Source organism: Gymnodraco acuticeps, unplaced genomic scaffold, assembly GCF_902827175.1.
Source record: "Gymnodraco acuticeps unplaced genomic scaffold, fGymAcu1.1, whole genome shotgun sequence".
Lineage (NCBI taxonomy): Eukaryota > Metazoa > Chordata > Actinopteri > Perciformes > Bathydraconidae > Gymnodraco > Gymnodraco acuticeps.
Genome location: NW_022992351.1, coordinates 9,700,012 through 9,843,843, shown reverse-complemented (window position 1 = coordinate 9,843,843; position 143,832 = coordinate 9,700,012). Strand labels below are relative to the sequence as shown.

Genomic DNA, 143,832 nt, shown 5'->3' with positions numbered 1-143,832 from the left:
AAGGCCATACATGGTGAGGGATTGTTCGATCAAAAGAACATCAAGCGGAGGGAACAGAGTGAAAACAGATGGTGACAAAACTGGAAATCAGTGTGTGCCATGGCTGTGACTCATTGGTGTCTCTGTTAAAAAGACTTATGCAACACTCTGCATTTATGAGCCAGATACAGCTCACCGTATTCTTTTCCATTAAAGAGCGTTTCTGAAAAACATCTTGTACACCGCTGCACAGTGTAAGCAGATCAGCATCTTAAACATGGGAGGCTGCGGAGGACCTCGGCAGTGCTCTGACGCGCTCATCAGACGGGTGGCAGAGGCCTTCAGATGTTTGATTGAGAGAGAACAAACATCCAGCTGTTCCCCAGATATCTGCTCAAAAATAACATAAGGTTTTGGAAGAGATGGTAATCAGGATGCTGGGAGACGTATTGTCAAAGGATGAGACCACAGAGGGGGTTGTAGTTCGCAACTGATGACCCTTTCATAAGAAACTCCTCTTGCAGGCGCTGTAGTTTGCACTTGACCCTGGCTTTTGGCTTCGATTTTTTTAACCGAAGAAGAGTGTGACAAAAGAGGTGGGTATATATTATTTATCTCTTGAATTGAAGGGCAGAATGCCTCAAGGAAAGATGACAAATTAAGTGAATTTGTAAAGGAAGAAGGGACCGTAAAATACTTGATTGTTTTCTCATTCTTTCCATTTTCCCCTTCCCATCCAGGTAGAATATGATGCTTTTATTTTGCTTTTTCATTTTTTAGATGAATGACAAGCCTAAATGGTTGGGGTTTTACCCGGGTCCTCCATGAGGACCAATGCACATAAATTACAAAGAAAACAAGCAACATTTCTCAGAAAAATAACTAGCTGATAATGTTTTTTTTCTTATGTTGTACAGACATTGAATGATCCTCCATTGTCAGTTTATTCAAACGAATGTGTGTTGATTTGTCAGAACTTTTCACTTTCATTCGCTAAATCTAAGTTCGACATTCACCCGTTTATTTGTTGTCAGGGCTGTTTGGTTGCATCTATAGTTGGCTTCCTGTCCTTACTGCTACCAACACTCGAGGTACTCACAAGTTGTATTGTACATACTGTATATTATTGTTAATGGTAGTAGTAGTAGTAGTAGTAGTAGTAGTAGTAGTAGTAGTAGTAGTAGTAGTAGTAGTAGTAGTACATCACTAGGAGGCTTTATAGGGCTAGGTATCAAACCACAATCATTTTATAGTATTAAACAAAAAATATGCCCTTTCAAAAACTGTGTCCATGGCTTTATTTTAACTGTACATTATGAATAAAACCAAAACAATTCCATGCATTCACCATTTAGAATAATTTATCTCTTGACAATGACGAGTAAGACGAGTATAAAACTTTAATGCAGAGTGCTGCATAAAGGGTTGTTTTAAGCCATCAACTTTTACCCACTGTAGAGAGACAGCGTGGACATGGCCGACCGGAGGCTGCTTCGCTAAACAAAAGAGATCCTATCCCTTTTGATTATCTTCATGGTCTCCTTTCAAGTTGAATGGATACCATGGCGATCTCATTTGTGTCATATTTCAATATCAGTGTCTCTTCCATAGCTATAACACTATAACATTCTCTTAACATTTTCAAGAAGTAATTGTACATTTCATCATCAAAGAATATATCACACAGTTTGACATCAAAAAATTGTTTCTCTGTTCCCTTTGGGAAATCAAGATTAAAGAGGAGAAAACGACTCACAGAACAATGGTTGTCGAGAATAAAGAAATGAAATGCAACAAAGTGAGACAGTAGACTTCAGCCCAACATTTGTCTGAAACAGCAGGCCAACTTCATTCTCATGTACTCATAGAGAAAAAGTATAGAGCTATTTCAATACCAACATGCACTGTGATTCTTGCTTCGACCACAGCAGAAATACAACTAGGGCCAAAAGGAAAGGGGATAATAACTTACAATAAATACTACAGGAAGTACGTGGAATTAAGGCTGGGCGATATGGATTATATAAAATGTCATGATAATTGTGACCAAATACCTTAATATTGATATTGGAACGATATTGCAAGAATAACTGTATATATTATTTTATGAAATAAATCACATACGTAAGACTTCCTCTTCTATTGGCTAGCACTTCAACACATTGCACCTGATAGGCTGTTCCTGTAGGTCAGGGATGGGCAACTTTGATGATGGTGGGGGCCAAATAATGTATGTACTGGCCACCAGGGGGCTGCAGATTCACTTGGAACACACAAAAACACAAAATCCATGTATTGTAATTATTAACAAATATACTAAGTCTGACATCTTCATTGATATGTTTCGATCTTTAAGGGAACATCCTCTAATAAGCTCACAAAACAAACATCAGTTCACTGAAATGTTATTTAATTTTTACAAGTGGCATGTTTGTATTGAACAGGTTATTTAACAGTGGAATACAACTTTTAAACTATTGGAAAGTGTGCATTAAGATTACACAGTAACATGACAAACATGAAGTCAGATCCACCATATTCGCTGACAACACCCTTCACTGCGTCGAAAATGTCCGATCCCTTTGTTGTGCCGTGCAGTGGTACAAGTTGTAATAGTTCCTCGTGTACATCAAATGACGCATTTATTGATCTGGCGTACACCAGTAGCTGGCTAACATTGGTAACGTCTGTACTCTCATCTAACGCTAACGAAAAGTATTAACAGTCAGACATGATTTGTTTCAGCTTTCCCTCCACATGACTTTGAATGTCAAAAATCCTGTGAGTCACTGTGCGTCGGGAGAGGGACACCGTTTCAAAAATGTTTAGCCATTTTTTCATCTCCAAAGGCGTTAGCCATGTCAATCGCGCATGTTTTCACCAACTCTCCTTCTGATAGTGGCTTCTTTGCTTTGGCAAGCTGGAGTGAGACAGCATATGATGCTTTCAGACTTGATTCTTGGACACTTGTGACCTGGGTGAAAAAGCACTGTTGTTTTTGTACTTTCCCTTTCAGGTCCGCTAGGATAGCTGTTCTGGCGGCCCCGGTGTACCTGTCATATTTGTCCTTGTGTGAAGTGTTTTAGTGGTGGCTCAAGTTGCTTACTTTCATGACAGCAACGGTCTGCAAACATATTAAACATTGTGGTTTACCCCTGAATTCAGTGAAAAGATACTCTTTCTCCCACTCTCTCATTTTGCCAAATTCAAATTCTTGGAAAACACGATTTGCCTCAAATATCTTTCTCATAGGGCTGTGTTCATACGTTACCCGCTCTATCGAAATCAGTCAGAAGTCGCAACGGCTCATCTCAAAATAAAAGTGGATTTGTGTAAAAAAAATAGTTTTTCGGGGTTCGTTACAGTTTGTTTTCATCTGATTTCAAATAAATACAGTCTTGACTTTTAGAATATTAAACTTGTTTTGCCAAATTCAAATTCATGATAAATAGAACTTTGAAGCTTGTAACGGCATAATTACAAGTGGAGAACGGAGTAATTTAACGTCACAGCAGGCATAACAACAGCCGGTGTTTCTTGTGAGTGTTTTCCCCGGGAAACAAACAATACACACAAACACGTCACAGATTATTTCGCGGTATTTGGCTACCGAACGAAATCACGTAGTATCAGTACTATATACGTTAAAAAATATATATATATATTTTTTTTTTTTTATAAACTACGTTGTTTCTAAATTGATCCGAGGGCCGCAAATGGCGGACCGCGGGTCTCATGCAGCCCGCGGTCCGCCATTTGCCCATCCCTGCTGTAGGTCATCTGCGGTTGACCAAACACAACGGGGCTAGTCAGCTAACCAATCAGAGCAGACTCGGCTCTGGTTTCAGATAGAGGGTGGAAAAAGGTTGCTGCAGCACAGGCAGTATGAGAAAAATAAAGAGCTTTTTGAAGGCAGAGGAAGAAAATACAAATATGAAACCTGAAAATTAGCATAATCTCACAATGAGATTTTTGATGAATAATCCTCTATATAGTCTTATATCACAATATGGAAATAATATTGATATATTGTCCATCCCTACATGGAATTGAACCAAGTGTATGTCCTAAACCAGGATAATCTGATGTTTTAATGGCTGGAAGTTTTCTGTTTATACTGATAATGTGGCCCAAAAACCCTGCTTTCAGTAATACAATCTGCTTACAAATACTAGCAGGGCGTGCGAAGTGATGACATGAAGAAACAGAACTTAAATCACAACCACTTCACAGGAGGAACTGAGCTTCAGGCTCAGTTGTCAGCTGAGAAGAAACTTTCTCCAAGTTGTTTCGAGAAATCCTCAGCACACCAGCTAAATGCACTTTCTAAATTCCAAGATTCAAAGCTTTGTTTTGTCTTGTAAGAATGCTAGTGTAGTTGTTGGCAATGAAAATCCTAAGTACTAGGCTAGCAGCGTAGTATATGATATACTTAAGAGAAAAAGAAAAGGGAATAAGAAAGTCAAATTGTGCAATAAAATGTGGCAATTGATTCAATGATTCAAGTAAAATGCAAGAATAAGTAAATAATGTATATGTTGGATAAAATAAGATAAAACTGAATTTAGAATTAAATACGGAAGAATAATTACTGTCATTGTATAAATGTGTTGATATGTGGAGCCTATTACTGACGTATTCCCTGGCAGTACACAGAAGACCTACAAAGAAACTGCAGCCAGCGTGATACTCAAGACTCAATGATAAAAAAATGAATTGTCTTGTAAAACGGACAAAAGTAACCCTATGGTGAAAGTCTCTACACAACTCAGCAGTGATGTTGAGGCTGATGGATGTATGCAGTTACGTCAAATGGTCTATTTAAAATTCACTGGGCTTCTCACAGGTTTTATGTATTTGCTGTTAACAAACTGGCGCTGGATCTTAGCGGGGCAGCTGAACCTGTCGATGGTGAATGTTAAACCTATAATGGCGGTGAGCTGACAGCAGTGTTTGTTCACTTGTGTGGATGAGCAGACGACTAAAGAGGCAGCATCTGTGAGCGCCTAAAAGAAGTCAGAATTACTGCTTTGGAAACCATTAGATGCTGAATTATTGTACCTGGGACATGCTGATTGCTAATCTATCAAATCTTTTTGTTCACATCTGTTCGGCGGGAGAGTGAAACTGAGTTAAAATAGCAAAATACACCAAAAAAAGCTTCCTCAATGCAAGTCTGCTAGCATTCACAGTTAATTCACTCCGATGTTTTCATTAACATCCACTATAGCACAAGTACTAGAAGTAATACTAATAGGTGCAGTAATACTACTAACACATCGGTTTTTACACAAAGCTTTCACTTTGATTGTTGGAGTCCTGCAACTCAGAAACAAACAGTCTTGATAACTTAACTATATGTTTAAAAATATGTGAGAAAATTGAAGAAATACTGAGCAGGACTTTTGACAGTTGACATTTCTGGAGGTGGATTGGTCTTCCACTAAACCAGTGCCTCTCAAAGTGTGGTCCGCGGTCCACTGGTGGTCCGTGAGTATATTGGTAAAATGTCACATTTGAAATAAATAAATGTATTTAAGTTTTCCACACTCTCACGGGAATATCTCCACAATGGAGCGAGAAAGTTTCATTTTCGATTCCATGATATAGCCCAGCGCAACACCTTCATCATCACACATGTTGCCACTTGTTTGTACCATTTTCAGGCGATTTGTAATCTGTTCTAGAAAAACGATGTGATTTTGGATATTTGTGGAGTTCGGTGGTCCGCGATTGTTTTTTTATTGGTTAAGTGGTCCTTGGTATGAAAAAGTTTGAGAAACACTGCACTAAACAGAGGGTCGCTGGTTTGATCCCTGACACCTGCAGTCAACATGTTGAAGTGTCCTTAAACAGGATTCTGAAACCAACATTTCTCCCAATGGCATGACCAACAGTGTTTGAGTACCTTGCAGTGTTACCCCTACCATTGTCTTGGAGGGGCGTTGCGCCCCGCCAACGGAGCCCCGGGCCCCCCCTGAAATTCAAGGTGTTTTTTATATATATATATATAGCACTAAATTGCAACTAATCTATATCTACTGTCGCTTTTCACATTGAACATGTGCTCTTTTGTTAAATAAACTAAACGTTTTCATTTTAAGTTGTGAGTTTAGTGTTTATGACCCTAAGAAACACTGATGCATTAATCAATAACAATAATCCATAGCTCCTCTCTCTGCTCCAGAGGATTTAAAATATATCCCCCCCCCCCCCGCTCAGGCAGCACCCTCCCAAAGCAGTAAACCTAGGGGAAACACTGCCTTGTATGGCAGCCTCTGGCTCTGAATGGATATGTGTGTGAATGGGTGAATTAGTCTGAAAAGCACTTTGAGTGGTCACAAAAGACTAGAAATGTGCTATTTAAATACAGTTTATTTACCTATAATGCCAAGTTGCCAACTTACCAATTTTCATTTAAATATGTACTTATTGATCTGTTATTCATTATGTCTAACACAAAGCAAAGTAAAGATTTGTAAAATGTTCTTTCTTAAAAAGTCATCTACAACACTCGTAAAATGTTGCTTCACATAAAATGGGCTCTTTGTCAACATGCAATGGTGAGAAATTGAAACTCTTTGGTAATCAATTTCAGTTTCAGCTGACGGCAGAACACAGTCCAATCATCAGTGCTAATTTAAAGCCTTGAGTGGAGAAGCTCTTGTGTTGGTTTTTTTAAATCATGCTTGTGCTTCATTTGTGTAATTTATGCTTGAATTGGAATTGATTTTTCTATATAAATCATTAATAAAATATGAGAAAGGTTGAATGAAGAGCCTACAGATCTAAATACAAGTCAATCAAAGCTGTGTGTACAGGTACCTCGTTGAAGGAGATTTTGGTAGTTTTCATCTTCTGGGGTGAGCTCTTCCAAGTTTTCCCAAAGAATTGCTGATGGTTTCTATCAAAAAGGGTCACTCGCAGCTGGTAGGTCACATCTTGTTCCCCCTCTGACTTCTCCTATGAGTAAAAAAGAAAAGTAAACACCCACATTAGAAAAGTCACAGGTAATTCTAAAATTGTGTTTGATGCATGATTTCAGATGGCTTACACTCTTGGCAAACAGTCATACATTCGTATCACTCAATATGTACGTGTTTCTTATGTTCTTGAAACAAAGTATGATTAACTGCAGTGGTGCTTTTTTGTATTATCTCTCCTACCGAATTTACAAAAGGATACATAGCATGTTTACAATGGTGTTTTGTAGTGGTCAACGTTATTAAACGGTTGGAAAAATGCAAGGTCACCTTTAATTATAAAACTTTTAGGACGGGGTTTTGCTAGTATTCTTCTGATTCGCTGTGACGTACCATTAAATACGTTAAAGGGAGATATAATGTGGGCCTTTTTCTGCTTAATAATGACAGCTTAAAGTCAGACTTTGTTCGGCAAATTAAAAACTACACAGACTGTACATTCGTTTAAAAAAAAACACTACATTTCTGCTAAGAACATAACTTATCCTGAAACTATAGGGAACATGTAGCGTTAGCTTTGAGCTATCACCTGCGGGAGGTGAGCAGTAGTGAGCCGGCTGAGGCTGAGCTGGAAGCCGTGGGACTCGGTGAGGTGGCTCTCCACAGCCAGGCGGACTGTCTGGCAGGGCGGAGGAACCACCCGGCTTCTTTCAAACACTTCGTTCCAGCCGGCAGCCATGGTGGTTGTTTCTTCAGTTTTGACCATAGTCTGTAGTTAATAGGAAAATAACACATGTAGCGTCAAAAATGCAAATGTTATTTTTCTACATGTTAAGATTTTCAAACCCGCTGCCGCCATATTGAATTTGGTTTAAACTACTCAGAGCAGAAGGGTTAGACGAGATAGTTAACTACTTATTTAAGACTATCTGCGAGTGAATGTAAACATACTTAAAATGCATATTGAATATACGAGAAACGTTCTTATGCAACGAGGCGTGTAACACCGAAACTTAACGTCTAAAAAGTATTTGGCTATCCTCGCCTCTAATCCTTAACCTTTCATTTGGTATGTCCCATCGGGCTGCATCTGTTGCTATGGTAATGTCCACTGCTAAATGCCATACATACAGTCCTCCACCAGTGCTATTTAGATTTAGTTTTTATAAATCAAAGAACGCAAATGATGCACTTACTCTTTTTTTAAACTTGAACACATTCTTACAATATTATTCGTAGTAGATGTAGCAGCACTATTTTTAGTACTGCATTGAAATTACAAAAGTTAGCCAATTACAGTATAAAGGTTCTGTGGCCCATTGTTTTGCAAAGTGTAATACAACCTACATTTATGTGAATGTGAATGATAGCCAACAAAAATGGCTTAGCAAAGTTTAGCAACATTATGTGTAGATCATAGTACAATGTTCACTGATGATTAATTTGCGTTATGCGTGTCTGCGACAGTGGATAAATTATTTGATAAAACTGTATTCCTGCAGCTGAGTTTATCTCTGTTATAGGAACGGATGATGCTTCTATGGATTTACATGCTCAACATAGAGGAAAAGCGCTCAAGAGGTCAAGATTTAAAAGGTTGAGGGCATCAGTAAGAAGGGAACCATTTTTCTCATTGTTTGGTGTGGGGCATTTTTCTGTGCTGGATTTGTCTGAGTACACGAATTGTAGGGCAATGGTGGCTGACAAGACTGCAGAAGTACTTGTTTGCATGCATTTGTAACGCTACAACGCTGCTAACGATATCAGATGTCCCTAGCTGGAAGGGGAAGCAAATGTGAAGAGTTAAACTTCATTAATATATTCTTGATATTTTGAAAATGAACATGAAACATATTGCCTATTGTGCTTTCACATGCAACAGTAATCTTACCAGCCTGCATTTACTCAAGTATTGTATCTCAGAAAATGTACAGCAACTGTTGGGTTAACATTTCCTCCATCAATACACTATGGCAACACTAGAGGGCGGCAGCACACCACGCGCAGGGTAGTCAGCCTCGCGAGGAAGAAGAAGGAAGCGGACGTTACAAACTGAAAACAGCAGTGCAATGTTTGGACTCTTCGGGAAAAATAAACCCGTTAAAATAAGGAGTCGTAATGAAAATAAAAAGTACGGAGTTGCAGCAAAAGATGTGAAAGAGTTGCTTAAAAAAGGCTGCAAGTTATTACAGGTGAGCGCGTGCGTTTTCTTCTGATTTGTTTTTAACAGCTCTACCACCAGTTGAGTTTTATTTTCAGCGAGGAGGATATGGGTAAAAAAGAAAAGTAAAAACATAAAAGTGTTATAATTAAGTGTTTAAGCAGCTTTATGTCTGCTTGAGGGCGCTGGGAATATAATTGCATTGTTTGTGCACGTTATTTAAGATTGTTGGTTAACTTCCTGTCATGATAGGGGCGGGTTTAGTGCAAACCAGGGTCATGGTCATCTTCACCTTGAAGAAGATATGGGGAATCATTTCACATTACATGCAGACAACATGTTCCCGATATGTTTATCTAAATAATATTAGACACAACTGTATCCACACACAGATTAGGCATCACAGGAACAAATAAACAGGCAAGAGAGAGGTAGCTAGCAACTGGTTAGAAAGCTATTTACAGTGCATAAACAAGTGTAATTACATGTAATTCAAGTGCAAAAATGAAACAGCAGTAGACATTCCATAGTAAAGAGAATTTGAAATATGTTATTACTTTCAAATTCAATATATGAATATGAAATGTGTTTTACACAGATAATAGCCTTATAGTTATCTTCATTCCAGACAAGCTGACACCGCCTGCCCTCCAGTAACATAGATATATTTCATCTGAAAACACTGTGTGTCATTGATAGCTCTGTGAACAACATCTACTGAAATGTAATCAACTGTTATCAATCTAGTCTAAAGAGAACCATGGGAACTATAAAGACAAACATGCAGATCATCTTGTTCTGTCACCAGAGGCTTTCACTGTTTTCCTCCAGAGATGGGTGTCACAGTTCCACCAGTGAAACCCTTTTGAATAATGGAAACAAACTGTTAACAGACAAAACTGAAATTAATTCCTGTTTTATTTGCTCTGGTCTGTACACCACTTTGGTTATTCTTTTTAACTAACTTGACTTTAACCTCTTGTGGGAGAAAAGGGAAAACAAATCTTACCATCGTCTTACATTTCACTTAAATCTAAATATATTGTATTTTTCCCCCTTTTTTTATACATTGACGCCATTTCCAGTTGCCATCTCCTGGTGCACATATCTGTTTGTATTCTGATGGGACAACAGTGACGGAGGAATTCTTCCAAACTCTGCCGGACCACACCGAACTTGTTCTCCTCTGCAGAGATCAGACGTGGAGCGGAGGTAGGGGGATCACCTTTAGGGTCATTCCAGAATTGGAGGACAATTTAGACACCAACATTTTAGAAAAATGAACCTTTTATTTTAGTTATGTATTTAGGAAAAACAGATAATAAACCATCAAAAAAAGGGATTTGCCCAGCTAAGGCATCAAATGTATATTTTCCAATGAAGAATGAACCCTGTTACTCTAATTATAGTAACAGGGTTGCAAATCAATGCTAATTGTAGCTTTTACCTCAGGAATGAATGCTAGCTGCACAATGTAATGCTATTGTCAAGGAATGGACACACTTAGATATTTAACTAAAGAAAGATACATTTGAAATGAATTGGTTTTAGTCTCATAATGTGAGTAACAGGGTTGCGTTTGTATGAGTGCCACACTCCTTCAAGAGTGACAAGATTGGAAATATATTACAAATAAAAGAGAGGACTTAGTTTTGGTCTACCCATGGTAGTAGCACACCTTCTGTGCAAAATTACTGTTATTTAAAATGTGTTTATGATTTAACAAATTGATTTTGCCATTACAAGAGACAATCAATAGAATAATACCAAAAGAAGTAAATAAAATCCCTATTTTAAATGTTATATTTGACATGCAAGTTGGTCACCAAGAAGCTGGGACAAGAGAAAAGGGCCATTTTAGGGGGTGTTCGAGAGCTATTTCATATTTTAAATAATATTTTGAAACCACTTTTTCTACAACTTTATCTTGTCTCAAGACAAGTATATTTAACACAACAAGTGCATGTTTTAGCTTTTGGGGCATGGATTATTAGATTTTTTATATGGGGGACATGAAATGTCCTCCAATTCTGGAATGACCCACAATCCAGATAAATGCTTCAACTCTAAACAGTGTCTGTTATCTGACCCGTGTGGTTTCAATTCCAGTTGTGTGTGACATTGGTCAGTTACTGAAGACAGACCGATATGCCGATGGCCTCATTGAAGCAGCAAGAGGGCTCCTGTCTGATGAGAAGTCTCCTCAAAGACGTAAAATCTTGACCGACCTGCTGCTCAACCTGGAGGACAGATCTGAGCTGGAGAGCAGGGAGGAGCATGAAGAATGGTTCAAAGGTACAAAGTCTGGAGACATACATGAGCTGCTGGCTTCATGGGTTACATACGTCTGCCACTATTTAAAAAAGAAAGAAAAAATGTTATAAGAAGATGCTCTTTCTCATTTTGAAGGAATACCTCACCCACAAAATAAAACATGACTTGATTTATATGTTGAATTCTTGAAGAAAACATTATCTTGCATTGCCTCATAGTAAAAAAAAGATTTAATACCATTATTATCAGCTGTTGCTATTTTGAGAGCACACCAGCGCTAGTTGGAGACTGTTTTTGCAGAAGTGTTCATGTGGGGTTTCATTTCAGGTGTTGATGCTCGATTCAAGACGAAGTCGGCCTACATGAAGTTCAACTGTGAGGGCAGGATGCGAGGCTACATGAAGGAGGTAAAGACTCTATTAAGTCTTTTAATGGCTCTTAAGGCATATTCCATAGAAATATCCAAAATAGATGTTCTGTGACTCAGGTGCATGGGGCCACCAAAACAATACAGAAGGCTAAAGTCAGGGAAGAGTTTCTGAAAACGTCAAAAAGTCTGTCCGAAATGTTGAAGACGGCAAAGAACAACGGCTGCTACTTCGACAGGACCGAGAAGGAGCGGCTCTGTACTCGAGAAGGATGGTTCACCTGCCAGGTATTAGAGGGATAGGATTCATTTCTATCAATTCTTTACAAAACTAACAAAAACATTTGAAAGCACTGAATCTGCTTCTTCTCTTTTGCTTTTTCAGGGATCATATGAGCAGAAAGTGTGCCAGTCTCTCCACTCCATCAACCCGTACGGCAGCAGAGAGAGCAGGATAGTGTTCAGCACATGGAACCTGGACCACAGGTTCTAGTAGAATTTTTTTTTTTACTGTTGTGTGCAGTGAATAAAAGAGGCCTGAAATGTCTAAAACATGTATGTCCAAACCACAAGGTTAGAAAATTCCTCGTTCTAGGACATTACATTTATCAGTCTCATGTGACCCTGATGTAGTTATCTAACAGCCAGAAGTTAGGTTTTTATTTCCAAAGATTTAATTTGCATGTCAACTATTGTAAAAGTGGCAAATGGATTATACTGGGTTGTGTTGTTTCTGCAATGTTCTGATATCCAATGGAGAAGATTCCATTAGCTTTTAGGCGATACTAACTTTTGTGTTGGCCTACAAAGATATGTCGTCGCCGCACCACTTTACGGCCAAATATTTATACTTTTTTTGGTCTTTTGTCCAGGATTGAGAAGAAGAGGACGATCATTCCCGCCCTGCTGGAAGCTCTTCAGAATCACAAGAGCTCCGACATCAACCTGAACTACTTCTACGGCCTGCTGTTCACCAGGGAGAACCTGAAGCTGGTGCACATCGTGTGCCACAAGAAAGGAGCGCACAACCTGCTTTGTGACGCCAAGGAGATCTTTAGAGAAGCCAGTGACACAAACAAAGCTAAACAGAACGTGAAAGAGAAGAAGAGGCGCTTGGTGTGAACATTTTTACTCTTATCTTTTAAGCGTTTTCATTTTTGATGAACTTTGAGGGTATAAAGCATCACACTGATAAGACTGGCAGTCATTTGTCAGACAAAATAATTACACGCTGATTTTGAAATCATGAAAAACATTTATTATGTTCTCTGTGTTGGCACTGATGTAAAATGCATGGATTATCACTCAGGCAGTAAGTGGCATAAGAGTGAGGAGTGCAAGTACTGGCACCCTCAAAAACTAGATTACATTTTTAAACTCAGGTTTAACATATCCTCCGTTTTAAACGGACTAAAAACATTTCTGATAAAACTCTGTTTTTTTACAATGCATTTTTGTGTAGAATTCGGTCATGTTTGCAAATGTGATCCTCCTCAGGGAAAATATTTAGCTGCATTGATATCATTTACATTTGTTATTTTACAGATGTGTTGAAGCAGCTGCCAAAAAGCCCAAACTGGGCACACATAGATGATGACACATTAGACACTTGGTGAACAATGACATTCATTCTAAACCATGTCTCTGTGATATTAAAAGCTTTCGCTATGAAACAGCTCTTTGGCGCATGTATTCTTCCAAAACGTGTAGATTTGCACGACTTTTCCTACAAATCGACACTTTGACCTTTAAATGAAGTACTGTTTGGCATCTCTCACGGCTAATCTCACTGACTATATGAAGCAGTATGTAATGTGTAAATAAAGTGCTGGGCCGGCCGGCTGTAAATGTTCTCCACAGTTATAATCCCTGTCCTGCAGCTTTGTTTAAACAGTATCAAATGAACTGACAAGATATTTGGGAACAAGTTTGAAAACAATGTAGCATTTGTGTGCGTTTGGACGGTTTGTCAAGTCAACAATTGTAAATGACCAAGAACTGTCTTTTAAGCTGTTGGCGAAGTGCTCAAGTTTTTATGTTGTGACGAATCTCTTCAGCGCATGGCGGGTACGGGAAGTAACTTAAAAGCAAACTCACATATAAGGACAATTCGTAAGCAATGGTAGGCTAACAGCAGATCGAGCTACAGCAAATTCCTGCCTCCTGTGAGACAGCGTTTCACTAATTGAAAGAGCTGCTTTTGAGTCCCTCAGGCCTCACTTTGAGACATCAGTTCCGTTACTCTTCATTAAGTGTCCCCTCGCGGTGCACTGATCACGCCTGCCTCCTCTTCATCGCTGTTCTCGGGTGCGTAGTAATGGCGTCTTCGTCTCCCTGCGTTGTCATGTTGACCAGGGGCCGCGGACGGTCTCTGAGGGAAATCCTGTATAATAGGAAGAAAAATAAGATATGACATTACTTTTTAATCAATGTCAGTTACTTAACAACTGATTCAGGTTATGGGAGCTTTACAGTTTACGTATGCCTTTGATTAGAGGCATTTCTAACTAGAAAATAATAAATAATTGCACTATACTGTCCTATATAGTCTGCTATATCTGTTGCCATCTTGTATTATGTTTTTTTTGTCATGGCCTGTATATTGAGCCTCCATGTTGCATGTTTTTAAATACATTACTGATATTGATATTTTTTTGTTATATCAAAATTACTTTTTTATGGTGACTGATACAGCTGAATCAGATTTCAGACGTTTGGAGACATTTGGTTTTGGGACAGTTTCTCCATTTCGGATTCAAATAAAATATGTAAAATATGACAAAATAGGGTTAGGGTTATAAAACAATAATACAAATAAATAATAAATATTATACAAACATAAGTTAAGTAAAAATATAAAATGTACAATGAAAGTAAAAATGTTTTATATATAATTGTATTATTATTTTTCAAATAATATTAGCATTAGCGCTGTTAATGATGAGCAAAGATTTCAGCAATGATGACGCATTCTGCAATAGGCAGTATTTTGAGCATGAGTTGATGGATGAGGAAGTGGAGAGACGCTCAATATTTACAATACGCTTTCCTGTTACTGCAACGCATTCATGGCTGCTACACGATGGGCCTCACACGGGGAGCTACACTATATATGAATACATTTCCTGCTGTTTTTGTCCGTATGCCAGCTTGTTCTTCTTCTGTTGGTACCAATTGTTTGCTGGGATTCACCTTGTTTTCTTAATTCCTCCGATTTCGATGATTAAAAACATTTGGGGTATCTAGATTTGACCTCTCTTATTTAGTTTTTACATGAATAAGAAGAACATATAAAGAGACAATTGAGAAAATATTGCTGAAAGAGTCTGAAATGGGCAAATGATGGGTACTTGATTTATGAACGTGTGCTGCCTCGTTATTTAATTCCCCACTGTGGGCTAATAAAGGCAAGTTTATTTTATATAGCACTTTTCTGTACGCGACAATTCAAAGTGCTTTACAAAACAAATTAAAAGACTTTTTAGGAATAAATACAGTAAAAACACATGATATAATGGCATAAAGGATAAATAAAGGATATCTGATTTTGATTTAACATTTTGTTGACAGCACATGTGGGTGATACTTTATCTATGTTTAGTCTGCGCTTTTTTCAAGACAGCCACTCCTAAATGCAGATCAATGTTGCAAAAATTCCCCTACAACAACAACAACAACATTTCTCAGGCAACATAATCCAACCTGAGCCACAGACATCGCCTCACCTGTACAGCATCCAGATTTCCAAAGAACTGCTCCACGGGCAGAATCTGATTACTGTCGTCATCTGGGAAAATGTTTTTGCTGCTTTCCTCACAATCCATGTCCTCTGTCTTGTGTTTGTCCCAGCTGTCCACTTCCTGCCCCGTCCTCACTTCGTTTTCTTTGCCCTCCTGTCCCTCCAGCTCCGGGGAAGCAGAGCATCTCCTCCTGCCCGCTGACTGCTGGCACTCACAGCTGATGGCAGAGAGTCTCTTCACAGCGCCGTCTGCTTTGCTGTACCCATCGACCGCTGAGCTGCTCCCTGCTGCTGCTGCTGCCGGCTGCATGTTTGGACTTTTTATACATTTCCTCCTTGTAGTAGAAGGCTGTAATATACAAGTAAAGGACTGGGGTTAGGATGATGTTACATTTGACTGATTAATATCATTTTCTTATTATAATATACTATATTCAACACCCATAAGGACGGAAGACAAGGGCTGCACAATTAATTGAAATGTTATCAAAACCGCAATCTGGAATAGTGCAATATAAAAGGGTAAATGTGTTCAAATACAATTTGAAATGTAGAATGGTAGAGCTGCAGAGATATCAAGGCCTACACATGGTATTATAGACTTACCAAAACAAATTAGGTTAGTACAGATACTCAATAATAATATTGTATCATATCATAATATATGTTATCATTTCATTCAACAATGAACATTCCCTCAATAATATAATCTCAATAAGGTACTTTTGTCTAAATCGTGCAGCCCTGCGCAATTGTTCAGTTTGTCAAACATGGTCCATTTCCAAGTAGTTTGAAGAAAGCAATATAAAGATAACTGCTGTCTGTATCTGTTCTTTATAGAGTCTGCTCTTGCTGATACATATTAACACAAACCTTTCTGGAGCTGCTCTTCCTCTTTCTGGGCTTCAAGCTGTCAAGTTGACCGGGCATCTGCAAATCAGCATAATGTGGTTTTGTTTCATCCCTTTTGGCAATACTTAAATATATAACAACCAGTTAAAAAATAAACCCTAATGTCAATCATCAGGGAGAATATTAAGATAAAAGCTTCCTTAGCTTTAGAGACATCACACGTTAAGTAACGGTCCAAGCGTAGCCCTTTGGTGGATTACCTTTTTATTAGTGGGCTTTTTCTCTTGTTGTTTCAAAAGGAGCCAGGTTTGAAAAGAACATCAAGAGTTTGGAAGAATTCAACAGTTTAAGGTGGATAACAGATAACGCAGTGCCTCTCAAAGTGTGGTCCGCGGACCACTGGTGGTCCATGAGCGCCCCCTAGTGGTCATATTGGTAAAATTTCACATTTGAAATAAATAAATGTATTTAAGTTTTCCACACTCTCGCGGGAATATCTCCGCAATGGAGCGAGAAAGTTTCACTTTCGATTCCATGATATAGCCCAGCGCATCACCTTCATCAAACATGTTGCCACTTGTTTGTACCATTTTCAGGCGATTTGTAATCTGTTCTAGAAAAACGATGTGATTTTGGATATTTGTGGAGTTAGGTGGTCCGCGATAGTTTTTTTATTGGTTAAGTGGTCCTTGGTATGAAAAAGTTTGAGAAACACTGAGCTAACGGATAAGCTGGCTCATCTGCACATGGTGTGCCTTCGAATCGAAACGTCTGCTTTGGATAATCACTGTCATGTGGTTTGAGTTGATGCAAGGTTTTAGCTAGCGCTGTGCTGGGAAGTAATGCTTCCAGGAGATGACTACAAATGGTCACATTAAATCATTTTCATTTTAAGTGTAGATGTGGGAAAGACATGCTGTTTAGATGAATCAGGGATTCATTGGAACAAGTTACATTTTAGTTTCAACTTCAGACGTTTTTGGTGTAAATGTGAAAAAAGGAGTCTCTACTTGTTAATGGCTTTAAAAATTACACATTTGAGCGAATGAAGTCAGGTTTTGCATTTAATGGAACTAACGTTTCAGGGGAAAAAGTAACACTTTCCTATTTTCTATTTAAAGTGTATACGTTATATATGCTTAACCCCACAGGGGCTCTGCTGAGCTACGTCCCTGTTTCCTCAGCTACCCAGAGTCCTCCCAAAACTGTTGGCATAATCATGACTCAAAACCTCCAGCATACTCTGAATTGTAATCTACTGACATTACATTTCCTTATTTAAGGCGTGCCAGAGCAAAGCCTAACTAAATTTGACTTTAAAACAGTTCCTGTTGCGTTAAATAACTGTTAAGACAGTACAGTTTCTACAGTAATGTCACTGTGTTTTGGGAATTCAATGCCATGCGCATTGTCGGTAAGGTTAAGTTCAGTCTCAGGTCCCGAGAACGACGTAAACGTCTGTCTGGAGATAAAAAGACACAGATAAGCTAACACATCAACATAGCTTGCAAAGAGTCGGATAATTCATCTCAATATGTCAGCTGCGAGCTAATAAGGCTAGCATTAAAGATAAGAGCTAACATAACAGAGACTATTACACCAGGAGCTTCTCTTTACACCTACCTTTTGCATATTTTGCCGGCGTAATGCTTATGTTGTTGTTCAGCAAATCCAATATTAAATATTGTCTGTTATTAATGTACAAAAAAAACTGGTTTCGGATAGCCAAAAATGATGGTGTGTGTGGTGAGTCTACTGCTCTGTGGTGTTGATATGTGGCGTAGACGCCATGTCTTCTTTTTCTTCTGTGATTTTTAAAAGGTAGCTTACATCCAGTGCTGCCATCTTCCGCTAACTGCTCCAGTGTCCAGCATGTCGGATATCTCTCATAGTCCTGTTCTCATTAGAATTATACCTAATATCTCCTGCCCTGTCCCTTACCCCTTCACGTCTGTCTGAAGCTGCCTGGAAGCTGCTAAGGTTCACTCGGAGGTCAGAGTCGCCAGTCTCTGGGGGTATCTGGAAGGCTACATTAAACCGGGTCATGTGAGGTGACACCAGTCTATGGGTGACACGAACTAAGTGTTATTCCACCAAATGGACACCAGAAGGCGCTAGAGTAATTCTAATGATACCCTCTTAATGTGATGCAGTAGAGTTAAAATATGCTGTCGAGGAACACCAGGGCCTTGGCTGCGTCTCAGGTCGACTATTTTAATTTCCTCGGTATCACCAGAAGTTGATTTGTCTGCGCCATCTTGAGTACCGTCCCATGGCTCTTATTTCTGCCGGAGGAGCGAGGAGCGATAACCGAGGAATCACCAGACCATCCTCCGATGAAGGGCCCTTCTCACTTCGGTTAAATTGATTCCTTGCGTCCCTCACTTGCGTCGTTTCCCTGCGACTAGTCCCTCCCACCAGGGAAGCATGGAGAAAGGAAACCACGAGAAGCAGGGAAATGAGTTTTAAGAGCAATGGGACGTCCTTTCCTCCGGAGTGTCACGTGAAGCGACGTCCGTTTGTGATGACGCTGCACAGCTGATCGTCTGACAGCAGGGCCAGCTCTGTCCCCGTTATTTCCACACACACCCCCGCCTCTGTTAGTGCACATTTACTGACACAAACATGTGTATCATCTGTTGTAGACCCAAAAAAAAAAAATCAAATAAGAACTCATTCTCAAAAAAGATAAACGCCATTCTTAAAATGTATAGGCTAAAGTTTACCACCGCGGTGAATTTAGTTTTAGGTTGGATATTCGACGGACATTCGCGGACCCGCCAGCAGCGTCAGTTTAACGGGGAGATCTTCTCCGCGAAACGAGGCTTTCACTTAGGGACCATCAACAAATGGCTTTTACAATTAGACAAGAAAAATGTTCTTTTTAATAAATCGACAGCTTCTCGATCGTGTGAATGTGAAGCAAATTCACTCTAGAGCATACATTTATTGAACACACCTCTTTGTATTGCATTTGAATACTTTAAATACGTTTTATTAATATTTTTGATGGAAACATTTGCTTATTTCTTCAATACCTTCCAGGTCATGTGACCTAATGACTCGACATCAATGCTGGGTCAAAGAACTACACTGGCTGCATAGGACACACCTCTTTTTATTGCATTTTAATACTTTACATATTTTATATTAATATTTTGATGGAAAAATGTGCTTATTTCTTCAATACCTTCCAGGTCATGTGACCTAATCACTCAAAATCAATGTTGGGTCAAAGAACTACACTGGCTGCATAGGACACACCTCTTTGTATTGCATTTTAACACTCTAAATATTTTTATATTATTATTTTGATGGAACAATGAGCTTATTTCTTCAATAGCTTCCAGGTCATGTGACCGATTCGCTCAAAATCAATGTTGGGTCAAAGAACTACACTGGCTGAATAGGACACACCTCTTTTTATTGCATTTTAATACTTTAAATATTTTATATTATTCATTTGATGGAAAAATGTGCTTATTTCTTCAATACCTTCCAGGTCATGTGACCTAATGACTCAAAATCAATGCTGGGTCAAAGAACTACACTGGCTGCATAGGACACACCTCTTTTTATTGTATTTTAACACTCTAAATATTTTTATATTAATATTTTTGATGGAAAAATGAGCCTATGTATTCTTCAATTCTCATCTAAACACAGAGGGATGATAGCTCATATATGAGACTTCAAAGGTATTTTATTTTGAAACTTTACATCAGAATGTCCTGATTTTTTCTGAGTGACTAGATGGGGTGTCCTGCTATCACCCTGAAGTGAAATGAGTCTTTGATACTGGACCGTTTTTGTTTTATTCTCATCTAAACACAGAGGGATGATAGCTCATATATGAGACTTCAAAGGTCTTTTATTTTGAAACTGTACATCAGAATGTCCTGATTTTTTATAAGTGACTAGATGGGGTGTCCTGCTATCACCCTGAAGTGAAATGAGTCTTTGATACTGGACAGTTTTAGTTGTATTCTCATCTAAAAACAGAGGGATGATAGCTCATACAATAGATATTTCAAAGGTCTTTTATTTTGAAACTTGAAAACTCCTTAAGTGACATTCACTCATTTATAATGTGGTAGTTATACGTAGTTTGTTTTAAATAATTATTTATCACATTATATAGTACATATTTCTTAATTTAATATGTTTGGTATGTTATTTTGGTGTATTTTGAATGCAGTGTTTCCAGGACTCTAATGCATAGGATATTCGCGCACCGCAATATCACGTGCGGGCTGGTTTGACTAGGTTTTCCCGAGTGGAGGCTGGCTTGACCGCAGTACTGTTGCTTACACTTATTTGTAATTAAATTCAGAAGTTTACTAAAGTCATACAGAGATCTTGGCTCTGTTATAGATAAGTTATACTTTATATTACATAAATAGACCAAAGTGAAAACATTTAGACCGGTATAGCCTACAGTACGGTGGGATTTATAAAATGCTACCCTGACATGTAGCTGCTGTTAGCTTTATTTATTTCTCTGACATGTTCCAATGTTTTACTGTTTATTAAACTTTACAACCTTTTTATTCAGCTCATGCTGCTTTGATGTAGGGCTAAAAGAAAAGCCTAATTTAAATATTTCCACCAGATTTGATCATCTTTTATTTAGGTTAAAGTGTATTTAATTTATCCTAATCCCATAATAATAATAATAAGACAATCACAAATAGACAGCATCCTTTAGCTTGATGTTAGTTTGTGCTGTCAAAGGGATGCACGTGTGACTGTCATTTCTTCTCTTTTAGTTTTTTAAAAACCAGAACAGTACATCATTTTAAATGATCCTTTAGGGATTGTTTGTCTGAAATGCTTAGTTACATTTTGCAATAATACTTTTGCAACCCTGTGTTTAATATGATTAATTAACTTTTTTCTTTTTCTCTTGTTTTTCTCTGTAATTAGGACAATTCTAACCCCCGCGGATCATCAGGACAGAGCTGCCATCCACCTGGACCTCTCGTGGTGCTGGAGAAAGCAAAACGGCGATCAGGAACATCCTCCACCCAGACTTCTGCTTACTGCCGTCCTACAGACTTGTGTGTTACTTTCAGAATTTGATTTTGTATGTGTCCTTTCTTTTAATAGATATTTAACGATTATAGCTTGAGTCTGTCTGATTCCCCAAACAGCTGCTTTTATATACTTGCTGCACATATAATACAAATAAACAACTTGATAAACACACTTTTGCTGATATTTGTGTAACGGCCCGCCCACACTACAGCTTCGACAGCTTCAAAAACGGTTTCCAACGCGTCTGCCCATTCACTTTGAATGGGGTGACGTCACGTTGCCTCGCTTTTCGCCGAACGGAATTGTGGGTAGCATAGCGGTCCGTCTCCGGCGTCAGAAGTTGAGTAGCCAGCGCCAGCCAATCAAATCATGCCAGTACAAGCTCTAGCCAATCAAACCGCTGCTTGTGTGTCAGGGGCGGGAGATTCATGTGATTGGTTGTTGGTCGAGCTTCAGACGCGCCCAGCTCCAAGCTTTTTTTGAAGCTGTAGTGTGGACGGGCCGTTACTGTCGGTGATGTTAAATAACATGATTGATTTCCTCTGTCTCAATGATGAAAGTTATAATAATAGAAGACATGAAGCTGCAGATAGAGGATGGATATATTATTACCTCTACTTTGTGATAAGATGAAAATACAATATTACATTGTAATTGTTAAACACATTGTTTATTTCATTTACTGAGGTTTTAACCATTATTTACAACATGTGTACATAATCAGTGGAATAATAGGATATCTCTAGGTCATTAAACTGTCTTCAGTTTAATTTTATTAATTAAAAAAATTGGTCATAGAACATGTTTAATTGTGTATTTCAGCAGAGCGGGGGTCACGGTGGTGCTGGACCTGGAGGTGCTGACCTGGGGTCAGTGGGACATCATCTGGGCAGGTTTAGGAGAAGAAGGAGAATATAAACTGTTATGATCACAGCTATTAAGATTAGAACACTAATATTGTTAAGAATCAATCTATACAACATGCTTTTGTTCCTTTAAAAAACATATTGTTTTATTAGTACAGAAAAAGTATTACTTATTTTAAATATGAAATAATATGATTAAATTACATCAGCTATATATAATTTACTTGTTAACTTACTAATGTAACATTACTGGGGGCTAAATGAACAGCTTCATCTTATTTACCTGGCCATGGTCCTCTTTAATTAATCACCGACGGTGATCTCCAAAATGTAACAGTAAAAGTCAAGTTTCTGGATCCTTTTCAGCTGAGTTAGCTTGTAAACTAATTTGCCATCAGGCTGCTGGAGCAACGCAACTGAACAGCGCGTATCACGTGACGTAAATACGAAGCACTCCGTAGGCTAGACTGTCTCATTTCGTAGGCCGCTCGGTCCAGCCTACCCGGCCTACGTGGGCTGGGTCCTCCGTGGACCGCGTAGGCTGCGTACTCCGAAGGGTGCAGCCCCTGAATTGAGACACGGCCCAGGTATAGCCTAAGTATTAAAGGAATAATCATGGTTGGAAGTAGTAGGCCTACCTACTTAAGATTTTAACTTGTTTAAAAGTAGCTGGATTTAAATGTAAAAATACTATGTAGGCTAACAAGTGAATGTCCTGCATTTAACATCCTACTTATGAAAAGTATTGGCATCAAAATACCCAAATAGGCAAATATATAAGTACTCGCTATTGTGGTGGCTCATTGCAGAATCATAAATATGAATTTACTCGATTGTGATTATTGTTGCTTTAATATGGTAACGCTAATTAAGATTACACTTATTTACATTTTGTTGGTAGGCTATACTTCTACTGAATATCTCAACCTATAATTTCATGCCATTGTTTATTTATATATTTGCTAAGGAACTGAATCTGTAAAGTCGTTTGTTACTAAAGCTCTCAATAAAGTGGAGTAAAAGAAGTACAGCATTGGCTAACAAATTGTAGTGGAGTAAAGTCATAGGCGGAGTTTGACATTTGCGCTTCGGGAGGCAAACCTTTTTTTTTATTCTTTTTTTTTTTTATTTCACCTTTCTTTATTGATTTTCACTTATACCAAAACAATGCAGGGCACATGAAAATGCAGATGTGTAATCATACAATTGAATTGAATTACATTTGTACATTTGTACCACAAATACAAATGTCCTTGCAGTACATATACTGTGCAAGCACATAATATATATGTATATACGCACATACACATATTCATAAACACCCACAGCTGCACTTAAAGAAATAAAATAATAAAATAAACATAAATAATACAATCCACTAACATAAACAGTAAATTAAAAGGGAAGGTTGGGGGGGGGGGCTTCATGCAGTCAGATTTGCACAGGGGAGTTTGTTAAAATAGTCAAGGAAAGGCTGCCAGAGCTTGTAGTATTTGTTAACACATCCCTGGCTACGATACCTCAGCTCCTCCAGCTGCAAATGTGCCATCACATCCCTCACCCAGTGGGCGTGAGATGGTGGAGTCCGGTCTTTCCATTTGAGGAGGATTATACGGCGGGCAAGAAGGGTTGCAAACGCAAGTGAGTGTGACTGGCAATTAGAGAGGGAGACCCCCTCAGGGGCTACTCCAAACACAGCTATTATGGGATTTGGTTGTATGTTCTGGCCATACATCACTGAAAACGTTTCAAATATAGAAGACCAAAATGGGGCAATGGACTGACAGGAGAAAAACATGTGCAATAGGGTAGCCCTGGCACAATGACACCTCTGGCACGTGGGATCCACCTCAGGGTACAGCCTGGCAAGCCTGCTCCTGCACAGATGTAATTCACTTTAAATTGAAGTACTCCATGCCTCACACAGATGGAGGATTTATGTATGTTCTCAGTTGCAGACCGCCAGGTCTCATCGGTTAGTTCTATGCCCATTTCTTCTTCCCAGGCACCCTTAAGGTGGTTAAGGGAGGGGCTAGAGATTTCTTGAATAATATTATATAGCTTTGAGATATAGCCTCCCTGACAAGGTTTGAGGCCAAGGCAGTCTTCCATCCATCCACCAGGTGGGGCGGCCGGGAAGGAGGGAAATTGTAAATATCTAAAATAATGATTCCTTGGGATGTCATATTCTTTGACTAAATGTTCAAAGGATGTGAATACCCCTTCATAGAACAGATCAGCAACACACTTAAGTTCCTTCCGGGACCACAGGTGGAAAGCGGAGTCTATCAGGGCTGGTTTGAAAGCCGGATTGCGAACTATGGGGATGGAGGAGATAGTTTGTCTATATCCAAAATGCCTCCTGAACTGTGACCATATCCTAAGAGAGCTATTGACCACAGGGTTGTTCGAGTGATATTTTCTACTAAGTGGTAAAGGAGCACACATCAGGGAGGCAGGGGCCAGTGGTTCACACGAGTGTTGTTCCATGCTAGACCAAATAGGACCGCCCCCTTCCCGGAAATGACTCATCCAGAATGCCATTTTATGGATATTGGCAGCCCAGTAGTAGTGTAAAAAATTGGGTAATGCAAGACCCCCCTCTGACTTTCTCTTCTCAAGAAATGCCTTACGCAGACGGGGAATTTTCTTATTCCAGATAAAAGTGGAAATATATTTGTCCAGGTCTTTAAAAAACTTTTTAGGGATAAAAACAGGAATTGACTGAAAATAATACAGCATACGTGGCATAATAACCATTTTAATGGTGTTCACCCTGCCCGCCAACGAAATAGGGAGCGACGCCCAGCGCTTCAGGTCCTCATTAACCTTGTCCAGAGCTGGTTGCAGGTTCTTTTTAAACAGGGTTTTAAAGTCCTGTGTCACACACACTCCCAAGTAGGTGAAAGAGTCAATGGCCACTTTAAAGGGGAGTTCGCTAAATGAAAGCTTGGCCGCAGTCTCATTGATGGGGAAGAGTATACTCTTGGTCATGTTGATCTTATACCCAGAAGCCTTGCCGAAAGAGGTGATTAGATCGAGTGCAGCCGGAATGGACCTAAGCGGATCGGAGCAGTACAGTAACACATCGTCTGCATACAAAGACAGCTTATGCGTATAGCCTCCCCGCTGAATTCTTGTAAAATTTGACCGATTCCTGAGAGCAGCTGCTAACGGTTCTATGGCTATATCAAACAAGAGGGGGGACAGGGGGCATCCCCGCCTTGTTTCCCGTTGAAGCCGGAAGTATTTCGAAATTATATTATTAGTGCGAACTGCTGCCTGAGGTGCAGAGTAGAGGACCTTTATCCAGGAGATAAAGCATGGGCCGAAGCAAAATTTAGCCAGAGTTGCAAATAGGTAGTCAAATTCAATGCGATCAAAGGCTTTGTGTGCGTCTAGAGAGATGAGGGCCTCTGGAGAGAGTCCTGGATTTGAGTAAATTATATTATATAGACGCCGAAGATTCCCAAAAGACTGTCGGCCTTTTACAAACCCTGTTTGGTCCGGGTGGATGATTCTATGCAGAACAGTCTCAAGGCGCAGAGCTAAAGCTTTGGAGAGAATTTTGTTATCACAACAGACTAGACTTACTGGTCTGTAGGAGTCGCATTTCGCTGGATCTTTGCCCTTTTTAAGGATGACTGTTATTACCGCCTGAGCTAATGTGGGGGGCAGTGAACCCTGCTGAAGTGCCTCTGCATATACTTCGCGCAGCACAGGTGTCAGTTTGCCGGCAATTTTTTTATAGAATTCAATAGGGAAGCCGTCCGGTCCGGGGGCTTTTCCACTTTTCATACTTTTAATAGCGCGGTTTATCTCCTCATTAGAAATGTCCCCCTCTAAAGCCGAGACACTGTCAGGATCCAGTGTTGGAAGCTTAAGATCCTTTAGAAAGTTAGTTGTCAGAGAGTCATCCGAGACTTCTGATGAATAAAGATCTTCATAGAAACTCTTAAATTGATCATTAATGCCCCTCTGATCTGAAATGGTGTCCCCATTTACCGTTCCAATTTCCGCAATTAAACTGTCTGCAGCCGACTGCCTTAGTTGATGGGAGAGTAGTTTACTGGCCCGCTCCCCGTGTTCATAATGGGTCTGCCTAGATCTCAGATGAAGGTCCTCTACGTAGGTGGATGCCAGAGAGTCATATTCTACCTGCACTGTAATGCGTTCCTTATACAGTTCAGCAGAGGGCTTTGTTGAGTGTATTCTATCAATGTCTCTGATCCGATTAACAAGTTCTGTCATTCGCTTTGTCTTTTTCCTGCTAATACTGATTGAATATGATATTATTTGCCCACGAAGATAAGCCTTCATGGCCGGGAGGCAAACCTTTTTTACTGACGTCAGTACACAGTTCCAACTATTACGTGGGGTGCTACGGATACAGTAGCAATAAAGCCAGCGCTCACCGCACTGAGTATGACTTTTCCATGCCCGCCGTACACACACACTCATATGGAAGGGGCGGTCTCTCCCCCCAACAACAGTGCATTACATAACTGTAAAACTTATCATAACTGTGCACATCTTATACTTATTTGATAACTACTATATCCCTTGGTTATTTGAACACGCTACAATATTATTAACGTGTGTCCTACCTTATTAAAATATTGATATACGAAATATTTGTATTGGAACAGTTTTCGACTAGTAATGCTGTAACATATTTCAGCCACTAGGCCCCCCTCAAAATCCCCCTATGAGTAAAGTAGCATAGGCTACAATAGAAATAGTGGAGTACAAGTATCTCGAAATTGTACAATACTTGAGTAAATGTACTTTGATACATACCACAACTAAGGATAAATATATCATTTGGAAATTGGTTTCAAAAACTGGTTAGCCACTTATTTTAACCAAATGACTAGCTTTACATAAATTAAAAGTTTACATTTTCCTGCATTTCCGCCTGATGATTCATGTGAAACTGCTGTTCAACAAAACAATCCTGTTGTACATGCTCTAGCCCAGGGGTACTCAAACTTTTTTGTTAAAGGTCCACTTGTGAATTGTATACAAGGTCAATGGTCCGGATCAATGCCAGTAAAGTTCCCCCCCCCCCCCCCCCCACCCCCGGAGCGGAGCAACGATACTGAAATTAAGAAGCAGTTTCGGCGTGCTTTGCATGTACTTTGGTCAGGAGGTTTTAAAGTGCTATATAAATAAAGTTAGATTGGATTGGATTAATCTACCTTAGCCCCCTTCTGGTCCAAGCACTTGCCTGTCGGTAAACGGCGCCCCTGTATACACACAGACATTCAATACATACATACATACATACATACAGTATCATGGCTTGAACTAGTGGGAGAAATGGCACTGTTTGTCTGTAGCCAATGCCTTGAACCTCGGCAAAAATGGCATTAGAAGCATTATAAAGTCAAGGTAAACTTGTGGTTAACTTAAATGCGTGTGACACTCGCGCACACAAGTAAATATATGCACGTTCATTCTCAGAATGCGTCAGACACAAGACAATATACATTAAAGGGGACCTATCATGCAAAATGCACTTTGTGATGTCTTTTATACATAAATATGTGTCCCCGGTGCGTCGGGGAACTCACGCAGCGTCAGAAAATAAAACCCGCTCTCTTTTCCTCCGTACCCAAATCTTTTAAAAACAGGGGTACAACGAGCGGATACAGATTTGCTGCCAATCTGACGTCAAATCGGCAGCGGACCCACAGAAAATTGCTATCAGAAACAATGCCTGACGCGTTTTGAACGTGTTTTGGACGTAATCTCGTCTTTGTTTACATTAGCAAGCCTCGCTAACACTCAGAGCTAACCTGTACTGGAGAGCACATGTGTTTTAAAAGCAGGAAATAAAAAAAGGAACTCACCTTGTGATAAACCCGCAAGAGATAAAGCATTTGAGATCCATACTGTTTCAGAAATAATCCTTGATGTGGATAAGAACAGGATGGCGTTTTATTGCAACAGAATTTAACTTTATCTCCGGTAGAATTCTGATCAGGCATTAGCTCCGCCTCCTCTTTTTTTTTCAAGCTAAGGACCCAAAATCCGCGTTTCTCTAACAGGGCTGCACAGGAGGGGTATGAGCAGTATGAGGCATGGCTACAATGGGTGAACTGTTTGGTATTTTAAGCAAAAAACTTCACAGACCTATATTTGTATAGGTATGGCCCTACAATATATTTTTTCCAATATAGCATGATAGGTCCACTTTAATTTACATCAGAATCAGATTTTTTTTTTTTATATATATATTTTTTTTTTTTATCATTTTTTTTTTTTTTATAATGGGACACAGGGTTCGGTCCGGATTGATTTGCAGTTCGGTCCGGATCCGGACCTTGGTCCGGAGTAGCCTAACGTCACATGGGGAAGGAATACATAAAGACATTTGTCCTCCATATGCTATGTAACTTGGCCTGTTAACAAATAAGGTGATGAAAAGTATAGCCTGTCCAACAAATAGCTTATTAAGAAAGGATGTTGACACTAACTTGCGTGAATCCATTTCTAAGAAACTATATTCACTTCATGCCTTTAAATATGTTGTTTTTTGAAATTATAAGGAACAATTAAAGCACATATTTACCCAGCTTATTGCTACTTCCTCATAGCCAAATGATACACTCATAAGTGCACCTTTAGTACTTTACGCCCTTGACTAGTATTTTGGTACTGTTTCCCAAAATGTTCAGGATCTATAAATGCATTATTAAAATGTTTCTTTAGATGTGCGTTGTTGTACTACTTTTTTTATCTGCATGTTTTTCTTTTATTAACTTTGTCCTCCCTAATTATATTTTCATATCAATCAATTACATTTGATACAGTTTATTGTTTTCATTGTATCTATGTGCATGCAGATCTTAGAGATTAATTTATAATCATGGTGTAGCTTACATTGTTTAAAAGCACTAACTATTACTTGCTGGACACCTGGTGTGTGTGAGAAATGCGAAACCTGCGGGTCCCAGATCAGTGAGGATCATTGGGGGAGGAGAGAGAGACAGGGAGAGAGAGAGAGAGAGAGAGAGAGAGAGAGAGAGAGAGAGAGAGAGAGAGAGCGAGAGAAAGAGAGGATAGAGCATATCTAGAGATAGAGCTCAGAGCTCTAGGAGAGAAGCTGATAGATCCTCGCTCTAGTCTCTCTCTCTCTCTTTATCGCTACAGAGTCTATCGTCTCTCTCGTCTCACTCATATCTATGAGAATAAGTTTCATCCTGCAGCAGTCATTCTAAGACAAGAGTGCAGGGAACGTAGGCCTGAGGACATGTAGTGCATCATTCCCAGGAAAGGACGAGTGTGTGACTCCATTGAAGCCCCGTCGTCCGGCAGACCGTGGCCCCGGGGCCCTTCAGTGTCAGGTAAGACCGTAGCCGGAAGGAAACAACCTCTGATGGCTCAAAATGCGCAGCGGCGGCGGTGATGGATGAAAATCAAAAGTTGTGAAACACTATGAAGGCAACACGTCCAGCATCTGAGGATCAGTGGGCACCGATGTGAGAGCCATGGATAATTTTTTTCGGAGGAGGCGCGTGGGTCTACTGAAGCCTCTGCTCAGCCTGTTCCTCGTCTTCGCTTCTTTCCTAATGATCCACAAGCTGAAAGTGGCAGAGAAGGACGCAGTGGGATTAAAACATGTCAATGACACGCCGTGGTGTAGCCCCGAGTGTTTTTCCTACAAGAAAAGGATCGTAAAAAACAGTTTGGGGAGCTCGGACTTGCCGGTGCTTAGCAACACAGTGGACGCGCAGCGGGTCTCCAATAAGACCCCGGCTTCCTGGGACGTGCCGGTTCTCAACTGCAGCGAGGACGCGTCGGTGCGGACGCAGGACTGGTTCAAGCGTTTGGACCCGAGGTTCCACCAGTTTGTCCTGCACAGACACTGCAGGTACTTCCCCATGCTCATCAACCACCCGGAGAAGTGCGCGCGTGGAGAGGTGCACATCCTTATGGTGGTTAAATCCATCATCGAGCAGCACGATCGCCGGGAGGCTGTGCGTAAAACATGGGGAAAGGAACACACTGTGGATGGGAAGAAAATCAAAACGTTATTTCTTCTGGGGAGCCCAACGACTGGGAAGGACACTAAGAACCTCCAGAAACTGATCAAGTACGAGGACAGGATCTACGGGGACATCCTGCAGTGGGACTTCATGGACACCTTCTTTAATTTGACCCTGAAGGAGGTCAACTTCCTCAAATGGTTAGACATCTACTGCTCCGATGTGCAGTTTATATTCAAAGGAGATGACGACGTGTTCGTGAACACGCAGAACTTGGTGCAGCTCATCGACTTCAAGGTGGAAGATCGCAAAGAGGCCAATTTGTTCGTGGGGGACACCATCTTCAATGCGAACCCCATCCGAAATCGGCAGAGTAAATACTACATCCCCAGAGAGCTGTACGATAAGCCATATCCACCTTATGTTGGAGGTGGAGGGTTCCTCATGTCCTCCAAGATGGCCAGGAGGCTCTTCGTGGTCTCCGAGGACCTGGAGTTGTACCCCATTGACGATGTGTTTTTGGGCATGTGCCTGCAGAAGCTGGACTTGGTCCCGGAGACGCACCCGGACTTCAGGACATTCGGCATCACCAGGCGCAAGGTGAGCTCCATGAACAGCGAGCCGTGCTTTTACAAAAACCTCATCGTGGTGCACAAACTGAGCGTGCAGGAGCTGCTCAGGATGTGGAACGTGGTGCACAGCGAGAGGCTCGTGTGCGCGCGTAAAGTGTCAATATAACTGAAAATGTATATGAAGTAAACTACTTCACCCAAACTGAACTGAATACACGGGAGAATTGCGTTGTTTTTAATGATCATGATGATCTTTACATGTCTATACTGAATCTGCTGAGTCATGTTCAGGAAGGGGGACAAACATAGTTAGTTTTCACCCATTTTTTAATTTCGCATATTGTTCTGATGCAATCCAAGAGCATTTTTTGAAACCACTAACCAAAACTCGACAGTGCGTAGGCATCCGTTTTTTCTTCTTCTCATTCTTGGTGCCATTTCAGGATCATTCTATATAGTTTTAATGTGAGATCTAACATTGATGCTGGGAGACATGGTTGTAATGGTTTTAGTGTTTGTGCAGGCATAAATAAGACTGGACTTCTTACTTCCTTGTGTTCCTGTGACTAAAAATGCTAATTCTATTAACAATTTCTAATTTCAGTGTGAATTCATGGACTCAAAGCACACAATTGCATTCCAAGTTGATTTATGATGTGGAAGGGGGCTGATTTTGTAAAAAAAAAGAAAGAAAGAAATTATTTGATTATTTTAAATTAATATATTGTTTTATTCCACCTTTTATGGTATTTTCTAAGTGTCAATGATGTGTATATGATTAGCTGAGGCAGGTCAAAAACCAAAGAAACTAAAAGGGCTGTAATACTGTAGATTTGTGTATGATAATGTAAATAAAACTGGGACTATCTGTCAACTCTTTGAATACAGAATGGTTGTTGCATCATTTCTGAGCAGCACATGAAAATGCTGATTATTTGGGGGGAAATTTGGATTTCAAATGTACAATAGTATTAGAAATGTTTTGTCCAGTGAAACCAAATCTGCAATGTTATGCTAAATGTAGCTTTATTTAAACAAATACAGATACTTTGCAGAATAAAATAGCCATTTCATGCCATAATTATTCATAAAACAATGACTATGCACATAAAAGCACATCACAAATATCCACTGTTGCAAAAGTCCTCAATACAGAAACATATAAAAGCCAATGTGATGGATTAGGAAATCAAAAATAAACTTTCTTATACCTATAACTTATTTAACAGTAAGTCTAATCCCACACATTAATGAAGAACATCCCCTACTCGTAATACAATCTTTTAAAGACACCTTGGACTGTTTCTGTGTAAATTCTTCTTCGCTGAGGATTAACAGACATATTACAATCACCATCGTCATAACACTGAGCGGTACAATGGAAGATGTTTAAATGTTGAGTTTTAGGGTCAAATCAGCCAAAATCCACTAAAAAGAGCTGCTACACAGATTCTACTATTGACTGTACATTCATGTCCATTGTGTGTTTTCCTTTTTAATAATTATGTTACGTTAAAAGCTCTACTTAGTCTCTTACTCAACTAGTACAGCATATGAAATTGTGCTATCTACTTAAGATTGTCAGTAGGAATTAAACAGGAATAATAAATCAAGTTCAACCTGCACTGAAGATTCAGTACCATCCCTTTGGCAAAGTGCTATTTCATATTATTCTTTCGCTATACACGTCAATAAGTAAAAATGTAAGTACAAAGCTGACAGTAAAGCTGCACTCAGGTTGTCAGGGAGGATTCTAACGTGTTGCCAAGGGAGGAACGTTTTTATTCCTCGTCTTCTCACATTACTGCTTCACGGAGAGGCGTGTTTTAAGTATCATTTACACTCACTGTGCCCTGTCAAGATGTACTACATATGTAGCATTACTACACTGAGTAACGCTTGTGGTCCAAATATAATTTAAAATTCAATGCTGATTTTGTTCTTTTTGTGCCCATTTTGACTATTTTAACAATGAAATGTTTACCTTTATAGCGGCATTGGATAGCTTGTGAAGAACGGTTAGTTAACTAACTCAAAAATGAATAACCCTGAAGATGTCACAGTGAGTCATCAGGGTTATGTCAGCCCCGAGATGCCATTAGGCACAAAATGATAAGATATGTTGCTGTATCTGTCTCTTATGAGTCATCAAGAAACTTAAAGCAAGTACAATACCAGAGTGACAGCTTCTAGTTGTATTATTTCCAACTGGGGTTAGCTCCCAACCTGTCAGCAGTTTGAACAAAATTAGACCCAAAAAAAACAACCTGTAAGGTGATATCGGCAAACAGAACGCAGTCTGCACATGTTTACTAGCCCGACAGGTGTGTGACGCCATGATGACGCGTAGACAAAATAACAGGTCTTATGATGGTGATTCCAGGTGGACTAACCCTAACCCTAATCCTAAGTAGGACTGGAAACAGAGCAAAAGATATGAAAGCTATCATGGGAGCAGGAAATGTTTGAGTAGTTTCCTACAGGGCTGTGTGTTGCTGCTGGGGGCCTCCCCAGGGTGCTCCAGTGTCAGTGCTTCCCTGGTGTACTTCCTCTGGCCATTGGTGCCAGGGCTGGGATCCGGCTGCCTCTGCCCATGGCTCTGCCTCTGGCCCCTACCGACCACGCATGCTTCATCTTGGCTCCACCACCAGCCCTGCCTGGACACACACAACACATATATGTACAGTAAACCTGTAAAGGAACATCCATAAAGAGGGGGGTCCTCTATATGAATGTTCCTTTGTTCTATTTACCACTAAACACAGCAGCCTGCATTAGCTGTGATGCATGTATAAACAGGAAGGATTCATGACATCAGCGTATTGTGGTTATACCTTCAAACCAACCATGATGCAATATATTGTTTCTTGGCATTTACTTTACTATCGAGCATTGCAAGTGCCTCAAATGTTGGACTGTCCGATTTCTTTTTGATAGTTAAAACGGAGTATTGAAAGTAAACTTTTAAACGCAACTACATATTTCTGCATTTGTACTTTTTGTGTTCAATTTGTAGAATGATGGAAATAATTTACTTTTTAAAATATTTGTATTGAACAAGATATTTGCTGTATATTAGCTGCATAGTGTAAACAGCAGAAAGGAAAGTAATTAAGTTAAATCTGTTATTTTATCACGGGCGCTATTTCCAACTCAAGACTGCTATTTGAGCAATCATCTATTAACAGGAAATAACATGTACAAGATGTGTAACAGCTTACCACCTTTTACAAACTATTTCCTGGGGAAATCCCTGAAAAAGTTAACTTGTAAGCCATTATCCATTTGGAATATCACCTTTCATGCAGTATTAAATCAGTCAATGGATAATTGGATTAACTTTTTTGAAACGTTTTCAGTATCCGTATGTCAGGGGGCTCATTATGGTGCCTATTGGCACCCCTGATGTTAAGGGTCGTGCTCCAGGAACTGCCCTCCTGCTCTTCTGACCTAGTCTGGGTCCTACCCATTGTCATCGAACTTGCTTAAAGTTATACTCTTAAATATTTCTGTTGATATGGCAGCAATGTCAGTTGCCTGTGGTTACGGCTGGTCTATTTAATGAATACAGCTTGCAGAATTCACTTCACTATGGCATGTAAAGCCACCACTGGGGGCAAAAAATGACACCATGAAAGCTTCTACTCTATAGGCAACAGAAGATGAGCACTACTAACTGAAGACATTTTTGACTCGTCACATTAGGTAAAGCACAGGTGTAAATAATGATAGTAATGATGCCTGTTTGCAATTAAGATACGATTAAAAAGCCGTCATTAGTGTAATTAGCAACACCTGTCACGTAATGTAACTAAGTACAATTGCTCAAGTACTGTACCTATGTACAAAACATACTTTTACTTTCCTTGAGTGTTTCCATTTTATGTTGTTACTGGTTAGTAAACACATAAATACATATAATGAGCTTATATGATGAGGTATTAAGGCACTATTCATTTTCACAGTAGTATTCAAACTAGCTGAAATTCATATCTAAAACTAGCTAATAATACAAGATTAAATTGTTATTACATATGATCTTCAAAAAAATTATATTCTCTATTAATGATAATAAAAAAAAACTTTTTTAATACTTCTGTGCTTTTACATTTTGAATTCAGGACTTTAATTTGGGAGTACTTTGCGACTATGGTAATTCTACTTTAAGTAAGGGATATAAGCACTTCTTCCATCACTGGTAACACCTATGCTCAAAATGTCTGCTGTGAAACAGTGAATCTGTGAAGATGAAAAAATCATGGGGATTCAAGGCACATGCTGTTTTAATGAAAAGAGAACAAAACTAAATGTTTCCCAACGGTAACTCTACCTATGGACTTTAGTCTCCTGCATCATGTCGAGTAAGTGCACACATCATTTCCTGTAAACCTTGGGTCAAGTACTTCACCAGTAATGAATACTATATAGAGAAGCAAACTACGGAATGCAAATACACTAAATAGTTACTGCTGAAACCATAAATAGTATATTCAATTGGGTTTCACATGTTACACACCTTAAATCGTAGGGTTAGGGTTAACTTAAATATATTCTGCAGTGGTTCTCTAGTGTGGGTGTTTTTTTTAAGCCCAACTGTCACTCTGGCATCAAGGTGGTTATTATTGTAATGAGAGACGTTGCTTTCAAAAATAATGTGCATTGGGCCTCATACAACTGTACAAAAAGCCACTCGATGTTTCGATCATTAACACATTAACAATTTGAAAATATCAATTAAAAAGGAACACCCACTACACTAGTTTTCATATTAAACCTGTCACTATTTGTATGTGCTTCATTCTGTGCTTTGTGGCAGGAAATCATAGTGGAAAAGCTGTAACATGACATCTTTACCAACAAGCATGGGCACTCTGTATAGCGTTCACATTGAGCGTTAGGGAGGTGGTTGTACGCAGGAGTGTTATGAATGCTTTACCTTGTGCTGGCTGGGTTCTCTGGGACACCGCAGTCCTGCGTGAGTTTTGTTTGCAGCCCTCCCTGCCCATGAGGTGAGCCTTCCAGGCCTGGAACAGGGACAAAAGTAGCTCAGTGAGTTCGTTCCTCTCCCAGGTACTTTCTCGATCGGGACAGCAACATGTGACTGTGGGCCCAGTCAAGACCCCAATGGCTGCCCTCCCTCCCACTAACACTAAAGCCTTTCATTGGCTGTATACGCACAACTCTGGCACTGAGTGTGACTTTCTGTGAGTTTTTTCTTTATGTATTTTTAATGGTGTGAGAGGTTTTCAAAGTCAATCAGATTTTGAATACAAAATGCAACTGGAATTGAATAATAAGTCACTTTTCATTTGGCATAACCTCAAATTGCTTATTACCTATCCCACTTGGACACCAATAAAATGGTTTAACGGTAACTGACTAAAAACTGCCACCATGTTGTATAATGATCACTTTTGTTCATTATTACGTTTTTTCCCCCAAAATGTTGACGTTGACCCACATTTGTACTAATCACAGCAACAAAGGACAATAAGCATTTTTCACTGCGGACACTGTGTGTCACAACAGCAACAACACAGGTGTGATTAATATAATTAATTAAGGCTGCATGTTTTGTGGCCATGGCTCCAACTGGAATTGTCTGCTGTGAAATAGATTGAAAGAGATTATTGTCAACAGATCATTTTTACTTTTAGGTTATGTTTTTAGTTTAGTTTGTTGGTTTCTCTGTTTGTCCGCAGGATTACGGAAATAAACTACATATCCTTTCAGTAAAAGGTGTATGGGAGCAAGGAAGAACCCATTGCAGTTTGAGGTGGATCCGGATCACAGTGCGGATACACAATGTATTTTATTATTTGTTAACATTGCGAGTTAGGAAATGAAACCTTGGTGGAGGTATTTATACGAGTGCCCTTCTAGTTACTTGATAGTTTATCACACTTTTTCAAGGCAGATAATAAATGTACCATATATTCAAGAGGCATTAAGTAATAAATATCAACCTATCAAGGTTGATATTTATTTTTTAGATGACACAAACGTAATAGAATCTAAACAGGCATATTCATAACAATTACAGGGTCTCTAATTAGTATACTATTGGTATTTGTTGTGTTCGTCACCAATGTAGGCAGAGACGTAGCATCATTTGAACAATATTTTGGTCTTCAAAATTGATTTAAAGAGATCATTATAACACTGAATGGATTACACTTGTCTTACAAGACCTGGACATGTCTAACTGAAGTCTGGGGTTTTATCTACCAATTTGGAATTCTTATAATAGAGATTTGTCCAGAAGTTTAATTTCCAGTGCTGCTGGAAACAAGGACAGGCGAGGACAGGACAGGTGCTGTTGGTCAGACTAATACCTGTAGCTCTTGTGCCTCCTTCAAAGACACACTGCATGATTCATGAGCGTCCCAGATGACACAAACGTAATAGAAGACAAATGAAAGGCTGCACTGTTGTTACATCTTTTAGTGAGGCAGAGAAACTTGTGCACTTAATATCCATTGTAAACTTCTCTATCACATACAAAGTGAACATACAACAAGGGTTCTTAATGGATGAGCAACACCAAGGCTTATGACATACGAGCACTGTTTACTAACTTAAAATAAGAGCAAACTCATTAACTGTTTTGTAATAATTAACATTGAGGTTACATTCAGGGTATGCTACTATCGCTTGAGTTATTTTTTTTTAATCCAATTTCCTTGTTGATTCATTCTATCAGTGGTTTAATATTGAAATAAGATTGCCAGTAAATATGAATAAACTTTTCCTGTTACAGATCAAACATTGCCCACATTATACAAAGCAGCAAGTCGCATAAGCAGGAAACCTGAACTTTTCCAAGTTTTCAACAATATAACAATCCACTTTTTTTATTTGTACCAAAATAACTGCATTATCCCCAAACACCCTGGCTACACACAAAGATTTAAAGAAAGCATGGCTATCAAAAAATATAAATATGTCAATAATTTATCAGGATTATTATGGTCTTTCTTACCTAATAGGAATGTGAAGAATGTGATGGTATCTATCTACCTGATCTTTGGACAAATGAAACCCATTAAGAACAAAGGCTCTGCCCCCTTTGAAGTCTTTAAAGGCTAACAATAGCAGTGTTTTACCTCAACACCTGTTTGCTCCTCAAGCCTAATATTAGATGCTTTTTAGAATTTCAGTGTTGATATAAAAGAGGGAAAATGGAAAAGCTCCTTGAGTGAAGTTCAGGCCAAAATGATGTGAAAAACCAAGAAGCAAAAACTTCAAACCCAAAATCAGCACTTGATTATCAATTAGTCACTGTGTAACCTTGAATTCTTGAAGAAAACGTGTTTTTCTCGTGCGTTTCACAGTGAACGGAGAATCCAAAAACGTGTGAGGAATTGAACAAAAGCAATACCAACCAGAACACAAGTAGCGCATGAGTTTGTTAACATCTAATGTTTTAATATAGTTCTGCAATTAATAAACATGTCTCCCATTAACTTTGATTTATTACGATTTTGTTATGTTCTTGGATTTTCGGTTCAGATTTCTACACAAATTCAAGATAACATGGGGTGAGTAACTCATTGCAAATTATTATTTGGTGGGTGAAGTACTCCTTTAATCTCAACTGGGGTTAGCCCATCATTATCTAGCAGAAAATGGCAAAGCATAACTGTCAAAATTCATATTTTTGGTTTGGTTCAGTGAAGGGACACACCTGTTCCACCTACTTGTTGCTAACAACACATGCTATACTCCAGTTTATAATTGTCTTTAATCCCATCATTGCTTCACAAAGGAAACATAGAACAGAGATGTAAGTGAAACCGAGTGTTTCCTCGTGAAATCTAAAGAATCTTACCTTCTCTCCAGGAATGAAGTTGTTATGACACAAAGGACAGTGGTTGGAGCCTTTACCCGAGATGGGGGCTGAAAAAGAAACACAACACCTTAACCCACCTGTTGTATACCATTACACAAAAGCTACCCTAAACACACCAGCCAGAATGATGAAATAACACCACTGAAGGACAACATCTTTAACTACTTTAAGGAATGGGAACGCAAGCCAACCCTATCTCACAATTCAAATTTCACCCAATGGGAACCCAACCTAACAGGGGTAAGAGAGACTTGAAGGTTATGGTAAAACAAACGTAATAATTGTGTCAATTATCTGTGGAGACATATAGTCGGTCACAGACATGTACGTTTTGACACAGTGGGCCCTGTTTCTTAAGGTGAGTTGGTACAGATTGCAGTTAACTACACCTTCCAGCAGGAACCAAACCACCAAAATAACCTAAAGCTGACCTCAGCTTTCAGATGGTAAATACTGGCTGGTAGTTTACAGAAAATGTACTGAAACCAACACTATGGATAAGTACAGACTTTTGATTTATTAAAGGCTATGTGCAGCAAAATAAACATAAAGCACATTTTGTATGTCTTATAAGCGATGTATTGTGACCACAGATGTGCTGTATGCCAGAGTATGACTATTTATAAAGTTCAACCAAATAAATAAACCAAGTGCAGGTTTCATTTCATTTCAATCTTTATTTCGAACAGATTAAAATAACAAATAAAAAATAAAAAATGTGAAAAACAGAATACGGTATTGTTAAAATACAGTATTTATCCACATTCATGATAATATTTATATATTCCACAAAAATAAAAGTCTTCATATTAATAATAATAATAAATCATATGTGTCCGAAAGGGAGCAGGAGGAAGCAAATGCTTATTAATTCCCACCCCTTACTTGATCAATGATTGTCCTTTAAATCATTATGCAAGTTATTCCTACATACATTTACATGTATACATACATATACAATCATTTCTCATCTTCAATCACCTTTCTTCATTCTCATAGTTTTCCAAAAAGGTGTTTCTGTACATCCTTTTAAACTGAATTATGCTTGTGGTTTGTTTTTACGGCCCGTCCACACAGCGGCGTGCGTTGAAGCTTCCAACGCTTCTGCCCATTCACTTTGAATGGGGTGACGTCACTTTTAGCCGAACTGCATTTTGGGAAGCGACGTGGAGCGTTGCTGGCTTCAAAAGTTGAGCAATGTTCAACTTTTGGCGCCTCGCAGAAGCGTCAGCCAATGAAATCCCGTTTATGCAAATCTGCCAGTACAAGCGCTAGCCAATCAAACCGCGTGTATGCTGGGAGAGACTACGCAGGTAATTTCCTCATATTCCAAAAAATGGAGGGAAAATTCATTATAGCGGTAGTGAATCACCCGGTGCTGTATGATCAGTCTCTGTTCATCTACCGGGATACAAACCGGAGGAGCGAGGCATGGAGAGAGGTGGCAGAGACAGTGGGTGAAACTGGTAGGTTTTCGCCTGTTTGGGGATTTTATATCCAGTTTACTTCGTTTTAACATTGCTATTGCTTTGTATGTCGGGGGCGGGAGATTCATGTGATTGGTTGTTGGTCGCGTTGCTCGCAAAAAATCCCCAAGCTTCAGATACGCCCACCTCCAAGCGTCAACGCACGCCGCTGTGTGGACGGGCCGTAACTCCTGCTCCAAACTATTCCATAAAATCCCCCCACAGATTGTTCTGCACATATTGTTCTGACCTTGAGTTGTTTCAAATGTAGATTTCCTCTCAAATGATACCCACCCTCTCTGTCTATGAACAGTGTTTTTAATTTCCTAGGAAGTAGATTATTTCTTGCTCTGTACATGATTTGTGCCGTTTTAAATTTAACAAGATCAGTGAACTTCAATATGTGTGACTTCAAAAATAATACATTAGTGTGTTCAAGATATCCAACATTATTGATAACTCTTATAGCCCTTTTTTGTAATGTGCATAACGGCTGTAGGTTGGTTTTGTACGTGTTTCCCCAAATCTCCACACAGTAACTCAGATATGTCAATATTAGTGTGTTATATAGAGTATACAATGAGTTGTAGTCCAGAACGTGTCTTGCTTTCCCAATATTCGATAGTCTTAGCCAGTTTTGCTTTTACATGATTGATATGAGGTTTCCAGCTGATTTTGTGGTCTAAAACCACACCAAGGAACTTATTTGCATATACTCTTTCTATGTTTATGTTATCTAGTATTAATTGCACCTGTGGATTTGTTTTATGTTTTCCAAATAACATAATCTTTGTTTTGCTTATATTTATTGATAATGTGTTTGTGTCAAACCAATGTTTTACTTTAATCATTTCTGCTGTTATCACTTCAGGTCAAACCAGAATTTGATGAAATCGATTCATTTGAGTGGAATTATTAAGATCACGTGAATTTGTGAGCTTTGAATATTAAAGCGTCTTGACTAAGCTGACCTTTTTAGGGAACTGAGAGCCAAAGGATCAACGAAGGAGGACGTTTTCATATTATCTGGGCCAACATTTACATAATATGAGTTTTATATAACTCTGATTTAAACTGCTTCAAAATAGAGCAATTGCTTGCATTCAGTCCTATGATAGTAGTCACATTTTTAAATACCTCTCTTGTATAACCTAAACTTAGTGTACGGCTAGCGACTGGGCTAACGAACAGTTACCAAGCCAGCTAACTTGACAGGCTACAGTGGCAGTAGCATGTTAGCGGTTAAATAGCCTCTAGCTTCAATGATCTTAAGACTCAAATATACTTTTTTAAGGATTTGAAATATTTTTTAGGCCAAACTGTAGGTTATTTTAGAAAGGGCTAGACACTGACTTGTCCTCAGTTGAACTGAGCATGTGTTTCTCTCTCCCCCCTAAAAAAAACAAGCAAGATGTGCAGCTGGCTACGGTGCAGGGTTGACAGAGCATTGCAAGTAAAAATACTATGTTACTGCTTCACCTGTCATTTTCTGGCCTAAATATTTCGATATGATACATTTATTATAGATGTTGTATTATAAACTCAGCCCCTTGAAATTGAGGAACTATATGATGTTAACACCATCTGTAATGTCACTGCATTGAATTCAGCCCTTTGTCCCAGACTTCTGCTTTTGTTAATGTTGCTAGATTCTACATCAACCAACTTTTTGGGAAAACCGAGTGTTTCGAGACAGGTCCCGGTATCTCGCAGGACAGTGCACCCAGCAGGAGCCTCCAGATAGATTTGATCGATATGGACATAAACGCGAGTGAAGTCTAATCGGACAGGAGAGAGAGATCAGAGATCAGCTGCTGCGGAGACACGCAGGAGAGGGGGAGGAAAAGAGAGGCTCCATGTATTATTCTTATATGATTATATAGAGTCGTCATTAATTTGTTTTAAAGCTCAATAAATAACAAAGAAGACCTTTGACCGGCACTTTTCTAATTTTGTCCAGAAGATTTAAACTTTAACGGACATGTTGACCGGCGGAAAAAAATTGTAATGGAAACTCTGCCGCACGGTCCCCTCGTCCCTTGGAAGAGGCGGAGAGGTGGGTGTTTTTCATCTGCTGGTGGACTACCGGAGAGAATTACAGCAGGAGCACACGCTTGCCTCGGGGAGGGAGAAAAAGAGAAACAGCCAGAGCCCTGCTTCTCCCCACCTGTTGCTAAATCCACGCGGAGAATAAACAGAAGGGCAACCATGGCAACCATGCATGCTCGTGAAGTCTTCTTCGCTGCTTTTGGTGTATTTTGTGGCGGAAGTACAGCGCCACTTACAGGCCCAGCATATGTACTACAGCGTCTCCAGCGGGTCGAGCGCTCTTGTGTGGACGGACACGTTAATTGAGCCGATTGCGTGTGAACGGAAGACTTTTTTGATATCGAATTCGGTTCGTTTTTGTTTGCGTTCCGTGTAAATGGGGCCTATGACTGCTGACCATAGCTTTTGGGAAGACAATATGACACATTTTTCTGTTTAACGATTAATGCTTCCATTAAATATTGTTCTTAATATATATGTTTATAAAGTTGCAACTTATTCTGCCAGAGACTGTTGCCCATTGCCACAGTTAAGCCATATTTGTTTTGTTATTTGGGTTTTATCTTAAGCCATTTTCATCCTTATATAGAGTTACCTTTTTTCTCATCAAAGAAAACTACAAATCCTGGTTGTCCTGATGGGCTAGTAAGTAAGACGCCTACAGTGTGCATGTCAAACTAACATGCCTCCCCCAATAAAAATAACAAAGACAAAGATGTATTAAAAACAAATTAATACACAATTCAATCATGTTTTAATACATAGGAAGGTTGAGAAATTGAAAGAGTGAGACTGAGAACTCACCATTGCAGGCGGGACCCTGGACGTGTCGAGTGAGATCTTCGGGGGCCACGGCCTCAGAGCAACGCGGGCACTGGCTGAACCTGGACCTGCTTTCACATTCACCCAGCAGGTGCTCTGTGAGGCTGGCTATCTCAACTACCTATGGACACAATGATTTGTTACTGAGCTGCTTAATGAACAGAGAGTCCTTCTTTGAAGACGACTAAATACATGCCAAAAGTTTTAAAAACGTTCCAGTGTACCTCATTTTAATAATTTAATTGGCCCTTCAATAGTGTTTTTATTTGTCAGACAGTTTATAGATGTTTTATCTTCACGGTCATCTCTATATTTTCTTACTCTCTAATGCTTGTTTATTTTTATTTCTATTTAGAGATTTTTATATTTTAGAATTGTTTATTTATACTCTTTTAATTTGTTATTGTGCAATACCTTGTTTAGTTTTATGCTGCTGCAACAAAACAATTTCCCAAATTGGGATTAATAAAGTAAATGGTATCTTATTATCTTAGACAGGCACAAACAATTGATATAAGCACTCATTCCTGCCTATGTCCATTAAGCTTCTTAACACTCACATCTAATGTTATATACTTTTAAATGTTGGCCATGAGGGTTGTGCAAAAGGTCGCCATTGTGAGTATGTGCATCTGTGTATTGTGTTTGTGCAAACGGTGCATGAGTGATGATATGTGTATGTATTTGAATGTTTATTATGTTTGTATATGTACATGTATGCGTCAGGGTTTCCGTTAGCCGGTAATTACCGGTTTTTAGCTGGTAACATTTTATAAAAACCGGTAAATTCAAAACCTGCCGGTCAAAATGTCCGATGCTCCGATCGATTGGCCGTCGATCATTATCTGCCGATATTCACTCTTAATAGTTTGATCTGTGCTCTCTATAAAGGCCGATCAGGAGAGCTGGATCTGATCGATATGGACATAAACGCGAGTGAAGTATAACCGGGCGAGAGAGAGAGATCAGATCAGCTGCTGCATAATCACCTGAAGCCCCGCCCACTGTTTAGCGAGCTGCATGAGAAACTGACGGGCTGTCAGGAGAGAGAGGGAGGGAGAGGGGAAAAGAGAGAATCCGTTTCTCTGTTATTATCCAAAGTTAATGTAAACTTTTGAATAATGTACTTCATCTACTACAAGTAGTTTCTTTGAATGTAATAATTATGTTGTTTGTTGTTTGTGGAATCATTTATTGAAAAATTAATCTGAATTTTTCGATCTGTTACGATTATAAACTGAAGCAATATAAAAATGAGCCCCATTAACTGAGTTTTAAACATCAGCATATCCGGTCCTAGTCCGGTAATTACCTGCTAACGGAAACTCTGCTACACAATTCTTATTATTATTATTGAAACATGGTAAACCGGTAAGTTTCAAATTTGTCCGGTAAAATAAATTCTGTTCGGACATTTGACCCTGGTATGCGTAACTCCAGAACAAATGTCCTTACGGGGACAATAAAGTATATCATATCGTATCGTATGTATTATCTTACCTGTCTACATTCATCGCAGCGTCTCAGCATCGGACAGTGCTTCCAGTAATGAAGGTCCAATCCATCCTCTGTGAAGGACTCGTCCTTTTTACCACAGAATATACACAGGCTGAAATATAAGACCAGGTTGCAGTTCAGACTATTGCTGCCATAAATATTACACTAAATGAAACACCTGAGCTAGACAAATAGATTGCCTGTGAAATCACTTAACCTGTAAAATCAGTTTTTGCATCTTTCTATGATTTCCGTGATTTGTTTTAAGGTCTCCATTGAATTATGAGTCACTTACTTGTCCAGGTAGTTGATAGATTGTTGGACATCAATACTGTCTGATTCTGGAAATTAAGAAGATAGTATTAGATATCGAGGGCCCCTCGTTAAAGCATCAGACCAAAGAAATCCAGCACTCAAAAATGGGATTGACTAATTTCAGAGTAGTAACGTGTATCATTTTGTTAAAAGAGATCTGTATGTTTAGCTTTGATAGAACCCTCATGTTAAGCTTTGAAAATATGATGGACGGGTGACTGCACGAATAATTCCTAAATCCCAAAATGAGTTATTACTTTGGCGTTTCCCTTTTTCCTGATCTCAAAGTCAAAGGGTTTTCTTTTAATGTTGTTAGGTTCTTTAAATATAGTCTTTGGTTTAACATTTTGTATTACAGCATAACAAAATGCCAGTAAATTCCCCACTTGTGAATTTTTAAGCTTTTACATGTCAATTAAACTCTCGCCTTTGCTTCTTAGAAACGTAGTTTTAATTGTACAACAGCCTAATAGTCTGGGGAACCAAGGCCTACTACATCACCATTTGTCAGATTAAATTGAAATTACACTTATGAGCAGCAAAATCTATTTATACTTCGTTTCCGTGTTTGCTGATTGTGGTGGATCTACAGTCTATTTCTATAGGTTAATAGTAGAGATGGCTGGCATAGTCATGCAAACGATATTGTTAGTGCCTACAAATGGAGCTTTTGTTTCTGTTGTAGAGCACCACACTTGGAGTTGAAGTGGTTAAACTCTAAAGAGCAATGTTGCTTGGCAACTGGAAACAAAAGTAGATGCTTTAAGGGCCTTTACATACTAGTATGTACAAGCTTATACCTTTTGAAAATGGGAAATTATTTGGATTTGTTTTGCATTTCTATACTAACAATTTTCTATCTACCAATATCTTAAAGCAAAATAACATTGTGCTTTGAAACATCTAATCCAGACCTGTTGGTGTTGAGTATTTAACGATGGTTTTACTCTAGTGAATAATATATTTAATGTGATTTGGGATCTGAAATCCTTTGCTCTGCTCCTTTCTAGTTAAAAATGTTTACATACTTGTTTTGACAGCTTTTTTGGATTCGACTTTGGGAGCTTCTTCATCGGGAATTTCTTCTTTGGTGCTTTCCTCCCGTCTCTCCTTTACAAGCAGATGGAGAAGGAGAAAGAGAAGTCAGAGACCACAGTTACAAAAAGTACCTATCACAGAAAAAAAGCTTAACACAACTTCAGGCCTTTGTAGATAACACTCTCAAGAGGATTTCATGTACTGCTGATGTTATCTGTTTACGGGAATAATTGAGTTTCTGACCACCAAGTGAGTTCAAACTCTACTCAAGTCTGCCTGGAGTCATAAATACTAATTAGTAGCCATTACAAGAAGTGCAGTCTGATGAAAGCACCACCTACTGTGATCTCTTTCAAGGCAGCCAGCTGCTCCTGAAGGGAGTGGATCTCCTCTTTCTCCTTTTGTCCATCCTGCTGACCACCTCCCTTCTTCAAAGTCTGAGGGAGAAGTGAGTATAGAGTCAGTTTCATTTTCCTTACTTCTGTCTATTCATGTTAAGATCATTTCAAGATCACAGACTTTACCAGCTTTCATTTAATTATGTTCTTGAATGCTTGGCAGACAGTTAACTTCATTACGGTATAGGCAGGTTAAGTCTTCAGTACTGCCGGTAAGAAATTAGACTTGGTCACTGAGAGAGTCACACACTTTACGGTAAAGCATCATTGCACCATATGAACTTGAAAGGCGAGACTTGTTTACTGGCTGTGTTTGTGGTGTCAGCTAACATCCTTTCTACATTTTGATAAAAGAAACTAGTCAGACAGGTTTTTTGCTAGTGTAGCCTTACAGAAGGACACGTTGAGGATGACACAAACATTGAAAAAAAAAAAATGGCAAATAGATATCTTAAAGGTGGGGTAGGTAATTTTGGAGAAACCAGCTCGAGTGCACTAGATTTTGAAAATACACAACCGGAAAAATTCTGCCACTTCCTTACAGAGCCCCTCCTCATGACCAATGAGGGCACGAGATAAGTTTGTGCACAGATGGAAGGCTGACAGGCAGGTCGGCCATCCAGTTATTTTAGCCGGGCCGGCTCAGATGATTGGTCGTGCTTTTACAGTACTACAGCTTCCACAGATGATATTTTTTATGGATTTACTGTCAAAGCACTTCAGATATTCATTGCTATCGGGATGTTAAGAGCATTCCATGGAATATAACAAAAAGTGTATCTTGAGCCGGTTTCTCAAACTTACCTACCCCACCTTTAATAATGCCATGCATGGATCTGATTTGTTTAACCAGTGAAGGGCAGACAGCCTGTGCTGTGTTTGGCAGAGGAAGCAGCAGAGGCAGCTTGCTGTCTGTGCAACATGAAACTCTTTTACTGCCTTGAAAAAAGAAAAAAACGTGACATCATGCAGTGTCCTCGAAAAAAAAACTCAACCCTTTTCTGCCATGTCTGACAGTTTCACTGTCCATCTACCAGCTGCTGCTCGCTGACAGCAATCTGTTTGAAAAACTGTCTGAACACATTTGGTTCATCTACAAAAAGTACATTTCAGCCATTTCTTTCTTTAGCAAATAAAATAGATGTTAAGTATCAATAAATAAATGAATCTGCTGTTTAAAAAAACACTTCTTGCCTGAGTCTCCACCAGCTTCCCATCAATCTTGGCGAAGCCTTCAAAGAGGGTTTTGAAGAGGAAGTTCTTCTGCGCAGCAGCAGAGTTGGGTGGAAGGAAGCGGAGAACAGCGGCTCTGTGCTGCTGGTACATGGACAAGATGATGCGCACCGCCAGCTCTCGTACTGCTGACGCATTGTGTTCCAAAGCTGCTGTACAGAACTGAGAAGGGAAAACAGGGATTTCTATTAACATGGAAACATTGAGAAAACATTTTTGATTGACTGGATAGTAATTTTAAGCATATGGTACAGCCAGTTCAGCTTTAGTTTTACCTGCTTAACAGTGACCCCATATTCAAAACAGAGATTTCATTTTTATTTTTGTTGGATGAAAACCTTTGGGACTGCATTCACGTTGTATGAAAAATGAACTTTTATTCATGTAACAACAGCGGAATGCAAAGCGGTGCCCCATATATTCTACATTTCCTACACATTTTTTACCTGAAAGTTGATTGCTGGTGCTCAACATTAGACTATTTGTAGAATTCACTTGAAGGTGATAAGGAAATAATGTGATCTGTGTGATTGCTGTTTACTGACCGACTATAGCTTACATGTGGACGTAAAAAACAAAACTAGATACAGTAACAGCACCGGACTAAAGTATATTTTACATAGTGGCCAAACCGTGTAATTACAACTCACAGGCCCATCAAGTCATTGCACACAGAAATACTTTTTCCCGTTGACTTACATCTTGAAAGTCTATAAACCAGCTAATTTTCTTTGAAGTACATCAATTTCCCAGATCAAGCAATTACATTACATTGCATTTACATTACCCCATTAAAAGTCATTATTTAAATTATGTTGAGATGCAGGCCATTTTAAACCTGGCTCTCAAATATTTTACTTCATGCCCTATTGAGCAACCTTCTTAGTATTACATTGCTGTCTCTAGTTCCCTTTATACTCACATACCAAATGCTAACAGTAATCCCACTATCACAGTGCATGTAATCTCTTTGTCTGATTTCCTGTATAACCTGAGTTTATTCGTAAAACATGACGTGCTATGAGGTGGTCCAACCTTTGTTACTATTACAACAAAAAATTCCAATTGTTCTTGAACTTTGAGGACATTGTTGGACCCACTCAACTGCATTGAACCAATTTCTATTTGAACTTATGTGAATTATATTGTCTTTATTCTGTTTTCAAATGTTGTTCTTATTCATTTCTTTGCCTTGTGTGACGCAGTTTGAGTTGTATGTGTTGTAAAGGCGTTATGCAATAGAACTTGCCTTTCTTTGTCCCAACTCCAGTATGCTGGGGCAACAAAGCAGGCAAGGAAAAATACCCAGGGCTTGCTATTTTAACAGATAAAAGTCCAAGTTAAAAAAAGCAATATTTACAGTCTAGCTTCATGCACGATACATTGCTGAAGACGTCCTTTGACTGGGGTTCGCATCATGACGTAGGAAGAGTCCTATATGCGACGTAATCTGTGTGAAGAGGGTCACAACACAATGGCAATCCAGCCAGTGAAGAACATTAACATCCAGAAAGTAAACCGTGTATAAAGGCCACCCGTCCCTCGCTCAACCGGCTCAGGGACAGCTCGCCATTATTCTCTGTTGTCTCTGCCCTCCGCTTCTCATTTTAATTACAGGAAATTCAATCGCCCTCTGTATTCACCCTGGCTCCCGCTTTGGAGACGATCACCCAGGTAACAGCAGGGTGAGAAAAGGAAAAATGCTCAAAATATAGCCGAGCTAACACTTGTTAGCTCGTCCTCCCTCACTAGCAACGTAGTATATCTTTATTCTGCAGGGAAAATTCTTTTTTGTCCACTCTCAAGCAGACATGCCTGATTGAGGTGCTGTAGGATAGGATAGGGACAGCCACTGTTATTGGGTCAGCATATGTCTTAAGTAGTTGCCTTACACTTTCTGTACTTTCAAATTAAAAGCCACATTGCTTGTTGCTCGGTTATTATTGCAAACTGAATTTCAGTCTAAATCTTACATGTTTCCCATCAAGATGTTTCAATGTGACAACCAGCAGGAAAAAAAGAAGCCAAGCTGTTAAATAAGGCACGGCCCGGCTGCCAGGTCTCAATTCCAGACTGAAAATGTTTCCCAGGCAAACAAGGGTGACAGCCAACACAAAAGGGACAGGCGCAGAGCAAGCATGCACAAACACGGGCCATCCAATTCCACCTGCGTGTCTTCAGGGAAGCCGGAGAAACTCGGTGGACAAACCTAACAATTTGCTTTTGTTGATAAAAGATGTGCAGGGGTCAAGAGGAGGGCTGAAGGGGAAGGGGGGGAAGGGTGGAGGAGCCGCCGTAAAACAGAGGAGACTGGTCAACAGTTAGTTTGCACGTAGATATTAGGTCACTGCTGGAAACCGAGTGCAGGGGGACCGAGAGCGGATGCCAACGGTGACAACATTGACTCAGCTGACTGGAGCTCACTGACAGCCTGTTTGGGTGAACTGAAGAAACCCCGGAAGGGAGTGCACAGTCACTCTTTAATTACTGAGCCAAATTTAACGGAAACAGTTTGATGGAATCCTGCTTTTAAAGTGGAATAATACAGGCATTATACTATACGGAATTCTATACAGAATATGTGTTATCTTGTTATAGAGGATATGTTGCTATTTTCAGATTGGAAACAGTCGTAACTGAAAAAGACACATATATATATATATATATATATATATATACTATATGCTTATGTTGACATTTTAAACATATTTTACAGATCTAAAATCCCTTCAAAAGGTTACAGTGTCCCAAAAAGTCTCAGAGTATGGCAGCCGATAGCTGCTACGGTTGAAGTTATTTTTAACCTCAATACAATTCAAACTTTCTTTGCTTTATCGTGACGTTGGGGGGTCAACCTTTCTAAAATTTGGTTTATGAGGCTATAAAAACCTTGATTTCTCAAGATTACGAGATAGTTAGTTTAGTTCTGTCGGTCATTTTCAACACAAATACAAATACACAAACTAAATGAATAAATAATAATCATTATTTTTATTTGTAAATGATGTCAATATCACTATAAAAAAAAGATAATGTATAGATGCATTTATCATGATTAAGGCTTTTTTTTACCATCATGACATTGTCCAAGGTGAAGCCGGAGTTCTCTGTGCCCAGTTCAGCGAGAAGCTTCTCGAGCAGCTCGGCCCGACTCTGAGCCAGGCGAGAGGGGAAGTTGGACTTGAAGGGCTTCGCCAATTCACCGGGGATAACCTGCAGGGCGCGAACATCCTTCAAAAGAGACATTTCCTAAGAGAAAGGATGCGGTAATTAGTCAATGGCTTTAAAATGTACAACGTTAGAGTCATACAAGGTTATTGTGGTATGTGTGACGTTAGATACTACTTGGACCCCAAAGCAGAGACTGACAAAAAATAAAGTTTCAATGTGTTTTAATAAACAAAAGTAGTCCAAGGCAGGTACTGACGACAGGGAGCTTGGCTGGTCGTAGTAAATCCAAAAATAAAGCTGCGGGAAAACGTTCCCGACAAACTCAAAAAGAACTCCTTAACTAACTGCAAAGTGAACAACAACAGACTCCAGGCTGCAGAAAGGCACTCCGGACCGCGGGACAGCATGTAATACTCTGGCAGAGAAGTGAGGTGAGGGCCAGGCTCTTAAAGAGCAGGTTAATCATGAGTGGGAACAGGTGTGCCTCATCTGCAGCCAGGAGTAAACCAGCCACGCCCCCCTGTCACACACCAGCCCTGCAGAGACGGAAAGACAGAGTAGTGAGGGGTAAAAGGAGCACACAACAAGTAAAACACAAAAACAACAAAAGCCCCATGTAAAACATAACAGTACCCCCGCCTCAAAGGACGCCTCCTGGCGGCCTACCAGGACTATCCGGGAAACGGACATAAAAGTCTCTCAAGAGTTTAGGGTCCAAAATGAGCGAGCGAGAAACCCATTGTCGCTCCTCTGGCCCATACCCCTCCCAATCCACTAAATACTGGTATCCACGGCCCCGCCTTCGAACTTTCAGCAACCTCCGTACAGTGAAGGCCGGGTGGTTGTCGATGAGCCGGGGGGGTGGAGGGGGTTTGGTCGGAGGGCAAAGAGGGCTGCAGGAAACTCTCTTAAGGAGTGACACATGAAAAGTGGGGTGCACCTTCAAGGCAAGAGGCAACTTAAGCCTAACCACACTAGGATTGATGACCCGTTCTATCTCATAAGGTCCAATGTACCTGGGAGTGAGTTTCCGAGAATCCGTTTGAAGAGGGAGGTCACAGGAGGAAAGCCAAACCTTCTGGCCCGGTTGGTAATCCGGAGCTGGTCGTCGATGACGATCCGCCATCCTCTGGTTCCGGGCGGAGGTGCGGGTAAGAGCTGCCCGGGCTTCACGCCAGACTCTGCGGGCTCGCCGAAGATGCCCCTGTACCGAGGGAAACGCCACCTCGCTCTCTTGAACCGGGAAAAGGGGGGGTTGGAAGCCGTTGGAAGCCATAAAGGGTGACATACCTGTGGCAGAGCACACCAGGGAGTTGTGGGCGTACTCAACCCATGGCAGATGAAGAGACCATGAGGCTGGGTTTCGAGAGGCAACACAACGAAGAGCCGTTCCCAGGTCCTGATTTGCCCGCTCCGTCTGGCCATTGGTCTGGGGATGGTACCCAGAGGACAAACTGGCCGACAATGCCCGGCAAAAGGCCCTCCAAACTTGGGAGGAAAACTGCGGACCCCTGTCTGAAACAATATCCTGTGGGATACCATGCAGCCTAAAAACATGCTGGGTGAGAAGAGTGGCAGTCTCGAGGGCAGAAGGTAGTTTAGGCAGAGGGACAAAGTGCACAGCCTTAGAGAAACGGTCAACGATGGTCAGAATAGTGTCGTTCCCATCTGATAGTGGGAGACCAGTCACAAAATCCACCGCAATGTGGGACCAGGGCCGGTGGGGAATGGGAAGGGGGCGAAGAAAGCCAGCGGGGGCCTGATGTGAGGCCTTGCTGCGGGCACAGACGGAACAAGCTGAGACATACTCCTTCGTGTCTGCGGACATAGTGGGCCACCAGAAGCGTTGTCGAATTAGGGCCAGGGTCCGATGAAAACCTGCATGGCAGGCAACTTTGGACGCGTGTCCCCACTGGAGCACTGGAGATCTAGCATCGGGGGAAACGAACAGCCGGTCTGGTGGACAATCCTGAGCCTCTGGATGGTCCTCCTGGACCACCCTTTCAATCTCCCATCTAGCTGCTCCCACGACACAGGAAGATGGCAGAATGGTTGCATCTCTTGAGTCCTCCACTGGGGAAGCGAACTGCCGGGACAAGACGTCGGCCTTCACATTCCTGGAGCCAGGCCGGTAGGTTAAGGTGAAGTTGAACCGTCCCAGGAAGAGAGCCCACCGAGCCTGGCGCGAGTTGAGCCTGCGTGCAGAGCGAAGGTAAGACAAATTCTTATGGTCCGTCCATACTATAAAAGGATGGTTGGCGCCCTCCAGCCAGTGCCTCCATTATTGAAGGGCCAGAACCACTGCCAGCAACTCCCGATTACCAACGTCGTAATTCCTCTCAGCAGGGGTCAGCCGACGAGAGAAGAACGCACAAGGGTGGAGCTTCTGGTCTGCGGGGGAACGCTGGGATAAAACTGCCCCCACTCCAGAATCAGAGGCATCCACCTCCACCACAAACTGGACCTCTGCATCAGAATGAGAGAGCACAGGAGCAGTGACAAACAAACATTTCAGTTTTACAAAAGCTGCCTCAGCTGCAGGAGACCACTCAAAAGGCAACTTGACAGAGGTGAGTTTAGTCAGAGGCACTGCTACCCTACTATAGTCCCGAATAAACCTTCTATAAAAGTTGGCAAAGCCCAGAAACCTTTGCAACTGCTTCCTGTTAGAGGGAGTGGGCCACTCGGTCACTGCTTGGACCTTGGCGGGGTCAGTCCTTAATTGTCCCTTGTCGACGATAAACCCCAGGAAACTCACAGAAGAGGCATGAAAATCGCACTTCTCAGCCTTAACGTACAGTCTGTTCTCAAGAAGTCTCTGCAGTACCAGCCTTACATGCTGGACATGCTCCTGAAGAGTGCGAGAGAAGATTAGGATGTCATCAAGGTACACAAAAACGAACCTGTTTAACATGTCACGCAAGACATCATTAATCATAGCTTGAAAAACCCCAGGTGCGTTCGTTAACCCAAAAGGCATTACTAAATACTCAAAATGTCCCCGGGGAGTATTGAATGCAGTCTTCCACTCATCCGTCTCCCTTATTCTCACCAAGTGGTACGCATTGCGAAGATCCAACTTAGTGAAGATGGTGGCTTCATGAAGGGGAACAAAGGCTGAGTCTATGAGTGGAAGGGGGTACTTGTTCTTGACTGTGATCTCATTAAGACCTCTGTAGTCTATGCAAGGGCGTAGGGTCTTATCCTTCTTGTCCACAAAAAAGAAACCTGCGCCCATAGGCGATGAAGAGGGGCGAATAAGCCCAGTAGCGGGTGAGTCAGAGATGTAACTCTCCATGGCCTCCTTCTCTGGCCTGGAGATATTGTACAGTTTACTAGACGGAAAGGGGGTGCCAGGGAGCAAATCTATGGCACAATCGTAGGGCCAGTGAGGCGGCAAGGATAGTGCGTGGTCCTTGCTGAAAACCTCCTTGATGCTGTGATATTCAGGGGGTACGGAGGTGAGATCAATGGGTTTGAGGGGGTCTGGTGCTCTAGTAACTGTGGGGGGTACAGCAGAGTGTAAGCAATGAGAGTGACAGAATAAACTCCAGTTAACGATAGACGAGTTGGCCCAATCTATGTGGGGGTTATGGAGCTTCAACCACGGAAAACCTAAAACGAGTGGTGACAAGGGTGAGGGGATAAGGTACAGGGAGATTATCTCATGATGGTTACCAGAGAGCTTGAGGGAAACTGGAGCAGTACGATGGGTGACTTGGGCTAGGAGTCTCCCATCTAAGGCAAACACATCCCTCGGTTCTGGAAGAGGCTCGAAAGGGAGTTTAGACTGCATAACAAAGTCAAAGTCAATGAAATTGTCATCCGCACCAGAATCTATCAAGACTTGAAGCGGAACAGAGTTCTGAGACCAAGAAATAGTTCCTTTGACTGGGATGCGGTTGGAGGAGGCTGAGTGGATAGAGGTACAGTGCTCCCCCTGTCGCTGATGAGCCAGGTCTTTTGGCCGAGAAGGACAACCGGCGCTGAAGTGACCAGCCTGGCCACAGTAGAGGCAGAGTCGCTGATGAAGAAGGCGTTGACGTTCAGATTGGGTAAGCGTCATCCCTCCCAGCTGCATGGGCTCCTCCATGAGGAAGGGAGAAACCTGGGTAGCTGGAGAAGCACTGGAAGGCCAGGAGTCAGGAGGATGAAGAGAAGGTCCAGGGAACGCAGGCCGTCTAGGAAACTTGGACTGAGGGGGAAGTGAGGTGGGGCTATGCTCTCCTGATCTCTCCCTACGCCTCTCGCGGAGGCGGTTATCTAATCGTATCGCTAAAGAAATCAACTCTTCTAAGGAGGAGGTTCCATCCCTGGCAGCTAGTTCATCCTTTAATTCCTCATTTAGCCCCTTACAAAAAATTCCCAGCAAGGCCATGTCATCCCAACCACTCTCTGCTGCAAGAATGCGGAAATCAACAGCAAAATTAGCAACAGAGCCTGAACCCTGTGTGAGTGAAAGGAGTCTTTTACCAGCCTCCTTCCCCCTCACTGGATGATCAAAAACCTTACGCATTTCTGCAGTAAATGACGACATAGACTGACTGATAGGCGAGTTGCTGTTAGATATGGCAAGGGCCCATGCTGCTGCTTTATCACTCAGTAAGCTCATAATAAAAACAACCCTAGACCTATCAGTGGAATAAGTAAATGGTTGTTGCTCAAACACAAGACTACTGTAGTGGACATTTTATTATATCCTGATATGTTTAAACCAAATGCTTCTCATTTGGTTAGATGTGCTGTTTGCCTCTATCTACTCTACTTCAAGGCCACAGAGCTGTTTTGGCTACTGGGTTGAGACTCACACAAAGTCACACGAGAACTTCTACAGCTCAAGGCCAGGTGTCTAATAACAATGTGACCGTGTGAAGACAGATTTCTTACCTTCCCACCCCTTATATTGTATATAAGCCTTTTTACTATATTGAACTGCGCACACTCGCGCAGACATATTTTATACTCTGTGAGACCTGTGTCTATATCTTTATTGTATCTAATGTTTGTTTGAGACTCGAATAAACATTACCAGAAAGACAACTCTGTCTGATTCACCATTTATTTGTTTTAATCACTCTGACTTGTATTCTACAGTATTGGGGTTTTTAGATTTCCATAACACTACACTGGTGTAAAAACTGACTACAAGACCCTAAATCTCCTGAATACCTGACGGGTGTGGGGATAAAGGCCTCCCGAGGATTGCAGGGCTGTCGTTCCGGATCCGCTTGAGGTGGAGGAGCAGGATCTGGAGCTTGAGCAGTGGCAGGCAGCGGGAGCGTGGAGGTGTGCTGCGACCTGATCCATATGGCCTCCGAGCAGGGGCGGATCTACCGGGGTGGCATGGGGTGGCAACTGCCACCCTAAACAATAGCCTTGCCACCCCAGTTGGCATCTTTGTTTTGAAAGAAAAGTTGTGGCTCATCGGACATTTATGAGAGAAAGTCTCTAATGTCCGAGTACAAGTGAATGCAGCACAAGATGCACGTCATGTAACCCCTCCCCCGGTCCTGGCGCGAGAGTGGAAATATGATTGGTGGCGAATTCACTTGAATGGGGGGACGGCGCAAAACGAGAAGCCTTTCGGACCCAAGCACTGAAGGAATGAGGTAGTTGCGGTCTACAATGACAGAGAAGAGAATGTCAAGTTTGGCTGTACTCAGCATTGAATCAAAACGCACTACAGCTGTTGATCTTAATAAGTTTGTGAGGCGTTTTGCTGAACAAAATAGTAATCGCCGCATTCAGCTGTAATAGACATGCCAACTTGATGCTCTGCTCACAGATGAGTCGATGAGAATAACAAACTGTTAAGATGATGACCTTGTATGCGTGTATATATTTTTTTCTTTGAGGGGGTCTGCCCCCAAAAAACAGTTTTAAGTCCTGAGAAAGTAAAATAAGACGGTGTGTAAAACTACACTGCCCAGCCAACAGAAAGTAACCACTTTGATTTAACTAGGCCAGTAGGTAAGGACCTTCCTGGATAATAACTGCAGCGATGTTTTAGCTGAATACACGTTTTTTAACCCTAACTGATGCAGTTAGTCACTTCTTTAATGTTTGTTCTTTCTGATGTAAAGTCAAGGTTGTAACTGTATATCAATAATGATATAATTACTTGTTTTTCAAATTTGAAGGAGGGTGAGCAAGCATCTTGATGAACATTCATCATTAACTCCTCCAAAAAATATAGTTTATTCAATAATAAATGAATATGTGAATCATAACAGTTCTTCACTATATCTGTAAAGCGTCTTTGAGCACCTGTAAAAACACTAACAAATTAAATCTATTATTATTATTTATTAACAGTGATTGACAGCTGATAGGAATAATATGATTGTTAATAGTATCATATTCATTCAGACAAACATCGATGAGACAGTTAATTAATGTACTTATTGCAATAGTCTGTATATATTTGGTACCCCTGCTGGTCTAAGAGTGAGACAAACTCATTCAGTTATTGTTCAGTTAAAATTCATTAAATTACGTCTGCCACCTTGTAAGGCTTTACTGATGTGCCACAATAATATCACCTATGTGATTGAGTTAAAATATTAATATTGTGGCTTTCCAAGTTAACATTGATTGTAGGGGTGTAACGGTTCACAAACATTTCGGTTCGGTACGTACCTCGTTTTTAGGTCACGGTTCGGTTCGTTACGTTTTCGGTACAGCAGAAAAAACTATCACAAACCTTTACATTTTAAAAAAAAATTATTATTAAACTGTGTCAAATAAATACAAAATATAGTAAAATAAACATTAAGGTGCAGCATTTCGATGAACTGAAATAATCTGTATTTGAACTGTACTAGTACCTAAGCAGCCAGCTTGACATTAGGACTTGCTTGTCATTGTATTTTGTTGTTTAAAGAAAGATGAACTTGTCCACATTGCTTGCTGAAATGGCAGATCTGCTGGCACTAACAATGTCTCCTGCTGTGGAGAACACCCTCTCGCTAGGGACAGAGGTAGCACAGCCAGGTAGCGCTTTGCTAACATGGCAACATAAGGATATTTGGCGTTTGTAATAGCTTTGGCTTGGTCTGAACTTTCTGCGAGTGGTGGAGGCTTACATGCTAGTGGGAGTTGGGTTTGCACTTCAGTCTTTTTTCTTTTGGTACCGGTGATATTCACGTTCGGTGATGCCTTTTCAAATGAGTGTGATGTATTGCCAGCCGCGTAATCAATGTTAGTTGAACAATGCCGACAAACAGCTTTGGTTCGGTCCACCTGTCTTTGTCCGTCATCCTTGTACGTAACTGCGAAACCAAATGTTCCCACACCGGAGACTTCAATGATGCTGGAGGATTTTCAGCTCAACTTTATCTGCGTTCGCCATTTCGACAGTTCCTCAAATTACTGACTACATTTGAACGCATCCCTGTGACCAGCTCTCATAGTATGCCTCTCGTCCAATTAAATGACTTGGTCGCTCTATGATATATACCTGAGATTACTTCCAGAAAGTTGTTCATGTTCTCAATTTTTTACGTTTAACGCTATATTCCTTCGGTTCACCCGTGTACCGAACCGAAGGGCCCGTACTGAATAATTTCAGTACGGGTACGTGTACCGTTACACCCCTAATTGATTGATATGATTGCGATTTAAATCAGCATATACTTCTGTCAGGGGATGCCACCCCTCAAAATCTCCTGCCACCCTCTTGCCACCCCATGAATATTTGTCTAGATCCGCCCCTGCCTCCGAGGTTGGTCACACCGGAGGTTAAATCCCGAATCGCTTCCATTACTCTCTGCGGGGCTCTGTCATGTTGCCCTATAATTACCCCCTGGGCAGCAAGCGCTTCCCTGAGTCTCTCATTCTCTGCAGGGTCCATGTGGCCAGAGTATTCTGTGACGTTTAGATACTACTTGGACCCCAAAGCAGAGACTGACAAAAAATAAAGTTTCAATGTGTTTTAATAAACAAAAGTAGTCCAAGGCAGGTACTGACGACAGGGAGCTTGGCTGGTCGTAGTAAATCCAAAAATAAAGCTGCGGGAAAACGTTCCCGACAAAAACTCAAAAAGAACTCCTTAACTAACTGCAAAGTGAACAACAACAGACTCCAGGCTGCAGAAAGGCACTCCGGACCGCGGGACAGCATGTAATACTCTGGCAGAGAAGTGAGGTGAGGGCCAGGCTCTTAAAGAGCAGGTTAATAATGAGTGGGAACAGGTGTGCCTCATCTGCAGCCAGAAGTAAACCAGCCACGCCCCCCTGTCACACACCAGCCCTGCAGAGACGGAAAGACAGAGTAGTGAGGGGTAAAAGGAGCACACAACAAGTAAAACACAAAAACAACAAAAGCCCCATGCAAAACATAACAGTATGCTTTAAATTGAGAAATATGTGTGCTGTAAGACAGTGACAAAACAGATCTTTGTGATGCTGCACTACACATGGTGATTTTTCATTCAACACTAGACAAGTTATGACAGAACGAGAGTACAATTAAAGTGAGACGGAAGACGGTTCTTGGAAAAACTTTGCTCAGTTGTTTGTCATTTTAGCCTCATCAGGTAAGAGGAATGTATGTCGGAAAATGGGGACTTCAAAAACACATCATCCTCAACATACAAAGAGGCATTCATAACAAAACAACGGAACCCGGGAGAGACAAAGAAGGCTGGGCGATGACTTCAGAGGGCTGAGACTTGTCTTAATGTCCTAAGTTGAACTTATAGTAGGAGAAGCTACTTATAAAGACTCCATCCCTTTCTTACTCAACACACCCAATTACATATTTTCACAGATGGTTGGACAATTACTTCACTAAAGCACGTCATCATTCAATCCACCAGCCCAGTAACACTTTCTGGTATGTGAAAGCTAAAAAGCTCCAGTACTACTGGCCACAAACAACAAACAACAAACAACACCTCTCCTGTATGGAACCTCCACTAGTGGCTGTGTTCCAGGGAAAGGCTAAAAGGATCCAGTCCACGCAGTCAGAGTGACGGCTCAAGGGGCGAAGCATGACAACACCTCGGACACCTCGTAACTCTCCCTGTATATCAGTGCTACAACACAGCGCACTGCAAAAGTAATTAAGAAAAACATATTATAAACCCTCGAATTAGCAGACTTTGATTAGGTCAATACAGTGCATGGATGCAGGAGTCTGATTGTATCATTGCATTTTACTTTTTTTCCAGCATCTTAAAAAGCCTTTAAAGCTCTTAAGCTTCGAAAAATATCTATACAAAACTGGCTAGAAACTAAAGGCTGAGACCATGGGCGTAGGAAGCATCCTGAATGTGGGAGGGACATTTTTAACGAGGGGTGTGGGGGTCCTCCCCCACGAAAGAAAATAGATTTCCTGTTTTCTGGTGCATTTTAGGTGGTTTGATACTTTTATGTGGCTATACTAGCATGAGGAAAATGATGGGTACATTTTGTAATTTCATTCTTGAAGAAAGGAAACCTATTTGATTATTAATTCAGAGCCGTCTTTGAATTAATAAAAAGCAGTTTAAATGCCAATTTTTTGTACATTTATATACAACAATAAATATTTGTGAGTGCATTGAGAGATATTGTTGTGGATAGTAATTTATATATACATCGCAAAATACATTTGTGAATCCTTCTGTGAGCATTTATTAATATTGAGACTGATCTGACTCCATACAGATGTTAAGTTCACCTAGGAATGGTATCATTGACTTGTTCAAATAAATGTTGCTCTTCTGTCTATATTGGTCATATGATGCCCCTTGACTGAAATGCTTCCTGTTCAATATCCCCACTGATTTCCTTAAAATTCTGGGATGAGAGTCCACATCACAATTTACTCTAAACTGTCATTTCCCTTTCATCACTCACCTCAGCAATGGACCTCTCTCCACTGTCCCTGTGTTCTGCCTCTGACTCACTCTCAAGCGCCTAGATGTCAAGAGAGGTGGTGAAGTGATCATTATTTACTGAGCAGTATACTCTTTCACATTGAATCATAACAAGTACTGAATGTAAATACAACTGACTCTAAAGTAAGTCCCAGTCTGTGACATTGGACATTTTGAAGACTCAAAGTCCCAAGAAAATAGGTAGAATATTAGCTATATGTAATGTGCACAGAAAATAAACAGTTAACTGATACTGGGATGGAAATTGCCTATAAGCACTCAGTAAAACATAAACACACACAAAAAGCTTCTGAATGATAAGAAGTATAATTAAAACATAATGAACATTACCATTTTGAGAGAGAGTACCGAAGTTAAAGAACTCAGAAAATAATCTCTTATCGAACTGAGGCTCCAGTAAAACACACTGACTGCGTCTCTACATGGACATCATGGTGTTTACATGAGCACAGAGAGATCGGGTTATTCATGTTCCCTGTTTACATGATAAATACTAGTAACCTGGCATTTCGATGCCTTTTCTCATCTAAACTATTCAGTATTTGTATCTCTCTATCATGACATAAAGACGAAACTCCTCTCCAGAAGTAAGACGCCGCCGCCGCTGCCATCACTGTTAACTGATTAACTGCTACCAGCTGAAGACTTACTTTCCTCTTCTTTGAAATTTTTTTTCTTATGTCCATGTTGTCTGGGGGAGAAAACATATCAAACCAAGAGATCGTCAGCTTTGATTTTCGCTGTATTAACCATTTCCTGAACATTTGGTGTGTGTGCCTTAATGGCACACTTAATGGTAGCCTCCGCTACCGGCATCGCTTCATACAACAGATCTGAGCTGTCCAACTATGACAACACTCCTGGAACATGTGCGCGCTATGGGAGAATCTGCCTTGGTACAAACTAAAGTAGCAGTGAAAACATGGTACAGAGTTTCATTGATTTGGGCATTCTCTCAATAAGCAAGTGGAATGGATTTGATAGTGAAGCACTGACACAGCTCTCTACAAAGTGCGGCGAGTGGATAGACCGATTCACGGACTTTCCACGTGGTAAAAGTGGGGGGGGTCTAAACTAATCATTTAAAAAAGTGGGGGGGACTTGTCCCACCCTGATATAATGGCTGCGACGCCCATGGCTGAGACACATACCACCAAAACAGCAACACCCCCGCTTTAGCTACTTGCTGAATCAGCAGGTTTCATAAACACACTACCTCATTCATCATAGATACAGACAGTTTTATAGACAGGGTGAAAAAGCAGCACATGTATGAAAGGTGTTAAAGAAATAGGGTGCATGATTTTTTATAGCTACGGTCAACAGTGGGATTATAGTATACCAACATTTACGGGATTTAATAGATCACAGCATATCAGTTATGTAATACATTTGCAAAAGTACTGGTTCAAATTGAGTTTACATTTTTCATGGAAGTTTCTGAACCACCAAAATGTGACGTGCAGCAGATTAGTTAAGGCTTGTTTCTACTCTAACCGACATCCGGAAATGCCTTTTGCTTGTTGTTGATTGTTGATTTGCAGGCCAAATGACAGTATAAAACAGTCAATAAAACACTTTTTTCTTGAACTGTGATCCCCTGGAACCTGACCTTGAGCAAACCTATGGTAAATGATCTCATTAAATATAAAGTTGATCAATCGAAAAGTAAAAGAGATTAGCTGCAGACAGACAGATGTACACACTAATACACACACATGAGCAAACGCAAAATATCCCCTCAGGCTTGCACCTGGTTGAGAAGACTACAGGATCTTATATTAGCAATACATAGATCAACAAGACAGGTTGTTCAAAATCCTTTTTTTGACATGGGAATAAGAGTGAAAGTGCAAGTTTACTCAAATAAGCTCAGTGTTCCTGGGGAGAATCATAAAGTTTTAGAGAGATAAAGTATTATATCTCAATCCAAAAACACAGAGAAGCATGCCTAGGCAATTTCTTTCAAATGTTGCCTTTGGAGGAAAGTTCCATTGAGTTTCACACATGCTAGAGTTGTTTGCTTACAGTGGGGCGTGTAAATAATGCACCTTTTTAGTCACTGATTTAAATGCAGAGTTGTGGGTGCGGTCCATTCAAAGAACAAAACATACTCCATTTAACCAAAGCCATTATCTGTGTTTACATGCACTTAAAAAACAAGTTAAGCACACAGATGAATCGTAAGTGTGTCGTGCAGGTGCACAGAATTCATGGCCAGGGAATGAGTATGTATTTACTGTGATTACTAATCATGCCATTGAAACATATATTTACTGACACAAGGGTTTATTTAATGACAATGCTTACAGGAAGAATTCAGCCACAGGATTAGCCAAACAAACAATGAAGTGGTCCACAACAAATTGTTTAATAGTGTAGAGGCTAAGCTAACGCATTAAGCCTCTGAGGTGATGCTGTGTTCACATGACTGACACACACTTTAGCTTGAATGAAAAATAAATCGCTATACAAAGGTTTCCAATTGAACACACTATTTTTTTCAGATACTGTTGTCCATTAAATTCGAATCAGCTTTTAATCAGCATACAAGTCATGACACTTTAAACACACTAACTTAGGTAGCCTAACTTTACCCCAGCAGTAGGTGTGTGTGTCGTGGTGTGTATGGTCAAAAACTGCTTAACTTTCCGGTGGAACCTGAGTAAACAAACGTTGGTTTCTACTTATATATAATATAATGCTAATTGGCTACTACAAAGTCATTTAGGCCATTTCTCAAGCAACAATGCCAAACCCTTGCTAGTTCAGGCTTACTAATGTCAAATGCTACAGTTAAAATCAAATATATATTATTATTAAAATGTTAAATAATGGCACAGCAAAGAAAGCATTATCCTATAGCGTAAATACAAAGCGTTGAATATTCAATAAGGACTGAATTAGAAAGACCGGGAAGGTTAGTTCTCTTGTTTTAAACAACAAATGGTTCCCATGGCCTCATTACAAAGGCTTCTGATCAGCACCAGAGTTATTAGCGTATAATACAAATTAAAGTATCAAGTACTACACTGTGATCTGATGCAATAAGTGCATTTTATGCTAGGTTTTTTCAGAAATAAAACCATGATGAATAATGAATCATTCTGTGCTTTAATCTGATCTAAAGGCGTGGTGTTAATAGCAATGACTCATTTATTCTTCATTTCACCTTCGAGCTGTGATGAATTGCTCACTCCGCTTACGATTCCTAATCATAACAGATCCGCCTCATGTCAATCGGGATATCTTTTTTATTATCTGAACTCTTTGAGAACCACAGTTACTTACCCATCTGCGCCAAAATGAAATATTGATGAGATTAAGGTGTACAGGATGAACAAATAAAGATGCCTTTATACATAGAAGCTATGTCTCTCATATGTGTAGTTAGAGCGCCTACAATTCTCAAATTTAGAAGCTTAAATTAACAAAATCTCCTATATTTTGGAATAAGATAACTGATTCAGAATAATTTTTTTACATATTTGTAACTGTCTTTTCTCAAATCTCGACTAACTTCACTCTGTAAAGCTGGTGACATTTAACAACATTTGTATTTGTACTTCTCGATGCAAAAATAAGCAGGAATATCCTTATGGCTTTGGATCTCAATGGCACACCTTAGAAAATGTGTACTTTATTCTCACTCCTTTAACTTGCCTTTACAGACATAAATACTTCATTGTAAGTATTCATGTGATTATGGTGCGCGAATATTGTTTTGGTTGTATTGGTGCGTAGTTGTTTGCAGTCAAGCTGTCCTGGTAACTGTAACTGCCTCAGGGATGGGATGGTCACTTAAATCATTTTGTTTTGGCTACAAGATAACAGGTGTTCTGCCCTTTTGGTGTGTGAGAAAATCGAACGTCAAGAAATCCCTTTAAATGGCATATAATAACCATTAAAAAATAAGATTATCACCAAGAACCAAGTAAGATTTAACATTGTTTTATGACGTAAAAGATAATGAGGGTGCTGATTTTTCTAAATGTTCAGGCAAAAGTTCCAACAGAGCTTCACACAAGGGAAAAAAGTAGAGAGGGATATTGCACATTTATCTTTTCCTCAGTCAAAGCTAGGAAGCAAATTAATGTAAATCAACATGTTAATCTCGTGTGTTAATACCTGTATGAAGGCAGTGGCCGTGCCCCGGATGCGGCTGGCTGAGTCCCCAGTCCTGGCCAGCAGGTTGGGCCAGGCCTGATCTACGCAGTGGGTGACCTCAGACCGGCCCAGACCCGGGATCAGCTGACTCAGCAGCAGTCGCAGTACCTTCAAGGAGGCGTTGAAAACCTGAGGAGAGACGGAGGGACGTTTAGCTCCAAATGGAGTAGACTTTCCAAGAAAAGGTAACACCAGGGTGATCAATTAGCAGAGAGGCTCGACTCTGCAATGTTTACTCTGAGTGGGTATGCAGAGGGAGAGGGACAAACATCAGTAGTGAATGCTAGGGGTCGTGCCAAATAGTTCACTATTTGATCTAAGGAAATTCAACTGCCAATCTAAATCAGATTGGCGCAGTGGCGGGAAAATGTGGTTATGAAACAAAGGGCCATTCCGTTTGGGAATCATGGGAGTGCTGAATGTCTGATGCTTGGTTCTCTTCTAATAAATCACTATATAGGTTATTTTTGGTAGCTAATCGTTATCACGGTGCATACAAACATGGAAAAACTCATTTACTTCAATTAAATTATAAATCCCCATGTAGTCTAGATCTAAAATTGCGGGACTGTTGGAGCAGCATCTCAGCATAAGGTTTTTAAAATAAAAGCATATGTATTAATAAATCCACCCACAAGAAAGTGGCCTTACAGCGGGAAGCACAGGCACCTGCTTTTCTCCATATCACTTAAATGATGCAATAGATTAAAATGATGTGTGGTATTTTGTGGTCACAAGGTGATCTTCAAAAGGAAAGGGATTTATAAAACACGCTGTGCTTATTTCATAGCCAGGGTGTAACAACATGACATGCAGCTTATCCCACTGAATTGCCAGAGAAAGGCGTACAGTATATGACATGAACTAAAGTAACGCACATTTGTGGAGCAGAAAATGAACCCGCTGACTACTTAATGGAGCCTTCTGTGAATCAATAAGACAAGAAAATAAATCACTACAGTTATTGTGGCGCTACTTTTCATTACCATACAAGCCTTAGACGACTTCTAGCGAGGGGTTACAAGGCCATCCTTGTCAACAGTGTTTGTGTAAGGAAGCCAGCTCTGGGAGAGAGAACTAGGGTTGTATACGTCGTGACAGGGGGAACATTGTTAGGACTCTGCATGTTAGAGAGTGTGTGCTTATGATCTAACTGTGCAACAGGAATCCGGAGAACATGATTTAAACAAAACTTCGACATTGACAAAGTAAATATATCCCTATTGGCTAAGAGGCTTCTTTAGTTTCTGTTACATTAATTCAATTCACAGCAGAATGAATTGTCTTTCGAGGACATTACTCACAGATGACACTTTATCCAGGAGGGCCTTCTTGACCAGGAAGACTGCAGCTCTAGTCATGTTTCTCAGATCCTCCTTGGGGGTGGTGGGTGATAGCTCCGTTAGCTTCTTGTACACAGCCAGGAGAGCATCCTCTCTGTAGCACCAGGTTCTGGAATATGCCCCTGCCACCTGGAAAAGTAAAGAGGCGGCGAAAAGATATCACATATGTCAGCTATGTGGGTAGATGTGGATAAAGATGTGTGTAATTCTGTGTACCGTATATAAATGGTTTAATACAAGCCTGTTTTACTAATTGCCAAATCAACAAAAGTTTTGAAAAAATAATTCCATAAAGCTGTGCTAAATCTTTTATGTAGGAGTAGGTGGTAATATGCTTTGATTGCATTCTAGAGACATGCTGCTGCCTGGACTCTGCAGGATGATCAAGTGTGGGATGGAATCCTTTGGGTTATCAAGTGGGCGCACTCTTTCCTCGATGTTTCGCTGATAGGCCCACGACACCTCAAGAGGGTTCAGCAGTAAATCCCAGCGTCCCAGGCTCACCCCCTAAATGCCATCTACTCACTTGAGGGCCATGGTGGATTCATGTATGTTCCTCCAGAGCCACTGACTGCCTTTTTCAGCAGTTCTCAAGAGGCTTTCCTTTGGGTCGTGGCTCTTACTCCGACCTCACTGATTAGCCTCGTTATAGATGTTGCTACAAACCCTCTGCAGCCTACCTCATCTGGCTGAACCTTTGCTTCCCAGCCACGGAATCGCCCATCATCTGCTAGCTCAGCGTACCTCAGCTTTTTGCCTTCCTAGGGCTAATCACTATTTCATATATTATCAATGGATAAAATGACTATAATTGTGAAAAATGTCGCAACTCAACCTAAGTCTTTATTCCAGCGTCTACAAGCAAAGGTTTCAGCAATAAAAACATCTCTGATGAATCCAACTTTACAATACCTGCGCATGACGGCACAGAATACAAGACGATGTTAGAAACTAGCTGAAAACTGAGCTGACCATCTTGTAGCTACAGAACGTATTCACGCGCTTATTGTGTATTTTTCTCAAGAGTTGATGAATACCAAAAAAGAGCCAAAAGGAGGGTAATTACTCGATTCATTGGTGAACAAAGCTTGTGTAGTGAAAAATATCTCTAACATATCTTTGGTTTTGGTATTTTGAGTAATGCAAGCTTTTTATCTGTTCACGTATTACATTACATTACATTGCATTTAGCTGACGCTTTTATCCAAAGCGACTTACAATAAGTACATTCGACCAGGAAGACACAACCTTGAAGAAAACAGAATCATATAAGTACATCATGTTTCATAGAGCCAAACATTTCAAGTGCTACTCAACTGGCTATAGATAAGCCAGTCCTTTATTAGTATATAAGTGCTCTGTTAGCAGTTCTTTGTTAGTAATTCTATCGCTCGAGGTGGAGTCGAAAGAGATGAGTTTTCAGTCTGCGCTGGAAGATGTGCAAGCTTTCTGCTGTCCTGATGTCAATGGGGAGCTCATTCCACCATCTTGGAGCCAGGATAGCAAACCCACGTGTCTTTGCTGATGGGAACTTGGGTCCCCCTCGCAGCGAGGGCGCAACGAGTCGTTTGGCTGATGCAGAGCGTAGTGCACGTGCTGGGGTGTACGGTTTAACCATGTCCTGGATGTAGGAAGGGCCAGATCCATTCGCAGCATGGTATGCAAGTACCAGTGTCTTGAAGTGGATTCTAGCAGTTACCGGAAGCCAGTGAAGGGAGCGGAGGAGCGGAGTGGTGTGGGAAAATTTAGGAAGGTTGAAGACCAGACGAGCCGCTGCATTCTGGATGAGCTGCAGAGGTCGGATGGCACATGCAGGTAGACCAGCCAGGAGGGAGTTGCAGTAGTCTAGGCGTGAGAGGACGAGAGCCTGGACCAGAACCTGCGTCGCTTTCTGTGTCAGCTGGGGACGTATCTTCCTGATGTTGTAAAGCGTGTATCTGCAGCAACGGGTTGTAGCAGCGATGTTTGCAGTGTAGGACAGGTTGTTATCTAGGATCACACCCAGATTCCTTGCAGTCTGAGTCGGGGAAACAACTGAGGTGCCGATGTTGATTGTCAGGTCAAGAGTGGGACAATCTTTTCCCGGGAGGAAAAGCAGTTCAGTCTTGTCAAGGTTGAGCTTGAGGTGATGAGCAGACATCCACTGAGAGATGTCAGCTAGACAAGCAGAGATGCGTGCGACGACCTGGGTCTCTGAGCGGGGAAAGGACAGAATTAATTGGGTGTCGTCAGCGTAGCAGTGGTATGAAAAACCATGCGGGCTAATGACTGATCCGAGCGAGTTTGTGTACAGGGAGAAGAGGAGGGGACCGAGAACAGAGCCCTGAGGGACCCCTGTAGTTAATTGACAAGGGTCGGACTCAGACCCTCTCCAAGTAACCCTGTAGGTGCGGTCTTTGAGGTATGAGGTGAGGAGGGAAAGTGCTGAGCCTGACACTCCAAGTTCTTGGAGAGTGTGAAGGAGGATCTGATGATTCACCATGTTGAATGCAGCAGACGGGTCCAACAGGATGATGACAGAGGAGAGGGATGCTGTTTTGGCAGTGTGCAGTTCCTCAGTGACAGCAATGAGAGCAGTTTCTGTGGAGTGACCTGCCTTGAAACCAGACTGGTGCGGATCCAGAAGGTTGTTCTGATTGAGATAACAGGAGAGTTGTTTAAAGACAGCGCGTTCAAGTGATTTAGACAGGAACGGGAGTAGAGAGACAGGCCTGTGGTTTATAACATCAGACGGGTTGAGAGTGGGTTTCTTTAGGAGAGGGTTTACTCTTGCCTCCTTGAGACTGTTTGGAAACTGACCAGAAGTTAGAGAAGTGTTGATGAAATGGGTGAGAAACGGTAGAATATCAGGAGCGATAGTCTGAAGGAGGTTTGAAGGGATAGGGTCCAGAGGACAGGTGGTAGGGCGGGCAGAAGTAATGAGGGTAAGAACCTCACTTGGAGAGAGAGGGGAAAAGGAGGTTAGTGTGTGGGTGGAAGGGGGGTCTGGTGACCCAGCGGTGAGTAGAGGTGAGTCAGAAAAAGAAGAGCGAATATCATCAACCTTTTTTTCAAAGTGGTTAACAAAGTCGCTTGACAGAAGTGAGGAGGGGGGAGGAGCTTTTGGAGGGTCCAAGAGGGTGGAGAAGATGGAAAATAGTTTTTTGGGATTGGAATAGGAAGATTGGATCTTATCTTGAAAGAAAGTGCTTTTTGCCTGAGAGATCGAAGCAGAGAAAGAGGAGAGGAGAGCCTGATAGGTTAGGAGGTCGTCACGGTGTTTGGATTTCCACCGTTTCCGCTCTGCTGCCCTAAGGACGGTTCTATTAGCACACAGTGCGTCATTTAGCCAGGGAGCAGGAGGGGACTGACGAGCCTGCCGAGATGTGAGAGGACAGAGAGAGTCCAGAGAGGATGAGAGTTGATTCAAAGATATCTGGGACAGCAAAAACAGAGCAATGAGAACTGGCTTTAACTATACATAAAAAACACACGTTATTCTGAGCACATACTGTATGTAGAAAAAAAATTGTGTGTAGAAAGTAAAACACTTAGTTAGCTTAGCAAAGCCATGTTTTTCCAGTTCTCCATCTTTTTCTTCTTACCAGTCTTTCTCCATAGACTTCTATTGGAAGGATGGCTTCTCTCTGGGCCTTCTCCGTCAAGGGCTCTGCCTCTCCGCTCATCTCAGGGCTGGGCGGAGTCCTTTGGGCGTCAGGTTGGGGTGACAGCTGCTGTGTGGGGCTCAGAGACACCTCCACAGGCCGGTCTTTCCTTTGGACTGGAAGCGGCCTCTCATCGTAAGGCATACAGATAACCTGTCAGCACAAGAAAACAGTACATTGGCATTTAAAGCATTACATATGGTATTTACATACATTTTAAATCAGAATGCTTTATTTATCTTGGGTTGAATTGGGTTTCATGACAGTTGCTTCATTTTAGACTAAAATAAAAGATAAATAGAATACAAATATATATACACATAAGAAATCAAAATAAGAATGTGCATTAAAACATTTAAAAAATACAAATATATACAATCCTGTTTGTAAATCAAATAAAAATAGAGACAAGACCACAAGACCAGTTTTGTTTATTGTGTTTTTAACCTGGATACTGATGAAGTAATCAAGTAATAGTAGAAAAACATTTTTTTTCTTCTATTGATACCTCCGTTTAACAGTCCAAAGAAAACTGATCCACACTTTTGAGTCTGACAAGGATGTCCAACCTTTTGAAAAATTCATCATCACATGTCCCTTGTTCTTTTCACTAACTCTCACTAGCATTTGATCACTGAAAGGGTCGATCAATCAACAACACGATGACAATGACTGTTTAACCCCGTCCATACAAACCCAATCTCCACCCGGTCGGGACCGTCTGCCGGCCCCGGGGCCAACTGGCACCCCTCTGCCTGGTACCAGGCTCAAAGCCCTGCCTTGAGGCCAGGTTGGCAGCCGCTGGAGTCAGCGAACTGTTGCACGCTTTTAATTAAATAGTGAAACCCAAACCTGCAGCAGGGCCGGTCCCAGTAGGTGGTGAGTAAAGCATAACAGCCCCAGCTGGTCATAATCTCCCAACACTACAGAGGCTTAAGACAGGTGAGGTGCTACAAAAGACTGGGTTATTGTTACAACAAGATACAGCTGTGTACAACTGGATTAAAACCTTGGGTGGGTTTGTCATCAGACCATCAATATTGTCTTTAACCAATTGTTGTTATAGATTTTTTAAGCTCAATATATCTGGAAAACAACATATATAAAACATATATAATATATATGTTCTCTTGGCCTTTTAATGAATTACTGTTTTTAACAATTGGAAGAACCCTTTAGTCAACAATGTCGAAGTGTCCTTGGGCAAGATACCTAACCCCAAGTTTCTCCTGATGGCATGGCCAACGATGTGTGAACGTGAAGGAATGTTACTTCCCTGAAGCAGGTGGCACCTTGCATGGCAGCCCCTGCCTCTCTATGAATGGCTGTGAATGGCTGAATGCTGACTTGTATATGTAAAGTGCTTTGAGGGGTCGTAAAGACTGGAAAAGCCCATTTACAATGTCTTAAGATTTATTCGTAAACCACTTTAGATTGTTGTTAAAATATGCAGTATAAATACAGCCTTTGATTGCCTGTGTGACAAGATGCTGCAGGTGTCAGACATGTTTTATGCTTTTATGATGCATTTCCTAAAGTGTCACTTACATCAATCCGGGGTACTGTAACGGGGGTACACGTTGAGTCAGATTGGTTGCTTGGCTTGGGAACAATAGTTTCCGCATCTAACTGTTGATTCTGAGGAGCGTCCTTTTTCTTCCCCTTCTTAAATATGTCGGTTGAAATTAGGGATTTTGTGGGAACTGAAGAGTGACCTGGAGAAGGCTGAAGGGAGGGAGGTTCCCGAGATGGAGAGGAATCTGCGACATGTGTGATCTGATCAAAAGGTAGAAGAAGATAAGATAAGATAGTACTTTATTGATCCCAATTTGGAAAATGTTTGTGTTGCAGCAGCGTAAAAAGACATGGCATTGTACAATACAAATTAAAAGACAAGAAATAAAGAAGAAAGTAGAAAATTACGAATTAACAATAAGAAGATATAAAGCAAGGTATTATATTTACATGAGTATGTGACAGATGGAATATTAAATATTAAACTGAATATATAAATGTAAAATGTAGTGTGATTTTATTCCAAGAGAAACTATGGAGCAGAGAGTTCTCTGCCAGCCAAAGGTGATTTGTTGAACAGTGTTATTGCAGTGGGCAGGAATGTTTTCCTTTATCTGTCCTTGTGACAGCGGAGTGTCAGCTGTCTGTTGGAGAAGGAGCTCCGCTGTCTGTCCAGCTGCAGGTGGAGAGGATGGGTGGGGTTATCCATGATGGACAACAGCCTGTTCAGTTACTAACTCAGTTTAGGCAGGATAAGTCATTATTTCCCCCATATTCCTTTATTTCTCTTCTTGTTCAACACCAACACCTTGAATACAAATATATTTATAAAACATATAAAACATGCTTACTTACTATTGACATGTCCAGCAGGTGGTGGACTTCCAGCTGCTGGTAGACGCTCGTCCTGTATTCCTCCATCATCTCCTTCTTCTTCTTGGCAAGATCATAGTCTTCCTTTTCGATTGCACATCGCTTCTCCACATCATAACGGGCCAAACGCTCCCCTACCTGGAAGAGTGCAGGACAAGGAGAGGCCTTCACTACACATTAAACCATGGATGTATAAAGGGAACTGGATACAGCATTAGAGGCAGGCCACATTCATTCCTATGAAAGTTGCTCTAAGTCTCTCGCAAAAAATGACAGACCTCACATTCCCAACTGAATAAAGTATTTTGACCGAGAAGTTTTAGTACCACCGTTTGGCCACTACAAAAAATTGCCTTTGTGCCTAGTGCTAGATTTAAACAGGTAAATATGAGAGCAGGCCTGTTGAGACTGCTCATGGTCTCATGGTTGATGGATTTATGGCAGTTTGTGATTAAAAACATAACAATGTTGATCTTATTTCTAATGATTATTTTTGGTAAGAAGAAGATTTAATTTAATTTAATTTCAAACCTTTATTTAACCAGATTGGTCCCATTGAGATCATAGATCTCTTTTTCAAGGGAGACCTGCAGCATATAGGTTCCACATCAAACATAAAACAATAAAGGACATTATATATTATATTTACAGGATACATTTACATAGTTATAGACATTTACAAGTGGCCATAGTATCAACGAGCATTTCATTTAGCCTAGCTTTAAAAACATGCAGAGGAATGAGATTGCTCAGTTTAAATTCTTGCTGTAGGCTGTTCCAAGCAAGTGGAGCTGTGCACATAAAAGCTGTCTTACCTGAGACAGTCCTTGCTCTTGGCACATCTAACAATACTACATCATGCGATCTCAGACAATAGCTGCTTGCAACTCTCTGTGTTATCAGAGAGCAGATATAATATGGGAGTTTACCCAACAAAGCTTTATAAATAAACGTGTACCAATGACTGAGCCTCTTTACAGTAAGTGATGGCAAACCTGCCTTGGCATACGGGGTACAGTGATGAGTAAGTGCTTTACAATTTGTGACAAATCTCAATGCGCTGTGATAGGCGGCATCTAACTTGTTCAGGCAATAGGCAGGTGCATTCATATACAACAAATCACCATAGTCCAGCACAGGTAAAAAGGTCACAGTGACTAGCCTTTTCCTGGCCTCAAGTGAGAAACAGGACTTGTTTCTGAAAAAGAAACCTAGTCTAACCCTCAGCTTTTTAAGCAGGTTATTGACATGAAGTTTAAAAGTAAGACAATCATCAAGCCAGATACCTAGGTATTTATAACTGGTAACCACTTCAAGTACTTGTCCTTGCATAGTAACAATATCCAAAACAGGCTCTGGTGTCTTTTTAGCTTTTGAAAATAGCATTACCTTGGTTTTATCAACATTTAAAATAAGCTTAAGTTCAGCAAGCTGAGTCTGAATAATGTTAAAAACATCCTGTAATTTAACACCAGCCTCCTTAATGGAGGGACCTGCACAGTACATCACGGTATCATCAGCATAAAAATGTAAAGTAGCTTCATCCACATTTTCACCTAAACTGTTGATATATATGGAGAATAAAAGTGGAACTAAAACAGAGCCTTGAGGAACACCATTAGCAATGTTTAACCACTCAGAAGACAGCCCATCAAAGTGAACACATTGGGACCTTTCAGAGAGGTAGTTCACAAACCAACCCACTGCATGGCTGGATATGCCGATACTGAGTAGCCTCTGCTTTAAGATGCGATGATCAACGGTATCAAACGCTTTGGAAAGGTCAATAAATAGAGCTGCACAACTCTGCTTATTATCTAAAATACTCGTAATGTCATTCACCACTTTCATTGTGGCAGTGATGGTGCTGTGTTGCTTTCTGAAGCCTGACTGATGTTTAGACAGGATATAATTTTTACATAAAAACTCCTTTACCTGTTCACTCACTAGGCGTTCGAGCACCTTCGCCAGAACTGACAATTTAGAGATTGGCCTATAGTTATTTAAAATAGTTGCCTCCCCTCCTTTTAGCAAAGGCAAGACATAAGCTGACTTCCATACTTTTGGAATTGCATTTGTGCTGAGGGAGAGGTTAAAAAGAGTAGTAAGAGGAAGAGCAATAAAATCTGCAGCTATCTTTAAAAAGAAAGGTTCTACGTTGTCCGGGCCAGCCGGTTTCTTAGGATCTAGCTTAGATAAGGCTTCATGAACAACATTGACAGTAAAAGGAGTAAAACTGAAAGGGTTTTCCAGAACACATTGTTCAGAGTCACGGATTGGGGTGTTCACAGAAGCAGAGTTAGAAACAGAATCAAAGATAGAACCGCAGGACACAAAATGCTCATTAAAGCAATTTAACATAGTGGCCCTGTCCGATATAGTGCCAGATGCTGTGGTAAGGCAAGGAGGTAGCTCATTACGGATCTCACCGGTGGATATCGATTTTATTGCTTTCCAAAATTTCCTAGGATTATTTAGGTTATCTGTGGTAACTGACAAATAGTACTTCGACTTTGCACTTTTGACATTTGAAGTGAAGCTATTCCTTAGCTGCCTAAAACGCAGCCATTCTACCTCTGAGCCTGATTGCCTAGCCTTTGCCCAGGCCTTGTTTCTCTCATGAAGGAGACTAGACAGCTCAGCAGAAAACCAAGGATTGTCTCGTCCCTTTACTCTAAATTTACGCAGGGGTGCATGTCTATCAATGATCTCCATAAAACCAAGATAAAAATAAGACCATGCGGTTTCCACATCAGCACACAGATCGATTTTACCCCAATCAAAATCAAACAGATCATGCACAAAACCCTGCTCCACAAAATGTTTTTTGTCTCTCTTAATGATAATGCAAGGTTTAACCTTTTGAACCTTAGTGTCCCTAATTGTGGCTACAACACAGTGATCGCTCAGATCATTTGCAAATACTCCCACAGATGAATATTTATGGAGAACATTAGTTAAAATGAGATCAATTAGGGAGGATTTATTAGGGGACTTAATATTTGGGCGAGTAGGACTGTCAACAATCTGAGTAACATTCAAAGAGATGCAAAGGTTTTTAAAATCCTCTGACACTGCAGTTAACCAGTCCCAGTTAAAATCTCCAAGTAGCACTATTTCCTTGTAGTCTAGTTGTGATAAAAGATTTGCTAGTGAAGACAAGGAGTCTTTGACAGCTGAGGGGGGTCTGTAACAACTCACCACCATGACCTGTTGCCCCTTTGCCACTTCTATATTTATGGCTAAAAATTCAAATTGCTTACTGATCGATTTGGAAACTAATGTGGTTACACTGAACTTATTCTTAACATAAATGGCAACGCCACCACCTTTATTAGGCCGGTCGGTACGATACACATTAAAACCATTTAAGGCAATGTCAGAAGCCAAAATAGATTTATTTAGCCATGTTTCTGATAAGACAATGACGTCAGCGTCAGTCGATTTTGCCCAGATACGGACAAAATCTAGTTTACCTAACAGACTGCGCACATTCAAGTGGATGAAACCCAACCCAGACCTAGCTTTAAAATCAGCAGGAGTAGCGATCTGACTACTACTACTGGGCGGACCAGGGTTAGGTTGTACATTTCCTGACAGTAATAACAACAAAAAAACCAGGCATCTTTTCCTCTTAAACGACACAAATACATTGTCATCTAATTTAGAAACACCGGAAAAGTCTGCGAGAGTGTGATTAGAGCTTAAGAAGCAGTCCTGAAGAACCATCATCGCAGGAAAATAAAAAAGACAAACATATTTTGTCGAGCAGATTGACTGTGACAAGGCAACCGGTAATTGTTTGAGCAACACATCCGAACCTTTGCAGGGGATGCCCACTGCGGGTGGCAGAACAGACCTGAATCCAGTAGTCTCCTCAGAATGACTAGAGATCTTCTCATAGTCCAAAACAGTTAACAGGCACAGCAGAATCCCGATATGGGCCATTTTCCCAGACCAGCACACAGTATCCGCGATGATCCTGGAGCAAAATCAGCACAGCAGCAAAGGACAGGCGAAAACAGCAGCGTGGAAGTGCTCCGGTCCCTCCGTGGTATCCCCGGGGTGAAAGCAGGCCTCTGCAACAGCAGAACCAGGACAGGTGGAAAGCAGGCCCCAGCGGTGGTAAAATCCTCCTCCGCACAGCAGCACACGCCCGGTGGAAGCAGGCCAAGCCCGAAGCGTGGATCCACTCCGTCTCTCCGCGACGACTCCGGGGTAAAAACCTCTCCAGTACAGCCGTATTCTACAGGTGGGAGCAGGCCTCCGTAGATCGCAGATCGCAGGCAGGCAGATTGAACTCATAGGTTAATTGCTAAGATCTTGGACGGTAGTTATTGAAAATAAATGTAACGGTGCGATAAACACGAACAGTCACAAGGTCAGACTGTTTGAAAGAAACCAAGTTAGTCACATTTATTTTAAAGAAAAAATTATTGCATGAGGTGTGAGTTTCTCACACCCATTCCAGTTTACATGCCAACTTCCTGGTTCAACGAACTGTGCTTTCTGTAGCTAGGGACAGTTTTCCGGTATTATAAGGAATTGTATATATGCTCTCTCTTTCAGTTTAACCTCTGAGATTATGAGATTGAGAATATTAAACAAATGCTTGGACCTCATTGTTCTGATGTGACTGTGTTCATGTGTGTGAGTCACTTAAGCATTCCTTTGGTAAGGACAGGCTCATTGATACAAACAGAGTTAAAACTACAGGAATAAGACTCACATTTTAATTTTCCAGAAATTCAGCCCTTGTGCAACGTAACAGTAAGAGTGCCACATGGTGAATCATTAAGAATTACAATCTGGAAAAGTTGCTCTGAGTCTCTCGCAAAAAATGACAGACCTCACATTCCCAACTGAATAAAGTATTTTGACCGAGAAGTTTTAGTACCACCGTTTGGCCACTACAAAAAATCGCCTTTGTGCCTAGTGCTAGATTTAAACAGATAAATATGAGAGCAGGCCTGTTGAGACTGCTCATGGTCTCATGGTTGATGGATTTATGGCAGTTTGTGATTACAAACATAACAATGTTGATCTTATTTCTAATGATTATTTTTGGTAAGAAGAAGATTTCATTTCAAACCTTTATTTAACCAGATTGGTCCCATTGAGATCATAGATCTCTTTTTCAAGGGAGACCTGCAGCATACATCAAACATAAAACAATAAAGGACATTATATATTATATTTACAGGATACATTTACATAGTTATAGACATTTACAAGTGGCCATAGTATCAACGAGCATTTCATTTAGCCTAGCTTTAAAAACATGCAGAGGAATGAGATTGCTCAGTTTAAATTCTTGCTGTAGGCTGTTCCAAGCAAGTGGCGCTGCGCACATAAAAGCTGTCTTACCTGAGACAGTCCTTGCTCTTGGCACATCTAACAATACTACATCATGCGATCTCAGACAATAGCTGCTTGCAACTCTCTGTGTTATCAGAGAGCAGATATAATATGGGAGTTACCCAACAAAGCTTTATAAATAAACGTGTACCAATGACTGAGCCTCTTTACAGTAAGTGATGGCAAACCTGCCTTGGCATACGGGGTACAGTGATGAGTAAGTGCTTTACAATTTGTGACAAATCTCAATGCGCTGTGATAGGCAGCATCTAACTTGTTCAGGCAATAGGCAGGTGCATTCATATAGATCAAATCACCATAGTCCAGCACAGGTAAAAAGGTCACAGTGACTAGCCTTTTCCTGGCCTCAAGCGAGAAACAGGACTTGTTTCTGAAAAAGAAACCTAGTCTAACCCTCAGCTTTTTAAGCAGGTTATTGACATGAAGTTTAAAAGTAAGACAATCATCAAGCCAGATACCCAGGTATTTATAACTGGTAACCACTTCAAGTACTTGTCCTTGCATAGTAACAATATCCAAAACAGGCTCTGGTGTCTTTTTAGCTTTTGAAAATAGCATTACCTTGGTTTTATCAACATTTAAAATAAGCTTAAGTTCAGCAAGCTGAGTTTGAATAATGTTAAAAACAGCCTGTAATTTAACACCAGCCTCCTTAATGGAGGGACCTGCACAGTACATCACGGTATCATCAGCATAAAAATGTAAAGTAGCTTCATCCACATTTTCACCTAAACTGTTGATATATATGGAGAATAAAAGTGGACCTAAAACAGAACCTTGAGGAACACCATTAGCAATGTTTAACCACTCAGAAGACAGCCCATCAAAGTGAACACATTGGGACCTTTCAGAGAGGTAGTTCACAAACCAACCCACTGCATGGCTGGATATGCCGATACTGAGTAGCCTTTGCTTTAAGATGCGATGATCGACGGTATCAAACGCTTTGGAAAGGTCAATAAATAGAGCTGCACAACTCTGCTTATTATCTAAAATACTCGTAATGTCATTCACCACTTTCATTGTGGCAGTGATGGTGCTATGTTGCTTTCTGAAGCCTGACTGATGTTTAGACAGGATATAATTTTTACATAAAAACTCCTTTACCTGTTCACTCACTAGGCGTTCGAGCACCTTCGCCAGAACTGACAATTTAGAGATTGGCCTATAGTTATTTAAAATAGTTGCCTCCCCTCCTTTTAGCAAAGGCAGGACATAAGCTGACTTCCATACTTTTGGAATTGTGTTTGTGCTGAGGGAGAGGTTAAAAAGAGTAGTGAGAGGAAGAGCAATAAAATCTGCAGCTATCTTTAAAAAGAAAGGTTCTACGTTGTCCGGGCCGGCCGGTTTCTTAGGATCTAGCTTAGATAAGGCTTCATGAACAACATTGACAGTAAAAGGAGTAAAACTGAAAGGGTTTTCCAGACCACATTGTTCAGAGTCACGGATTGGGGTGTTCACAGAAGCAGAGTTAGAAACAGAATCAAACATAGAACCGCAGGACACAAAATGCTCATTAAAACAATTTAGCATAGTAGCCCTGTCCGATATAGAGACAGATGCTGTGGTAAGGCAAGGAGGTAGCTCATTACGGATCTCACCGGTGGATATCGATTTTATTGCTTTCCAAAATGTCCTAGGATTATTTAGGTTATCTGTGGTAACTGACAAATAGTACTTCGACTTTGCACTTTTGACATTTGAAGTGAAGCTATTCCTTAGCTGCCTAAAACGCAGCCATTCTACCTCTGAGCCTGATTGCCTAGGCTTTGCCCAGGCCTTGTTTCTCTCATGAAGGAGACTGGACAGTTCAGCAGAAAACCAAGGATTGTCTCGTCCCTTTACTCTAAATTTACGCAGGGGTGCATGTCTATCAATGATCTCCATAAAACCAAGATAAAAATAAGACCATGCGGTTTCCACATCAGCACACAGATCGATTTTACCCCAATCAAAATCAAACAGATCATGCACAAAACCCTGCTCAACAAAATGTTTTTTGTCTCTCTTAATGATAATGCGAGGTTTAACCTTTTGGACCTTAGTGTCCCTAATTGTGGCTACAACACAGTGATCGCTCATATCATTTGCAAATACTCCCACAGATGAATATTTATGGGGAACATTAGTTAGAATGAGATCAATTAGGGAGGATTTATTAGGGGACTTAATATTTGGGCGAGTAGGACTGTCAACAATCTGAGTAACATTCAAAGAGATGCAAAGGTTTTTAAAATCCTCTGACACTGCAGTTAACCAGTCCCAGTTAAAATCTCCAAGTAGCACTATTTCCTTGTAGTCTAGTTGTGATAAAAGATTTTCTAGTGAAGACAAGGAGTCTTTGACAGCTGAGGGGGGTCTGTAACAACTCACCACCATGACCTGTTGCCCCTTTGCCACTTCTATATTTATGGCTAAAAATTCAAATTGCTTACTGATCGATTTGGAAACTAATGTGGTTACACTGAACTTATTCTTAACATAAATGGCAACGCCACCACCTTTATTAGGCCGGTCGGTACGATACACATTAAAACCATTTAAGGCAATGTCAGAGGCCAAAATAGATTTATTTAGCCATGTTTCTGATAAGACAATGACGTCAGCGTCAGTCGATTTTGCCCAGATACGGACAAAATCTAGTTTACCTAACAGACTGCGCACATTCAAGTGGATGAAACCCAACCCAGACCTAGCTTTAAAATCAGCAGGAGTAGCGATCTGACTACTACTACTGGGCGGACCAGGGTTAGGTTGTACATTTCCTGACAGTAATAACAACAACAAAAACAGGCATATTTTCCTCTTAAACGACACAAATATATTGTCATCTAATTTAGAAACACCGGAAAAGTCTGCGAGAGTGTGATTAGAGCTTAAGAAGCAGTCCTGAAGAACCATCATCGCAGGAAAATAAAAAAGACAAACATATTTTGTCGAGCAGATTGACTGTGACAAGGCAACCGGTAATTGTTTGAGCAACACATCCGAACCTTTGCAGGGGATGCCCACTGCGGGTGGCAGAACAGACCTGAATCCAGTAGTCTCCTCAGAATGACTAGAGATCTTCTCGTAGTCCAAAACAGTTAACAGGCACAGCAGAATCCCGATATGGGCCATTTTCCCAGACCAGCACACAGTATCCGCGATGATCCTGGAGCAAAATCAGCACAGCAGCAAAAGACAGGCGAAAACAGCAGCGTGGAAGTGCTCCGGTCCCTCCGTGGTATCCCCGGGGTGAAAGCAGGCCTCTGCAACAGCAGAACCAGGACAGGTGGAAAGCAGGCCCCAGCGGTGGTAAAATCCTCCTCCGCACAGCAGCACACGCCCGGTGGAAGCAGGCCAAGCCCGAAGTGTGGATCCACTCCGTCTCTCCGCGACGACTCCGGGGTAAAAACCTCTCCAGTACAGCCGTATTCTACAGGTGGGAGCAGGCCTCCGTAGATCGCAGATCGCAGGCAGGCAGATTGAACTCATAGGTTAATTGCTAAGATCTTGGACGGTAGTTATTGAAAATAAATGTAACGGTGCGATAAACACGAACAGTCACAAGGTCAGACTGTTTGAAAGAAACCAAGTTAGTCACATTTATTTTAAAGAAAAAATTATTGCATGAGGTGTGAGTTTCTCACACCCATTCCAGTTTACATGCCAACTTCCTGGTTCAACGAACTGTGCTTTCTGTAGCTAGGGACAGTTTTCCGGTATTATAAGGAATTGTATATATGCTCTCTCTTTCAGTTTAACCTCTGAGATTATGAGATTGAGAATATTAAACAAATAATTGGACCTCATTGTTCTGATGTGACGGTGTTCATGTGTGTGAGTCACTTAAGCATTCCTTTGGTAAGGACAGGCTCATTGATACAAACAGAGTTAAAACTATAGGAATAAGACTCACATTTTAATTTTCCAGAAATTCAGCCCTTATGCAACGTAACTGTAAGAGTGCCACATGGTGAATCATTAAGAATTACAATCTGGAAAAGTTGCTCTGAGTCTCTCGCAAAAAATGACAGACCTCACATTCCCAACTGAATAAAGTATTTTGACCGAGAAGTTTTAGTACCACCGTTTGGCCACTACAAAAAATTGCCTTTGTGCCTAGTGCTAGATTTAAACAGGTAAATATGAGAGCAGGCCTGTTGAGACTGCTCATGGTCTCATGGTTGATGGATTTATGGCAGTTTGTGATTAAAAACATTACAATGTTGATCTTATTTCTAATGATTATTTTTGTTAAGACGAAGATTGTACTTCTGGTTAATTGCTAAGATCTTGGACGGTAGTTATTGAAAATAAATTTAACGGTGCGATAAACACGAACAGTCACCAAGCCAAGCAATGCAATACCACGGAAACTGTTTCTACAGTTTATATTTAAGTGACGTTGGCCAAATAAGATAGAAAAAACACACCAGACCAGTTCTCCGCCTTTTGTCTACTCTTCTTTCCGTCAAGTGTTTCTTTAGATATCATGTAACGACAAAAACCATGCTAACATCTTGGATGGTAGTTATTGAAAATAAATGTAACGGCGCGATAAACACGAACAGTCACAAGGTCAGACAGTTTGAAAGAAACCAAGTTAGTCACATGTATTTTAAAGAAAAAATTATTGCATGAGGTGTGAGTTTCTAACACCCATTCCAGTTTACTTGCCAACTTTCTATGGGCTCAGAACAGTCTCATAATACACACATGCACACAGAAGGATTCACACTTGTATTTCATGATCCGCAAAAGGATTCACACTTGTATTTCCGGATCCACACTTGTGTTTTTCAATGCACACACAAATGTTTTCCGGTTCATATACATGTTAATAAAATCCAAATACAGAAAAAAGTTTTACATATGTATTTTTGATCCTCACATATTTGTTTTCCGTTTAAAACCTCTGATCCTGCAAACACAACCCGCTTTCTGTGCACGGATCGCTGTGCATTCGTGTGTGGGTTTTTGAGACTCCCCTGACGGTCACCAGATTCGAGGACACCTCCACTCTCAGTACATTGCCACTTTCCGAACAAGAAATGCACGCAAATACAAGCTTTTATATTGTTAAGGTACAGTGCCACTTCCCGTGGGTGCTAGACAGTGAACTGTCAACGGGGGGAGCCTCGCTGCGGAGAAACGGTGGACCTCTGTCGCCTGTCAAAGCAACTTCAGATGGCCAGTCCGCCTCTGCCGGTACCAAGGTGGGTCGATCGGAGAGGCCAGACCGGCCCACTTCGGTACGTCCCGATGGCCAGTCCGCGACTGCTTCGGCATACAGTATAAGTGTTGCACGGCCAGATACGACTCGAGAAGCTGACTCAGATAAATGAGGCGAGTAAACAGCTGACAGCCGGAAAGTCCTTCTGTGACTGTGTTCATGTGTGTGAGTTAGGGGTGTAACGGTATCCGTATTCGTCCCGTACCGTCACGGTTCGGACGGCACGGTTCGGACGGCACGGTTCGGCACATGCAGTCACACGGCGAATGCGCCTTTTTTTACGAGTGGGAAAAAAGTCTGTCACTCAGGGCAGTATTATACTATATATAATCCAGGGGGCGGTATTGCGCCTAAAAACCAGCCGCCCGTAAATAACAAATGAAGAACAAGAACAAAACACAACAAAACGAACACAATACATGAAGAAGAAAAGTTAGTTGCTACGGCAAGTTCACACAACACACAGGAGCTAGAAGACCCACCTGCTTCTTTTAAATCAGGTGTGTGGGAACATTTCGGGTTCCCTGTGGACTACAGCAATGATGGGGTGCGAGTTGTGGATCGGACGAGGACGGTGTGTTGGCGTTGTTCTACAGCGGTGCGGTATGCTAGTGGTAACACGTCAAACATGCTCAATCACATCCGAGTCAGTCTCAGTCCCCAGCTAGAGGGTTTTCTCGACGGCAGGTGACATAGTTACCGCCAACAGATCTGCCCTCACTACTGACAACGTAGACAAACTCATATTTTTGAAGAAAAACTTGAAAATAGAGTAAAGCTTGAGTACCTTTATCTAGGCCAGTGGTTCTCAAAGTGGGGGGCGCGAGAGGACCCCTGTCATGCGAGAGGCATGACAGGGGTGGCGCGAGAGACCAGGAGAAAAAATGGTTATTAAAAAAAAATAATTAAAAAGATTTTAAATTAAAAAAAATCATATTTTGAAAAATGATTGATTCGAAAATAATATGATACAGTACAGTACTATTACGTCTGGGTGTCTGTGTTTCATTAAAGCTCAGCTCTGTGTGTGAGTGGAACGAGCCATTTTGTGTGTGTGCGTGAGCGAGAGAGAGAGAGAGCGCACCGGTACCGGAGATCGTTGTTGTTAGCTTCTGGTGCTAGCGAGCTACGCTAACGGATATAAGGAGTTTTTTCAACAACAAAGTGGAGGAGAGTCCTCTCCTGTCAGACTGAGAGACTCAGTGAGCTAAAGGACTCTCTCAGTGTATCTCAGTGGGTCTCAAACGTTTTGGTCACCATTAATATAAATAAATTAAAAACAATTATGAAATACTACATGACATTAAAAAATGTATAACGTTTAAAAGGGGAGTGATTTGTAAAATATCCATAAAGAAATAGTAAATCTGTTTACAGTTCTGTGTTGAGAGATGTATCCATACTGTAGATCTCTTCATTTTGCTCTCAAAGTGCACCAGATTGATGCTTTTAACTTCAATATTTAAAAATAAATCTTCCCGGGGGAGCTTGCCCCCGGACCCCCCTATGTGAGGTCCACACACCACCTATAAAAATAGCACTTTACCCCTGCTTACACCTATATGCCGTGAGCTGATTATTGAGCCTTCATTGTAACAGTTGCGGGTACATTGTGTATTTGCGTGGGGAGTGTTGCAGAAGAACATTCCACTGTAGCGCCCGGTACATTAATGGGAAACCCTAAATGTTTGAGCACCCTCTATGAAACGTCAAGCTACCCCACAGCACCCCCAAAATAAATCTTTGGCGCCGCCACTGAGCCTGACTATTTGTGTTGAGGGGGGCCCGACTTTTTTTTTTCTCCAAAGGGGGGGCCTGACGGAAAAAGTTTGAGAACCACTGATCTAGGCATAATGGCCTCACACACTCACAAGTTAATTACACAGTTAGACATTGCTCCTAAAGGTAGGCTACAGATTTTATTTTGTTTTATATTTATCATTGTATTTAGTTTATATTTTGACATCAGGAGATGTTATACAGTTCTGTATTGCCTTTTATTGATTGTGATTGAAACACTTTCTTATTGTTTATTTTTAATATTTTCAAGACATTCTTTTTAGTTGTACAGCTTATTTAACCTTTTTGTTTGACATCAGCCATTATAAATAATATGGCCATCTGAGTGTGTGTGTTACTGTTTGTGGTTTGTTTTTAACTGTGTAATACAGTTAATGATTCAACATGTTAGAGTTCCTTATTTTCATACCAAAACTTGCACTACTGTTAAAAATAAATAACAGCAAAAACAATTATGCATTTGGGACTTTTTTTTGCTTTTCCTTGTTGTACCTAACCCGTACCGAACCGTGACCCCCAAATCGAGGTATGAACCGAACCGTGACATCTGTGAACCGTTACACCCCTAGTGTGAGTCAATTAAAGCATTCCTTTGGTAAGGACAGGCTCATTGTAACCAATACAAACAGAGTTAAAACTACAGGAATAAGACTCACATTTTAACTTTCCAGAATTCAGCCCTTGTGCCGCGTAACAGTAACCCCCAGTTTCCACCGGGTCCGTCTGCGTCGCGTTACGGCTGCGCCGCTGCATTCGTAAAGATCGCAGCCACTCTAGTCAATTGGTGCTATTCCACCACACGCGGCGCGTTACGGCTCAGAAGCGTCCCAGAAGCGTCTCGGCACAGGGCAACTCTAAAATTAGGATGAATCCTATTTTTACGCGACGTTTATAACTGCAATATTATTATTATTATTAACTTTGTCTGTACAAAGTAGGCTGTCCAGGAAATACGCCCAAATCAACAAAAACTGCGAGCCGGCAGGCAAGATGCTCCGCTTCTGAAATGCTTCTGAAACGCGCCCGGTGGGTTATGACGCTAGAGGACATCGGACCAAAACCGCGGCGCTGCCGTAACACGGCGCAGACGGACCCGGTGGAAACTAGACAGTAAGAGTGCCACATGGTGAATCATTCAGATTTACAAGCTGCAAACGATCTGAACATCAACACGCTCTGATTCCTTACTCAGTTGAATCACACCAAGCAATGCAATACCACGGCAACTGTTTCTACAGTTTATATTTAAGAAACGTTGGCCGAATAAGATAGAAAAAACACACCAGACCAGTTCTCCGCCTTTTTTTGTCTAATCTTCTTTCCGTCATGTGTTTATTTCGATATCATGTAACGACAAAAACCATGCTAACATCTTGGACGGTAGTTATTGAAAATAAATGTAACGGCGCGATAAACACGAAGATATCATGTGACGACAAAAACCATCCCATGAAATCCTGATGGTGCGATGACAAGGGATTTTCAGCATGACTACCTTGGCAACTGCCTTGAGTGAAATGTTAATATGCCATGCTAACAAGGTGCCAGTGTGTGTGTGTTATCTAGTTACAGAAAGGCTGGTGGTTGGGAGTTGGAGATACGCTAGTCGAGGACGGTCACTGCAGCTGTTGGGCTTATTAAGAATTCATGGTCAACATGGTAACGCTCTATACAAAGGAGGTCGGTGACAGGAATCTGAACAATGTTTAACCACTACTGTTACAAACAGTGGTGAAATCACACTGGATATCTGTAAAAAGAAATACAAGCCTCGCAAAGTTGAGATTTGCAAGAGAGGAATGAGTATCAGTCGAAGTGAGCGGATGAAGATATCTGAAACCAAAATATTTCCTTACACACTAAATGTCTTCTTTGTCTAAAGAGTAAAACAATCTGCCAAAAGCAAATAGAGATAACATGGTGTAAAAGAACAGCGGTGAAGGGAGTTTTTTTAGATAGTTATGTTAAAGCAGCAATTCCAAAATAGAAGTAGGAGTTCTTGATTCAGAAAAATACAAGCAATCAGCTAAATGAACTTGATTTATGATAATAGAGTTCATAATGCCACAGGACCCCCTTCAGTGTTTATCTGTTTAATATTAGATTGGATTAAGATATATATTTTTTTAATGTACACAATCCTGAAGCTAGTATGGTTGGTGTTTATGTCCACTATGTTCCATACTGTTGGATAGTATATTCTATAAAAAATCTATAATGTTAAATGAAATGATGATGTATTTTATGTTGAATCATATTCTGTTTTAACTATTATTTTCCAAGAAATTCTTGCAAAAGTCAACTGACTTTTTCTGGAAAAGTATTTTGAGTAACCAGGGATATTAAGTAAATGTTTTGGTTGTGTGTTCACAAAGTATGTGTTTGTACTGAAACAAGGGCGCCATAACACAATACAACTGGCATAGCTCATTACTAAAGTCCAACCTTAAGATGTTGCTATGACATCATGCTTACAGTCCAGAAAAATAATTATAAGTGATAAGTGAAAATTAAGCTTTGTGCCAAATCTTTAACAGAAGGGTTTTAAATGAACAGTTTTTACATTCTGTGAAATAAGCTTATTTGCTTTGTTGATCAAAAATACATGATAGGAATTGACACCATGTCTGTGTGTTGAGTACATAGCAAGAATCAATGTTTTAACCAATGGGCTTAAATATGAATTGTTCTTTTGCAGACATTTAGTAACTCATTAAGACGGAATACATCCTGTTATTTGTAGAGCATACTGCCCACCATGTAAGCAAATATTTGGTGTCAATGTGTTGTAGCCACATGTGTCTACATCCCAGCAGCAGTAGTACCTTTTGCAGGTCTGCGATGGCCTGCTTCAGATTCTTGGCCTGCTCGTATTTCTCCTGCCGGACCATGTCCTGCTTCTTCTGGTCCAGGAGTCTGATGATGTGGGCGACCTCTGGGTCCTGGTACATGTCGAAGGCCAGGTCATCCAAGGGGGAGATGGACTCACATTTACTGGACACAAAAACATTTGAAATAGTTTACAAAACAAAACCTTCAAACATTGATTTATCTTCAATATAAATGTGGTCTAATTCACTTGAGACAATGTCAGTGTAAAATGTGTCTCAGTTAAATGCGTATGTGCAAATCCTGATCAAAGGGAAAAAACACTAACTCAGACCCTGAGGTGAAGCATCCCTTGGGGGTTGATATATATTTTTTTTTTTTAAAGGAAAAAGGAAAGAAAGGAGTATTTCGAAATATGTTTTCCTCCTCACACGGGCCGCCACCTGCATTGTCTTCAAATGCGTGTGACCTTGAATGCCTTATTGGTTGTCTTCCAGACTAAATGGCTTTGTTGAAGGGTGTTATTGTCACAAGACAAAGAAAGCAGGGTTCAATGTCCTCGCCTCACCCCATGAAGGTCGTGTCCAAGGCGGATTCCAGCTGGGTACTGTTGAGGTAGTGTTCGATCAGCTGCTCTCGGCTTGGCTGGGGGTAAACAGATGGACAAATTAAACACACACATGCATATATACTCTTGTATTACTGTGCTCAGGAAGACCTGGTAATTGTCTCCTAATCCTGTTAGCTCTAAAGTGACCTTCAATTAAAACCCTAACCTTAAAGTAACCAAAACATTGCCATTTAAAAGTGAGACCTGTGAAAATGTGCGGACTTGAACACGTCAGTAATACAAGTGTACTCACACACACATGCATACATCAAAACCTAATTACTTATCTTTAATTAAAGGCTACGACCAAATATGGAGATTTTTAATACATTGCTTACACTGCTATCACCTGAAGTGTGAAGTGGACAATCGGTCAAAGAACAGGCTGTCTATGAATTACATAATTCATGAAATCTGCATGTAATATGAGGAAGGACAAACGTCCTGCTAGCCAGTAATAAGTAGGAACACGCACAATATTGTACACTTATCTAATCATAGTGCAGTATGTCGTTCTTTTTCCTGAAATATGAAGATAATATATCATCCAAGGGGATAAAAGACATGATAATATTTTGAATGTCACTATTAAATAAGATAGTGGAACATTAGTATGAGGAGAATTTCATTATTCACATGACACAGATTAGATAACATGTTTTGGGGTCAGTTCACAAAAAGTAAAATATAGAAACGTTCTTAATACTTTATGCATCCACTCCAAAATAATTGTGTGAATATGATTGAATCTGCATTGTGCCCAGCATTCAAAAACATATGTTTATATTAAACACCAAAGTGTGTTTCCAGGAACTGGTAACTCTAGACCAGGGGTCACCAACATTTTTTAGGATGAGGGCTACTTTCAAAAAATAAAACAAGTCGGGGGCTACTTTTACTCCTCTTTTTTTTGTTTTTTGCAGTGTATATATTTATCACATTTTAACATTATTATATGCTTACCTTTAATCTTTGTGTGCTGTTTGGGTCTGTGGGACCCGTTTTCAGTGTTTACTAAAAGAAAATGTATGCAATTTAATTATTTTAACCTGCTTTATTGGGGGGTGGGCCTCACATCCTCTAGGGGGGCCTCACATCCTCTAGGGGGGTCCTCACATCCTCTATGGGGGTCCTCATCTCCTCTAGGGGGGTCCGGGGGCATGCACCCCCGGGAAGATGTTTTTTAAAATGTTGAAGTGAAATGCATCAATCTGGTGCACTTTGAGCACAAAATGAATTTATGGATACAGCTCTCAACTCTCAGATGAAAGGAAGATGTATACTTTTCAATACTCCAATCATCTTTAGAATATCATCACAACCAATAACACATCATTTAAACTTGTTTATTCTTATCTTATGTTACCTAGTAGTTAGCATTCTTTCTTTTTATTTATGCATATTTTACTAATCATTCCCCTTTAAACTGTTTTTTGTACTGTCCTAGTACACATTGGAATGATTTCTTACTTTATCTATATTACATAGATAAAAGTGTGCTCTCCCTAGCTCTCTCGCTCTCTCTCTCTCTCTCCCTCTGTATCACTCGCTCACAGAGACTGTGTGCTCCTCCGTGGCGAGGACGGCTTGCGTTAAAAAAATAATAAACATATTTGTAAAGTGGGGGGACATGTCCCCCCCCCTGTCCCCAGTGGAGATTACGCCATGCGTGTGTGTGCGTCAAGTGGAATAAATATATATGCAAGTTACAACACACAGAGTAAAACTCTGCCCCTCATGTGCTGTATAGGCTGGCATGATAGGCTGTTCAATGGGGCTGATGTGTTGTGTAGATTCTGCCAGAAGGAAAATCAGCGGGGAGGTGCCACATTGCTTTTCTTCCCGACTGCAACGCTGGTCCCGCAAATCAAGCAAGAACGTGATTGGTCGATATTCATTGTGGGGGTGGGGGAGGAGGGGCGTTAGATATAGAGTTGTAGTAAGTAGATAGAGTTCGCTATGATTTACGTGTCGTTTATGCATAGGGTAGATTCTTTTAATTACATTTCCTTTTTTGTTTTGTGTATTTTATACATTTTGGATTTGCTTGGCGAGCTATTTTTAGAACATGCCCGGCGGGCGACTCACGTTGCCCCTGCGGGCGACTGAGTGCCCGCGGGCACCGTGTTGGCTACCCCTGCTCTAGATAAATAGGCAGTTAACCGTTTTCTGTTACGAAGCACAAGCCGATATGAAAAGTGACAACGAAATGTATCCAGCATGAGAGGGTTATAACGTGGTCCATAATATTTCCAACCACCATTATTCTATAACTCCTTAATTAGGGCAATCAATTAGGAAACATATCAACTACCTCATTTCTTAGACGTCACAGTAGAAGAAGCACAGGTGTAAATTATGAAATATTGGCATGCATAAAGAGCCATCGTTAATGATATTAGTAACACCTGTGCTTTTTATTGTGATGATAAGTGAAAATAAAGGCAAACCAGGTTGGAGAAAGCTCAAAATTTAAAATAATCAGATTTCGCTTTATCAGCATTTACTAAAGCCTAAAGCAGGGGTGGGGAACCTTTTTCCTCTCAAGGGCCATTTCAATTTTTTCAACATCCTCCGAGGGCCGTACAAATTATTGACCTCTGCTTAAAAATCACAGCACATTCTTTCATGCTGTGCAAAGAAAAAGTAACCTCTTAGTCCAGATATCTTGCCATGACTCGCGTATGCATGCACGTGCACGGTTGTGGCATGACCACCAAACAGAAAGATATGGACACAAATTGTGTGCAAATTTATTTAGTTTCCTATCCATGTGAACATGATTTAAGTGGGGGGGGGCATAACCTCCTCTAGGGGGGGGGGGTCCGGGGGGCATTTTCCCCCGGGAAGATTTTTTTTAAATATTGAAGTTGAAAGCATCAATCTGGTGCACTTTGAGAGCAAAATGAAGAGATCTATGGAAACATCTCTCAACACCCATATAAAACGGAACTGTAAGCAGATTTACTTTTTCTTTATGGATATTTTACAAATCACTCTCCTTTCAAACTGTATTCTTGTTGATTAATAACAACTTTTTTTTACTGTCATATAGTATTTTATACCTGTTTATTTTATTCTCTTGTTTTTTGATAACTATAATGATCATATAAAGATGTGCCTTTACCTCACTGGTTGGAGAAAAAGCTTCTTATATTCGTTAGCATAGCTAGCTAACCAGATGCTAATAGCAACAAAGTTATTGACTGTATGATCAGAATGACAGATGAACAGATCGCCACTGGGCTTACAACTAAAGACACAGCCACGCAAAAACTGCAGCATGTGTACGGACCATAGACTGTATATGGTACGGACCCTATGGTACGGACTTATGGGTAGGCCTACTGCAATTTGTTTGAAGTCCCGGAGCCGCGTTCTGGTGCTCTCCGTCAGCACTGCACCCCTGTCAGACGAGACATATAACACGTTAGGCTCGTGTTGTGTTCAAGGACCATGACCGTTGCCAGGAAAAACAGGCACTCGCTTGTTTAATTATTTTGCGGTCTAGATTTCTTTAATTTTTTTCTTTTTTGCGTGTGTTTAGAAATTACCTCGAGGGCCATACCAAATGGTCTCGCGGGCCGTATACGGCCCAGGGGCCGGAGGTTCCCCATCCCTGGCCTAAAGATTGGCATTACTAATTGTATATTGACGGAACAGAGCAGATTGATAGTACTGTATAAGGGAGACTTAGCTGTACAATATGTTGTGTCCTGCCCTCAATCCAAATAAGAACAACAGATTGGTGGAGTTGTGTAAAGCATGGGATCATGAGTCTTTTCCACATTTGCAGTCAATGCAATAGGCTTCTTAAAGGTCCCATGACATGGCCATTTCTACCGATCATAATTCCATTGTTGAGGTCTACTAGAATAGGTTTACATTGTTCAATGTTCCGAAATCACATTGGTTTCTCATACAGCATCTCTGTATAGTATGTGTATTCACTCTCTGTCCTAAATGGTGTTGGAGCTCCTGCCCCCCCCTCCCTATGAGCCCACTGTGCTCTGATTGGTCAGCTCGCCCACTCTGTTCTGATGAGTCAACCACTGTTACAGCGGAACATCAGTGAGTATGTGTTACAATGGCGTTAGCAACCAGAAAATGACACCAGTAATGACAAACAGATGAGAATGCTGCGTGGGGTCTGGGTGCCGTGTTGGCGGGACGTTGCGGGGCTCCCTGTTCTGCCCTTTGGGGCTCGAGGAGCGGACAGTGTGAGCTGAATTACTGGTGTCGTTTCCTGGTTGCTGCGTGGGGTCTGCGAGACAGCGAGACACCGCGGAACTCAGCCTGAGCACACACACTCACAGCCACCCCCATACTCAAAACACCTGGCCTGGACTCCGACGACCTCCAGAATCACCGGCCGATCTCCAACCTTCCCTTCCTAAGCAAAACTCTGGAAAGAGTGGTTGCCGGCCAACTCCATCTGTACATGTCCAACCACGAGCTCTATGAGCCCTTCCAATCCGGCTTCAGACAGCAACACAGCACTGAGACCGCCCTCCTCAAGATCACCAACGATCTCCTCATTGCTGCTGACTGGCCGCCTCAGCATCCTCATCCTCCTGGACCTCTCTGCAGCGTTTGACACCATCTCTCACAACATCCTCCTCACCCGCCTCTCAGACCTCCTAGGTGTCACTGGCACAGCGCTGTCTTGGTTCACATCCTACCTCCATAACAGGAAACAGTTTGTCTCCATCAATGGCTCAAATTCACCCCCGGCCCCAGTCCACCACGGTGTACCCCAGGGCTCTGTGCTTGGCCCCCTCCTGTTCATCATTTACATGCTCCCCCTCGGCCAGATCATCCGACATCATGGACTCAATTTCCACTGTTACGCTGATGATACTGTAACTATATCTCAGCACTACTCCATCTTCCCAGCTCCCCCCTCAGTCTCTCATCAACTGCCTGCATGACATCAAAGCATGGATGTCGTCCAACTATCTCAAACTAAACAGCAGGAAAACAGAGCTCATGGTTGTGGCACCCAAGGCGCTGCTCCAGAAGGTTGGTGACTTCATCCTCGAGGTTGACGGCTGCTCCATCTCCCCATCTCCCGAAGCCCGCAACCTGGGCGTCATCCTTGACTCCACCCATTCCTTCCACTCCCACGTCATGTCTGTGACCAAATCGGCCTTTTTCCATCTAAGGAACATTGCCAGACTCCGACCGTCACCCTCGGAGTCGGTTGCCGAAACCCTAGTCCATGCGTTTGTCACCTCCCGCTTGGACTACTGCAATGGTCTCCTGTTTGGGGTTCCCAACAAAACCCCGGACAGGCTCCAGTATGTTCAAAACTGTGCTACTAGGGTACTCACACATACAAAGCCATGGCAGCACATCACTCCCACCCTCATCCACCTCCACTGGTTGCCGGTCAAGTCCAGCATAACATACAAAATCCTCCTCCTTACCTACAAGTCCCTCCATGCCCATGCCCCCCAGTACCTATCGGACATCCTTCGCCCACATGCCCCACCCCGGAACCTGCGGTCTTCAGACTCTGGCCTGCTTACCACACCCTGCACCAAACTGCGAACCTTCGGGGACAGAGCCTTCAGTGTGGCAGCCCCCACCCTCTGGAATGCTCTCCCTGCGGAGATCCGCAACATCCCCACGCTTGACGCCTTCAAAAGGGCCCTCAAGACCCATCTGTTTACTAAGGCCTTTGGCCCCTAATCTATTTGTTGTTTTGTCTGTCTGAGTGGTTGTCTGACTGTCTTTTGTTTTTGTTATGTTTGTTTTGCCCCTGTTCTTCTTTGTAACGCGACCTTGGGTCTCATGAAAGGCGCTATATAAATCTAAGCTATTATTATTATTATGACCAGGAAGAAAAAATTGGCAAAAGAAAAATCTCCAACGAGGCGTTCTGGGGCAGCATAGACAGGTATTTTCTGTGTTAGAATTTTACTCGCTACAGGGTGTACTTTGAGGGTTTGTGACTCTGCAGACCGTTTACATGCAGAAAAAGCTACATAACACAAGGGGACGGGTAATAACCAGAAAAGCATGTCATGGGATCTTTAAGGTTGAGATTTGTTTGTTGTCAAATGTCAAGGAGGTTTTTATCGGGAGCAGAATTATCCACAGAGTTTCCTCCTCTCTATAACAAATAGAGCCAGAGATTAAAAAAGTAAAATACTGACCAAAACATTCGTGTTAAAATGGTCACGTTTAGCAGACATTGAATTTAAAAGCAGCAAGCTAACCACTAATGTTTACTCAGCTTCCTTCATCTGGGGGGAAATGTATGGTTAAAAACAATTAATATCTCAAAAGTCTATTGTAAGAATGTTGCCTATACCTGGATCAAAATGCAATATATGATTCTGGCAAACAACCACACCGTTCAAAGGGGATATGTTGCTATTACCAATATCAAAAAGACTGTTAGCTCGATTGAAAGCAGGGATTTTTCTAATTAAAGAAGTTTTTAATCAAATGTGAGTACACAATTTATAATGTATAACATAAGTCTGGTCGGTTTAAGTATATTTAAATTCAGAATCCTTTTTTTGGAGGCAATAACGGCAGCTTCAACATATCCACAATTGGAAAAAGCTTCCATTTACCATCATCCCTTACACTTTTGAATGGCTGTGTGAGTACGATGAACAAAATTCCATTCCCCTCCATTGCATTTGACAAATGTGCGTGGCTTGATACCCCCTAGAGGTAATGTAGAAGATACCTTTTTCTTGATAATTTAAATAACCAACACTTTTAAAATACAATAAGCTTCCTTGCTTTGTCTGCACTACAGTGTCCCTCCGCAGGACAAACACAACGTGCGCTCACAGAACAGATACAAGAGAACAAGATCTAGCCGACCCTCCAGGCGAGATCGCTGCTGCGGTGGAGGTGCTCAGAGTCGGATTAGCGGAGCAACAATGCACGGCCTGTTCACTGGAATCTGTGCGAGTGTGTGTCCGTGTCTCTCCCTGTCTGTGTGTGTGTGTTTTTGTGTTTTAAGGTGCTCTCTCTCCTCCAGAACCTGTCTGTCTGCAGAACTATCTGATTTCACCGGCTAACTAAAGGCCTCCTGTGTGATTACATACTATCCTGCCTTTGTGTCTCATTACTACATTCCTAACACATACACATACACACCATACACACACACACACACACACACACGCACACACCATTCAGGTAAACACACACACACACACACACACACACACACACACACACACACACACCATTCAGGTAAACACGTGTGCATATAGACATGCTTATATAGTGTATTCGGATCAGTAAATACAAATAAATACAACATAAACGTCCGATCAAAATAAATGTTGATCTATTATATCTATTTAATTCAGTACATCCTCCCCATATAAATATATAATGTTTAAAAAAGGCAAATAGCATCATAATAGGAACATTGTTCAGAATTCAGCTTATAAAGGATACACAAATAATATACCTTATGTGACGAATTATTTCACCATTGGTGTTACCATTTAAAAAAGCCAAAGTTCAAACTGTCATAGTCCCCAGCAAATGGATGAAGACATCAATCAACTCATTACTTAGTGACTGATGACAGACTGATGAGCATGTCGCATAAAACCACAGCACAACAGCCCCATCTAATGCCGAGCAGATAGAAGTTCAGTGAAGGGTGACTGGGTGCAGAGAGTGCTCACTTACAATAGTGTTAAAAGCATTGCCATCCAAAGAATCTCCCACAACATTAATGGCCACCAAAGCAACCTGAAATCATAAATTCATGTGGTAGAACAGAAAAAAATATATCAATGCATGTGACAAAAGGATGTGTTGGGAGGTTAATATGGTAAATACTTTACAGCATTTTAAAGGATAAGGTTGGTGATATACTATATTTTTATTATAATAAAAAAATCATGTGAAAATGGTGTAACAGACTACCTGATTGTGATGATTGTATTGGTTGACATGGTTCCTGTGGAAGGTAATTCTCAGGTATGTTCCGATGGCGTCCACGTGGACTGACTTCAACTCCCGAGCTTTGAAACCCGTCTTCTCATTGTCCGACAAAGACACGTACCTGTGGTGAGAGTACAGTGTTGCCTTTCAGTTAAAGTCCTCTGCTGATAAATACTAGACTTGAATGCACAAACAATTGTAATCTATCATGATATAGAATGCTGCAGGGATTATATTTGTTTGAAGGCCAGCCTGTAAACATCACGCTGGTTCCTTTGACAAAATGCCAATGGGTTATTCACTTTGGATTTTGGTGGTTTTATTCAGCAATTTAATCTTCACAGAAGAACACCACATTTCGGATATCTGAAGCATAAATGCAATTGCTAAAGTTAGATATAAACACTTTTTACTTCAATGCACTTGCTTAACACGTGCAGTCATATACAGATTTTAGCACTTATTCCTGAAGCAATGTATACTGTAAAGATACTGTGGGATAATTCATACTAAACATCTAGCAGGGTACAATTTCAATATTTTGTATAACAGGCATTTATTTGCTAACGTGTATGTATTTTGATTCTAGGGCACATCCTTCAGGGATCTCGCAAATGATGGCTTTAAGAGTAGAACTGTCCCATCAACATCCACCTTTTGATATCTAACAGCAATATATTATTGAAACCAGATTATGGTTGCTTCTATTCAAGTAAAGGCTTTAAAATTAAACAACATAATCCTAGATTACCAATTGCCTTTTGGGGATTCTACATAACTATTGAACAGAGCTTTTCTGCATGTACTGTACCTCCTTCCCGGTAAAGTTGATTAGATACAAAATTAGAACCAGATCAAAGTAACCAAGCTTAGTGTCTGAGCCTCATCCCTAGCGCCTGGACAACAATTATAGTAAAACTACCCTTTAAGGTAGAAGTAAAAATGTAGCCTATCCGAGTCTGCAGTCTCACCCGAGTCTGCGAAGCTGTCCAGGGAACCCTGAAGTGCCGGTTTCAGGCAGGGTGTCTCCAATGTGGAACTCCACCTTGGCTGGGATCAGGTACTGATGGGCCAGCAGCTGCAGTTTCCTCACCCTGCATCTCTCCACCAGCTGGAGGGTGATATGTTGAGTGTAGGGGCACAGCCTGCAGAAAATCGGATTTACACAAAGTTACATTTGTTTAAGAGGGTAGAAAAATACTAAAAACTGCCAATATTTTTGATGCTTTTCAGCTAAGAAAGACATGAATAAATGTGACATGCTTGTGAAAGTTAAGAGCTGTTTTATTAAAGTACCTGCTGGATCTCCAGCCATTGACTGTGGGTGCGTGGACCATGAGCTCCTTGGCACTGAAGTTGTCCTCATGACTTGAAGAGTTGACTACAATGAATCCTATCTTCCTGGGCATCCCTCTGGTGGACACTGAGAGAACACAAATAAGTATTTTTATTTATACAAGCAAAACATACATCTGATATTGAGGATGATTTTACAATTCAATTACTTATCCTACAGGCTTACAATGTGTGTTTAATAACATCTCCATTTTCTATAACAATGACATTATGCCTGGAGATGCTCTAGTAACAATAAGCGACAATTTAATGGCAGGTTTTTAAATTATATGTCTAGTTATGACCAAAAAACTAAATCCTCTTTATGTCTGGTTCACAAACCTCTTTTTAGTACCACCTGACATTTATTGTCTGGTCAGATGTTCAGTCCAGTTTAATTATTATTTGATCACATAGTTTCAGATTTAAATGTTTCCAATTTCAGACTGCATTTTATTCAAGCAGTGTTCTTGTATGGGTGCTTGAGCTAAACATTTGACAACTTAAGCCTATTTTTATCAGTGAAAAAAACAGTTGTGTAAGAACAAAATGGTATGTTTCTCGAGTATTACAATTATAGTTTAAAATATCAGTAACCACATACAGGTAGTGTATTCGTATCACTAGTACTGACACATTTACAAGACAATGTTTAATCACAGTCACTTTACTTGACCAAACAATGCTGAGCAAACCTGTCAGCAATTACACATTCATTTTAAGAAATAATACAAACAATAAACTTATTTTAACCATAAAAATATGTATTAACATTTGGTTTGTTAGTAATGCTAGCTGGTACGTTGTTCATCATGTTATGGTTCTGAGTGTGTGTCATTAGCTGTAAATAACGTTTTGCTAAACGCACGAGGCTTAAATATTTGTTGAAGGGTTTACTTGTGTCGCAGGAAATATTCAACTGCTAATTTACTGCATTTAGTTTGGGGTAGGGTTATCTGCAAAGGAAATACACTATCCTGGGCAGAGCATACACAAAACCCCCTTGGTAGTAGGGGTAGGACAGAGAAGCCTTTATTGCTGACTGGAGCATGTTGGGCGGAGGGCATTAACGCTAGCTAACTGTTGACTACTGTATCAGCCAACATAGCTACTTTTACAGTAGCTTTATTCTAATGTGAACCGCTAAAATACAGAAATGCCCTGACAACTGTTGGTCGCTGTAGACTATCTTTTTTGGGTGAACATTTGGGTGTAAATACAAGTTTTATTGCGTTTATTTCAAAGATATCTTACCACGAACATCACCGTAATGTTGACAGCTTGTAGTCCCATCGCATCTCCATAACCACCGGTGACAACAACCAGCGCGGACATGCGCAATGGTGTGGGACCGACGTCAGTCGCAATGGGTTGTGGTCAATGTGGTTTTACACGGTCGGAAATGTTTTTTTTACATCACCCGTTAAATGTTAAATCCATGTTTATCGTAAATATCTGGTGTATGTATTGTGTTTCTGCCTACAAATCGAAACAATTATCACATGGATAATGTTTCAAAATGTATTTTAATATGCGTTTTTCAAACTTCTTCCAGGACCCCGGATGGGAAATAGCATCGTGTCATCGTGCCTTTTACAACAGGAAGTTGTCTACAAAATAAAGGCACAGCATGAAACATTAACTTTTACACACGTAAGTTCCTATAATATAAATATTTAAAATCCAAATGTGCCACAGATCTGTATGTATCACTAATGAATAATTATTTAGAAATTGTGTATTTACTTTCTTTTTTTGTATGTGTTATGCTTAGTCTATTTTTGATTGTAGTAGGCCTACAATGTGTAAATGTAAATGTTTCATGTTGTGTTTTTTCAGTCTAGACTCCAGAGGATGAACATCTTATATTTGTATTTTTTACCGTTCGTAAATTCATCTTGTGAATTAAAAAAGCTCTTATATTGTTATAAAATTACATTTCGATTTGACTAATTTTGTATGTACAGGCGATCAGTAAATCCCAAACATACACATTTATTTTGAAATATTAAAACGGATGTAGTGTTTTTTATTGTCTCTTCAACTAGTCTTAGCAGCAGCAAGCATGGATGACATCGAGCAATGGCCAGAAATAGAGAAAGTAGCGTTAGAGAAGAGACGTGAACTGGTTTTCCAGGGTGCAGCTTTCGATGAAAGGATTGCCTCAAACGGGGGGCTCTGCTCGGCTATCTACACCCTCAAACTGCTGAACTATCTGGAAGTTAGCCAGTGCCCGAGTTTGACAGAGATCCACGAGGACATCCAACATCTGACCAGCCTGCAGAGCCTCATCTTGTGCAGGAACAAGCTCGCCTCCTTCCCGAGTGTGGTCGGTCAGCTCAAGTCCCTGAAGGTCCTGGATATTTCAGCCAACAACCTGACTGTTTTACCAGAGGGGATCACCCAGTTGAAGGAGCTCAACACCCTCAATGTGAGCTGCAACAGCCTGGAGGTCCTGCCAGAGGGACTGAGCAAGTGCACCAGGCTCTCCACCATCAACATCTCCAAGAACAAGATCACTGCTTTCCCTGCTGATTTCTACTCCGAGAAACTGGACCTCCTCAGCATGCTGGTCGCCTATGACAACTCCATTGAACAGCTGAGTGGAGATGTTCACAAGCTAGCTGCTCTAAAGGTGGGCCGGATGCTATTGTTAGCTCTTATACACATATCATGTCATCTTTTAGGGGCTAATTGTGCTTCTGGGTGAATAAAATGTACGCCGAATTAAAATGAAGGTTTCACTTTGTGTAGGGTGTGTCTGGAATTATAGCTAACAAAGAGTCATATTTGCTTATATGCAATGCAGCACAAACATTTTATTTTTTTGTCCAGAGTTTGGTCGGTAGCCTGCCATAAATGACTCATCTATTTCATGTTAATGCAGTAGGTCTGGATGATATGGAAAAAGGTTTAATAATAATGATTTCCCAAAATATTAAGCAATGTAATTTTAGAAAACAAATCACTTGTATATTTTGGATATAATGAAGTGGGTAAAGGCAAATAATACAAGTTAGGACAGTCTGGTAAGTACAAAAAAAGACATACATTTGCTGTAATGCAGCCTTTAAGCTACCAACTTTTATACAATATTCTGAAATCTAAAATGTAAGAAGATATCTATTCTCATATCAAGATTTTGATATAATTATGAAATATTGTTTTTTCTTAACATAACAGTTCAAAACTAAACGTTCGCCCTTTTTTTCAGATGCTGGACCTCTCTAACAACAAGCTAAAGGAGATCCCACCCGAATTGAGCGACTGTGCCAAGCTTAAGGAGATCAACTTCAAAGGCAACAAGTTGAGTGACAAACGTCTGGAGAAGATGGTCAACGGCTGCCAGACCAAGTCCATTCTGGAGTACCTCAGAGGAAAAGGAAAGGGAAGACAGGGTGAGGAAGGAGCTGACGCGGAAGGGGGTCGCAAGGCGGACAAAGGTAAACGCCAGCAGAGGAAGAAGAAGGATAAGGGGGCAGAGGATGAGGTGGAGGAACTGAACAAGATGGTGGTGAAGGTTCTCCACGTTTCGGACACTCCTGAAGCACTCACGGTGACAGTGAGTTCAGAGGTGAAAGACGTCCGACCGTACTTGGTGTGCTGCATTGTCAGGGGCATGAACCTCCAATCTGGGAACGCTCTTAAACGATTCCTCGTTGCTCAGGTAAGATCAGACCCCTCACAAGGGTGTGCGCTTTGGACAATTGTCTTAGTTTAGCATGACTAATACAATAAGTGTGCTGTGTTGTCACCAAAAAAGTGTCACCTCTTGTTTTGCCAGACAAAGCTTCATGATGACTTATGTGGTAAAAGGACCATCGCGACCATTGCAACTCATGATGTGCAGCTTATTAAAGCTCCTCTGGTGTATGATGTCAAACCACCTACACAGCTGAAGGTATGCTAACGTAGATTCATGTCAATTTCAGTTCAGTTGCTTTGTGGTCAATTATAATTGTCACTGTAAAGCTCTCCAACAACATATCCATCTCACAAAAGACGGCATTGGTTTTTAGGTTGTTTCGCTGGGTCGGAAGGAGATGACGGCTGTGGAGCTGATAAGACAGCTTCAGCTGGAGGCTGACGAGCTGAGGAAGCAGAAGAAGAGGCAGAACGTCACCGGCCTGCACAAGTCAGTATTACTTCTGACTCCTCTCTTCTGTAGGAAAAAGTGTTGTGAAATATCTTGTATTGGTTAACTACAAGCTTGAGTCCAGGGAAGAACGTTTTGGTAAAAAAATGTTGAAAACCCATTAACTGTTATTTCAAAATAAAATACCTTATTCGTAACATTAAAGTTAAGGTAAGCAGTTTTATTTTTGGTGTCACTTCTTGTCATGGTGTAATTCAGTCTAATAAAGACCATTAGACTCCTACACCGGCTCATGGTTCTGTTTTCAGTCTTTAAAAAATGAGGGAAGACTTCAAGATAATTTTCGGAAACAAAAGTTACTATAAGCTGTTCTATAAATAGAGAATGGCCTTCAGGCGATTGAAAAGTTGCTATTCCAGCATAGGCGTCAACTGCCAACACATTAAAGCAACCCAAAAAGGAAGACGTACTTAGATTATTATGAAACATTTTGCCCAAAATAACTGCCTACCTCAGCTTTAAAGTGGTTCACCAGACCTCTGTACAACGTGCTTGCTGCTGTAACACATGAGGGCAGTGTTAGTATGTTGGACGACAGCTTAAGTTTGTTTTATTAAAACCTTTGTGTTGAATGAGCAATGAGTTGTAGGCTCATTTTAAGGCAACATCAGCCAACAATTCTGGATGTAGTTATCAGTGTGGGATAAAAAAAAAAATGCTGAAACATTTTGAGATAATATTGATCAGTTGATCTTAATGGTAATAATAGACATGACTGAACATTATGTAAACCGCTTTTATCAATCTTATTAATGCTTTAATTAAAGCCACTTGCTGTTGGTTTAAAAGACTATTCAGGATGCCGACACACACTCAATGAAACCTGCAAATCAAAGAATCTTAAATCTAAAGGCTGAATTCAATGTAACCATTTCTTTAAAGCATATCACCTGCTATGTGTCTGTTACATTTGCTAAAGCCCTTTCATAATGCTGTCTCAACTATTTTGTGTTTTCACAGATACCTTCAGCTTCTGAAGGGAAAAGAAATGTATCCCTGCTTAGTGGATGCAGAAGGACATGTGATCTCTTTCCCACCTATAACTAACAGTGAGAAAACCAAGGTGTGTATGTCTATTTTGAAATCATAATTTGTACTTTCTCTAAAGACTTAAATAAGGTGTAAAATATATTAGCGGAGAAAACATAAAACCCCTTACACATGCCTCATGCCACATCGACCTGTAGCTTACAGTTTGTCTCTGTGGAGTTATATAATCAGCTGATTTGATTTTACAGATCAAGAAGACAACCAAGGAGTTGTTCTTGGAGGTGACAAGTGCAGCCAGCCTGCAGACCTGTAAAGATGTTATGGATGCTCTGATTGTGGTAAGTGTGGCAGTAATCCTACAATTGTTAACTTTCTTAAAAATCTAACAATACCAATATTAAATGTTGTTTTGCGAACATTTCGGTATTTTAAATTGGAAAGTTTTCCGATAAATAAAAGGGCAGGCAACCTTAATGTAGCAATCTCATTTAAATTAAACTGTTAGCCATTATTGTCTATCTTACATTTGAGAATTTATAACTTGTAACTTTTTAGTAAAATCCTATTTTGCATGATTAAATGGTGACTGGACTACATCCTGAAAAAAGTACCCGTGCAAATCGATTTTGGAAATGTGAATTGTTATAAATCTAGAAATGTTTTTTGTAATTGTGAACCAACAAATTAGTGGAATCTCTACATTGTTTAGCCCTTTTTTCTTTCTTCTTTCATTCTGTTCTGTATGCTACGGAGCCCTGGAGGGTTCATAGAGAGAAAAATAAATAAAACGTGACCACGTTTTACTTTCTCGTTCGCACGAGATACCTTCTCGTGCGCACGAGTTAATAAAGCGTGGTTAGTTTTATGGTGTGTGTCGTTCGTTCGTTCCGGTGCACTCCGGCAGGACTATAGCACATCGAGATTAAGATTAAACAAATTTCTTTCACTTGGGAATACACATATAACTATGGAGAACCAGATTTGTGTAAATTACTGTTCGTGGTAATTTGAAAACAAATGCCGGTGGTGTCGGACACACACACACACACCGAACACGCACACACAGAGCGGAGCTGAGCACACACACACACATCATGCGCCCCGGTGACCGGACATCTCCTTCATAAAACGAGGAAGAATACTCTGGTAGTTCGATGTGTGTAGACTAGAGGTGTGTGTGGTTAAACGTAGCAGCCTCGATCTCTATTCAGCGGTTCTAATGAAGGGAAACGCAGTGAAGTAAACAGTAAAAGGCACAGCTCTTTGCAGCTGGTGCTGCTCTTCTCAGATTCTGCTGAGTTACACGTTACTGCCTGTACGACGAAGCCACTTCAACAGACCCTGGATATGTTTGACTTACCCGGCTTAACTAACCCTAACAAACGCGATCTCGCTAAGCGGTCCTACGAAGCTGGTTATCAACTCAGTAAATCAACCAGGGTTTCTCTGTCCGGCTGAGAGCGAGTTCACGTAAAAGGGACGGGGTTAGCAACATTTGACCAATCACAAACATGGAGACGCGTGCTGACAGCGCAGCGTCATACTTCATGAATGAATAGTGTAAATAGCAAATTCTGCTTCGTAGTACAGGCCACTGGTGCCGCAGAGATTTCATAAAGCGAAGGAGGTTTTCCTTCTATAAAACAGCTATGGGCAGCAGATACTGTGAGTCACACAGGAATCCCTCAATTTAAATAAAACGAGGCCACGCTTTATTAACTCGTTCTCACGCTTTATTAACTCGTGCGCACGCTTTATTAACTTGTGCGAACGAGAAACTAAAACGTGGTCACGTTTTATTTATTTTTATCTCTATGAACCCTCCAGGGCTCCGTAGTATGCCGTTCTGGCAATGTGAAAACAGTTATATTCAGGCAGACAGTATGAGAAAAATAATGATATTTCTGAAAATGAAAGCATGTAAACATGTTCTAGAAGAAACCTTCAATGCAATTATGAAACAAAAAAAAGTTGAAATGTATCCTTTTAAAGTGCATTTCTGGTTTCATCACAGAAAATGGCGGAGTTGAACAAGTTCACGGCGGAGCATCAGGAGGAGGCGGGGTCAGACGGGGAAGGGGACAGCCCACAAGAGCCGGCAGGCAGCAGCGAGACCTCCAGCGAACTGATCGTCCAGCAGGTCCGCACGGTGGACCAGGACGGGAGCCTCAAGGTCGTCTACCCGTCCAAAACCGACCTCTGCAGCGCCATCAGCAACCTGACTGTCGTTTGGTAGTCGTTGCTGTGGATAACCTCTGATGTTTACACTCATTCACATGCTGCATGAAGTCATATTAACATGGCTAAGGTTAAGGTTTGACAACATGTAACAACATTACATCCTTTTTACTTCAGGGAGCACAGAAATCTGATCCATGATTGACGTGTTGCCTGTTGACGAATGTTTTTGATTTAAGCACAGCTTTTTGAACCACATAGTTATGTTAATAAATCGTGTTTGCTGCTTTCACAAAAGCATGAACAATATGTCAACATTTGTGCAAATATCCAGATTTTTGTATTATTTACAAAATGAAGAAACGTTGTCTGTTGGTAAACATATTTGTGTTCAATTAACATTGACTTTAACTTGGACTGGCGACTTGTGAGACCATTTGTTCACCTTGCAGTACATATTGGCATTTTCCCTTTAAGCAGCAGCAAAGAATGTCTGACTTAGACTTAATAAAATATACTCCTTCTTTCATTTATTTTATTTCATATGCCACACACACACAGTGTTTGCTGTTTAGCTACAGATTATGTAGGTCTGAGTGTTCTTGGTTTTGCCATTGTAGCTACAGTGCTAATGCTAACTGCCAAACAATGTGGGAACACAAACTGCCCCAGGTTCAGGTTATTTACGGTATTTGTACCCATAGGTAGATTCGGATTGCAGATAAAAGACCATGGATCCACCCTGACAAACATTCAAAAACAACACAGACACTGCTATAACATCATTTGTGCGATGACTGCGGGAATACAGCAGTTATTTTCAATCCTTCAAAACTTTTATACAGCATCTATGGATAGATCTAATCCATATTGGTGTTCTAATACAATGAGATATCTAGAACAGTAATATTTCTGACATTTCTCTAGCTAATGAACACATTGACAAACTGACATATTTATTTAAGAATGTTTATTTAAAAAGAGGAAAACTTTGAGATGCACCATTTCATTTCCATGGGGTTTTCTTTCTTATATTACAGGGATATCAGTATGTTAAGAGGTTTATTGTTTGGAAGCTAATCCCGACGAAGGATCTGCGAAAGAACAGGAAAAATGATTTTAGACAAATACTTGAATATACTGATAGATAGCATAACAATGATGGCCTTTTTTTAAAATTCAAATTTAGCAACTTTCTGTTGTAGCAGAAGTGTGGTAGCAACACTTTGTAGACATGTAAGATACTTACACAAGTGTAAGCCACCTCCAGCTACTTGTAAGTGCCGCCACAAGGGTCTTCAAACTCGGAATTGGTTGCACTGATAGTGCAGCGGTTTTTTCCATTGCAGCTGTGGATGGAGAGTGACATGAGTGAATAGACCCAGGAGCATATCAAATCTGATTTGTGTCAACCTCTTTATATATACAGTCTATCGTGTAAACCTAGGGGGATTTCATATAGGTTCAAACCAAATCACAGCCTTTCCATCAGCAAGTATCGTATGTCCCAATCATTTTTTGCAGATTGCTATTTTGCGTTATTAGCTAAGCCACTTCCAGGTACTTGTAAGTCTGGGGACAACCCCTTCCAAACATAGAGTGTGTTGCAATGATAGTACAGCTGTTTTATTCCATTGAAACTGTGGATATAGGGCAATGAGTAAATACACCCAGGAAAATATGAAATTTGATGTGTGTAAACCTAGAGATGTTTCTTATACTGCATAGGAAAATCCAAACACTCATATAACATCTGTCCTTGAAATGTTTGCAGATTGCTATTCCAATTGTAACCTTTTTCTAACTGACTGAGGTATAATAAGCATACAGTATTTATATATAGCCTATACAGCATTTCATAATCACTATAAGGTCGTCGAGAATCATAATACTACTAATTTATTTCATCACTCACATTTGCAAGGATCGTTAGTGTATTATTCCCAAAGTTACCATACCTAAAAACTATTTTTGAATGCATTATAACTAGAATCACAAACTGCTTTCAACAGATTATATGTACTGCATAGTCGTTTCTTGTAATGTGGAATGTTTTCCTTATAGCAAAGTCTCTGCAGCTTTACCTGTCTGCAACTAATGGCGCGTTTCCACTGCAGCGGGGTAGCCCCGTTTAAGCGTCCCTAAGCGTCCTCGCTCTGCCTCGCTGGCCGGCCCAGGCCGTGGCGCATTTCCATTACAGTTTAGGACCTGGGGTAGCAACGCAGTGTAGGCGGGGCGATCGGCTTTGTTTTTGTTCACATTTCGAGTTGTTCCGTCGAGCTCCCGCTGGATTTGATCATCCCCAATGAGATGTAGGAACGTCGTCACCTCCTCGGTCGACCACGGTGTGCTTTTCTTATTAGAAGTAGCCATTTTTGTAGCTCCTCCGTTTACAAAATGCTGTGTATAAAAATGCTGCAAGCTTGCTTCTAGATATATATGCGACGCTAGGGATGAACTCGCGCGCAATCTTGTGACGATTCTCTCTGACCAATCAGCAGTCGAGAGTGTTGACGTCACTAGTTCAGCCCTGGTCTGAGGCAGAGCCGTATAATAGAAGAGTTACGACAACGGAAGTCCAAAAACGGTTATCGTCACGTGGTTCATGTAGACGAGGATCGTTCCCCGGAAGTTCATGGCGGGCAATGTGAATGCATTGATAACAGGAGATAGAACTACGATTTTTGGTAATTATTAGTGAATAAAGGTTTTGATTTGCAATATGTATACAACAAATCGATATGTGTATGTATTTACATCAATATGTTTTAAAAAATAAAATAGAATTTGCTAATATTAAGTGATAATATTAGGATTAGTGTGAACAACTAGTTTACATGGTAGGCTAACAGTGCCTTGGTTAAAGAGCCTGTTGCTGTTTATTTATAGCTTTGAATTCTTCAAAACCAATATTATCTTCTTAAACTTGTATGGTAGTCAGGAGCATCACTTTCTAATGTTTATTGATATATTTAGAGGGAGGGGATCTAAAGTAATGCTTTAAAATTCAGATTAGATTAATGTCTACCATTTTCTTAAATTCATGGTAGTTTCAGTAATCCCATGGTAATTGAGGACACAAGTTATCTAAATGACTAATGTCATCTTTATGGCTTTCAGAAAGGACAGGAGACCGACAGGTGACTATCAAAGGACTAGCAGCAGCAGCATGATGATGATGTTAAATGTGTTGTTTTAGGAACATCCATTGCAAATACATGGAATTCAATAAACATTGAATAGCATGTCATGCAGTTTGTCTGTGCCTTTTCCTCCGTGTTGTCCTGGTTTGCTGTGCTGCCTCCTAGTCGCCACCATGGTTTGCTGTGCTGCCTGGGGATGCTCAAATCGCTCCGAGAAAGGAGTACGAATGTACGGCTTCCCCACTGACACAGAGTGGAGGAAAAAATGGCTGGCTCAAGTCAGCAGGAGCAATTTCACAACCAACAGCAAACAAATATGTGAGGTAATTATATACAAACACTGCATTTGCACTTTTTCACAAAACGAAAATCACACCATTGGGAAAGCTTAATGTTTTGTTTAATACAAAAAAACAGGGAAAGGCTTGAAAAACACAGAGTTGAGACTCAGGGTGCAGGGTGAGGGTCTCAGTGCAGGTATTCAGGCTCCATTGAAACCCCCTCTGGTTCTTGTGCTGAAAGAGGGATAAACAGACAGGAGAAAAGGTTATACACACCTATATAGCACACCTATTGGATGGGAAATTGCCTTGGGGAGATAAGGTGTGGTCTTTGTTCCCAACTGAAGTTATGGAACTTTATTATTTGTGAATTTAATAAAGTATGACAAATGGCATCAGTAACAGATGTGATATGAATTTCTATAAAGTTGTCTCACATTCTTGGTCATATTTTATATACAGTATGTAATGAGTATAACATGTCCAGTAAGTATAAAGTGTTTCCTAATACTGTGTATTCAACCACTATGGAATATGTATGTGGGCAGACAAAACTGAGTTGTTCTGTGTGTGAAGTAACCTCAAGTCACTCCGCAGGCACATTTTGATGCAGACCAGTTTGTCAAGACAAAAAAGGGCAAGACTAGGCTGAGAGCAGAGGCTATACCCACCATCTTCGTGCATCGCCCTGTGGTCAAAAAGAGAAGGGCCCCTGCACCACGATTCACCCCGGGACCTGTATCTACAAAGCCCATAGCTCATGATCACAGCTATAGTGTGAAAGGTGACACAGGTATAATAAGTATGAACTCTTAGTAACAAAAGTAATATTTCTTATTTTTAAGTGGTATAATATTTTAAATGTTCGAACATTTACAGTGCCATGTCTTCTACTTACATTAGTCTCAAAGATTGAGGGAAGAAGGGATGAGGAGACTGAGAGAAAGGAAAGTGAGGGTGAAGAAAGAGAGGACATGGCTAGTGAGGAGAGACAGGGAGGGCGGACACCACCCACTCAGCCAGCAGCCAGTCAGCATACGAGGGAACCAGCAGCCAGTCAGCATACGAGGGAACTAGCAGCCAGTCAGCATACGAGGGAACCAGCAGCCATTCAAACAGATCTATTACAACAATTAAAGAGAAAATTAAAGAGCCAAGAAGGAATCACCAAAAAAGCAAAGGCTGCACTAAGAAAAATCAGGAAGGAAAATGCAGCTCTCAAGAAAACAATGAAAATTAGGGACAAGAAATATAAGAAAACGTTTTCAAAAGACCAACTGAAGGCATTAGGCAGACTCACCACAAAGGGGATGAAATGGAGCAATGAGACAATTAAGAAGGCTTTAAAAATTTGCTTTGCGAGCGGACCAACGGGTTACAAAACTCTGCAGGAATTGAAGATTCCCCTTCCAGGAATAAGGACACTGCAAAGAAGGATGCAATGTGTTAAGTTTGAGCCTGGTGTGTTGACAGAGGTCTTTGATTTCCTAAAATTGAAGGCAGATACATTGACAGACCTTGAAAGGGAGTGTGTGTTGACCTTGGATGAAATGGCAATCACACCAAGTGTGGAGTTAGACATGATTACAGGCAAACTGTACGGTGATGTGACTTTACCAGGTCACACAGGGGTGGCAACACATGCTTGTGTGTTTATGTTGGCTGGAAACACAACACGGTGGAAGCAAGTAGTGGCATATCATTACACTGGCAATTCTACCAATGGAGCAGAGTACAGGCCAATCATTATCTTGAGATAATACAGAGGGCAGCATCCATAGGGCTACATGTGCTTGATGTCACCACCGACATGGGTAGCCCTAACCGAGCCATGTGGAAATCCTTTGGGGTGGACCAAAATAAAACATCGGTGCCACATCCAGCAAAACCAGACAGGCAGCTCTATTTCATGCCCGATGTCCCACATCTGGTAAAAAATTTTAAAAGTGCCCTTGTCCGTGGGCAGGTCTTCATAATTCCTGAGGATGTTGTTAACAGAGAGAACCTCCCCTCTAACGAGGTTTCTGTGGTCCCCATTAAGGACTTATTGACCTTTCAGGAAGGGATGGCCTTAAAAATAGCTCCCCATCTTTCAGCTGCAGCCATCGAGCCAAGTCACTTTGATAAGATGAAGGTTGGTCTTGCTCTAAATGTGTTCAGTAAGGCTACAAGTGCTGGGCTGAAATACATGGTGCAGCAAGAAAACCGCCCTCTGTCATACCTGACGACAGCGTGGTTCCTGGAGCAGGTTGATCGTTGGTTTGATCTGATGTCATCTCGCCATCCAATTACAGCCCTGAGCACGCTCAAGATGGAGGAGTACCAAAAGGCCATCACCTTCCTCCAGAACATCGTCCATCTGTTTCGTGGGATAAAGATAGGTCAAAAGGGAGGTTGGAAGCCTGTTCAAACAGGGGTGATAATGGCAACAACATCAATTTTGGCCATACAAGAGGAGATGCTTACACAAGGACACAGGTTTGTGTTAACGTCAAGGTTCACACAAGACTGCCTTGAAAATACATTCAGCTGTGTGAGGTCTAAAAATCCTGTCCCAACTCCAGTGGAATTCCATCATGCACTGAGAATCATATCTGTGGGGCAGTTCCTCACCACCATCAGCTCTGGGAGCTACCAGGAAGACCACAGTAGCTTTTTGGCAGACTTCCTGGACACAGGGGAGCCAAAAATCACTCCATCAGTCAGAGTGGAACAGCTGATGGCGGTGAACAGAGCAGCAGCACCTGACCTCACAAAAACTGAGAAATGTATTCTCTTCCATCTTGCAGGCTACATCGTCTACAAAATCATCAAGTTTGCCAGCATCTGTGAAAAATGCAAAATTGCAACAGAGCACCATGATGAGAGTCCTTCTGGTGACAACAGCTTGTTAGTGGACTTGAAAGACTTCAAGGCAGGTGCTCTTTGTCGTCCCTCCCAAGAAGCCTTTGACTTCATTCACCAAATTGAGGAACTATTTAGGACCAAGACTGGTTCCTCCCTCATGCAGCTCCCCAACGCAGTGGGTGTCTTGGAGAAAGAAGCTCAGGCCCTCTCCAGCAGGCTTCCGTCATGCTGTGGAGTACAACAAAAACTCGTAAAAAGATTTATACGGCTGAGGCTGAGAATTGAGGCAAAACAAATCAGAATTGACAGAAAAAAAATAAAATTAAAAGATGGCCATTTTGGAAACAAGAGCCAATCCAAAAAGGTGAAAAGGAACAACAGCAGCCAAGCTACCACATCCAGCAACCCCCAAACAGATCCACAGCTGCAATCATTTCCATTAGCCGTTGCAATGGAAATATTTGGACTAAACATTGCTCTTCCACCTGCCAGCACCCAGCTAACATCACTGCCCCTCCACCCGTAACATCACTGCCCCTCCACCTGCCAACATCACTGCCTCCACCTGCCAGCACCCAGCCAGAGGAGAGCAAACAACAAAAACAAGCAAGGTGTCCCGTCATGTACCTGGAAGTTTGGGTTGGCAAAATGGAGTAAGAGAGGGACTTGAAAAACCTTGGTGGCTCTCTACTCCTGTTGTTACAGTTGTCTTGGTTACAGCTCTCACGTGTTTTTTTGTTGCCATTTCCACATCTTTAGAAAATATGAAATAAAAAATGGAAGTGAAATCAACCTATTCTCTGGAGAACAAACTTTGATTTCTCTGTCTTGTGAGTTTGCAGTCTTGCTCCTCCACCTGTAACATCACTGCCCCTCCACCTGCCATACAGTAGGTTACTAACAAGATTACTTATATAATACAGTGATAGAATACATGTTTAGTATGCTTACTTATATAAAACAGTAGTATTAAACTTACCTTGTGTTTTCACACTCACTTAAGTCCCTCTCCCTTTGCCATCAATCCAAAATCAGCTGAGCTGCAACATTATACAGGCAGGTAATAATCAACATAATCACAAGGACACAATATGGCTCTGCTAAAAACACTCACTCTTACACGCACCAAAGTTATATTTATCTAATATTTAACTCCCTCCACCCCCGCATACAATCCCGTTTAGAAGCCCCTCTTCTCTAATTCAACAACGTTGGACCAAATAGACATTAAGAGAACGGAATTTACAATTAAAAGGTTGTTCAACGTCTGTTGCTAACTTGCTTCGGTATCCTAGCTTGATCTGTTATCTGTAAACGTTCCCTAAATCAGTAGATTTAGGGATAATCCACTGACATCCTTTAATACACATGTTAATTTGAATCAGATGTACTGATAATATCCGCAATATAAATCTTTAAACTTCTTCTTACCTTTAAAAGTCCGTCACGAACGGTTATTATGCTGCAACTCTACCGCTCTGCTAGCCTTGGCGCTAACTTCCGGGGAACGAATGAGAGGCTCCACGATCCGCCATTGCTGTAAAAAAGTGGTCCATTGGAGTGAACGGAGATGTCATAACTCTTCTATTATACGGCTCTGGTCTGAGGGAACCACGATTTTATGAGGCCGGAAAAAGAGGGAAAAAGTACCCGCTGGCCGGTACTAGGCTATATGGAAACGCCACCAAAAACCGGCCTGGCCGCTTGAGGACGGTTAAACGGGGCTACCCGCTGCAGTGGAAACGCGCCATAAGTGAGTAAGGCTGGAGCAGGCAACGTTTTCAATATTTTTAGCGGGTCATTGGTAAGGAGGAATTGGTTCAGAGTTTAGGATGGCCGAAAACACTACACTACCCAGAATCCTCAGCTATTGTTCCGCTTTGCCTCAAGCTCTGTGATTGGTTGACCTCCAACTGCATTCCATATGAAAAAAAAAACGTTTCGTAAAAGATACAATCATACTTTATTCAGCAGTGCTTGCTTTACTCTTTGAAAGTCATCACATGAATGCATTGTAATAAATGGTTCGGCTCCATTAAATATTACACATGCATTAAATATTACGCATCTGTCGTTCTTTATTTATCTACAGAGATCGAGGTTGCGTTCCGATAATCCAAAAATCAGCTCCTAAATTCTAACCCTATCTCCTATTCCTTGACCTCTGAGTGAAACGTCACGGGGTTAAGGGATAGTGGATAGGAGAATTCAAAAGGACTTAGGAGAAGAGACTGCGGGGTTGCATTCCAATAGTCCATTTAGCTTAGGAACCTTCCTAACGGAGTGAAATGACCCGGAAGTACGTCACTGGCAGCCATGATAAGTGCCGTTCCATCCATCCATCCATCCATCTTCTCCCGCTTATCCGTGGTCGGGTCGCGGGGGTAGCAGTTCCAGCAGAGAGCCCCAAACTTTCTTTTCCCTGGCGACATCAACCAGCTCTGACTGGGGGATCCCAAGGCGCTCCCAGGCCAGCGAAGAGATATAATCCCTCCACCTGGTCCTAGGTCTACCCCTTGGTCTCTTCCCAGCTGGACGTGCCTGGAACACCTCCCTAGGGAGGCGCCCAGGTGGCATCCTAACTAGGTGCCCGAACCACCTCAACTGGCTCCTTTCGACGCGAAGGAGGAGCGGCTCAACTCCGAGTCCCTCCCTGATGACCGAACTTCTCACCTTATCCCTAAGGGAGACACCAGCCACCCTGCGGAGAAAACCCATCTCGGCCGCTTGTATCCGCGATCTCGTTCTTTCGGTCATGACCCATCCTTCATGACCATAGGTGAGGGTAGGAACGAAAATGGCCCGGAAGACCGAGAGCTTTGCCTTCTGGCTCAGCTCCCTTTTTGTCACAACGGTGCGGTAAAGCGACTGCAGTACCGCTCCCGCTGCTCCGATTCTCCGGCCCATCTCACGCTCCATTGTTCCCTCACTCGAGAACAAGACCCCGAGATACTTGAACTCCTTCACTTGGGGTAAGGACTCATTCCCTACCTGGAGTGGACAGTCCATCGGTTTCCTGCTGAGAACCATGGCCTCAGATTTGGAGGTGCTGATCCTCATCCCAGCCGCTTCACACTCGGTTGCGAACCGATCCAGTGAGTGCTGAAGGTCGCAGACCGATGAAGCCATTAGAACCACATCATCTGCAAAAAGCAGTGGTGCAATCCTTAGTCCACCGAACTGCAGACCCCCTCCCCCATGACTACGCCTCGAAATCCGATCCATGTATATTACAAACAGGATTGGTGACAAAGCGCAGCCGTTCCAATTCTCCAAATGAAAGGAAAGGAGGTTTCAAACTTCCTTTATAACCTCCTTTAGCTTAGGGACCACTGGACCTCCCTAACCGAAAGGAGAGGAGAAAATGCTGCCCCACAATGCATTGCAGCCGCAGCATTTGCCATCACTACAGTCGGCCGTTCACGGAAACAACTGATTATGACCGAGAAATGATATCATGAAAGTTACGGTGCTTATTAAGCATTTTAAAACGTATGTGGTAAGTTGCCAAAGTGCTTTTGTCTGAACGTTCATCAGTATTATAATCAAAAAGAGAAATATGAACGTTAGTTTTTACTGAAATTATCAAATAAAGTCAACATCTCACAGTCTTTACTGAGCTGTGTGGGGTTTGTTCAACTTTTAAAAGATGTTTGAATGGTGATATACACAGTGATAGATGTTAAGGACTAACGTTTATGATAAATACATTTGTATTGATTTTAAGATCTTTTAATAGTTCATACAATCATACGTATTGGGATCATTTGTATTAATGTGGACCGGAGGGAGAGGGTGACGAGCATAAGTTTCACTTTCCTTTTTTATTTCAATTCCAACTTTGGTCATGAAGAATATGTTTCTCTGTTGTCCACGTTCATAAAGCATAAAGCAACAGCATCAGAGCACGGTGCAGAGTTTCTAGATGAGTCCCTCGTTCTTATTAAACATCCATGTTGTAGTCCGCTGTATAGAAAACTGTAGTTTCCATAGTTTCCCCACAGCAGCAGACGCACATTCATGACGTCCGCTGGCGCATCATAAACACGTCGGATAGTGAAAGTGCATTCGGATTCTCTAAAGTACAGCAGTCTCTTCTCCTAAGTCCTTTTGAATTCTCCTATCCACTATCCCTTAACCCTGTGACGTTTCACTCAGAGGTCAAGGAATAGGAGATAGGGTTAGAATTTAGGAGCTGATTTTTGGATTATCGGAACGCAACCCGGTACTTTAGAGAATCCGTCTAAACTGCTAATTTTTAGCAATAACATTTTTTATTTTTTATTTAACCTTTATTTAACCAGATAAAAGCATTGAGATAGAATCTCATTTGCAATGCTGACCTGGCCAAGAAGGCAGCAACGTTACACATAACACAAACATATAAAATACAGAGAACATAACTAAGAAAACAAAAGACAAAAAAGCAGTCACTACATTGAGCACATTAGGACAGTAAGAAGCTGACAGCTGATTTAGAGCAGAAAGACATGCAGGCCATAATCACTCGACGCTCAAAAGAGGAATGTGTGTGTAGGCTTACATGAACTGAATTGAAACACTGTCCATTAGTTGATTAATAAACAAGACATTCAAGTCAAAGTTTTAGGTATTTTCATTTGTAGCACGCTGTAAATATGGACTATGAATGAACACATGCAATGTGGAAAGACACAAATAGGTTTATTCTCAATACTCATAACAGTATCAGACACAATGACTTTACTGAGAGTGAAGATGACATGAACATATAGTTACTGTATGGTAGTGAAGACAAAATACAGTATATTGCATTTACCTCTTCCTCTAACTCTCTCTCCAAAAGTGGCCTCCATTGTTGTGCACAACAAAGTGTTCAAGCTCAGGTTTCTAAGTGATCTAATTGGTTACATGGCTTTGAACATGTGCATTCTGGGTGCAGGGGCTTGATAATTGAGTGTGGTATTTCAGTGGCAGTGTTTTGCAAACAACACACAGGCTGTCGGTTTTGAATAACGTGTCAAATGTAAATAAGAGTGTGTAATTATTTGGTCAATCCAGTGTCCAGCTTATCGCTGTGTGACAACGTCATGTTTGTTGTGATATACCTACAAGATTTACCTGTGACAAATGTCAGCGATGTAAACAGAAATGTCGACCTACTTTCACCTGCACCCAGCAGCAAGCGGGAGAAATGTTTCAAGTTGTACTTGTGAAGTTACGTCTACAATTAGGAGGGTGAGTAATTAAGCTTTTATTTCTGTAACGTTAAACTTATTGTTTTTCTTCAACAAGTTTGACTACATTGAAAGACAGAGGAGGGACAGTATGTGCATTCTTAATGAACATACTTTGTATTTTACTGTCAGGGTGTTATGCTACAGGTCCATGAGGACAGGCCCCACAGTGAGTTCAGGATGAAGTGTTACTGTCTTAGTTACCGTCTGGCTCAACATGTTCCTGGGGATTTGGCTAATTTCAGACAGGTTAGACAGCCAATAGTAAAACATCAACTTTAATATAACTAGCACAAGGGTACTAGCTACTCCCCAGAAATGGACTGACTGGCCTGTGTGTGCTGCACAGAGGTCACAGTTGTGTTTTGTTCCTGTTCTGTTGTTAAAGAGTCCTTTTTCTTCGTTCATAGTATAAAAGTAAATCAATTAATATCAGTATGTATAAGAAGTTGTAAGTATAGAAAACATTTAGGAACAAATATATGACTTATTTACTCCTTAAAATAGTACAATGTTATTAAACCAAAATGAAATAATACAAAGCAAACTGAATACGTATTTATTTTGTTTCTCTTCTTACAGGTGGGGCTGAAAGACTCGACCCCCATTGAGCTGGAGCATCATGGCTGCAGGTGTGACGTGTGTTACTCTCCTGCTCCAGTCACATGACTCCCAGTGGGTCCCCAGTACTCAGCTGTACAGAGCAGAGCAGCAGTGGTACAAACCAAGAACTATGGCAAGTCTGAGAATAATGTCATTGTAATTCAAATACTAAAACTACACACGGGATAGTTCTGGTCTTTTGAAGTGGGGTAGTGTGTGGTATATAGCCATAATCAGTGTACTACCTACAGTAGTCGTGTGGAGAAACATACAGGAGCCCCGGCACAGCAGAGCCATGTACTGCTGAGGACGTGGGCAAAAGCAACATTTATTTTCTCCACCGAAAAAGCTATATCAGTTTAAGTGTACATTATTTAATGCTAAAAATAGTGATTTTTTTTCAGGTGGGCCTTCATTTTTGGGTGGATAAAATAGGTTTTGCTGCTGTGTTTTTAGAAAAATGTGATTATTTGTGGCCTATTAAAGCTTTGTGCAATTACCAAGACACAAACTGGTACTTTTGGCACAATTATTAAACTCAAGTTGCCTTTCATCTATTGAACAGTTAGCCCTACTAACCCTGCACCCAGAATGCACATGTTAAAATGATATCACTTAGAAACCTGAGCTTGAACACTTTGTTGTGCACAACAATGGAGGCCAATATTGGAGAGAGAGTTAGAGGAAGAGGTAAATGCAATATACTGTATGTTGTCTTCAGTACCATACAGTAACTATGTTCATGTCATCTTCACTCTTAGTAAAGTCATTGTGTCTGATACTGTTATGAGTATTGAGAATAAACCTATTTGTGTGTTTCCACATTGCATGTGTTCATTCATAGTCCATATTTACAGCGTGCTACAAATGAAAATGCCTAAAACTTTGACTTGAATGTCTTGTTTATTAATCAACTAATGGACAGTGTTTCAATTCAGTTCATGTAAGCCTACACACACATTCCTCTTTTGAGCGTCTAGTGATTATGGCCTGCATGTCTTTCTGTTCTAATTCAGCTGTCAGCTTCTTAGCAGTTTAGACAAACATCAAATTCATAATGTAGAGACTAGTTGGACAAAATAATGCTTAACAACTGTTCCATTACTGTGTGAACTGTATGATATATTGTTCTCCCGCTTGCTGCTGGGTGCAGGTGAAAGTAGGGCGACAGTTCTGTTCACATCGCTGACATTTGTCACAGGTAAATCTTGCAGGTATGCAACAAACATGACGTTGTCACACAGCGACAAGCTGGACACTGGATTTGCCGACACAGTACAAACCGGAAGTCAAGGAATACAATTATGCACAGAGCTTGCATACTTGTATTAATCTCTATAAACGCATATCTGCATGTGAATGCAGAAATAAACGTATCCTCGTCAGCATGGGTGCCGGAAGCAGGGGGGCCAAGGGTCGTCAGAAGAAAAAGAGGTATTTTACAGCATTGCCATTATAGCCTCGTGTCTTTTATTTTGAAATATGTTCAGACAACAACAACGGAAAAACGGCTTTGGTTTCCCGTTTTTTCGTTTTAAATAAAAACCGAAAAAACGGAAAAAGGCTGGTATTTCCGTTTTTTGGCTTTTGTTTAAAACGAAAAATCAAACTGACAAAAAGTACACGGACCCACCTGGTTAGAAGCTAAACTGCATTTCGTTGTCTCAGTACCTGTAATATGTGGGTCCGTGTACTTTTTGTCAGTTTGATTTTTCGTTTTAAACAAAAGCCAAAAAACGGAAATACCAGCCTTTTTCCGTTTTTTCGGTTTTTATTTAAAACGGGAAACCAAAGCCGTTTTCCGTTGTTGTTGTCTGAATAAAAAGACCGATAACGAGAAAACCTAATTTAAAAAAAGGTAAGTGTATGTTTTGTTAGTTTGATTTTTCGTTTGAACCAAAAAAATGAGAAAAATGAAAATACCAGGCTTTTTTTGTTTTAAATCAAAAACGAAAAAACGTGAAACCAAAGCCGTTTTCCTGTTTATGTTGTCTGAATCAAAAACGGATAACAAGATAAAAACGGTCTGATTTTGGTTTTTGATAACAACTTCATTCAATGTTCCGTTTTGTATTGAAGAGTGAAGAAAAGCAGTCCGCTTGACCGGAAGTTAAAGAACATATTTCAAAATAAAAGACACGAGGCTATAATGGCAATGCTGTAAAAGACCCATAAGTCTGACGACCCTTGGCCCCCCTGCTTCCGGCACCCATGCTGACGAGGATACGTTTATTTCTGAATTCACATGCAGATATGCGTTTATAGATTAATACAAGTATGCAAGCTCTGGGCATAATTGTATTCCTTGACTTCCGGTTTGTACTGTGTTGGCAAATCCAGTGTCCAGCTTGTCGCTGTGTGACAACGTCATGTTTGTTGCATACCTGCAAGATTTACCTGTGACAAATGTCAGCGATGTGAACAGAACTGTCACCCTACTTTCACCTACACCCAGCAGCAAGCGGGAGAACAATATATCATACAGTCGACCCCTAAAACAGTTCACACAGTAATGGAACAGTTGTTAAGCATTATTTTGTCCAACTAGTCTACATTATGAATTTGATGTTTGTCTAAACTGCTAAGAAGCTGACAGCTGAGTTAGAACAGAAAGACATGCAGGCCATAATCACTAGACGCTCAAAAGAGGAATGTGTGTGTAAGGCTTACATGAGCTGAATTGAAACACTGTCCATTAGTTGATTAATAAACAAGACATTCAAGTCAAAGTTTTAGGCATTTTCATTTGTAGCACGCTGTAAATATGGACTATGAATGAACACATGCAATGTGGAAACACACAAATAGGTTTATTCTCAATACTCATAACAGTATCAGACACAATGACTTTACTAAGAGTGAAGATGACATGAACATAGTTACTGTATGGTACTGAAGACAACATACAGTATATTGCATTTACCTCTTCCTCTAACTCTCTCTCCAATATTGGCCTCCATTGTTGTGCACAACAAAGTGTTCAAGCTCAGGTTTCTAAGTGATATCATTTTAACATGTGCATTCTGGGTGCAGGGTTAGTAGGGCTAACCCATATCTGTTCAATAGATGAAAGGCAACTTGAGTTTAATAATTGTGCCAAAAGTACCAGTTTGTGTCTTGGTAATTGCACAAAGCTTTAATAGGCCACAAATAATCACATTTTTCTAAAAACACAGCAGCAAAACCTATTTTATCCACCCAAAAATGAAGGCCCACCTGGGAAAAAATCGCTATTTTTAGCATTAAATAATGTACACTTAAACTGATATAGCTTTTTTGGTGGAGAAAATAAATGTTGCTTTTGCCCACGTCCTCAGCAGTACATGGCTCTGCTGTGCCGGGGCTCCATATGTTTCTCCACACGACTACTGTAGGTAGTACACTGATTATGGATATATACCACACACTACCCCACTTCAAAAGACCAGAACTATCCCATGTGTAGTTTTAGTATTTGAATTACAACGACATTATTCTCAGACTTGCCATAGTTCTTGGTTTGTACCACTGCTGCTCTGCTCTGTACAGCTGAGTACTGGGGACCCACTGGGAGTCATGTGACTGAAGCAGGAGAGTAACACACGTCACACCTGCAGCCATGATGCTCCAGCTCAACGGGGGTCGAGTCTTTCAGCCCCACCTGTAAGAAGAGAAACAAAATAAATACGTATTCAGTTTGCTTTGTATTATTTCTTTTAGGGTAACATTTTGGTTTAATAACATTGTGCTATTTTAAGGAGTAAATAAGTCATATATTTTTTCCTAAATGTTTTCTATACTTACAACTTCTTATACATACTGATATGAATTGATTTACTTTTATACTATGAACGAAGAAAAAGGACTCTTGAACAACAGAACAGGAACAAAACACAACTGTGACCTCTGTGCAGCACACACAGGCCAGTCAGTCCATTTCTGGGGAGTAGCTAGTACCCTTGTGCTAGTTATATTAAAGTTGATGTTTTACTATTGGCTGTGTCTAACCTGTCTGAAATGAGCCAAATCCCCAGGAACATGTTGAGCCAGACGGTAACTAAGACAGCAACACTTCATCCTGAACTCACTGTGGGGCCTGTCCTCATGGACCTGTAGCATAACACCCTGACACTAAAATACAAAGTATGTTCATTAAGAATGCACATACTGTCCCTCCTCTGTCTTTCAATGTAGTCAAACTTGTTGAAGAAAAACAATAAGTTTAACGTTACAGAAATAAAAGCTTAATTACTCACCCTCCTAATTGTAGACGTAACTTCACAAGTACAACTTGAAACATTTCTCCCGCTTGCTGCTGGGTGCAGGTGAAAGTAGGTCGACATTTCTGTTTACATCGCTGACATTTGTCACAGGTAAATCTTGTAGGTATATCACAACAAACATGACGTTGTCACACAGCGACAAGCTGGACACTGGATTGACCAAATAATTACACACTCTTATTTACATTTGACACGTTATTCAAAACCGACAGTCTGTGTGTTGTTTGCAAAACACTGCCACTGAAATACCACACTCAATTATCAAGCCCCTGCACCCAGAATGCACATGTTCAAAGCCATGTAACCAATTAGATCACTTAGAAACCTGAGCTTGAACACTTTGTTGTGCACAACAATGGAGGCCACTTTTGGAGAGAGAGTTAGAGGAAGAGGTAAATGCAATATACTGTATGTTGTCTTCACTACCATACAGTAACTATGTTCATGTCATCTTCACTCTCAGTAAAGTCATTGTGTCTGATACTGTTATGAGTATTGAGAATAAACCTATTTGTGTGTTTCCACATTGTATGTGTTCATTCATAGTCCATATTTACAGCGTGCTACAAATGAAAATGCCTAAAACTTTGACTTGAATGTCTTGTTTATTAATCAACTAATGGACAGTGTTTCAATTCAGTTCATGTAACCCTTACACACACTCTTTTGAGCGTCGAGTGATTATGGCCTGCATGTCTTTCTGTTCTAACTCAGCTGTCAGCTTCTTACCGTCCTAATGTGCTCAATGTAGTGACTGCTTTTTTGTCTTTTGTTTTCTTAGTTATGTTCTCTGTATTTTATATGTTTGTGTTATGTGTAACGTTGCTGCCTTCTTGGCCAGGTCAGCATTGCAAATGAGATTCTATCTCAATGCTTTTATCTGGTTAAATAAAGGTTAAATAAAAAATAAATAAAAATAAAATTGGCAGTTTAGACAAACATCAAATTCATAATGTAGACTAGTTGGACAAATTAACAACTGTTCCATTTACTGTGTGAACTGTTTTAGGGGTCGACTGTATGATATATCGTTCTCCCGCTTGCTGCTGGGTGCAGGTGAAAGTAGGGCGATAGTTCTTATCTTATCTTGCAGGTATGCAACAAACATGACGCTGTCACCAGTCTATGGTTGTCACACAATGGCAAGCTGGACACTGGATTTACCGACACAGTACAAACCGGAAGTCAGCTAAATAAAGCTATGCACAGAGCTTGCATACTTGTATTGGTCTCTATAAACGCATATCTGCATGTGAATGCAGAGATAAACTTATCCTCGTCAGACTTCTGGGTTCCAGGATTTAACTTTTACAGCATATCCTCGTGTCTTTTATTTTGAAATATGTTCTTTAACTTCCGGTCCACCGGTCCACCGGACTGCTTTACTTCATTCTTCAATACAAAACGGAAAATTGAATGAAGTTGTTATCAAAAACCAAAATCAGACCGTTTTTTTTAATTAGGTCTTCTTCAGAAAACATAAACAGGAAAACGGCTTTGGTTTCCCGTTTTTTAGTTTTTGATTTAAAACGAAAAAAGGCTGGTATTTTCGTTTTTTGGTTCAAACGTTAAATCAAACTAACTAGGTTAAACTAATTAGGTTTTCTCGTTGTCCGTCTTTTGATTCAGATAACACAAACGAGAAAACGGCTTGGGTTGTCCGTTTTTTCGTTTTAAATCAAAAACGGAAAAAGGCTGGTATTTTTCGTTTTTTGGCTTTTGTTTAAAACGAAAAATCAAACTGACAAAAAGTACACGGACCACGGACCTATGTGCAATAACAATAAAGTTGAATCTAATCTTGAGCAGGAACAAATGTATTTACTTAGTACATATCTGACATTAACGATTAAACACATGTGTGCATTCTTTATAAATGCAAACCGAGTCAAGCCGACTCCGGAGGCAGCGGTATGCACCATCAAGCTGGTTTCGGCTTCGTCTTCTTCTTCTTCTCTCCGTTTTTTGGCGGATTGCAAACAACTTTAAGGTGCATACCGCCACCTCCGGAGTCGGCTTGACTCGGTTTGCATTTATAAAGAATGCACACATGTGTTTAATCGTTAATGTCAGATATGTACTAAGTAAATACATTTGTTCCTGCTCAAGATTAGATTCAACTTTATTGTTATTGCACATATTACAGGTACTGAGACAACGAAATGCAGTTTAGCTTCTAACCAGGTGCAACAAGCAGTAAAGTGAAAAGTAATGTACACCATCTACAGAATAAAATATAGAATGAATTGAATGATGAATAAACAGTGAGGGGTATGAATACACTAGATATCAGCCTGTGAGCAGTATGAACAGTGTGTATGAATATGCTAAGATATATAAAGTATGAAAACGGTAAGCAGTATAGTATAAAATATATAGATATTAATTTCATGATGATAAACATTGTGGAACAATGATGAAAAATGGGAATGGATGTGGCGACGTAAAACTGACACAAAACAACAACAAACTTTTGCCAGCCAATTGGAGAGTTTCATCAGCAGCACGTGGTAAAAACCACCAATGAGCGCTCAGCTCGAGATACCAGCGAGCCGTTTCCCATCAAGCATTTCGCTTCCGCAGCCCGTGGAGAGCAACTGCGCCGCCTCGCCGCGCCTCGCTCTCAAGGCTGCGGGTGTCTTTGTCCCGCGAAATTTCAAAGTCTCATGTGGGCGGGCCTCCAGAGCAAGTCGGACAAAATGACTAACCATCATGCAACGCACTAGCAAGACGTTGATCGCAACTGCGCAGGTCTGCGCAGGTCTTGCTTGTCTCAAACAAGCCTAATGACTTCCACTGTCTGATGTCGAAAACATTTCACAATAAAAAGAGACCAAGATTTTTGATTGATTTACAATGTCTTAATCTTTTAGAATAAACAATGTTCAGGTGCTGTTCTTTTACAATAACCTGATTGAGGATCCTGCAAACTGACAATGTTTTTGTTTCATTGCTGTTTGTTCTGTGTCTGGACTTCCTTGAAGAACCAGAAAAACATCAGTCACTTCATATCAATATGTAAGTGTCTGGTTGTACAGCATGTTCTGAAACTGGATAATGTTTAAAACAGAACTGCATTTTACACTTTATTAGCATAGTTCAGGGGAGCGATGTAAGAACACATTTTCTCTTATTATGTCATTTTTGATTTTACCCAGGATTTTGTCTTGTTCTGTTAGTACCCTACCTTTTTAGTGTATCTAAATACATAATAAATGTTTCTTTGACAAAATGTTGTTGTTATTTAAGCAGTTGCTTAACCTCATAGTTGTGTCCCTTCTCATGCTGCATTCCACATCATGCTTTCCTCTGAACATTTGTACCACACATAGCCTCAGTAGGTTGTTGCTGTGCGAACTTGAAATGAAGCTTACTCACAGCTCTTTTGAAACAGGGAACTGAAGCATTATCTACACCTAATGTAGGTAAATGTCTGTGGATACGTTTCTCAACCCTACAAACAAACCAAATATCCCTTAAAGAGTAGCCCACTGCTGCCTAACAGTCCACACCATACATCCTATTAAAATCACCCCAAAGCATTCAAAGCAAGACTTACAATTCCAATTAAGTAAAGGAAAATAAATGGTATGTAATTTCCTTTTCATTTAATCCTTAGTTTTTCCAAAACTACTAAGGCTGTTTTAATGCAAGAAGAAGAGCATCGAAACTTACACATTCCTACACATTCCTAGGGAAAAATTAAATAAACTAATAAATAAGGTAAAAAACAAGCAAAATCAGTTCATGATTTGCATTTTTGCATTACATCTCAATTGAACAGATTAAAGATGTGGGACATTAAGGCAAAGGATTGACAACATTACATCCTTTTTTTACGAATCTCTTTGGTTAATGGACAACATTTTTGGAGCACATGTTATATATTAATAAATCCTTAGTGCTGCTTTCTCAAAAGCATGATCAATATGTCAACATTGAGCAAATATCAACATTTTTGTACTATTTACCAAATGAGGAAAGGTTTTCTGTGGGTGAAATAAAAAATGTTTTTGGACTGGTAACTTATTGGTGATACTAATATTACTTTAAAAATGGCAGTCACCCTTTAAGCAGCTGCAAAAAATGTACTCCTTCTTTCATTTTATTTCATATACCACACAGTGTTTGCTGTTTAGCTTGAGTGTCTGTACGTCTACGTTTTTCTAAGCCATTGTACTGTAGCTACAGTGCTAATGCTAACTCTTAAGCAATGTGGGAACACAAACTGCTCAATCACTTCAATCCATCAAAAACGTGAAACCATAACACAACCTGTATGGGTGAAACTACTCTACATTGGTATTCTAATATAATTATAAATGATGAACAACACATGAACAAATTGACAAATTATTTTCAATGCATGTTTATTAATTTAAGAGGAACACTTTGAGATGCACCTTCTCGTTTCCATGGGGTTTATTGTGATGTGCCTGCCATTTCATTATGTTAACAGGTTAATTGTTTGGAAGCTGCTGAGATTGTAGGATCTGCAATGAACAATACATATTATTTCAGACAAATACTTTAAACAACGGACAGCATAAAACGTGATGGCTTTCATCGCTGTCAAATTGTCTTTTAGGTTTTAGTAATTGGCCTTTTTTTCAGAAGTGTGGTAGCAACACTTTGTAGACATTTGAGATACTTACACAAGTGTAAGTAACCTCCAGGTACTTGTAAGTGCCCACACAAGGGTCTCCAAACTCGGAATTGGTTGCACTGATAGTGCAGCTGTTTTGTCCATTGCAGCTGTGGATGGAGAGTGACATGAGTGAATACACCCACATATACAGTCTATGGTGTAAACCTAAAGATATTTCATATAGGTTCAAATAAAAATCACAGCCTTTCAATCAGCAAGTATCGTATGTCATTAAATATTTTGCAGATTCCTATTTTTGCATTTTTAGCTGCTTTTAAATGCAAATGTTTATTGTTATGAAGCTTATAAAATAGTTCTCCCTATATTAACAAAGGCTGTGCAGCTTTACATGTTAGCAACTTTGCGAGAATGGTCCGAGCAGTCGATTCTTTGAAGCTGGGAAGTGGGCCGATTGTAAGAGCAGGTGGTACGGTCATGGCGTCCGTAGTTAGCACCGTAGATAAATATAATCTTTCCTTCATCTGTCAAAAAGAACACGACAATTGGCAACGTATGACAGAACTGTAATGTAGATTTATAGATGTATTGAGAATATCATTAGGCTTCTTACCGCATTGGAGGTGTGCCAAAGAGCCCTCACATGCATCAAAGTTAACTGTCAAAATAACATGATTGAATCACATCAGACATCACATTATAATAGGTTCAAGTTCAAGGTTCAAGGATTTTATTGGTCATACGTGCATAGCTACAGTGTAGTTATGACGATGAAAATCTTAGGTCACAGGCTCCTCCAACAGTGCAACACAATAAAACAGATAAACATAAAAAATAATAGTGCAAGTAAATAGTAAATACAAATGGAAAAATTGTAAAAAAGTGAAATAGTGCAAGTGATTGGAATGATATATTAGATAAATAATTTCTAAGTAGCAGCCAGATTAATGTTATGATGTTGTTTCAAGTTCAGGTGTTTAACAGTCTTATTGCCTGTGGGATGAAACTGTCCCTGAGTCAGGTGATTTTAGTCCGGATGCTGCGGTACCGCCTGCCAGACGGCAGCAGACAGAACAGTTTGTGGCTGGGGTGATACTTTATAAAGCTTTGTTTTTACTGTTAGTTTAATGCAGACATGTGACTCACTTGCTGGGAAGCAGTCATAGGTGGTTTCCAGGTATTTGGCGGTACCATAGCAGGGATCCTTAGAAAAGACTCTTGGGTTTAGTTCACACTCCGTCTTGCCGTCACAGCTGTAGGGAACAAATTAGGAGTATGTTTGCTTCAGCGCAGAGTAAAAGCACACCTAAAGTTAAATTGAGTAAATAATGTAGTAACCTGGACTTATCTTCAACCCCAAGCTTTAGGTGCAATATATAATGTGAAACTAGGACTTGAGAGTGTAAAACTCTTGTTTAATATACAGTATAATGTAATTGTTCCGTCAATTCAGTCAAATATCTTTGCTCTTCCACTTCTTTATGCAACTTCGATCAGCCAAATTAGTAGTAGGGAACTGCTGCATCTAGTAAAGTGCATGACTGCCTGTTAAATGTCATCAAAGTAAACATTTAAGGCACTGCATTTGGAATACATTAATTAGAATGCCTATGATAATATGATATTAAACGAAATGTGTACCTCAACTTGATGATGTCCAGTGTGCCCTCCAGAGAGCAGTGTGTATTTGAGATCTGTGAATAAGGTCTTCCCTCAATGCAAGTCTTGCTGTCTCTGCGTCCATACAGTGCATACTTCACAACGATCCTTCCAGTATCTTTTACACAGTAATTGAGGAAATTAAGAAACAAGAAAAATCCCATCCCTTATATTTGCTTTTGTGGGTATGATTTTTGCACAGTGTACACAAAGAGTTAAGTCGTACCACAGCTCAGGCGATGGACATTGTAGACGTCGCCACAGGTGGTTACTCTCTTTGTGCCAAACACTGAAATGACAGAAGTTATTTGAGTGTGTTCAAACCTCATACTGTTTGTAGCAAACAAATGCAATCACTGTTGCTATCACACCTCCTCAGATATTTACCTGTCTTCATCATGAGCAAACATGTTGCTGCCAGAACTGCAAAAGAAACATCACTGTGAAACGGTGTCAGCCCAACATCGATTTTTCTTTAAGGTTTTACAGATAATTTATATATATGAATATTTATATATATAAATCTATACTCTGTATATTTTTTTTAAAGAAATACTTTGGCTACTTTATCAAGATAGCATCTATTATAATTTGTATTTTACTTGAACCCACATAAGTATTGTTTTAGTCATTAGTCGGCTGTGTACTTACGCAGGGTTGCACTGACTCTGAAGTGAAGCATGTTTTCTAGAAGCTCTAGTCGTAGATAGCAGGACTGATGGTGACTCGCTTTTTCTGCCAGGTGAAGAACTGACCTTGCCTTTTATACAAAACATTTGACATTCTTTATATGGCATGGAGGTATGACAAATGAACACCTTATAAGGAAGGAAGGGTTTTCATTGGGTTGAGACACAGATTTTAGTTGAAAAACTGAAACATATTTTAGGCTAAACAGGTTTCTCAGTTTCCTCCTCTTTTCCATAAATTAAATGGTTGTTCCTGCAAACTGATGATTATCTATTGTATTGCTATTTTGAGTTGTCTTCCTTGAACACTCTCAAGCACTTATTTTTGTTTTCTGGACTTCCTTGAAGACCCAGAAAAACATCAGACACAGAGAGCCACTGAGGTGGAGCTCTGCTTAAGCACAGACATGTCTTTCATTTTCTGTTGAATCGTTACCTCGATATCAAGTTATAATAAAAATGTATCACAAACAGACAAGAAACTGCTGATTTAACAGATTATATTTGACACATTTACACGCTTATTGTGATCTTTTTGTGGTTTCAGTATGCTAACAGCGACTTCTCAAGCAACCCTCATGTGCAGGACTTGTTTTTAAAACATGTGAGGCTAAGAGGAAGTAGGAAAAACAACTTCAGATTACAGCCTAACAATGTTTTCGCCATGATGACTTGACACATAGGGCAAAAACATACTTGGAATGCAATAGTTTGTCAAAACAAAGATCTTGGTAGAACCAGATTGTGCCAAGCATGGGTGGCTCCGCAGAGTTGCTTTTACTGTACATTTCTCTCTAAGAAATATTGCCAAAGTGCGTCCTGTTTTTAAATAAACAAGACACCGACACACCTCATGCATTCATTTAAAGTAGGTTGGACTACTCTTTTCTTTTTACAGGTTTTCCCATAAAGTCAATTGAAAGACTGCAACTTATTCAAAACTCTGCTGCTATAGGCTTTTATCAAAAACAAGAAAAATGTGCACATTACTCCTGTTTTAGCTACGTTACTCTTCATGGTTTGGCACCCTCATATATCACGGAGTCTCTGTCGTTTTATGTCCCTGGACAAGCCCTAAGGTCCTCGTAAGCAGGCTTTCAAAAATATTCCTAAATTCACCCAAAATAAAATCATTTTTAAACGACAGCTGAAGACATAGCTTTTTATTACGACATTTTCTTAGTCTTTTAAAATAAGAGATATTTTTTTTATTTTGCCTCTTGCCTCTTGGGTTATCTGTTGGACATTATGGATCATTAGTTATTTCATTTGACTTTTTTATTATCATAATCGTAAGGGAAACTTCTGTGTAGCTATGCAGTGGGAGTCACCGACTCAGGAAGGAGACACGGTAGGAGCAGTAGCTTTGATGTCAAAACACTGATGATTTATTGGAGTTTCGGCCGTAGCATTCACATCACAAGTCACAGCAGTCCCGGTGAGACTGCACGGGTGAGTTGCCACGTCAATTCTAAAGAACTCTACCTCAGACCCATGTATTTAACTATTTCTGAGAACATCATCAAACTGCTGCATAACAACATAGAATCATAACACCTCTATCAGCTGACGCCAACAGGCAGGGACAGGGAGACAGAACACTGAGAGCACAGCAGCCAAGGTTACGAGGTGTGTGTGCTCAGTCAGGACAGTTTGAACTGATAAGCTGGGTCAAAGTTATGGGCCTTGGAAAATATTTTTTACAAATAAAGCTTTATTATTATGTATCACTTTAGTTAGAATTAGATGACACCGTCATTATCATATTCAAACCAAGCCTTTAGGTAGTATTACTAAGAGGAGTTATTTACTTAAGTAACCAACTATGGAAGTTTGCATCAACAAGTAAATCACATGAAGTGTTCAATATCAAATCAAGAGTATTAAATAGGAGATTTAGCATTATTTATGTGTAAACGTTTTGAAAAGTTATTTTTATCGTTCGAAGACTGTCAATAATTGGAAACATTTAATTGTGATTTCATTTATTGTCCAGAATTAAGACCTAAACTGAATTATACTTTATATTAGAATATGAAGAAGTGAAAATTGTCTACAACCATGTTAGTGTTTCTTTGAGGCTGTTCAGGGTATAAGTGATAAACATCTGTTTAAAGCTGTGTGCTGATTTGAAATCAGCGACTTGAAATTAATTAGAAACATTTTTACATTATAGTGACCCATGGTGGCAGTGTAGAGATATAATAGATTCACAAAGTTTGTCATGAAGTATTTTCTGAAAGACCATCTACCATAGCTATTGTGTTAAAATAGTCTCATTATTATACAAAAATACTTACATAACTTATAAAAACCCAATGCTCAATACATTGTTATGTATCTGCTCTGCTTTTACTGCTGCCCATGTCTATCCCGGTTTAATTTGTACAGTAATTGATACGGCCTACATCTGATTATTATATTTCCCTTGGTTGGTGATTGGCTAATGGTTACACAAGCCAAAAAAAGTTATGACATCATAAAGTGGCCAAAATCTGATCAGCTCATTTTCAGAGAGGTTTTTATAGAAATGGATCAGGACAAAAAGAGAGAGAATCTTTTTTCCTGAAACTTTCTGAATCTCTTTCATGCATTACATGTTGATGTAGAAAAGACATGAAAAAGTGGATTTTGCATAATAGGTAGCGATACAGATATAAAGATAAAAATAACTTTCCATTCATTTGTGCGTTGTATTTTAGAAGAGACATAACTTCACATTTGTTTATGAACATTTATAAGAAAGCAACGTCTTTAATATCAATTTGCAGAGTACAAATTAAACATCATGTTGATTGTCTACTCTTGCAATTCGACAGCTGCTAGTGTCAATAAGACACCAAGCCTATAAACTGGAGAACATTTTCACTGTACATAAATATTTTCTACACCATTACCCAAAAAGTTAAAACAATTAAAAACATTGCAAGATATGACAAACAATAGAAATGTACACTAAGACATGATTGTGTCTGTAAAAACACTTCAGAAATCCCAATTGCACGATGATGTTATTTGCACTATTTTCTTTCTCATGTCTCAAGTGTATTGTATGTTGCATTGTTTGAGGAGACTGAGGCTTAGATTTCCATTACCAACAACTACACTCTAGCTATTGTGCATATGACAATAAACCCTTTGAATCTTTGAAATTACATCCATAAAGTAAACTTTCCTTTCCTGAACGTGACACTGAGAAAAGTAAAGCGGAACTCTGCCGCTATGCTTGGGTTTGAAAGTAGAGAAGCTTGCGGAGGAAGTTAAAGGAACCAGGCATTTGTTTGTAGAGCCCTTTTGCTGAGTTTTGAGAGACTTCATGGTTGACCTGAAAAAAAAGCACAAACAACAATCAGATGTGTCCATGTTTGAAATTTAAAAAGCTCTAAATGGTAAAAAGCTCACCATCATCAACATTGTGACCAAGTCATCGGTAGCAGCATTTTCCTCAAGAATACCATTGAGTGTCTCCACGTACCAGGAGCCTGACTGGGTGTCTCTCCAGGAAACATAACCTGCGTTTGTCACAAAAGGCATTAGAAGGACATACAAAGCAAGTGTATCTCTAGAGTTATAAATCAGGTGAATAATTGCAACACACACACACACACACACACACACACACACACACACACACACACACACACACCTGGAAAGGTAGAGTAGGACACCAGGATGTCACTGGGGGTGGGCAGCGTTACTCTGGCATCTGGTTCATCAGACATGCTCAGAGAGTCGCTGCTGGACGACATTGGGATGGCGTCCGTCTGATCATCCGCTCCACCGTGGGAGGGTTCAACCTCGTCAGGGGACACCTCAAAGCCTGTGTCTCTTTCACCTGCGGCACAAGAGCAACAACAAGTTTAACTTATGGATTCAAAAATATAATTAAATATTTTAGAAACATTTGTTATTTTGTTTTTTGTTTTTGGGACAGGGTGCAAGAGCACTTAGTTATAAAGGGTGTAATACCGGTCTAATATCATAGTTTAGTTTGGTGTTTTTATGCAAATCAGAGTTCAGAATATTTGTTTTAACAAATTGTATTATATAAATCTTGCTCAGTTTTCTGCCATTGAAAATCTTCTTTTAATCGTTAACAAAAGAGTGCCTTAAGACTTTTTTTAAAATGGTACAGTCATGTTTTACCTGAAATCATGTGATTCTCCAACATACCAGATTTTCTTTTAGGTTTAACATGACTATGCCATTTCAATAAAAGGTACATATTTTTTCATGTAACTTTTTCCAAAGAGCATTTTAAACAAAATGTGTTTCTACCTAAACCCAATTCATTTTTGTACTTACGTTATATATTTAATAAACCCCCTTCTATTTAATATCAAGTTATCTTTTGATTATTATTCTTTCTTGGAATTGGTGTTAAACGTGTTAAACAGTGATAATAGTTTGTTATATAATGATGTTCAACAAAAGTATAAAGAAAATGTACACATGCTTTGTTACTGAGTTATATTAACTGTATGTTCTGCGTTAGCTACCTCCTCCGCAGGCCTGGATGAAGAACAGTTTGGGTTTGCCCTGTAAAGACGGGCAATGCTGGCCATTGAGGTAGTTTGTGATGTGCTGAACTGGGACATGCTGTCCGTCCACACCATACACAGCACCAGGGAATCGGTTGTGACTCACCTACAACAAAAGATATGAGCGTACATTATAAGGCGTTTGGATTTGAACTTGAGCAGGCCAGAGAGAAAAGTGTTTTCTGATTTTACAAAAGAACATGAGGACATGGCTTACCTCAGTCCCATGGGACAGCATGATAACCACACAGCAGTCATATTGGGAGTGGTCCTTCTTACATAAAGATGCAAGTTCATGTTTGATTTGCTGAAATGCAGTGATAACAGTTAGATATATAGTTATGCATTTTCACATGAGTTCTAATACACAGAAAAAGAAGAGATCTCCTTACTCTTTGTTTCAGGTTCGTCCTAACTTCCACAATAAAGTTGAGTGCCTTGAATTTACTCTCCAGTTTGTCACAGTCTATGTTGGAGCCTTTGCGATTGCTCAGCTCGCTCTCGGGTTCAAACTCTACGTTGTTTATGATGAGGCAATGTCCACATGGGCTGGCATCCATTTTATAGCTCTGACACAGGTAGAGAAAAAAAGAGACATGATGTTAATACATAATGCTTCTTCCAAACTTTGTATCTTCTGTTGGTCATAAGCACATGATAAATAAATGCTGCTTACCTGAATACTATCCCGTCTAGTTCTGCCTTGTGGCCTCGGTCTCATGTACTCCCTTTCAGGTGCTGTGACATGAGAATGAATACGTGTTAACCATCAATAAACATACCAGTCTGTAAAAAACACTGAAATGTACCATAAAGCTTACATGGAGTAGGAGTAGTACTGGGTCTTGGGATTGGATGAACACGGACAGCATATTTAATGTTCTTATCGACATCCATAGGAGAGGCTAATAGGGAAATAAAAACACACATATATATATATATATATATATATATATATGTATGTGTGTATATGAGACATCAAAGAATGGTACATTTTGTGATTTGTGGCTATTTTTCTTCCATAACAGGTCTTCTTTCGGATTAATGGACAAAAAACCACCATAATACACATTAAGGTGTTTATTTTGTAGTTGGGCTGTAGATTCCTCCTAAATGGCTTAATTTGCTTATTCAAACATAACATTTTAGAAGTTATATAAAAAATACACGTCTTAATGTAAGAAATCCACTTGCGAAGTGTTATGGTGATATCTATTAGTTGATTTTTCTGTTTAGGTGTAGTGTCTTGTAAAATGTACATTTTTAAAATAAATATATTTAATGGCTGTTTACCCCAAACTATTTTTTCTTATACTCTCAACTTCAGTAGCACAAAATATACTATATAGCACACTATTTTTGTAATTTAAAAACATGGCAATCTAAAAAATGATATCCCTCTGTACAATTCTTCGACTCTAGTATGTCAAAATATAAAACTAAGACTTTTGAAACTGACTTTACCCAAAGTCAGAAAACATATGAACATGAGCTCACATTTACTAAGACAATGCCTCAATAACACATTCATACATAACATTTAAAAAAAACTTGCTATACAAAAAAAAAAAATCCTAAATGAAATAATCATCTGGATGATATTAATGGTAATATCTCATAGTTAAACATTTGACTTATTCCCCCTGTGGTGTCTGCCTTTAATATTACAGGACCAGAGTTATGTTTGTGTTGTGACATTAATACAGGTGAAATAACGTGCAGTATCACACACTCACACACTGGCAGAGGCTGGAGAACAGGGCGTACAGTCTGGGTAGGAGTAGCAGGCTGGAGCTGAACTGATGGAACTCCACTCTGAAGGAGCTCTGCCAAACTGTGCTGCCCTGCCTCCTGAAGGCAATCCAGAAATAACGGGAAGGCTCGACTCCCCCGGGTCTCCAAGTCCTGGACCAACTGCCTGGCCTGATCACGTCTGGTCCCTGAGCTCTGACAGGAGACAGGTGTACCAACACCACAGTCAAATAAGTGCAGTATAGTAATCCCACAAAGTATTAACCTCAATTCAAATTCAATTAAATCCAAAGGCTTTATGATCATATGCACAGTAGCTAAAGTGCAGTAATGGAATGTACAATCCCAGGGTCCTCCAACAATGCAACATACATATAAGACATAAAACAATAAAAACAATAACAATTGTGCAAGAAGAAACAGAGAATAAATAAATTAGTGCAAGATTATGTTGCAAGAACAATGTGCAAGTAAGGCAGAATAAGTGAACAACGATGTACATGTAAGATACAATACGCCAAATGTGGCAGAGAATGCTGAAAGTGATCAAGTTAATGCAGGTGTCTATGTAAAATAGAACAAGATGAACAAGAACAGAATGTGAAATTAATTGCTGTACACTGGAATAAATACTACTTAATGTGTAAATGAATCTGCAACCTAATGACGTGACCCATACAGCTGTCTTACCTTGATCTCATCGATCATGTCTTGGGTAAAAACTCCCTTTTCAATAAGACCATCATAAAGGTTCGATGGGTCCAAGTCTCTCACCAGACTGGTCCTGTTGCGCTGGAGGATCTTCTTTTGGCGTTCCTCCATTTAATACTACACAATAATTCGTCGAGGTAGACAGAGAAATATCGTAAAAGTCGTATAAAAGCCGAAAATCTTGTTTCAACAACAGAGGAAGTCGTTATCCTTCAATTGTGAAAGCGAAATTATACGTTGTTCCCGTAAAGATATTAGAAGTTCCTGTCTCATTTCTCTTGTTTGCTCTCCGTTGCATTAGCAATTTCCTTGTTTACATCACCGCTGTCTGTGATTGGTCCACTGAGAGACTACCTACAGAAAAAAACAGGGTGCGCTTGATTTTACTTACCGCGCACCGCTGCCGCAATACCAGCGTAACATAATGCATGAACACGGAGCGACGGGCATTAAACCGAACACAAACAAATAAAGCATTAGGTGTCATAAATACTCAATATCCCCAAATTAATTTCGACACTGGGCGCCTCCCCCTCTCTCTCCTATCAGCAGCAGTTTGTGATCTCGCCCTGGAGGAGCTGCGGGGGATGCTGCGGAACACACCCTGTGCTGTGCTGTGCTGTCTCTTCACATCAAGCCGAGGAACATCAAAACGCTCATCAATTATGTGACGTACGACCGGCTGACTGCATCTGCTTCAGGTGAATTTAGAGCTTGTTGCGTTTAGATAGCTAGCTAGCAACGCAACTAATCTTAATGAAGGAAACAACTGCATGAATGTTTTTATCCTCGAGGAATAAGGTTAATGTCACATCCTACTGACATGTCAGCTGCATTATGATACGGTATCATCTGTTCTGCACTTGTAAGTTGACACATATCCTACTGCCTAGCTTCTGTAGTTAGCATGCTAAATGCCATTTTAATATAGCTACCCGGTTGTCATCCCTTTTCATCATTACTATCTATGCTAACATCCGTATGGAAGACAAGACTGTTTTGGATTTGCAAGTCAGCTAAAGGCAATGTCATGATTGCAGACGCCTGAACATCCTCAGAATGAATCCACCTTAACTGTTGAATATTCTTGTGATGTGCAAAAGGTTTCTGCGATGATGGCAGGGTCAAAGATGTCCGCACCGCTGGCTCTGGTGCTGGTCCTCTCGGTGCTGCTCACAGGAGTGGCCCATGCTGCTGGGCCTGAGATGGACCCATACAAAATCCTGGGAGTAACCAGGAGTGCAAGCCAGGCTGAGATCAAAAAGGTTTACAAGCGTCTGGCAAAAGAATGGTAAGTAGTATTTCTCACAGTACAGTGTCACTGGCCTGTTTTGTTAACCTCATTCATGTATTCTTATAATAAGCATCTTCTTCTTGTGTCAAGGCATCCGGACAAAAACAAGAGTCCAGGAGCTGAGGACATGTTTATTAAGATTACTAAATCTTATGAGGTTAGTCATTTGTCCAAATTCATCATTATATTGTGCACAGGGTTACCGTAAGTATCATATATTCTGTGTAAGCTGTGATAAAAGACTGTAACATGTGCATGAGGAAGAAGGAAGATAAGATACCATTTTTATAATTCAGAAGGAAATTCTTGCCAGAGATTTATCAAAAATAACAAAACATTAGAATGAAAAAAACAAACGGTGTGTATAAGAAATAATGTTAACAAAATGTCCTAAAAGAAAACATTGAAAGTAAGATAAATGAATAATAATATGTTTACTAAAATTGAAAGCTAATATTGGGCCCGATATTGAAAAATCTAAATATTGCACATGATATTGAAAGGTCATATTGCACATGATATTTATGTTTTTTCTTCTGTATTTATATTTATTCTATCCTAAATCCAGATCCTGTCCAGTGAAGACAAACGTGCCAACTACGACCGTTATGGGCAGACTGATGACACGCAGCCATACGGTGGCAACGGTCGCTACGGTCAGCGCCAGGAAGGCTTTTATTTTGATGAGTCCTTCTTCAACTTTCCCTTTAACAGCAAGAACCAGAGGGACTTTGCTGACAGCAAGTACACGTTGCACTTTAACCAGTATGTCAACGAGGTGGTGCCTGACAGCTACAAGAGACCGTACCTGATAAAGATCACGTCCGACTGGTGCTTCAGCTGCATCCACATTGAGCCTGTTTGGAAAGAGGTGGTGCAGGAGATGGAGACTCTAGGTTTGGAAATAGCCTGTCAATCATGCAGAATTATTGAGCAGCCCGGCCATCTGTGTGCATTTTGGCCGATTTGAAAAGGTTGATGTGTGTATATTTGAGAAAATGCTGTGTTTGCAGGTGTCGGGATAGGTGTGGTGGATGTTGGCTATGAAAGAAGGTTAGCCAATCACCTTGGCGCTCATCGCACACCATCCATACTGGGAGTTATAAATGGCAAAGTGATGTTTTTCCATTACGCTGTAGCAAAGGAGCACCTCAGGCAGTTTGTAGAAGACCTTCTCCCTCAAAGACTTGTAGAGTGGGTACGTATCCCCGCGTCTTACACTTTTTGCAATCAGTACATTTTTAGGGAGGATGACTAAAATATTGGCCATGTAAGATTTAGGTGTACTGATTTTTAATGACTATACAATAAAAAACGAGTTAAATGTTGTGCTTTTTGTGTACTTCAGGTCACCGACAAGAATTACCTGCAGTTCTTGAGCAGCTGGCATGAGCTCAACAAGCCTCATGTGCTTCTGTTTGACCAAGTGCCTGTAGTTCCTCTGCTTTACAAGGTAGGCTCTTGCAGTTTGAAATGCTTGTTTTGATTCACAAAATATGCAAACAAATTTTTTAAATATCAGTACATACAGTACAGAAAAAATATGCAAGAAAATAAAATGACACTATTAAAAGAAAAATAAATAAAAACACGAGTATATTTATACAGCAGTACCATAATTCTCCAAAAGATTAATACTTTCTTTGCTTGATGAACTAGACTAAATTATCTGAGTCGATAATTCAGTCAAGGAGAGAAGGTTAAAACGTTTTCACTTAGTATTGAAATATATTCAGCTTTTAAATGAAAACAAAAAATATATTTATTATTAAATTAGTTAGATATTCAAGAGTGCCATCATCTGGATTATCATGGTAGCAATTAGGGTATTATAAGAGTAGACACAGAATCTCCAAAAAAGGCAAATTGGCAAACAATGCTTTTGACATTATCCAAAAAAAAGTCAATGTGTTTAGACATTAGACAAAAGTAGGATATATTTTATGTCAAATGTATTAGTCTATGTCTGGTTTATTCCTTCAATTATTGACCTCAAGATAAATGTGACTCACTTTTTAATTTTCTTTTTTTTAAGTTTGGCAAATGTGCCTATTGTTACACTTTAAGATCTTTTTAATTAAATTAAATCCATCATCGGTAAAGGCTATGTTTTTATTTTTAAAGAAAAGTACCAGTAATTGCATTGCTTACATGTCAATCCTTTCTCTCTACATCTTCATAGCTCACAGCGTTTGCCTATAAGGACTACTTGCAGTTTGGCTATGTGGACCAGGGCCTCTCAGAGACCGCTGATCTGCAGAAACAGTTCAATATTAACACCTACGCTCCGACCATGTTGGTGTTCAAAGAGAGCATTGAAAAGCCCGCTGACATTATACAGGTCAGTCACAGCAGCAGATAGCTATTATTCATTGTTATCTATACACTGCACTTTTGTTCACAAAAAGGTTCATTCACTCTTTTTTATTTATGGTTATGTTTGTTCTCTGCAGGCTAAAGGAATGAAAAAGCAAATTATTGATGAGTTCATGTCAAACAACCGATTTCTTCTCGTGCCACGTTTGGTCAATCAGAAACTCTTTGATGAGCTCTGTCCTGTCAAACAGTTTCATAGAAGAAGAAAGTAAGAGAATCTTACACCACACCGCCTTTCTTTTTTTTTGTCAGAGACTATTAAAATACAGAACCAAAATAATTCTGTTCGATGCTGTAATTTCCACATTTATTTTGAAGTATTTTAAGAGATGTATCTTTTGCATTATGTTATGTCTTTCCTCTCTTCAGATACTGTGTCCTGCTGATAACAGGCGATGAAGAGACTTTTTCTTTTGGGAACCAGGCGTTTCTTTCCTTTGCCTCCACCAATAGCAAGGAAGTAGTGAGATTTTCATATGTTTATCAACGGCTACAGCAACCTCTCTGTGACATCTTCATGCAGAACAAGGACACTGCAGAGTCTCCAGCACAGGTACCTGTTCAACCAACACCACAGCTGTTGTTCAGCTCATTTAAAGCTTTTATGGTCATTTGCGAACAGGTATCACTTTTCGATATATAGAATGCATGAAAGCTATTGGCTAAGCAATGTATTGTTACAAAGATTTGAGATGAAGAGATTATGATTTGAAGGGTTTTACTTCACTGCCAAAACAAATAGCGGGAATGTTTTTAGGAATGTTATGGCTATAAATGATATATAAACAAACCACTCTTTACAAACATCATCATACAGATAGGTATGTATCCATATGGTTCATCTTCTAAGTGCTACTGAATTGGAGATTTCAAGTTCAGAGTATGAGAAAAATTTAGATTCAAATTGTAAAATTCATACATTTTTAAAAACACTAAAGGTGAACTGGGTAAAACAGGGTAACAAATAAATCACCATGTAATTTCCCCAGTCGGTTACTTACGTTAAGAGAATTAAATTATACTGCAATGTTATGTTTAAATGTAATTGAGGAGAAATGTACGGACATAAATAATATTAACAGGGGGAGTTTTCTTCCCTCAGGTGGTGATCCTGGAGAGGCGTAATGCTGCAGGGAAGGCCTTGTTCAAGCCAGTGACCGCCTGGAATGGCAGCGATGACGACAAGCAGCGTCTCCTGGAGGAGCTGGAGCGCCTTCAGAAGGACCCGTCCATCCTCGTCCATGACGCCATGCTGCCCGAGCTCAACAACGAGTTTGCCTCTGTACGCTCTCTTTGAGTAAAGCAGTGCGCTTTAACAATGCCTGTCCGTGTTAGATATCAACCATTAGTCCTGTTACTAAATGTTTTAATCTCTCTGTGTAGATGTTTGTTATCCGATGGATCTATGCATCGTACGATTACCTCTCTGAAGTCATCGATGATATTCTGCATAACAACTGGTAGGTAGTGATGTTTAGTTTTAAGCAACTCCAAAAACATGCATGTATATGATTTTGATGTTACTGAATAACCGTTGCTGAGCTACAGTTTTCATTTAATTTGCTAGAAAACGTTTCTAACACTTATTTAAAAAATGTTTTAGTGATGCAATCCTTTATCATTGACATATACATTATTAACACTTCTTCCTGATACTCTTCCCGTCAACCAATTCCATTACTTCAAGGGCAATTTTAGCATAATTCGTTTGGCAAATGCCATACCTCCGCACTTTATTTGGGATTTATACTAATATTAATATTTCTGTATTTATCTCCATAATGGAATAAGCAGCTCTTTTAGATGTGTCTCTGTGTGGATTTGCAGGCGTGAGATGATGCCTCTTCTGTCCCTCATCTTCTCTGCCTTGTTCATCTTGTTTGGAACTGTCGTCGTCCAGGCCTTCAGGTCGGTTACTTTACCCATCCACCAAAACTGTAACCATAGCAACATCAGCCTTTCCTTGGATTAGTGTAAGACACTATATAAAAAAAAAAGCTAAAGTCAAGCAAAAAAAAAAAAAATGATGCTTAATAATTACTCTTCTACGCTAGTGCAACCCTGTTTGGAAAACATTTTTTTTTTTTAATGTTTTTAAGTGACTCCAGTGAAGATAAGCAGACTAAACCAAAGGCAAAGGATGGGACAAAATCGGAAAATGGGTCACCAGGGAACGGTAGTGCTTCAAGGCAAGATTACAATTATAATTTCCATATAAATGCAGTGAAGGATTTATAATTGTCTTTTAAGCTTTTTATTTTACTTATTGGTTTTAGTCGGCCTCCAAAGAAGAATTTTGTGGAGGTGACAGAGCTGACAGACATCACATACATGAGCAACCTGGTGAAGCTGAGGCCAGGACATATGAACATAGTGCTGGTGCTCACCAACGCCTCCAAAAACATCCTACTTAGCAAGTACGCTAAAGAGGTCTACTCTTTCACAGGGTGAGATAAACAATCCCTTTTCCACACATTTGTGTAATCCTTTTTCTCGATACTTCATCAAATTAATTCTTTCAACACTCTCCTAGGAGCCTGACACTACATTTCTCCTTCCTGAACATCGACAAACACGGCGAGTGGATGGACACACTGCTCGAATACGCCCAGGACGCCATGCAGATCGATGAAGATGACGCAGGAAACCACAAGATGGACTACACAGGCTACGTGCTGGCACTCAACGGACACAAAAAGTACCTCTGTCTGTTTAAACCCGTCTACACCGGGGAAGACATCGACAGCAAGTCATCAGAGGATGAAGGGGCCGCTTCAGGGGGGAGGTCGAGGTCCAGTTCCCGCGATGACAATCCACCGCGCAGATCCAAGCGATCCCGTAGCTTATCCACCCTGCAGATCCACCACAAGCTGGACCGCCTGGGGCTATGGATGGAAAGGCTCATGGAAGGCACTTTGCCTCGCTACTACATCCCCACGTGGCCAGGACTGGACAAGATCACCCCCAGTAAATAGATGGAGGCGAGTGAGAAAGGGACTTCTTATTTATCTACTGTCACACCAAAATGACTCCCCTTGTGTTCTGCTGCCATTTTTGCACTTGAGATATTTAATAGTTACAGATGTTTTTGAAGGTGCAATGTGTAAGACCGAGTCAGGTGAATCAACGGGGCAGCGTTTTACCTCTACCACTGGGTCCGTACAATCTCAATTGACTAGTTACTAATAATTTACTAACTCATTTGCTATTAGCTTGAAAAAAACGACTGTTGAAACTCTGAGAGCCAATCAGAAATAACACTGCAATCTTCTTTTTGATCTTTGTTTTTACCGGCCACTTACCAGAGGCCCGTACTACGAAGCCGGTTCAACCTAACCTGGATATGTTTGAGTTACCTGGTTTACCTAATCCAAAACAAACGCGCTCTCGCTAAACTGTCCTACGACGCTGGTTATCAATTCGTTAACTCAAGCCAGCTTTTCCCTATCTAGTTAGGTGCGCGTTCAAAGGGGTGGTATTTGGAGCATTCGACCAATCACAAACATTGACAAGCGTACTGACAGCGCAGCGCGTCATACTTCCTGAATGAAAAGTCAACTATAATATTAGACAAATATGAAGACGTTAAACTTTAAACATCCATGACTTAAACACTTTATCCAGGATAAAAGTCTGCAAGGTGAATACAGCTGGTAAAAGAAAAAGTGTTTGAATGTGTACATTAACAGGTTTATGATATCTAAGACACGAGTGGATCTGACTTTAATTACATTTGACTCGAGTGTTTCGTCAACTTAATGTGTTGCTTAAAATAATACTTCTGCATACAGTATGTGACACTGTAAGTGTTGCACGGCCAGATACGGCTCAAGAAGCTGACTCGGATAAGGAAATATGATACATTATGATGTGATATGAATGATAATGGCACACATCGACATCTGCACTCACAGTGCCGCGGACTGTACGTAATGTTACTTTGATCCGGTTACTTATGTTGTGGCAGATATTTAAGTAAGCTTTCTTAACGCTAATGTTATAATAGTCAGATTGCTCTGAAGATGGGAGGTGATATTCTATTCATTTTCACGTTCACACAGTAAGTTGATTTTTGCCGGCCGTCTTTCCTGCAACGGCAGTTTAAACTGTATTTCCTTTCTCCTGTAATATGACTTGATCGCTTTAAATTCCGCACACTGAGCTCTGATTGGTGGGCAGGCGGTGCTTTCACTGAGTTGATCTCTTATCCTGGAAACCTATCCTGCTCCGGAGCAGGCTAGCCGCTCAGCATAAGTTATCTAGCCCGCTAAAAAGTGAACCAGCTTCGTAGGACTGGAAATCCCTGAAGTTAGCTTGCTAAACGAAAATCCTGATTCGTAGTATAGGCCCCAGGTTAGCCGTTCAGCATAAGTTACCATGGAGATCTAGCCCGCTTAGAAGTGAACCAGCGTCGTAGGACCGGAAACCCAGAGTTTTCCCTGAAGTTAGCACGCTAAGCAAAAATCCGGCTTCGTAGTACAGGCCTCAGGGCTGTGAGGTCCATCAACAACTTTCATACTTCAATCACTGGACTGAATCAAAGGAGCAGAAAATGGGAAAATAACTCTTGTATTTGTTCATATTAAAGGTCAGTATACCCAAGCAGCTGTCTGCCACTACACAGAGAAGCAGCCTTCGCTTGCCTGGATGACCTAACAAAAATACGAAATGTCCTAGTTTCTACCTCTTAACATTTAATCCAGTAACACAAACTATCAAAACACAAATAATAGACTCAATATGGCCTCTAGAAGATCAAGTTGTATTACAAGACGGTGTCGGGCCGTGGTTAGGCTGTTCGCGTGCTTATTTCAGTAGATATCTCTGCAGATAGATTGACAAAAAGCAACATTGTAACTTCTTCACAATGGATGATGTTGATTAGTTTTTGAAATGTTTTCAACAAAAATTCTGGTCATATCGTACACACTGCACCTTTTTTTTAAAGTTAATTGGATACTATAAACTTGGTTTTAGTGTTACTACTGTGGGACAGGTCCTCCTTACACTCATCGCATGCTGTTTTCAACTGTTGGTTGTCATATTTATCCAGGCAAAATGCTGCTGCTACAGCCTTGTGAACAGAAAAAAATAATATTTTGACCTGCTGTGCTTTCCTGCCCTCATGACAATGAGTCATATTCTCAAACACTAATGGAGGCAGGATAACTACCGCAGTGGTTATTAATGAATACTGTGAATGTAGATGCATGTCTCTAGAACGTATTGTCTTGCCTTTCCATGCATCTCAGCCCATTTTATTTATTTATAATTGTTCTCTGCAATGCTGACTTGTTTGTGCAAGACTTCTGTAATGACAAAGTATTGGTCAGTTTAACCACCCCAGTTAGCCAGTAGCTTAATGTAGCAACATTATTACAAGCCTGTCTATTTA

General features: G+C 40.4%; 9 protein-coding genes and 1 long non-coding RNA gene across 19 annotated transcripts in view; 4 read left to right on the top strand and 6 right to left on the bottom strand.

Moving 5' to 3' along the window:
- nphp4 (nephronophthisis 4) overlaps positions 1-7,772 on the bottom strand; it is a 210,465-nt gene extending 202,693 nt beyond the window's left edge. For 5 of the 6 annotated variants that reach the window (XR_004568358.1, XM_034209256.1, XM_034209257.1 and 2 more), the window contains exons 1-2: positions 7,492-7,772; positions 6,805-6,942 (exon numbers count right to left, since the gene is read on the bottom strand). Coding sequence is in view for 5 of the 6 variants with exons in the window: in XM_034209256.1 (XP_034065147.1) it covers positions 6,805-6,942; positions 7,492-7,668 (315 nt within the window). In the remaining variant the exon portion in view is untranslated. The remainder of the gene's footprint in view (positions 1-6,804; positions 6,943-7,491) is intronic. The other variant, XM_034209255.1, reaches the window with a different exon arrangement.
- A 1,158-nt stretch (positions 7,773-8,930) lies between these two features.
- Positions 8,931-13,554, top strand: dffb (DNA fragmentation factor, beta polypeptide (caspase-activated DNase)). The gene is made up of 7 exons (XM_034209455.1): positions 8,931-9,094; positions 10,149-10,275; positions 11,173-11,358; positions 11,665-11,744; positions 11,825-11,992; positions 12,090-12,190; positions 12,577-13,554. Exons 1-7 carry the CDS (start codon positions 8,972-8,974, stop codon positions 12,824-12,826), a joined length of 1,035 nt encoding a protein of 344 aa, XP_034065346.1. The 5' UTR covers positions 8,931-8,971; the 3' UTR covers positions 12,827-13,554.
- On the bottom strand, positions 12,940-18,655 carry cunh1orf174 (chromosome unknown C1orf174 homolog). 3 transcript variants are annotated; one of them, XM_034209456.1, is made up of 4 exons: positions 18,126-18,655; positions 16,317-16,373; positions 15,430-15,792; positions 12,940-14,087 (listed from the first exon to the last, which is right to left on the bottom strand). In XM_034209456.1, exons 1-4 carry the CDS (start codon positions 18,138-18,140, stop codon positions 13,953-13,955), a joined length of 570 nt encoding a protein of 189 aa, XP_034065347.1. In that variant the 5' UTR covers positions 18,141-18,655; the 3' UTR covers positions 12,940-13,952. The 3 variants fall into 3 exon arrangements, with proteins under 3 accessions (XP_034065347.1, XP_034065348.1, XP_034065349.1); XM_034209457.1 differs by having other exon boundaries at positions 17,919-18,639; XM_034209458.1 differs by lacking the exon at positions 16,317-16,373 and having other exon boundaries at positions 17,919-18,639.
- A 10,855-nt stretch (positions 18,656-29,510) lies between these two features.
- b3gnt7l (UDP-GlcNAc:betaGal beta-1,3-N-acetylglucosaminyltransferase 7, like) lies at positions 29,511-31,647 on the top strand. The gene has a single exon (XM_034208994.1). The coding sequence runs from the start codon at positions 29,695-29,697 to the stop codon at positions 30,928-30,930; it is 1,236 nt and encodes a 411-aa protein (XP_034064885.1). The 5' UTR covers positions 29,511-29,694; the 3' UTR covers positions 30,931-31,647.
- A 126-nt stretch (positions 31,648-31,773) lies between these two features.
- cep104 (centrosomal protein 104) lies at positions 31,774-98,548 on the bottom strand. 2 transcript variants are annotated; one of them, XM_034208990.1, is made up of 22 exons: positions 98,388-98,546; positions 97,095-97,221; positions 96,770-96,943; positions 95,781-95,919; positions 95,541-95,603; positions 87,825-87,901; positions 87,253-87,421; positions 72,013-72,168; positions 71,191-71,418; positions 69,583-69,795; positions 65,960-66,127; positions 64,617-64,784; positions 50,507-50,683; positions 47,396-47,596; positions 46,145-46,240; positions 45,794-45,875; positions 44,746-44,791; positions 44,454-44,562; positions 42,936-43,074; positions 38,596-38,663; positions 35,701-35,788; positions 31,774-33,421 (listed from the first exon to the last, which is right to left on the bottom strand). In XM_034208990.1, exons 2-22 carry the CDS (start codon positions 97,205-97,207, stop codon positions 33,291-33,293), a joined length of 2,805 nt encoding a protein of 934 aa, XP_034064881.1. In that variant the 5' UTR covers positions 97,208-97,221; positions 98,388-98,546; the 3' UTR covers positions 31,774-33,290. The 2 variants fall into 2 exon arrangements, with proteins under 2 accessions (XP_034064881.1, XP_034064883.1); XM_034208992.1 differs by lacking the exon at positions 95,541-95,603 and having other exon boundaries at positions 98,388-98,548.
- On the top strand, positions 98,459-104,981 carry lrrc47 (leucine rich repeat containing 47). The gene is made up of 9 exons (XM_034208993.1): positions 98,459-98,528; positions 98,689-98,786; positions 99,157-99,768; positions 100,348-100,800; positions 100,918-101,034; positions 101,153-101,268; positions 102,250-102,352; positions 102,528-102,617; positions 104,294-104,981. Exons 1-9 carry the CDS (start codon positions 98,474-98,476, stop codon positions 104,513-104,515), a joined length of 1,866 nt encoding a protein of 621 aa, XP_034064884.1. The 5' UTR covers positions 98,459-98,473; the 3' UTR covers positions 104,516-104,981.
- Positions 104,982-105,440: 459 nt separating this feature from the next.
- LOC117541782 lies at positions 105,441-106,584 on the bottom strand. Its single transcript, XR_004568347.1, has 3 exons — positions 106,542-106,584; positions 105,707-105,806; positions 105,441-105,551 (listed from the first exon to the last, which is right to left on the bottom strand). It is a non-coding gene; the product is annotated as an uncharacterized LOC117541782 (long non-coding RNA).
- Positions 106,585-125,162: 18,578 nt separating this feature from the next.
- LOC117541897 (L-rhamnose-binding lectin SML-like) lies at positions 125,163-127,823 on the bottom strand. Its single transcript, XM_034209201.1, has 9 exons — positions 127,726-127,823; positions 127,462-127,497; positions 127,301-127,363; positions 127,057-127,192; positions 126,562-126,668; positions 126,029-126,073; positions 125,807-125,939; positions 125,465-125,564; positions 125,163-125,302 (listed from the first exon to the last, which is right to left on the bottom strand). The coding sequence occupies exons 1-9, from the start codon at positions 127,754-127,756 to the stop codon at positions 125,270-125,272; spliced, it is 684 nt and encodes a 227-aa protein (XP_034065092.1). The 5' UTR covers positions 127,757-127,823; the 3' UTR covers positions 125,163-125,269.
- Positions 127,824-130,483: 2,660 nt separating this feature from the next.
- LOC117541895 (caspase-9-like) lies at positions 130,484-135,191 on the bottom strand. Its single transcript, XM_034209199.1, has 10 exons — positions 134,747-135,191; positions 134,041-134,251; positions 133,126-133,209; positions 132,981-133,042; positions 132,697-132,873; positions 132,522-132,611; positions 132,263-132,410; positions 131,410-131,598; positions 131,166-131,275; positions 130,484-131,088 (listed from the first exon to the last, which is right to left on the bottom strand). The coding sequence occupies exons 1-10, from the start codon at positions 134,876-134,878 to the stop codon at positions 130,984-130,986; spliced, it is 1,308 nt and encodes a 435-aa protein (XP_034065090.1). The 5' UTR covers positions 134,879-135,191; the 3' UTR covers positions 130,484-130,983.
- On the top strand, positions 135,136-141,999 carry LOC117541893 (dnaJ homolog subfamily C member 16-like). 2 transcript variants are annotated; one of them, XM_034209197.1, is made up of 15 exons: positions 135,136-135,468; positions 135,871-136,058; positions 136,152-136,218; positions 136,630-136,957; positions 137,075-137,259; positions 137,410-137,514; positions 138,244-138,402; positions 138,515-138,645; positions 138,807-138,990; positions 139,540-139,719; positions 139,821-139,897; positions 140,265-140,345; positions 140,537-140,626; positions 140,714-140,884; positions 140,971-141,999. In XM_034209197.1, exons 2-15 carry the CDS (start codon positions 135,880-135,882, stop codon positions 141,410-141,412), a joined length of 2,379 nt encoding a protein of 792 aa, XP_034065088.1. In that variant the 5' UTR covers positions 135,136-135,468; positions 135,871-135,879; the 3' UTR covers positions 141,413-141,999. The 2 variants fall into 2 exon arrangements, with proteins under 2 accessions (XP_034065088.1, XP_034065089.1); XM_034209198.1 differs by having other exon boundaries at positions 135,136-135,632.
- The last annotated feature ends 1,833 nt before the right edge of the window (positions 142,000-143,832 follow it).

Coding starts and splice junctions, on each gene's coding strand:
- LOC117541895 (XM_034209199.1), bottom strand. CDS start 134,878: ATGGAGGAACGCCAAAAGAAGATCCTCCAGCGCAACAGGACCAGTCTG. Junction 133,043..133,125: donor CAGTACTACTCCTACTCCAT/GTAAGCTTTATG, acceptor CTCATGTCACAG/CACCTGAAAGGGAGTACATG. Junction 132,874..132,980: donor CTAGACGGGATAGTATTCAG/GTAAGCAGCATT, acceptor TACCTGTGTCAG/AGCTATAAAATGGATGCCAG.
- LOC117541897 (XM_034209201.1), bottom strand. CDS start 127,756: ATGCTTCACTTCAGAGTCAGTGCAACCCTGC. Junction 127,364..127,461: donor TTTGCTCATGATGAAGACAG/GTAAATATCTGA, acceptor CTGTCATTTCAG/TGTTTGGCACAAAGAGAGTA. Junction 125,940..126,028: donor TTTGGCACACCTCCAATGCG/GTAAGAAGCCTA, acceptor TCTTTTTGACAG/ATGAAGGAAAGATTATATTT.
- lrrc47 (XM_034208993.1), top strand. CDS start 98,474: ATGGTGTGGGACCGACGTCAGTCGCAATGGGTTGTGGTCAATGTGGTT. Junction 98,529..98,688: donor GGTCAATGTGGTTTTACACG/GTCGGAAATGTT, acceptor AACTTCTTCCAG/GACCCCGGATGGGAAATAGC. Junction 101,035..101,152: donor AACCACCTACACAGCTGAAG/GTATGCTAACGT, acceptor ATTGGTTTTTAG/GTTGTTTCGCTGGGTCGGAA.
- LOC117541893 (XM_034209197.1), top strand. CDS start 135,880: ATGATGGCAGGGTCAAAGATGTCCGCACCGCTGGCTCTGGTGCTGGTC. Junction 136,059..136,151: donor AAGCGTCTGGCAAAAGAATG/GTAAGTAGTATT, acceptor TCTTGTGTCAAG/GCATCCGGACAAAAACAAGA. Junction 138,403..138,514: donor AGCCCGCTGACATTATACAG/GTCAGTCACAGC, acceptor TGTTCTCTGCAG/GCTAAAGGAATGAAAAAGCA.
- cep104 (XM_034208990.1), bottom strand. CDS start 97,207: ATGCCCAGGAAGATAGGATTCATTGTAGTCAACTCTTCAAGTCATGAG. Junction 44,792..45,793: donor CAAAAAAGCTGTCAAAACAA/GTATGTAAACAT, acceptor CTTAATTTCCAG/AATCAGACAGTATTGATGTC. Junction 35,789..38,595: donor ACTTCATTCCTGGAGAGAAG/GTAAGATTCTTT, acceptor TCCCTGTTCCAG/GCCTGGAAGGCTCACCTCAT.
- cunh1orf174 (XM_034209456.1), bottom strand. Junction 15,793..16,316: donor GGAAGAGCAGCTCCAGAAAG/GTTTGTGTTAAT, acceptor TGTATATTACAG/CCTTCTACTACAAGGAGGAA. Junction 14,088..15,429: donor GAAATCTGGATGCTGTACAG/GTGAGGCGATGT, acceptor CCTATTATACAG/GATTTCCCTCAGAGACCGTC.
- b3gnt7l (XM_034208994.1), top strand. CDS start 29,695: ATGGATAATTTTTTTCGGAGGAGGCGCGTGGGTCTACTGAAGCCTCTG.
- dffb (XM_034209455.1), top strand. CDS start 8,972: ATGTTTGGACTCTTCGGGAAAAATAAACCCGTTAAAATAAGGAGTCGT. Junction 9,095..10,148: donor AAGGCTGCAAGTTATTACAG/GTGAGCGCGTGC, acceptor CGCCATTTCCAG/TTGCCATCTCCTGGTGCACA. Junction 11,745..11,824: donor TGCGAGGCTACATGAAGGAG/GTAAAGACTCTA, acceptor TCTGTGACTCAG/GTGCATGGGGCCACCAAAAC.